The sequence below is a fragment of the Akebia trifoliata genome, chromosome 11 (assembly GCF_017979445.1).
Source record: "Akebia trifoliata isolate Shusen 1 chromosome 11, ASM1797944v1, whole genome shotgun sequence".
Classification (NCBI taxonomy): domain Eukaryota; kingdom Viridiplantae; phylum Streptophyta; class Magnoliopsida; order Ranunculales; family Lardizabalaceae; genus Akebia; species Akebia trifoliata.
In genome coordinates, this window is record NC_141385.1 from 39,990,880 (window position 1) to 40,132,185 (window position 141,306).

Genomic DNA, 141,306 nt, shown 5'->3' on the forward strand with positions numbered 1-141,306 from the left:
TTCCATACATCTCTACCTGTAATGCAATTAATGCAAAATAATAACAATAATAATAAAAAAATAAAAATTACCTGGAAATATCAATCAGACTTCGAGACTAAACTAGTACACCAAAACAACGTTGAACGTAGATCATACTTGTAAAGCAAATAGTGTCACTATTCATGTAAGGTTGATTACCCAAGAAACCATTTAATTGTTTTAGGGCGAGAAGCACTAGAAACTTTCCTTTAAAAAGCAAGTAAAATATATGTGGGGGTCTCAAAAAGAAACACATATAGTTTTTATTAAAGACTTTAAGAGGATGTCAAAATAAGCATCGATAAGCGTTACCAGCTGTGTTGGGCTTCCTTTGCTTTTAGTGCCTGCCCCTCCCCCCCCTTTCTCATATCCCATGCCTACGTACACATTTCCAATCAAATCTGGGTCCCTTCCTTTGTCAACCGACAGTCAACATAACTAGCTCTAGGGCATCAAATGGGTCGGATCTAATAATATCCGGATCCAACCTTGATTCGGTTTGGATACAAACAATTTAATTTCAACATCTGATTGGACCTCAAAAAGGGTATCTCAGATTGTTATTGATAAGAAAATGAAAAAAGCATGAATGATCATTGGATTGATGATAAAATAGAATCTTGGGGTCGTGAAACATGATTCGATTGACACAATAAATAAAAAAGAGACAATTCTTGATTCAATTCTCCACCTTAACGATAGAAAAAATGATTGATCAAATTATATTGAATATGGATAAAAAGAGGAGGATTGCATTAAGTCACGGTCAATGTAAGAATTTGACACACCTCCTATATAACACGAATCTTTATTAAAAGTTTTACTTGCGCATGCTAAGGTGTTTGTCGAAAGTGATGTGTTGCAACGGGATCTGATTACTTGGTTGTAGTGAGAAGTAGGCAAGGGTGCTTGCATCAGATTGGACAAATGAGAGTAAAAGAAATTATGATATTTCGGTAACATAATTATCGATCACACCCATATATACTTGTTTATCACTATGTCATGAAATGGATTGGAGTTAATTATATCTAGATCTAACTATATACGAAAGTCATAACCTACATTTAATTTAAATTTGGATCTGCATGTTAATAGTTTGTTGATTATTTGATACTAGATTGGAGTGGAAACCAATCATTTTAGAATTTAAATGTTTATTATAGGTTTCGATACTAAATATATTTGTACCCAACATACATAATAAGGCTAAGGATGCCAAGATTATTATGTCAAACAATTATATTTGATTCTTTAATACAAAATATAAGTACTTTTAAAAGAGCGAAAAGAATATTAAAAGAATGTAGCTTAAGATAATGAGAGCATATATGAAATATTTGAATTAATAGAATACACGATCGACTTTAAATAGAATAGAATAGAATGAATAAACTACTGATCAGGTCAGGGTATCTGGATCGGGTCAAATATTGGTGTAACCTGCACCATTTCTTGCCCTACTTACCATCCCAATCTACTAATCTTGTCTCTTACCTATTTTTAGGGTTTGCACTCCCTACCCTTCTTAGGGCATCACATTTCTTATTTGAGGATAAAAAAAATCATTTACTCTTGATTGAGATACATGAGATTAACATGGGGATCTCCATGAGAAAAGGACATTAGATGTTGCCAAGAAGAAACACATTAAAAATATCAATAAAGTCTTTCTAGGGTTTCTAACACCATTGGAAATCCTGCAATTTTGTGTGTTTGTGTGTTTATGTTATTAAATTGTGCATATGGTCAAGGCACAAGACATGGTGCAGAGATCCACCACTGACATCTTGTTTTATATTGTAGCAACTCAACTCGATTTAATTTTGAGGTAACTCGACATATAATCAAGTCAACTCCTTAACTCAGCCAAGTTTGTTCGAAAATGCATCAAATGGGTTTAGAAACCCCGATCGAGTTAGTTGAAAATATATAATATTTTATGGAAAAAATTATTATTAAATAATTATAAATTAATATATTTTTATTTGACCAATGTGAATCAACTGGTGAGCTATGACTCATTAGACATTCGAGTGGAGTCAAGTTTTCGAGCTTTAAAATTATGCTTTAAATATCATTAGGGAAGGATTTGTATAATCAATCCATCGACGTCAACTCTTCCTCGAAAATGGGAAATTAGTTATGTAAATAAATGAAAAAAAAATGATAATTTCGGCCGTGACACACCATCATCCCAAGATAGAGACCGTTGAATGATCATCCATATTCATGTAGTGTGAATCTCGAGGATCATTCAATATTGTGGTCCTTGGGCAATTTTTTTAAGGGGTGTGGAAGCATCTAACCTGTCGTGCCCCTTGAGAATTGAGAATAAGAAAGAATCTTACATTAATACATTAATACCTAGAAATCATACTATAATTTTTTTTATTGTGATTTCTCGATTATTATATGATCTTAGGGTTCGAAGTTCTTATTGACTTCACAATAGCATAGATCACGTGATTCCGTTATTTATATTAACGGAATGAGATGAATTTAATTATAATAAAACTGACCTAATAATATTTTAGTACCCATCTTTATTTTCTTAATTTTCTCAGAACCCATCACGCAAAAACAGCCAATAGATAAACGACATGTGTCATTTAAGGGTAGACTTTCCTTATATTAATAAGTAACCTATATCTAATTAAATATTAGTAAGTAATCCTTCATGACTAAGAAAATTCTGTAATTGACCATGAGGAGCTCCTTATTACAAAAGCTTGACTAGGAAAAAGGAGAAGAAAAGGGTATCTTTGAGGCATCTTCATTCTTCACAACTTATTTATAGCATGGTTTTAAAACTCAATTTGTCTTGTCTCATCTAAGCTCGATACTGAGTCGTCTTGGACGAGTTTTTCGATACATTTGAGATGTTTTATTCAAAAAATCAAAAAATTGCACGTGAGAAATTAAATCTCGATAAAAAAAAGTGACTTGTGAGTTGGTCTCATTCAGCTCCGATACCAAGTTAACTCGGGTGATATGTTTCGATTTTGGACGAGTTTTAAAACCATGACGTATAGTTTTTTCTTTGTGTTTTATGGAGTTATGCCCCTCATGAACTAAATATATAGAAACACCTCCCTTTATTCAAGAAAATTATATTTATCTCCCTCGACAAGCTCTTTTTAACTTAAAATGATGAAGTTAATTCTATGTTTCCTTTTCAAGATGGGGCCAACTGAATAATCTTGCTCCTCCATTCAATTATTGTTCAAAAGTCATAACTTTAAATCAATGTGTTCATATTTGTTCTTACCACCTTATTTAAATTCTTTTAGCTTACACACACGCGTGCAAGCGTGTGTACACTCATTGCATATTTATAAACCATGTCAATCAACCAATGTTTTAACAATCAAATCATTGAATCAACGACAAATTATCAAATTGGTCAGATTGTAATTGGATCCTAGTTCAATTTGGTTGGATCTATTAATTAATATTTATTATATTATAAAAAGTATATTTTTTATTAAATTACCTTTATTTATTTCAATAGAAAAATAACACAAAAAATATGTTGTTCACCAATTGAATCCATTTTATTACTCGGACCATCGGTTGTTTTTGAAACAATGCAATCAAATTTTCCTTGGTTGATCACTTATTGGATCTACTCTCACATTTTCACTGATGCGTTCATCTTTAATTTATCTTTCTTGTACTTTTACATGTCTATCTTGTACCGTTCTTCTTTCTAATGCATTTAATTTATGAATGTATATCTTGATTTCCCAACATCTTTGTCAAGCATATTTGGTTTTCCCTTCATTCTATAATGTTTTCTTTTAATTTGATTTAGATACATATTTGATTTAAAAATTATAGGATGGTTTTATTTATTTTAGTTTGGGAATTGAGAAAAAGCTTTCGACAATTCTAATTTTGCCATGACAATCAACATCATTAGAGTTGTAAACTGACATTATATCATTTTTTATTATAATAATAATAATAATAAATTGAACAATAAAAATATTATTTAAAACGAAATTTAACATCCTTAGCACTATTTTCCATATTAGTTGCAAGAGTTCCAACAACTTAGAAATGTCAAAAGGGTGTACTTATACATTCATGGATAACATGATTACAATGTGGTTGAACCAAAATCCCTTTTAGTAATAGTGACTGACAACAACAAAGCCCTATCTCAATAGGATCACATTTTGTTTAAAACTAAGTCTTTGTTATTAAAAGTGAGTTCATATATGATTTTACTATTTTTATTGATGTCTTTTTGGATCTTCATCTCATTCTTTTAAAATCTTCAATTTGAATATTTTTTCTAATTGAAATTGTAATTAACTTCCGTTGAACATGCCCAAACAATCTTAGTTTATCACATTTTAGTGGCTAATAAACGTTGAAAAATAAATTTTTTTATTTTTTATTTTATATATGTGAGTCTCAAGTCGGAATGAAATTGGGTTGTTATTTGCAGCCCATGTGAAGCTTTTTGTCAAATCTCATTAAATGAATCCAAACTCAATAATTCATAATTTTAAAACTAACCTCTTTTTTTTCGAGCCCACCCCATCCTTGTCTATACTTAGTCGCATTTCTTTGAAGTATTTTTGTAACCCAACTAATATAGCTTATCAACTAATTTTACAACTTGATACCTATGATCCTCTTTCCATATAATATTGTTCTTGCTTCAACAATTAAGGCAAGGGAAAGTACCAAAACGGTCATATATAAGGCAAAATTTACTGATCCAGCCATGTTTTTAAAATATTTATCAGAAGAGCCGCATAGCCATTTTCGTAATTTTTCTTTTTTTTTTTAGCGATACAAGTACCCATTATAACTTTTTTTAGCTTTCTTGTGAACCTAAAAGAAGAGACCATTTTCTGCTTAACACAATTATAAATAAGCCAGAACCATATCTAGGGTTTATTTAGGTTGAAAACAAGAGTATAAAGGTAAATTCAGCTAAATGATACCCTTTTTGGAAAAAAAAATCAGTTCATCTTATGAATTAAAAGGAGTGTATAAAAGTAAATTCAGTTTAATTTCAGTGTAGCCGGTACCCAATTTGGTAAAATAAATAAATACCAATATGGGTAAATGAACTTTTGATAAATGTTTGAAAAACATGGTGGGGCCGGTAATTTCGGCAAAACATTGTGCTGTTTTGGTAAAACACCCATTAACCTATACAGTTAACATTTTAAAATAATCCAATTTTTGGATTGTGTTTCTTTAAAAATGGTGGCCAAATCCTAAAAGTTTCATGGAATAATACAAAGGGGTATCTCCGACAGGAAATTTACCAAAGAGAGTGAATATAGACTTTGAATTACCAAAAAGGAGAAATGATGCTTAGGAGTTTAATACATACATGTATAAATATGCTCATGAAACTTGACCACACCACTAATTGGAATTTTTCCAACCAAAGTCCACTAGAGAAGACTTAAAGTAGAAACTGAACTTTTTCTAATTGTGTCCTAAGTTCTAGGTTTTGAATTCTTTCTATTAATTTATTTAAAAGAAAGAAAAAATATTAAATAAAACATAAAAATAAAAACATATTGAATCTTTTCAAGGACCTACAAAGAAGCAATCTTAGAGCATAATTCAACAAATCAAGATAAGAAAAGCGATTATATAGACTGCAAACATGTAATTAGGACCTACGAAGAAGCAATCTTAGAGTATAATTCAACAAATCAAGATAAGAAAAACGATTATATGAAGAAGCAATCTTAGAGTATAATTCAACAAATCAAGATAAGAAAAACGATTATATAGATTACAAACATGTAATAAGGACCTACGAAGAAGCAATCTTTAGAGCATAATTCAACAAATCAAGATAAGAAAAGTGATTATATAGATTACAGACGCATAATTAGGATTTGTATGTTTTGCCACATAATTCATTTTCAAGGGAATCTGAATTCCTCGGAAAAATAAATTCCAGCGTTTGATTGCACCCAGGAAAATGTATGAAAGAAAGTTGGTTTTTTATTTTTGCGAGTAGGGGCATGGTTTTAAATCTCGGTTACACATCTCGTCTCGTTCAATAATGAGACAACCATTTAAAAAATCTGATTTTTTTTTTTGAAAATCCACTTGGATTTCATCTTGATTTAGAGGAGGAAGATAAAGTTTTTTTATTAAATCTTCTTCTCTAGTTCACTTGACTGAGAAGAGAAAAAAATTGATTTGGAGGTAAAAATGATAGGGTTTGGAGATGAAAACTGATATATCTCGTTTGTCTTGGATATCTCATCCGAGACGTATCGTTCGTCTCGCAAGATTACACGAAACCCAAAAGACATGCTTGTCTGTCTCGTTGCTGGATGATACCGAGACAACTTGATCTCGGACTAGTTTTGAAATCATGGGTGGGGGTAATCTTGAAAGAAAAAGATTATGTGGTGAAAATTCATTTTCCTGGAATTTAGGGCCTTGGGGGTAAAATCACACTAATTAATCATAAATATACAGTAAATGCCATATGAAGTGTAGGAATAGAAATTAAAAATCTGTTTTCACTCTTGTATTTGAAAGTCCAAGAGTGAAGTAAAATATTGTACAATAACTACATATTCTTCATATGTGAATTATTTACTTAACAGATTTTTTAAGTATTATATTCATGAATCAATATATTTTTTATGTTTAAATAATATGTTTTTATGTTTGAATAATATATTTAACTAATTAGGAAATTGACGATTAGACGAGAGAGCTTACATTAACATATTAATATGCTTAGAATGCATCAAATAAGATGACTTAGATGCATATATAACCAATTTTAATTCACTTATATTAATAATTGAATATCATGTTCAATTTTTATGAGTAGCCAATATTCATAGTATATGTAATGTAAAATTCCATTCTACAAGCAATTTATAATTTATATTACTTTTAATATTCTAAAGATATTTTAAAAAATATTTTTTTAATAAAGAATATTTCAATCAATGTTTACTATTTATCAAAATGCTTCCACCGAAACCCTGAGGGGTTGGCTCAATAGCAATTTCAGACCGATTAGCGATTAATGCCCATAAGTCATGTGTTTGATAGTAGTATGAGCGTTAATTCCTTAAGGGACACTCGCAAGGGCCCACCCTCACTTACCTCGAGACTAGTCCTTGGGTAAGACCATGGTCTATGGACTTGGCAAAACTCATATACAAATCCGGTCTGCAATCTATAGGGATATGCAAATATTAAAAAAAAAAAAAAAAAAATTTACTTTCACCGAAATCTTACACTTTTTATACTTAAAAATTAGTTATCTTTATTGAAATTTATTATTCATAGAAGTATTTAGCAAAATGAATAGTGATTTCATTGGAATATATTAAAAAGAAAATTAAGAATTAAATTACATGAAAAAATCTTTTTAAAATGAAAATGTCTCAGAAATATAAGCCAAAATTTATGAACTTTCATAAGTGGCACTCAAAAATATCATAGTTGACACTTACCATCAAACTGTATGAATTTAAATAATGAATGTGGATATGAACACATATGGAATAAAAGAAAATATGACTTTAGAAATAATAATTGAATGGAGGAACATGAAACAATTAAATGGTCCTACCGATAAAATAAAATAAAATAAAAACATTTAAATGGTCCTAAATTTTTTGGAGGATGGTGTATAAGATCTTGAAAGAAATTACAAAGGCTATTTGAGCAGTTCTACTTTCAATTGAAATATTTCTAAGGACTCACTTCTATAAGAATTATACTTTCCATATCAATTGTTTGGTGAAAGTGTTTAGAAAATTATTTTAGTGATCTAAACACTGTTTGGTGAACAATTCAACTAGAAGTTGAAGGGCGTTTGACAGCGAGAGAGAGCATAAAAAACAATTATGGCATTTTCATCATTTTGTAGCCATCTCTGGATTTTACAAGAATCCAAAAGTCAAATACCAATCAAATATATTCATTATTATTGACCAACTTTTTTATTTTGTATGCTTGTTCATACTTTACATATGCACCAAAGTTCATCTGTGCAAATATATTAAGGAGAAAAAACGTAAAAAATAAAATTGAGGTGGATATTATTGAATAAAATGGATTAAAGAGGCTATATTGAAAAGTTACAAGGGGTGAAGAGTAAAGAAAATAAAATGAGTATAAAAAACTATAATTTGATGCATGAGAGGGTTAAGAAGTAAAAAATGAAAAAAAAAATATTGAAAAGATATTATTAAAAAATTTGAAGTTAAATAGGTAAAAGATGAAAACCAATAAAATAGATTAAAAGAAGAAATGTAATAAAATTAAGAGTAAAGGACATAAAGAGAGTCCTACCCTTGTTATTTAAAATTTGTGAGGTTAAGAAAAAAATAATAATAAAATAAGTTAAATAAAAGAGATGATAAAATTAGAGAAAGTGAAGAAAAAGACAAAAAAATGTGATGTAATTTTGATAGGACATTTGTCCAACTACAACCACAAAATTGTAGTTGATGGGACATTTATCCCAAATTCAAAAATACAGAATTGTAGAAACTCGATTGTGTTTTGTTATATAGAAGATGGCCAAAGGCAAATTTCATACTGTTTTAAATAAGATTGTCAACAGATAGGTATTTGATCGGATAGTGCTATATTCGAATTTGAATCTGAAAAAAATAGTGATATTCGAATTCGAATTCGAATTCAATTGGATATCACTAACCAAGATTCGAATTCAAATTTGAAAAATATATCGAATATCCGATCCGATAAATTGGATTTTACTTTGAGAGAGAAAGATAGAGGAAGTATCTACCTGGATGCTCGTCGACCAGAGAAAATGGTGGTTATGGAGCTCGTACAACCAAAACCCACCCTTACCATTGGTGGTTCTTGTGTTTTAGGTTGAGAGAGAGCCAAACATTTTTCAAGACATGAGTAAGAAGTTTTGAAATGAGCTGATTTTTTGTGAGGGTGATCTCTATGATGAAAAGATCATCCTCACAAAAAATAAGCATATTCTGAAACTTGTAACCCTAATTTACAAGTTGAAGAATTGAGGACTATATGATTTTTGTAAACCACGTTTGATAGGGTTAGAAGCTTCAAAACGGGCTGATTTTTGGTGAGGATGATCTCCTCATCATAAAGATCATCCTCACAAAAAATCAGCCAATTCCAAAACTTCTAACCCATGTTTTGAAAAAATGTTTGGCACAATGTCTAACTCTCTTTAGGACTTCCGAACGCCACCTATACATATATATATATATATATATATATAGGGGCGTTCAATGGCAAACTTTTTGGCAAAACATTTTTCAAAACATGAGTTAGACGTTTTGGAATGGACTGATTTTTGGTGAGGATGATCTCTACGGTGAGGAGATCATCATCACCAAAAATCAGCCCATTCCAAAACTTCTAACCCCATCAAAAACAGTTTACAAAAAATGGACGGTCCACGATTTTTCAGCTTGTAAACATGGGTTAGAAGTTTTGGAATGGGCTGATTTTTTGTGAGGATGATCTCCTCATCGTAGAGATCATCCACACAAAAAATCAGCCAATTCCAAAACTTCTAACTCATGTTTTGAAAAATGTTTTGCCAAAAAGTTTGTCAAAAAGTTTGCCATTGAACGCTACCCATATATATATGGGTAGCGTTCAAGGGCAAACTTTTTGGCAAAACATTTTTCAAAACATGGGTTAGAGGTTTTGGAATTGGCTGATTTTTGGTGAGGATGATCTCTATGGTGAGTAGATCATCCTCACCAAAAATCAGCCCATTCCAAAACTTCTAACCCATGTTTACCAGTTGAAAAATCGTGGACTGTCCATTTTTTGTAAACTGTTTTTGATGGGGTTAGAAGTTTTGGAATGGGCTGATTTTTGGTGATGATGATCTCCTCACTGTAGAGATCATCCTCACAAAAATCAGCCCATTCCAAAACCTCTAACTCATGTTTTGAAAAATGTTTTGCCAAAAAGTTTGCTAAAAAGTTGGCCATTGAACGCCCCCCTATATATATATATATATAGGGAAATGTTCAGCACCCTAAGTTTTACCACACACTTTAACAAACGTTTTTTGTCCTACATGGGTTAGAAGTTTTGGAATGGGCTGATTTTTGGTGAGGATGATCTCTATGATTAGAAGATCATCCTCCCCAAAAATCAGTCCATTCCGAAATGTTTAGCCCCATGTTTACAAGTTGAAAAATCGTGGACCATCCATTTTTTGTAAATCATTTTTGATGGGGTTAGAAGTTTTGGAATGAGCTGATTTTTGGTGAGGATGATCTCCTCACCATAGAGATCATCCTCACCAAAAATCAGCCCATTCCGAAACTTCTAACCCAGGTAGGACAAAACACGTTTGTTAAATTGTGTGGTAAAACTTAGGGTGCCGAACGGGACCTATATATATATATATATATATATATAGGGAAATGTTCAGCACCCTAAGTTTTACCACACACTTTAACAAACGTTTTTTTTCCTACATGGGTTAGAAGTTTTGAAATGGGCTGATTTTTGGTGAGGATGATCTCTATGATTAGAAGATCATTCTCCCCAAAAATCAGCCCATTCCGAAATGTTTAGCCCCATGTTTACACATTGAAAAATCGTGGACCGTCCATTTTTTGTAAACCATTTTTGATGGGGTTAGAAGTTTTGGAATGAGCTGATTTTTGGTGAGGATGATCTCCTCACCATAGAGATCATCCTCACCAAAAATCAGCCCATTCCAAAACTTCTAACCCATGTAAGACAAAACACGTTTGTTAAAGTGTGTGATAAAGCTTAGGGTGCTGAACGGGACCTATAATATATATATATATATATATATATAGGGTCTCGTTTAGCAACAAACATTTTGGCAAAACATGGGTTAGAGGTTATGGAATGGGCTGATTTTTGGTGAGGATGATCTCTATGATGAGGAGATCATCCTCACCAAAAATCAGCCCATTTCAAAACTTCTAACCCCATGTTTACAAGTTGAAGAATCGTGGACTGTCCATTTTTTATAAACCATTTTTTATGGGGTTAGAAGTTTTGGAATGGGCTGATTTTTGGTGATGATGATCTCCTCACCGTAGAGATCATCCTCACCAAAAATCAGCCCATTCCAAGACCTCTAACCCATGTTTTGAAAAATGTTTGTTACTGAACATTTCCCATATATATATATAGTGACAGATCATGGGACATATGTAAAAACAATGTAATAATAATAAATTTTCAAAATATGGGTTAGAAGTTTTGAATTGAGCTGATTTTTTGTCAGGATGATCTCTATGATAAGAAGATCATCTTTAAAAAAGTCAGTTTAATCTGAAATTTCTAACCCCATCAAAAGTGATTTAGAATGTGGACCATCGATTTTTTACCAATAATTTTTAAACCACTTTTGATGGACTCAGAAGTTTCAGATTGATCTGATCTTTTCTGAGGAAGATCTTTTCATCATAGAGATCATCCTCACAAAAAATTAGCTAAATCCGAAACTTCTAACCTATATTTTCAATAATCATTGTTTTTACATATGTCCCATGATCCGTCCGCTATATATATATAGGTCGCGTTCTATGTACAAACAAATCAACTCACATCTCTATAAATCGTTTGTGTCGTCGGATTAAATGCAAATCTACGATCGAAATATGTTGTAAACTTACAATCGTTACTTAAGAAATAAAATTTTAAAAATTAGAGTTGCCTCCCCGTATCTCCAACCAGCTCCTCTCTCAACTTCATCTTCTTCGTTCTTCGTTTCTCTGCATATTTGAGCGATTACAAATCTTCCTCATGAAGAAATAAACTTTGAAAATTAGTATTGCCTCCTCGTAAAAGAAATCAGCTCTTCTCTCAACTTCGTCTTCTTCTTTCTTTGTTTCTCTGCAGATTTGGGCGATTACAAATCCTCCTCGCTCATTCTGTGTTTACATATCCTCCTCTCTCAAGTTCATCTTCTTCATTTCTCTCGATAAACGACGGTCACTCACTGACCATTTGCGACAGCGACGACGGTAAGTTTTTCGTCTCCACTCTTCTCCTATGCAAGTTCAGAAATAGTTCGATAAAAAAAAAAACCAACCTGATAGCTGATTTCTTGCCACTGGATTGAGCATTTCTTTTCGAGGGCTTGAAACCCTTGCATCATGTGACTAGGATTCTAGTCTATGATGAAACTTGTTGAGATCCAATGACTGGAAATATTGAACCAAGGCAATTTTAGGTGTGTTAGTCCACCAAAGGTGCACAGAAAGTTAAAACATTAAAAAACAACCATCAACGATAAGATTTTATTAGAATATTGAAAATTATTGTTTGTTTGAACAGCAATTGTTCGACGATTTACCTCTTTGAAGTGAAATTACACTAAACACCACAACTTTTACTTCCTACAACCCAAAAGGATCTTATAATGGCAGTTGGATCCGAGAAAGAATCGAAACTACAAAATTTTGTTGATTTTTGTTGTTTCTTCATGCATAAGAATTTCCTTAGTTATTTCGCCAATAATAGTTTACATATTATATTAGATCAAATCTTACCATACCTTTTTTGTTTCTTCACATGTAAAAACATTCCTTAGTTGTTTCACCAATAAAATTTGAAGTATTATATTGAAGTAGATTTTACCATATACAAGCAATACTACAGACCCACTCCCACCTACGCAAGAAATCTTCGAGAAAGAACTCCTTAAATTCTTTAAAAAATTTATCCCTTAAATACAAAAAACCCATAATTGGAATGATTATATCTTGCAAAGATTGCTTTAGTGTTTAGTGTTTAGTAGTTCTCTTTATTGGAATCTTTTAGTAGTTGCTTATACGCTTATGTCAACTTTTTGGGCTTTGTGAGAATTGATTTCTAAGAATGTATGTAAAATCAAATGTACACATATGTAAGTATCAATGTTGAATTTCAATCAATTGGACTTTGGTACCAAGTGTCAAAACAAATTGACCCCACTTACCCGACACTCTGCATGTTCTTATACTTTACCAATTCAGATTACTTTAGTTTATGTTTGATATGAAATATAGAAAGAATGAATTTAAAGTGATTTTCTTGTTTCTATAGGAAAAAAAACAAATCATAGTGTTTTCATAAATATGGTTTTCAATTAGATTTTTGAAGGAGAAGAATATGATTCGACAAATTATGTTTGGAAATTTAGAGGTTATCAACAAAATATGATTGTTGTATGTAGACAACAGTTATTATGGAGGATGTATGAGCAATTTGGTATTTGCAATGGTTAAGATCTTGTATATTTGGTGATAATACTAATGTATCATATAGCCATATGTGAAATTGACAGCAATTGACATGTCCAAACCAAGCTAGGAACACCTGAAAACAGCATGTTGAATTCTTGATGTATTTGAATATTTCTCACATGGGTCTTTGAAGGAAACATTTTTACTCTTTTTATACTTACATGGGTCTCTCAAATTTTCCACTATTTTGATGTTTCTCTAACTCTTCTAATGGAAACAGTTTATGATATGTCAGTGCCTATTCATTATGAAAGAGGTCCTAATTCATTATCTTGGGACTGGATACTGTGTTTCTTTTTATTGGAATGAATGTTCTTTCATTGAATTGAATTTCATGTGACAAACTCCATACAATGCCCTTGGGAAAGGGTTCCAACCTAACGTTGTCAAGACTCGATTAAGTTTGGTTAGTTGAATCCGAAGTATAATATTTGATAGGATTCTCTAGTTTCATTGAATCCTTACACACCCACCCATTGCACCTTGCCCCTTTTACTACTCATTTTATGATCCATTGATTTGGAATTTGAATTCAAGTTGCAATAAAAAATCAACAACAGGACTTGTGGTAGTTCTACCGTTGAACTGGATGGAATTGCATAACAACCAAATTCACAAAGATTTCCCATGTTACTAAGTCACATAATAACCGTGTTAAATCCCAATCAGATCTATAAGAGTGGCCTTAAGAACAACTAGTTCTTTCCTGATTGGATTAAAAGAAATTATGATTATTTTGAATTCCTTATCTCGAAAATGAGGACTAATTTTAAATATACAAAAGCGAGTGTATGCCAAATAATTTCAAATAATGCATACTCAATATTTTACTAATCCTACGTATTTAGTGACCCTTTACTATACATTCTTGGTCTCAAGCCCAGATAGGTGTAATACTAGTGATATTACAAGATTCCTTATATCGGTCCATACAGAAAATACAAATTACTAAAATTACAAATGTCTATTCTAATCCTCAATTTCTAATATATCTAATTTTTCTTTCAAATTATTACAAAGATTTATAATATTGTCACAAAGGTCTTTGATCTTCTTTTTTTTTTTTTCCTTTGTAATTTCTTCACTTGCCACTATGTTTGTTAATGCATTAGTCTTCAACTCCTCATCCCACATGAAAAAATTGCAACCATTTTTTTCTGATTGAAAAAGAATTCACATAAGATATAATTTGATAAAAAAATTCACTTTAAACTACATGTTGATTCAGTATAAGTAAAAAAATTAACTTACAGTTAATTTAGGATAACAATAAAAAAAATTTCTTTTATTATCACTTTTGTTTGATGTGGTAGTTATTAATTTGTAAGGTCCATACCCACATTTACACTATTTTGGTTTATCCATCCAAATCCAATATCCACAATCATTATCATTTTCAACCTAAAAGAGACAAACAAAAGAATTCATAAAATTTTCAATAATTTATTACCAAAATGTATGTTAAATAATTAAAGTTTACCGCATTTGGACATTTAAGATAATAACGATTAAGATTTCTTGAAGTTCCATAAATGAATACTTGACAAATTCCTTTACCATAAGCTCATAGAATTTTTTATTTCCATTGATATCCCAAACACTTAAGAAGATAATATGAAAAAAAGAAAAGAGATTGAGAGTTGGATAAGCATAATAAAACACTAACCAATATGAAAATTTTAAATTAAATATTACAACTACTGAAGCAAAGGTATAGCCACCCCACCCCAAAAATATAAATCTAACAAAGCAACAAAAGTAATAAGTAAAAGTTGGGGTGCCAATAGCAGCTTCCAAATATAATAGTGTAAATCGAAAGAATGCAACACGCCTAATGGACTATAATAGAATCAAAGCATTCAACAAATTTCAATATTAAAACTGTTATACTAAGATCAACCAAAAAAGCCCAAGGTGTTATACAGATTAAACAAGTCAATAAAAATGAAAATTTACAAGTAATGAGTGAATTAATTTCAAGGTAACCCTGCAATAAACAAGATATTTTTAAATTAATAAATACATAAAACTCAGAATATGAAATTAAAAAAAAAAAAATTACTTTCAGGGCGTGATTTCTTACCTTTGAGAGAGATCGAATTTAGTGGTCAATCGAGAGAGTGAGAGACTGGAATTGAATTAATATTTAATACCAGAATTGAAATGTGATTCGTAATTCAAAGAGACTGGAATTGAATTAATATGAATTAATATTTAATACCAGAGATTATATATATATATTTTTACTAATAATCTTAGTTAAATTTGAAGTGTAATTTGAGTAAAATTAAGAATAAAACAGAAAGAAAACCCTAATTAAATCGCATAAGAGATGAGGGTTTGTCAAGATGAAAAATTTCTTACCAGTAGATAAACGAAGAAGACGAAGTTGAGAAAGGAGGGTTTGAACGAGATGAAAATTTTCTTAGCAACAGCGGAACGAAGAAGACGAAGTTCTGTCGAACTGTAGTTGCCCAAATCGAGTTGTAGAGAAACGAAGAAGACGATACGACTTCAAAAATCTATCGTTCAAATCGAGTTGTAGAGAAAACGAAGAAGACAAAGTCTTTTACGAGCTGTAGTCGTCCAAATCGAGCTGTAGAGAAACGAAAAAGACAATTGGAGATACAGGGAGTTACCGTCTACTGTCGAGAGAGAAGGAATTCGAGTTAAGAGAGATGAGGAAGTTGTAGTCGTCTTCTTCGTTTCCACCAGAGATAAGAAAGAAGATGAAGAGAACAAACGGGGAGGTAGAAATAAATTTGCAAATTTTATTACTTTAAGAATTGATTGTAAGTTTGCAACAAATTTCAACCGTAGATCTATTTAATCTGACAGCACAGACGAATTGTGGAGATATAAATTTAAAAGAGTCTACACAGAACGCAACCCCATATATATTTCGGAGGCCCTAGAGAGTGTCAAAACATTTTTTTAAAATAGGGATTAGAGGTTTCATAATGGGCTGATTTTTTGTGAGGATCATCTCTTTACCTCACCAAAACTCAACTCATTCTGAAACTTCTAAGCCTAGTTTACAAGTTGAAGTACCATGGACCATCCGATTTTTATAAATCACTTTTGATGAGGTTAGAGGTTTCGAAATGGGCTGATTTTTAATGAGGATGATCTCCTCATCATAGAGATCATCCTCATAAAAAATCAGCCCATTCTGAAACCTCTAACCCATACATTAAAAAATGTTTGGCACAATGTTTAACTCTCTTTAGGGCCTCTAAACGCCACTCTATATATATAACATATGTAAAAACAATGATTTTTCAAAATATAGGTTAGAAGTTTTAGATTGAACTGATTTTTTGTAAAGATGATTTCTATGATGAAAAAATCATCCTCATAAAAAATCTCAGTTCAATTTAACACTTATAAGTCCATCAAAAGTGATTTACAAATTATCAGTAAAAAATCGACGATTCACTCTAAATCACTTTTGACAGGGTTAAAAATTTCAAATTGGACTGATTTTTTTTTAGAACGATCTTCTCATCATAAAGATCATCCTCACAAAAAACCAACTCAATCCAAAAGCTCTAACCAATATTTTAAAATTTTATTATTATTATGTTATTTTTACATATGTCCCATTATCCATATCCATATCTATATATATATATATATATATATATATAGATAAGTTTTATTGCGTAACATGAATACATAACATATATAAATTGGAATGGATATTTTCAAATTGGATTTCGCGACATCCAAATTCTTATCCAAAACTCATTCGAATCTTAAAATCACATCCGAATTCAAATTCAATGGAATTTAAATTTGAATTTTCGAATATCCATTAGCAGGCCTAGTTTAAAACCTATCCAAGACCAAGTTAACTATGCGAGTCTGCCATCCTTGTCACGATAGCATTCGAGCAAAGATAGTCAATGTGAGTTGGCCACAAAAATTGGCCTGTTTGGCTCAAGATTTTAAATTTTGATTGTGGTTTCAGAAATCGACCAAGTCTAAAGATGGCTCACTTGAATCATCTTCATATCTTTTGTGAACAATATAAGATTCGTGGACGAGAACAGACTGTGAACTAGAAGACGGAAATTCCTCTCGAAATTCCATCTCAAACCTCATGTTAAAAACAGAGGGGGAAAGGGAAGATAAATAGCAATAAAGTCGTCTTATGTTGATCTCGGATAAGTATGTTGAAGGTTGTTGCATCATATAACATGCAAATTCATGCATGGAGATGCCATAGATATCGAAGCATCTCAGCTATTCATAAAAAATTAAGCAGTGTTGCCCATTCGATCAATGACGATGAATGAGTAACACTGAAGACCGATTTATCCTTAAATTTCAAGACTTGGGACACATGGGTCTTTCAAACCAGGAAAGAAAAAGGTCTCAGAAGCCTGGGATTGGCGTTGGGAGCACTTAAAACCATAGGAAAAACATTACTATTAATCACTGGAAGCTGACCCATAAAACTAAGCCTACCAAACACAAACACAAACACATGCCCTGATGAAAGAAGAAATAAAGAAAATCAACACAGCTTTACAAACTGCAGATAGTAAATGTCATTAATTAACCGAAAAATTAAAATTAAAATCAAGTACCATTGGTCTAAAATCTGATATCTAAGATGCAAGACTGAAAAAGTTATTAAAAGCAAGTACTCATGTTCTAAAATATATGATATAGCTAAAATGCAAGACCCAAAGTTATTCACAACCTCACGTCGAAGCATTTGCCACAAAGACTTCACAAAGAAAGCAGCAGACGACAGCAAACGAACCTATGTTGTCATTTTTTATGGTAGAAGTGCAGAATGTTGTCGGTAGTAAAGGAGATTCAATCTGTATGGAATAAGGACTATTTCGAAGGTTCTTCACCTTGTTTGGATATTGCTCCTGATTTGGATGGTTCTCGAACTTGTTTCAGTATTGCTCCTGATTCACAGCCTGGTCGAGGACGGTACTGCAAATACAGAGAGATAAAATTACTCGAAAAGAACTGAATGAATGAAGGAAGCTTCTCAAATAGCAGATTTTGAAATAAAAAGAGAAATCCCAGTTCTGACTAATATAGACAACAATTACGATTAATGGTGCTCAGGTAGAGCATGGACCGAGTTCTCAGATTATCCAATTTAGCCCAAAAGCCCGAACTCCAAATTTTACCATACGTAATGTTCAAGACTCAACTAACTAGGCCCAGCATGATGAACCACATGGAGAACTCTCATCAAATCGGATCTCATGGCACCAATGAAACTAAGTTTATTAGGCTTGCATGGGTGCACCCATCCCCATGTGTGACGGACAATATTACCCAATGTACTCTGACAAAGGCTCACAAGTGCATATGTTTTTTCGATAAGTTGACAAAAGGCATGTCTCGCGAAATCAAAGACCCATTTTCCAAAAGACCTAAATTTATATCATCCTCGTGTCTCAAAGTTGAGAGATTGAAACCAAAAGGAAGAAAAATGAAGAGAAAGATTGGGACGAAGTCTCCCATGATCCCATGTGGTATATCCACCAAACCACATGGAACACTCAGATTTAATTTAACCTTTATTTAGAAAAAAAAAATATTTAAATAATGTTTCACCACACAAGATATGCTATAATAAAGAACCAGGTCTGTCCATTAGACATTCATTAATTGCCGCAAACCAAGTAAGAAAGATCAACCTAGATAGATTAGAATCACATACACCTTACCTTGCCTTGAAGACCAATAATTGTAGATCTCAGTAGAGCATCCCCGACAATACCTCTCATGGATCTGACAAGCTCATCGCGACAGATCTCTTTCCTCTGATTAATAACCAGATAGATATGAAAACAAAAATATCAGAAACCCTAAGCAAAAGAATGGGAGAGAAAAGGAAATAGTGATTCTGCAATTAAAGCCATACCCTGAATTGGTCATAATGAAGATACAGCATTTTCATATTTTCAGAAGGTACTTTCTCTGTGATAGCAGCAAACAGCATATGAAAAGGCATCCAAGGTGATTTGGGTATCTTCGGAACGTTTGCATCTTTTGACTTGGCATTCTCTGGAACACTTGCACTGAGGGACATGTCCTTTCCCAGAGCTATCTTCACTAAATCTGGAGAAGGATGATAGTCTCCCACCTACGAAATAAAAGGTTGTAGTTGTAAAATATAAATAATGAAACAAAAAATATCAATACGTCCAAGAATATGATGTAAGGGTCACCTCAGTTAAATTGGTAAAACTATGTTAAAAAGGAATTTTTTGGGGAGAAATACCAATCCCAGAAGAACAAAATAAAACAATTTACCTCCCATTCTTTCACATGCATGTCATACATGCAAAGGAAACAAATATTGAAGTGTGGGTTCTCTTGACATGTGGAAGCATAACCAACCAGGGAACGCTATCCATACATGGTAGGGTGGGCACACATCATATTCTCCAGGACAGACACTGTCTAAGCCCATCCTCCCATGTAAGGATGGATGGTGCCCCCTAATTTGTGATGCTCAAAAACTAGAGAAAACCCACAATACAAATTTGTTATCGGTGATCTGAGGTATCCAATATATAGAGGCATGGGAAAATATTCAGAGACCCCGCCACCAAAAATGCCATATGTCACTCACTTTAGGTCCATTGGCCCCATGAATGTTTAGTGCACCCTCCAGTTGACCTACAATTCAGCTGTTGTTGACTCGAGTATGTTCCATCACATTAAGTGCGCAAATCCACTAAGAGGAGGGGCCAAATTTTTATGAGGTCAGTTGGCCCAAAAGTGTGACACAAGGCAGTTTTGGGTAGTGTGTCATTAAATATTCAATGACCACAGGTCATGGCATCACTGTGATACTCAATATCTATCACATTCCAAAGAATATGATAAATTGACAGATTAGAATCACAAATCAAGTCAATCTCTGGCCAACAGCCAAGGTAGGATTACTCAATATCCCAACATGTGAGCCTTGTATGCCAGACGGTAAGAAGGCAGTCCAGTCCTCCTTTAAACCTGGATTGAGTATTTTCCCTCATAAGAGACCAAATTTGTACACTTCATTTTGTCATGAAACCCAACAACACCAATTCCAACCATGGGATAGAGCCAAGTTATGCATTTCGACAGAGCTCTTCAAACCCCTTCATCAAAAGACTAAAATCAAGAAGACACACAGTGGAAATAAAACAATTCTTTAGTACAGAAGAGACTTACCGAATCAATGGAATTCGTGACCCCAGACACGTCAATTTTGCTCTCATTTGGAACCAGACACCCTGTAGGAACATTAGTGCTAAAACCAAAATCTAAAAATGAACTAGTAAAATAATATCTAGAATAATAGCCTGACATCCTATACAGAAGGCATGGCCCACCAACTCATTAACACGGATACCTTATGGCTTTTAGCAGTTAATACCTTCCACTTATTCTCCAGTCGGCCTAAAATTTTAGTCCATTAGCCATCCAAGACAAGACTAACGGAATTGAATCATCCAGATTAAAGAGTTGGTGGGTCACATGTATAATTATAGGCTTCGTTCAATAATCAAACTAACTGTAATACTGTAAATATATCACCTTTTTCATTTGGAGACATCTTGAAACTGACTACATATTCTGGATAGATGTGTGTGTTCATGTTTGAATTCCATATTACATAATGCTTTGGATTTTGAAGATCATCGACCCCACTGTCAAAGTTTTCGCTGCTAGGATGAAACTGTTCAGATCCCTGGCTAACGAGCTCCATATTTCCCATAATAACCCGGCACAACACCATATGTCGTACACCATTTTCGTCAACATCACAGTAACTTGCACTGTAGAAAGAACAGAAAGTGAATACTTCATGGAAATTTTTTAAAGTTCTTCTAATACTAACGCATATAAAGGCCATTGTAATAGGGCAGTAGCAACTTTCACAAACAATTCTGTACACTAAATAAGAGAATGCGCACCTGATATGGGAGCAGTTCTCTGATGTAAGATGAATACCAATGCCATACATGGGCTTCCTCTTATGCATGACATCAATCCCTAGCCCATGTGTCAAGATCCAAGATACTGATTCTTTGGAAGAAGCATGCCAAGCATATCGAACATTCGCATTGCCACGATATTTTTTGATGATCTCAACCTGCTTTTGGAAGAGCTCCAATCGGGCTTGTGCCAAATAACTTGAACTGTGATTAATCTCAAGTATGTTAGTAGCACAGTTGGATGAACCCATACTCGTCAGGAACAATTGTCGCACAGCATCAGAGTTCAGATTTCCATTCATAGGCTCAAATGTAGGGTTTTGTAGAGGAAATGGAGCATTAAATTGCCCATTTTCTCCGGTAGCCTCCCTCATTTCAAAATCTGGATCACTGCTTGCACTCTGTCCCGACCTGTAATGGTTTCCAGCACGATTGTTATCAATTTTAAGCCGCTTAACATAGGTGTTCGATTCTTCACAAGATTCTTCCAACTTTGAGCTGTCATCTCCAGCTATGTCAATCTCCAGTTGTAACTTAATTTCCCCAGTCCCATTTGGCTCGAAAAATAGAATATTCTGGTCCTTCCCAACCCCGGATTGAAAGCGCCCATGTGATTCATCAGCATCAGAGTATGATTCAGGAAAGAAACACCTACCCGCATCATCAATCCAAGCAATAGGTCGTTCTAAACCCGTCATGAAATCAATTTGAGTCATGTGAAGAAAGTCCAGTAACAACAAGCGTCCTTTAACTTCCACTTCAATGGCCGCCTTCTTTAACCTAAAATCTTCTCTAACCAAACCAATGAAACCCTCCGGAAAATCAGTCCATTCCCCATCCTGATAAAACATTATACGCTGAGGCAATCCACTCTTCATAAAATTCGAATAGTTCCTTAGCAAAGATTTCTTGACATGAGAACCACGGTTGTTATTGGATCTGTCGGATCTCATCCTGGTAAGCTTTTTAGGCCGCAATTCTACTACAGACCGTTGTACCACCGGGTGAGCAGCTCCAGGAAAATATGGCACAGATTGGGTGGCCCGCTTTCTCTTCAGATCAACCACAATTTTTCGGCCATTATCCAATACCTTTGCGCTCTTCACTTCCATTGTTATCAGCAAAATCAATTCCTATGCACAGATTTGACTCCACACACTCCAAGTATAACAGTTATATACAACTCCTATCCTAGTTACGTCTAAAAGAAATATGTGAACGAAGATAATGCATATGCCCCCCTGAAAATGTTAGTAGTCATATAAGATATTAACACACACACTTCTTTCATAAAACAAATAACCAAAAAAAATAATAATATTATAATACAGAAAATTTACATCTAAGATGATAGGCAGCAACTATGTTTACAAATGGATGATCAGAACAATGCCACACATGCAAGAGTTTGATGGATCACACACAAAGAAATGTTTCATTCACTCACAAGACTAAGAAATAATTGACGGTCATCAACAGTGGATCCATCAAAACAGTCTGGCTCGTTATCTCAACAATAACCCAAGAGGGACCCATGAAATGGCAAATCCCAAACCTTTCATGAATGCCACACATTTTTATTTTTCACTTATCAATGATAAACCTACATTTATCCATTATAAAATTTGCATCTATTCAACAACAACACGGGAACCGGGAACAACACGAGCAATTACGCACTGTGCACTCAAGTGAGAGGTGTATCAGAATATAATTGTAAAACAGAAATGAAAATAAAAGTCAACGCTCATTTGGTTAGAAAAGAAAAGAAATTGCGTATTTCAAAGCACAAATAAAATGTATAGGAAATATTATATATGAGAAGTGGGGAAAAAAAGGAAAGAAAGAAACTTGCTCCAAGGTCAAGCATAAACACACAGCATAATCCATGAAAATTTCAAAAAAGAACTCCAGAGCTAAACTGAAAAAATTCAACAGCAATAACCATCATAGTAATAAATAAAAATAACTCTGAATCACCAAACAACCAAAAAAATTAAAAAATTAAAATTTGCCAGGTTGGATTTATACTTCAGGACAAAAAGTATAAGAAGATCAGTTCAAGGGCCTGTATGATGAATAAAAAAGCTAACATTTGCTCAAAATCCCCTCTCAAAGAAATGAATATTTAAGATGTGCATGGAAAAGTTGCAGAATATCATTTGAGTGCATTGAAGAAATAGCTTAATTAATAAATTGATGTCATTAAAAGAATCCTTGGTGTGTTTATATAGAAAACTTCAAGAGCCAAAAATAGAAGAAACATCATACCAAACATTGACTTTCCTAGTTTAGAAAACGATAACCGACAGTACAAACCATTCAAAAATCTTTCTTAATCTCTACCACAATCTGTCATGCAACACAACTTATCATTTATGAAGAAATACACCCATAGTCACCAGGTCAGAGTCGGGAATTAGTCAGCAAGGGAAAAACTCGCAAAATTCCAAAAAAGGCAAAATTGTGATAGGATTAGGGTCGTGTTATTGTATCTAAATATAAGGGGTACTCTAGAAATACCCACTGTTAAATTGGTGATATTAGGTTTACCCCTTTCAAAATGCAAGATTAAGTTTACCCCCCTTGGCCTAGGTCCATTGTTGCATTTTATTGATGATTTAAGGGTGAAATTTGGTCTTTTTCAAAATATTCTTCAAATACTTAAACTACAAAATCAAAATTAGGAAAAAAAAATTGAAAAATTCACTGTTAAGTCATCAAGAAAAGCAAAGTTGACTCATGGCCAAGGGGGGTAAGCCTAATCTTGCATTTTGCAAGGGGGTAAACCTATTATCACCAATTTAACAGGGGTTGTTTCTAAAATACCCAAATTCATGTGTGTATATATATATCCTTGCATTCAAGGTTCAGTACAAAATGCAAGGTTTAATATCATCCATGCATCAGCACAAAAGTAATCAAAGGTCAAACAACACATTCAAGGTTCATATTCAAAATATAAAAAGATAACATGAATCCAAGTTTGGACTCATCAATTGATAAAAAAATCATGAAATTCAATGGCATCCTCATTCTTTGATGTTTCACCCGTAAAAAAGTCACCATCATCTTCATCAATGTCATTTCCTGGTACTAGTGCATCATCTAGGACTGTATATGGGAAGACTGAGATTCTATCAAGACTGATATATCCTAGATTACTAAAATAATCTCGAAATACTCCTTTCATTTTTCCTGATTCATTTGTGAAGTTGGCGATTAGTCACGAAGTTTCTAAATATCGCAACATTTAAAAAGTAGCAATTGAAATATAATTTAGTCATTGAAGGGAAAAATCACGATTTAATCACTGCTTTCTCAATTAGTCACCAAAATTGACAACTTTGGATACAACCTAATATGATTCAATGTATAGCATGCATCCTATTATATTTCATCATAAACTCAATTAACCACCCACAATTGCATGGTCATTTGAAATAGGAGCATGCAACTCGTTAAATGGAATATCTACCCTTGATCTCATCATGTAAGTTATTGATGGATGGCCAAAAGCATCCAATCGTGTTCGTAGATGGTCACCACCTAATTGTGAAGTCTATCACTGTCGCATCGTACTCTTTTTTTTAGTATGTCGAAGTCGATGGCCTACTAGATCTGGTTTGTCAGGATCTCCCTCAGATGCATATAAAGTACAAACATGCAGCTTGAATAATTTTTTAAAAAAAACCATCGTTGGATAGATTTAGAAAATAGAAATTATCAAGAAGATTTTTTGTGCTTTTTTTTTATAATTAAAAATAGAAAAATAGAAATTTTGCAATTATTATAATAATTTTTTAAAATACTTTTTGTAGTATTTTTTATCTTTAATAATTTGATTATAATTTATTATATTTTCAGGTTTAACAAGTTTTGTAAGAATGCATAAACTCACAAAAATTAGAAAATCATAAAATCTTGCTTCTCGAATGTTGCAAAAATCCTTCAATCTTTTTTCTTGAGCTTGATGCAGATAATTTAAGGAGTGGATATTGTAGAGAATATAGTTAGATTGTTAATAAAAAAATAAACTTGGAAGAGAGCTAAAATGTGAGAGTAGAATTAAGTTAAAATGAAAACAGAAATTGTTTACAGCATTGTAGAAATGGGAGGTGATAATGGGATATTTACAAGATAAATTAAATTAATTTTGTTTTAAAAGGATAAAATTTTAACCATTGGTCAAATATGTAAAGTCATACTTGCCTTCGCATAAATGCAATGCAATTATATGCCTAGAAATAGCACGTGCATATGCGGTCGCATTTGACAACATATGAGAGCTAGGTTTGAGGAGGACACCAGAGAGTCTGACCAAGCTTAGATTTTGGAACCAAGTTGAAGAAATAACTTTTATTGATAAGTTGATGTATTTACAAGAATCCTCAGTGAGTTTATATAGAAAATTATACCTTGACTTTCCTTGTTAAGAATATATTAATTAATAATACTAAACTTCTAAATATCTTTCCTAATATCTACCAAGACCGAACATACATCACAATTTTTCATGTGATGAGATACACCTAAATGATTCAAAGCATCTCACGTACAATATTATATTGCATCATATACTCTATTAAAGTGCGAGACCCGACATTTCGATGGCAATATATTATAAGCAACACACATAACAAAACTCACAACTTGCACTGGCTAAAGCAAGTAGAGATTAATACCACAAAGATAATCACATACCAATCTTGCAAGCATCGTAGCATAAATCTATATCTCAGCCCAAAAAGTTGGTAGAGTTAACAATTCCACAACTGTATTAGATCAAACATACTGAAATGCATCAATAATTGAAGTCGGCTAGGGCTAATTTTTTGGAAGTAGCAATAGTATATTCTTTCTTTAAAATTCAATAATCCAAATTCTCCCAAGAAATAAGGAAGGTAAATGTGCAATAAAAGCCTTTGTTCTGGTCATTCTAAGCAGGTAAGAAGAGTGCCAAATGGCACATCATGCAAATGTGTCTCAGGCTTTAAACTAGAAGGTCAAGTAAATTCATTCTTCTGTGATATATGCAAGGTGCTCATCGCATCGTAGTGCATGTCATTTCACAAATTAACATATTGGACAAGACTTATTTCTAGTTCATTACGCCATGCAAAATCAAAAGTTCAGAACAGCAGTAAAACCCATCATCACTCAAGGCATTGCTCTACCAAAATAAATAGGGTACAAAAAAACAACACTCGAGGCATGCAGGATTGCTGAACGACCTCGACTAGCCAGCCACGGCTGAGACGGCCACTCTCAACCCCGAGTTGTGGGTGATACTCTACCCAAAAGGGAATTGTTGGAGAAAGATTAAATTTTACACATGAGAAAAAAGAATAATAATTGGCTTCTCCAGTTGTTATTATTGCAAAGTCTCATCAAGTTATTGTTCTCAAGCATATTTTTTTCCATAAAAGCCACATGCAGAGAAACATACCAAAGCCTGCAATTAGTGGACATTTTGTACAAGTATCTCTCCTTCCCTGGACTACAAACAAATCATGAAGAAAAAAAAATCTTTTTAGTCTACAAATCATAAATTTTTCACATAATTGTAATTATGACAGATGAATGAAAAACCAACACAAAAAATCAAAACGAGAAATTGCCAAATAGCCTAACAGGGAAAAAAAAACAGATTCGATCACATAGTCTTTTTTTCATCAGATACAGTAGTTCCCAAAAAAAAACTCTGACGTTTGATCCTTTTTAATTACAGCGACCATCCAAGATTGAATTATTGGATGGTTAGGATAACCAATAGCTGTGATTTAGGGGATATGGCCCAAAAAAAGAGAGGTACTTCCAAGCTTAAAAAGGATGGATCATAACAGTTCAACAACAATTCATTGACTATGCGACTTGCAGCTTTGCTTTTTTAATCCTAGAAAAGTCGAATTTTTACTGCAAAATAATTGGAAGAAAAAAATGATCAATAATTCTCACAAACTTTGATGAAAGATTAAAATCCAAAACAATTAGATCTCAACAATCATTCAATGGTTCATTAGCTAGCAAATTCGATGGACCAAAGAAGAAGAAAATTTGATTCTTGAAACTAGAAGCCAAATAAAACGGAATTATCCAGATCTGATTCTCAAACACTTAAAAATAACAAAAGCATCGAAACCAACAAATCGAAACCCTAAAACAGAAAAACATAATCAAAACTATATTAAATTGCAAAAAAGCGATAAATCAACTAAAATACAACAAAAAGCCACATCCTTTGAACCTTTAAGAGCTTGAAAACTGCGACTCTCGCAAAAATGGGCAGTACATAGAAGGGAATTATACCAGATTTAATTTCCAAAACACTTGAACAATAACATAAAAATTGAAACCAACTCCGATCGATTCAAATCAAGAACTTAAGAACGATGAAGAAAAACGAAAAAAAAATATAAAAAGTCAGAAACCCTAAATCACAGAAACATAATCAAAAACCTATAAAAATAATAATTCTATAAAAATTGCAGAAAAAACAGATAAATCAACTAACAAAATCAACAAAAAAAACGAAAATTTACCTTATCATAGACTTGAAAACTGAGAAAATTAGTTTTCGATTTTCATGAAAGAATGGCCTACGAAACCTTTCTCTCGCGAAAACAAGGAACAGTGAATGGGCGTTTGACGCCGTTAAAAAGAAAACTGACGGACGCAAGTCGGCTAATGTGGACTCCGCGTCGTTACTTGCGCGAAAAGAAAGACTAGTCTAGCAAAAATCATTAATATTTCCACCGTTATAAATCGAACGTTCCAGATTTGTCTTCGCTGAATTTAGATCATGTACTTCCGAGAGTTTATTATCTTATATAACTTCGATCTTATTTCAATCCATGTGGTAAATCACCAAACTTTATCAGTTCCAATTCACTTGTATGTGGAATTTTGGACTGAGATAGCACTACTTGATGAAGATAATCCACGTGGCGTGTAAAAAAAGAGAAAGATGTTTAGCTATTTTACTCCCATAACTACAAGATCTAAATTTTGTATTTTGAATCACGGTCACGCGTCTCTGTTTAATTAAAGTGGACTTTTCTAATCTCCAACGATGTTTAACGCATTGCGTCTAACAAATGCATGAAAAGAAAGCATAGCTTTTCTAGGGATTAGTGTTTAATTTAAAGATTATCATTCTCAAATCTATATCGGACGCTGGACACTATGCATCAAACGTCGTTGGAGAATATATTTCCTTACTAAAAACCAGACCAATTATGATCATGGATGGGATAGTAATGAGCCAATGGATTTTAATAAACGGTGGGTATATAGCATCATGTTTTGTTTAACCTTCCTTTTAAAGCCTCCTTGGATAAGATTTGATGACATTGGTGATGATCTTCTCTCAATGATCCCAAAACCCATGATCCAAATCAGCATAATTATGTTGATTAATCGATTAATTTCGACAAACGATCTCATCCATTATGTAACAAACAAGACGGATTTAAGAGTGTTAGACATATAATATGTTATAATTCTCGATACATTGATATCTAAATTAAATCCATTGATACAATTACGTGCTTCTTAAATCGATTGATAAATGGTATATATGTACACACAGATACGCTCCTTTATATGGCTCTCATTTTACGAGATTATTAATGTCCTATGACCTTAGGGCCTAAAATGCCATGTGACACATTTTTCTTGATTGGTTTGTGTATTTTTTAATTCGATGGTTTGATGGACCTAAACGTTAAGAATCGATCAGATTTTTTTCACTTGACTTTAAGTCATTTGCGTACATTTACATCTGAGTTAAATACATTGACACAATTATCGTCCCCTTGTATCAATTAGTAAATCATCTCAATTTAACCTTTGTTTATGGGGCTCACGTGGATATAATGTTGGAGAATCTATTCATACAATGATCTTATTATTCAAAATTCTTCAAAAAAAATTGATGACAGATGAGTGAAAATACTACATGACACATTTGATGTAATTGAGATGCTGCTTTAGTCTTGTTCCATATGGTAGGGTGTCGTTTTTGTTCCACCTTATATAGAACCAGACCTTATATCTCTCTCTCTCAATAATTGGTATTGAAGTTGGATCCAATCAACCACTAAACACTGACCTCAAAATGTCCAATTGCCCTGGCAGGTACCCTTGGTTGCTATTGTAGTTTTTCGGATTATAAAGAGGCATTGAGAAAGTCATTTTCCTATTCTTGGAAGAGCATACTCCAACATCGAAAATCTCTTAGTTTTATCCCACTGAACTTAATAGAATGAATCGCTCCATCATCAATCAATCAAGCCGAGAGTTGTGAAAATGGAAGAGAGAATTATCCGCTCTAGATTACACCTCTGTAGTATTTGATAAAAGATGCTAGCAGTCTCCGAGCTAAGTATACTATCTAGTACCAGTCTTTGAGGGAGCGTGCCAAGTCTAATATTTAAAAACCTGGGCTTAACCAATCATACCCAAGAGACTCATGATCTAAAGTCGGTCGATAGCTATTCCTACTGCAATTGGGGGCTTCTTTTAAGCCAACCCACCTTCATATTATATTGACCCTCGGATCCCCAAGATCCAATATGACCACTTAGGTTTACGTTGCCATGATATTATTCTATGGAAGCGGGCAGGCTGCTTTTTATAAGTTCACCCCAATTTTCCCGTGCAAGAATTCGCCCCTATCATGTATGGCTACAGAAGTAGTTGGTTTCTTCTTTCGTAAGGTGATGAGAATTTCCCTCATTATTGAATTTTGATCAACAATTTAATGAGCTTATAGAATGAAAATAAGTCAAATGCATGTTAGTTATGTGACAAATTATGATTTTGAGAACATTGGTATTTGAATAAATTAACACACTTACTCTCATCTCGTACGGTAATAAATAATGTCTATTTTTACGTTCGCTTGTAGGGCGCACACTTTATCAATGCCCAATTCTGATTTGGTTCCTAATGTATTTAGAACTATAACCATTTAATTAATTTGGATCTGGTTTTGATTCTAAGATGAATGGAACCGGAACCAAAACCCACAAGAAACACAGGTACCCATCGGTTTTGGTTCCAAACAATCAAATGAAAAAAAAAAAAAAATTCAAATCACAATAAAATATTTTTTTCCTTTTAAAAAAATTAACAAATTATCTACAAATATCAACTTAGTGATAATTTTTCTATTAAAGATATAAGTTAACTATTTTTTTCAAAAACTAAAAGTTATCTTATTTACACATATAATTTTTTAGAAGAAATAACCCATTTTAGATTCCTATGCATGGTTTATATAGAAAATTTGAGAGTTTTTATAAAAAATTAGACCCGGTTTTAATTGATTCCAATAAAAAGGAATTCAAAATCGGGGTTTTGAGTTTTGGTTAAATGGGTACCATTAACATCCCTAGCGTACACGAATATCATATTGAGAATTTATATATACAATGCTCTCAATTCCAAAGATCATTAATGCTCAATGATCCTAGGAACTAGAATGCCATGTGGTATGTTTTTTAGAGTAGATAGTGATTTTTGGTCCACGATTTAATGAGCCTATATTTTTAATTATCATTTATACGTTTGCTCATGGGCTCACAGGTCTGACTTTGGAAAACCCTCCTTGTATCATGATACGTAACTTTTTTTATTTATTTCAAGCCCTTATTTTTTTCTTAAATATTTAGGATATCTCCTTGGAAACACTACATGTCATGGTGCAAGGAGGGTTCCTTCAAAATTTTGAAGCGTTTTTCCTGAGCTCACATGGTTGTCTACCATGGAATTTGTATGTATGAAGCTCTCATTACTTTAGATCATTAATGCCAAATGGTCCAATGACCTAAAGTACAATATGGTATATTTTCCCTAACTAAACCCATAATTTATGTTCTAAGATTTTATAGGATTATATACTAAGAATTAGTTGGATCCATACAATTTTAGCCATGTGATGGTACTCTAGATTTATTGATATGTGAATTAAATGTGTTGGTATACTTACCCAATCTTAATAATAATAAATGAATAATCTCTTTTTATACTTTTGCATTTGGGGATCACATGGATTTATATCAACAAATCTATATGTATTCATGACAACTGTTGTTCAATGACCCGATGAGCTAAAATGTCGGGTAGTTCATTTTTACTAATTGCATGGTTAAGTTCAATTTATGATTAGATTAGCCTATGACTAAGAATCAAACAAATTCACGAGACTTTTAATTGTTGTGAGATATCTAGTATTCTTAAGTTGGGGTTGGGATTTAATAGGCAAAATCAAGAAAGGGGCCTTTTCCATAGTGTTCAGGTCGAGGTCCGAGTATGTATATGTATTTTCGAGCGAGGGTTTTACAAGTTATTATCGTTTCTTTTTTTAACTACTATGATGTTTTTGGTGGTTGGGAGAGTTGCTGGGGTTTTAGAGCTTGTAATTTTTATCGTTGATAGTATATTGATCTCTCTCTCTCTTTCTTCTCTGCGGGCATATGCAATTTGCTGAATTAGGTATATCTTGTGTTTTCCGTGTGATTGTTTTTTATTATCTTTTTAGTTATTGTTACGCTTTCGGACAACATACTCATATGACAAGTAATTAATGATTTTAGGTACCTTGATATCTAAATTAAATCGCTAACACACTTACTCCCACCTTGCACCAATAAATAAATAAATTACATTTATACCTTTGTTTGTGGAATCCACATCATATAATCGATAACACACCTAGTCACGCCTTGCACCAATAAATAAATAATCACCATTTATACTTACCTTTGTGGGATTCACTTGGATATAATATATCTAAATTGACTCATTGATACAAGTACTCTTATCTTGTACATATATATATATATACACTAGCGGATGCCTGTGCCTATAGCACATGTATGCCACGTGCATGTATCCCTCACACATTGAAAATTTAATTTAATTAATCAAATATCAAATCCAATAAAATCGACAATAACCAGTCCAAAATCCAAATACAAACCACTTCATATTTCATGGAAAAAATCATACTCAGAATTTTTTTTTTTTTTACCACATGACACATTTGATGTAATTGAGACGTTGCTTTAGTCCTGTTCGTAAGGTGTTGTTTGTGTTCCACCTTATATAGAACCGGACCTTATAAATCTCTCTCTCAATAATTGGTATTGAAGTTGGATCCAATTAACCACTAAAACCTGACCTCAAAATGTCCAATTGCCCTGGCAAGTACCCTTGGTTGCTATTGTAGTTTTTCAGGTCAGAAAGAGGCATTGAGAAAGTCATTTTCCTATTCCTGGAAGAGTTTTCTCCAACATCGAAAATCTCTTAGTTTTATCCCGCCGAACTTAAGAGAATGAATCGCTCCATCATCAATCAATCAAGCCAAGAGTCGTGGAAATGGAAGAGATAATTGTTTGCTCTAGATCGCACCTCTGTAGTATTCAATAAGAGATGCTAGCAGTCTTGAGCTGAGTATACTATCTAGTATCAATATTTGAGGGAGCGTGCCAAGCCAAATATTTAAAAACCTGGCTTAACCAGTCATACCTAGGAGGCTCATGATCTGAAATCGGTCGATAGCTACTCCTATTACAATTGAGGGCTTCTTTTAAGCCAACCCACCCTCATATTACATTGACCCTTGGATCCCCGGGATCCAATATGACCACTTAGGTCTACATTGCCATGATATTGTTCTATGGAAGCGGGCAGGCTGCTTTTTATAAGTTCACCCCGATTTTCCTGTGCAAGAATTAGAAGTAGCTGGATTCTTCTTTCGTAAGGTGATGAGAATTTTCCTCATTGTTAAAATTTGATCGACAATTTAATGAGCTTATAGAATGAAAATTAGTCAAATGCATGTTAGTTATGTGACAAGTTATGATTTCGAGAACATTGTTATTTGAATAAATTAACACACTTACTCTCATCTGGTACAGTAATAAATAATGTCTATTTTAACGTCCGCTTGTAGGGTGCACACTTTATCAATGCCCAATTCTGATTTGGTTCCTAAGGTATTTAGAACCATAACCATTTAATTAATTCGGATCTGATTTTGATTCTAAGATGAATGAAACCGGAACCAAAACCCACAAGAAACATAGGTACCCATTGGTTTTGGTTCCAAATAATCGAATGAAAAAAATAATATTTCAAATCACTATAAAATATTTTTTTCTTTAAAAAAATTAACAAATTATCTACAAATATCAACTTGGTGATGATTTTTCTATTAAAGATATAAGTTAACTATTTTTTTCAAAATCTAAAAGTTATCTTATTTACACATATAATTTTTTTAGAAGAAATGACCCATTTTAGACTCCTATGCATGGTTTATATAGAAAATTTAAGAGTTTTATATAAAAAATAAGACCCGGCTTTAATTGGTTCCAATAAAAAGGAAACCAAAATCGGGGTTTTTGGTTTGGGTTAAATGGGCACCATTAACGTCCCTAGCTTACACAAATATCATATTGGGAATTTATATATACAATGCTCTCAATTCCGAAGATCATTAATGCTCAATGATCCTAGGAATTGGAATGTCATGTGGTATATTTTCAAGAATAGCTAGTGATTTTGGTCCACGATTTAATGGGCCTACATTTAATTGTCATTTATATTTTTGCTCATGGGCTCACTTTGAAGAACCCTCCTTGCATCATGATACGTAACTTTTTTTATTTATTTCAAGTCCTCATTTTTTTCATAAATATTTAGGATATCTCCCTAGAAACATTACGTGCCATGGTGCAAAGAGAGTTCCTTCAAAATTTTGAAGCGGGTTGGCCACTTCAAAGTTTTTTCATGAGCTCACATGGATTGTCTACCATGGAATCATTACTTGAGATCATTAATGCCAGATGGTCCAATGACCTAAAGTACACTATGACATATTTTCCCTAACTAAACCCATAATTTATGTTCTAAGATTTTATAGGATTATATAGTAAGAATTAGTTGGATCCATACAAATTTTAGCCATGTGATAATACTCTAGATTTATTGATATGTGAATTAAATGTGTTGGCATACTTACCCAATCTTAATAATAATAAATAATTAATCTCTTTTTATACTTTCGCGTTTGGGGATCACATGGATTTATATCGACAAATTATGCGTATTCATGACAACTGTTGTTCAATGACCCGATGAGCTAAAATGTCGGGTAGTTCATTTTTCTTGATTGCATGGTTAATTTCAATTTATGATCAGATTGGCCTATGGCCAAGAATCAAGCAAATTCATGGGACTTTTAATTGCTGTGAGATATCTGTATTCTTAAGTTGGGATTAGGATTTAATAGGCAAAATCAAGAAAGGGATCTTTTCCAAGTGTTCAGGTCGAGGTCTAAGTATGTATATGTATTTCCGAGTGAGGGTTTTACGAGTTAGTATTGTTTCTTTTTTTTAAATTACTATGATGTTTTTGGTGGTTGGGAGAGTTGCAGAGGTTTCAGAGCTTTTAATTGTTATCGTTGATAGTGTATTGATTTCTCTCTCTCTCTCTCTCTTCTCAGTGGACATATGCAATTTGCCGAAGTAGGTATATCTTGTGTTTTCCGTGTGATTGTTCTCTATTATCTTTTTAGTTATTGTTACGCTTTCACACCACATACTCATATGACAAGTAATTAATGATTCTAGGTACATTGATATCTAAATTAAATTGTTAACACACTTGCTCCCAACTTGCACCGATAAATAAATAAATTACATTTATACCTTTGTTTGTGGAATCCACGTGATATAATCATTAACACACCTAGTCATACCTTGCACCAATAAATAAATAATCACCATTTTATACTTACCTTTGTGGGATTCACTTGGGTATAATATATCTAAATTGACTTATTGATACAAGTACTCTTATCTTGTACATATATATACACTAGCACATGTGTGACGTGCATGTATTCCTTACACATTGAAAATTTAATTAAATTGATAAAATATCAAATCCAATTAAATCAACAATAAGCAATCCAAAATTCAAATACACGCCACTTTATATTTCATGGAAAAAATCATACTAGGAAAAAAGATAGTTTTTTTTTTTTTTTTTTTATCTTTAATCAAGGTTTTGAAAATGTTCAGCCCAAGAAATCTAACTCAAACTTATAATTCAATGGTGAAAAAATCAGCCTTATGACATTCATTTCATGAAAAATCTTTAAAATTAATTAATTAAAAGTTTCAACAATTTTGCTTAAAAAATTTACCAATATATGATCATTTTCATAAATATTTCAAAACAGTGACTAATACAATAATTCTAATAAAATACTGGACCATTTTGGTCAAGGGCGGAGCCAAGATTTTCCTGTAGTGGGGGCAAACTATGGTTAGTTGTATAGTGAAGATGAATAGTTTTAGGGAGAAATTAAGAGGTCTTTAGTTAGAAGTTGAAGAAAATGATATTTAGGTCATTTCCAATTAATATTTGAGAAGTCCCGGTCAAGAGGCAATGTCGTCAACAAAAAATTGAAGAGGTGAGGTAGTGGGGACAAATGAGGCAGGTAATTAGTTGAAAATATAGGGGTGTGTCAAAGTTCTATGATGCCAAAACATGGAGGGAGGTGAGGGTGTGGGACCAAATGAGGAGAGAGGTGAGGGAATGGGGGCAAATGGGCCATGTAATTAGTTGAAAATATAGGGGTGTTTCAAAGTTCTGTAGGGTAAAAATTGGAGGGAGGTGAGGGTGTGAGGGCAAATGGGGAGATAAGTGGGGGAGTGGGGACAAATGGGGCATGTAATTAGTTGAAAATATAGGGGTGTCACAAAGTTCTATAGGGACAATTGCCCCCACCAGTTTCTTACTAGCTTTGCCCTTGATTTTGGTTAAATTCTAATTTAATGTTAGGGTATGTTTGATTGAACATAGAAAATAAGGTGGAAAATCAATTTCAATGGAAAATGACATTTTTCAAGTGTTTGATTGCACATGGAAATGAAAATTCATTTTCCACCTCAATCAAAAATTCCACAAAAACATGTATTTCACTTTCCCACCCATTTAAGTGGGAAAGTGAAATCCACCCATATTTTTCATCCCTGGTTCTTCCCCACTCATATATTCTTCTTCTTTACCACTACTATCACACTAACCTCGCCGTCGTCAATATTGTCGTCTTTGTCGCCGTCATCACCATCTCCGGCTATCTTCTCTCTCTTTTTCTTCTTCTCCTTCTCCATCCCTCACCTCCAGTGTCACCACCACCACATCCTCCTCTCATTTTTCCCATCATCTTCTTCCTCACCTACCTCTGCCGCCACCGTCGTCACCACCACCACCACCACATCCTCCCTCTCCCTCTTACTCATCTTCTTCTTACTCTCTCCCTCCTCTCATATTCTTTCTCCTCCTCCTCCTTTCCTTTTTTTTTTTTTTCTCATATAATTTTTTCATAATTTTATCCAAGTAAAATCAAATAATAGAATTTGATTTTTCAATTTTACCTATTTTTCATTATTATTTTTTCATGGATTTTTAATTTCATGGAAAGCCAATATTTGTGCAATCAAATATACCCTTAAAATTTTTCACTGGATCCACAATATAATATACCTATTTGCCTCACTGAATTATTTAACATAAATAATTTTTCAAAATATTTGAAGTTAAATTACCAAAAGGGTTTAAATCTTTTAAACTTTGATGATTGTGGGACACTCCATCTCTACCCCAGCCCAGCCTATTAATGTGAAAATATGTTGGAAGTCCCAACCTCTTTGAGAGGAATCCCCATATTTTTTTTTTAAACAAGGGGAAATACTTTCGGTACTCACATAGTAAGATTTTAAGCCTACTAAGGGTCACTTTGCTCAAATGAATTACCACATTAGCAATCCAACACCAAAGTCTTCTAAGTTTGGTTGAAAAACTAAGATCTCAAAAAATAAAAATAAAAAAGTCAAAAAAATTTATTTTGAACTTGACTCAAAACTTTGAAAATGGATGACTACTGAACTTCCACGTAACATCCAAACTTAAATTGAAATTCAACAGTGGAAAATAATTTTTTTTGAAATTGTTTTTCTATCAAAATTCATAGAATTTCTTCGTTTACAATCATGAAGCATCAGATCATGTTTTAGAATATGTGTTTTTCTGTTTTCGATGAAAGTATCCAAGTTGGTTCCGGCATAAAGGCAATTTTTTTAGTCTAGCCTGACTATCTTCGAAAGATTCAAAATCTTATTAAGGGTCGTGAGATCACATGCTAGCATGAAAAACATGATCCGATGCAACAGGCATGTAGAGGACGAAATTCAAAGTAACTTGAGAAACAAATTTTCGAAAATAAAATTCAGTTTTCACAATTCAATTTTATTTTTAAGTTTTGATGATTGATAACCATCCATTTTCAACAACTTGGATCATGTTCAAGACAATATACTTTCTTGAGTTTTTATTTTTTATTTTTTAACCTTATATATTTTATGAAATCTAGAAGACGGTTGTGCTGGATTTCCACTGTGGTAATCCATATTGCCCATACGAACCTTAGTACGATTTTAAGTCTACTAAGTTAGTGAGGAAAATCTTTTTATTCAAGATTTAAAATCGTTGCAGGTCATTTTTTGTTTTGTGGTAATTGATATCCACCGTTGGATGTATAAACACATCATCTAATGAGAAACCGAATTGCTGGACTATTTTGAATTACAATTTACCAACCAAGCCATGGATCGTTTATACAAAAATAAAAAATAAAAAAAACCCAAAATTGATCCAAAGTCCCAGACCAGTTTAATTTGACCTAGTTTTTAAAATATTAATTTTGACGTAGTTTTGATCGAGTCGGATTGTGATCTGGTGCACGTTAGAATGGTAAAAGACAATGTCAAAAAAGAAGAATCGTGATAATTTGACTACCCCATGTGACAAACTCAATCAACTGTCCTAATGTGACAAGTTCGGGAACCATAGATCTGTGCTACTCGAGGTACACAGCTGCACTTCCCCTTAAAAAGTTGTATCTCAAGGGAATCATGTTTCTCGAAGAGTGCAAATCTATGATTTCAAACTTGTCACGTCAGGTAGTCGATTGAGTTTACCACATGGGGTAATCAAATTATCACAACTCAAAGAAGAAAGAGAAGAAAAAAAATTGAGGAGTCGTGATAATATGACTCACCAAGTGGCATATTCAATCGACTCCCTAACATTATTAGTTTGGGAACCATAGATTTGTACGTCACAAGATAAACGATTGCATTTTCTCATTTAAAAAGTGTATCCCGAGAGAGTTGTGTATCCCGAGGCATATAGATCTATGATTCCCAAATTTGTCCATGTCAAGGAGTCGATTGAATATGCCACCTGACAAGTCATTTTAATTAGATATATATCCACCATAAAGAAATTGAAGGCAAGCACACATTGAATATTACATGTAAATTAAGAAGTTAAAGACTACACATAATGATATGTATAAAGAAAAATCATTTTAGTGGGACTTATCTTAAATAAAGAAATTGATAATGAGCATACATTGATTATTATACGTAAATTAAGAAATTGAAAACTACACATAATATTTAAATGACAAATTTAGCATTAAGCGTACCATCGTAAATCACTTTTACATATTTGTTTTCCCTTTCCTTCCAATTATTTCATGATTCTCTGGAACTCTTCTAATCCTTTGTAGATATATTTTAAAAAAAAATTTACAGATAGATTTGTTAAAGATTGTAAATAGCATATAGAATATAACATATAACATAAAATAAACAAAAATAAAAATAGAAACAATTAACTTTGAGATCCATTTCATCATTATCTCCCACAAAGGTATTTTGCAAGACAAATAAAAAAGAGAGTAGTGAAGTCCATTATGTGCAAATTGCATAATCAATCTACATTGCAAGAAAACATCAAAGGAGAAGTAGAGATTTTAGATATTTAGGTATTTCAAGGTAGATCGAAACACAGAAAGTTGTAGATGGGTTCTTACCTGATTATTAAGGAATTTTATTGGTAAAATTTATTACCTTTCCTAAAGCAATCTCTATTGTCGGAATAAGCAATTTTTTGTATGATTTTATTATTTAAGTGTTAGATTCATTTTTTTTTTTTTTATATATAATAAATTTTACCAAAATGTTAAACCTTGAAATACTAATTAGGGTTTCTTATTCCTTAACAACAAAGATGGTTTTCTATTTTGTATGAGAGACAAAAACTTGGACAACTTCAACACCTTTAAAAAAAAAAAAAATTCACATCTTCAACCGCTTCAAACAAAAGCCCCTTTAAGATGAAACCCTATTATTGTTAAACCCAAAATCCCTTTTATAATTTCAGGAAAAAAAAACTCCATAAAGGTTTTTCCCAGAATATCAAAAGTGGCCAAGCCCTAATGTGCACCATTCATCCTTTGAGGCTCCATCACCACATATTCAAAATCATGCTTCTTGTGAGGGACAAAATTAGTCAAAATTGAAAAGTGGGTATATTAATATCAGAAGACCCAACCAAAGACTTATTGATTAAATTGATAATTACACCTAAATTAAAGATTGAAACGTACCAATCAAATATTACAAAAGATCGGTTAAAGCTATTACCTCAACATTACAAAGCACGATGACACATTCAAACAACTTCAACACTTTACCTATCCTCTTTCTCTGTCTCAGTTATTCTTCGAAATTTTACAGTTCCACGCCTTTCAATCTAAATCATTTTTGTTATAAATTTAGTATAGTTGCAAAGGTCTCATCGAAATCTCTTCATTATGTATTTATTAACAAATATTCTATCTAAATATAATCTAATTATTCAACTAAAAATAATATCTAATAGTTCAACCAAAAATTCTAATTAAATATAATCTAATTGGTTTTTATGGATTAGCTATAGCAAAAAAATAAAATTTTGAACCAAAAATGCTAGATTCTAGCATCAGAAAAAACAAAGATCTATAAAAATTGAAACAACATCAAACCTATTTAGATGACTCACGTAGATATTGAGAGTCTAAGCTTATCGTATAAATAACCTAATTTCCCCCGACTTCTAGTGTAACCCTCTTCCCACTGATTTCCTTATCTCTAAAGCTATGTTTCCTACAAATTCGAATACATAAACCCTAACAATTAACAAAAAAATCCCTTTAAAAAAATACCAAAGCATGTGCTCTTTCAATATAAAATAACAAAAAATATCAAGGTTTGGGCAATGAACGTTATTAGGTTATAAAAATGGGTCCCGTTTAGCACCAAACATTTTGGCCAACATTTTAGCCAATCATTTTTGTCTTACATGGGTTAGAAGTTTTGGAATGGATTGATTTTTGGTGAGGATGATTTTTAATCCTCACCAAAAATCAGCCCATTCCAAAACTTTTAGTCCCATGTTTACAAGTTGAAAAATCGTGAACCGTCCATTTTTTGTAAATCATTTTTGATGGGGTTAAAAGTTTTGAAATGGGCTGATTTTTGGTGATGATGATCTCCTCACCATAGAGATCATCATCACCAAAAATCAGCTCATTCCAAAATTTCTAACCCATATTTTGAAAAATGTTTTGCCAAAATGTTTGGTGCTGAACATTTCCCTATAAAAATATGAAGGAAAATCATTATAGATCCTTCTAAATGCCACGTGGCAAATCGGGGATCTAGTGAACGTCATTTCCTTATCTTTCTTAATTTAATTCGTAAAATCATTTTTTTATTTGTAAAATAAACATTGTTAGAAAATCATCCAACAATCAGACAAGCCCTAGAATCAATCTCAGAGACTCTTGATTCCGCAATTAGATTTTATCTGGTTGACTACGTAATTATATTGTTTGTTGGTCCTTGTTATTGGACTTATCAGTCTAGGAATCTCAACAAAGCAAAGTGTATTTTTGTTCCCATTCGCTTATCGATTTATGGTATTTATGGTTATTAATGTTTGTTGTTGATGATGGTGAACTTTGTAAAATTGAAGAAGTAGAAATTGTTATGGTGAGGTTGGTGAATTTAGTAGAACTGAAGTATTAGAAACTGTTATGGTGAGATTTTGGAAGGAAATCAGTTCTTGAATTGGTTTTCTCTTATTTTATTGTACTTGAGTTTTGAAATTATAGTGCTGTGGAATGATTATCTGTTTATTGAATTTCACTCAAACATTGAGTACCCATTGTGGAGTGGATTGTCCAAACTATAGTATTTTAGTTCTGTGTTCAATGCCGACCTGAATCCAGAACTATTAATCAGGTCAGATTCTTTTAGAATTCAAATGTTATTATAGGGAAGATAGATTCTATGTGGCATTTGACATGTTTTTATTTGCAGGGCAGGATTCACGTGTAGATGACATTAGATACATACAACCTATGTATGGTAGATACATTATGATGATCTGTAAAGCCCAATCCATGCAATAATTTGGTTGTAAAAAACATGTTCGATTCTGGTGGTTACAAGTCGCAATTTATTGGTGGCCCGGGAGAGAAGTTTGTAACATACAAAATGTATGGGTATTTTCTACCTTATTTTATAGAAAGAGATCTGTTTTTTTTTTCTCCTTTATGTTTTGGGTGTTGGTCTTCCTTAGGACTTAATTTGGATTAATAGTGTTGTGTTGAAGCATCATCAACTTTTAGGATTTTTACGACCCCAAAGGGTTGGTGAGATGCCCAAGACCATGCCTCGGGAAGTGGAGGTCTTGAGTTTGAATCACCACCCCAAGGGGCTACCCTCGGATATTTATCTCAGAAATTACCCGGTGCATGTGGGGGGAGGGGACTGCATGTGCCCCGGGGATTAGTCAGGTGCTCTAAGAGGGCCGGATACCTCGGTTTTCAAAAAAAAAAAATTATTATTAGGTTTTTTACTTTGATTATAAATGTTATGATGTTCTTTATACAAGGATAGCAATCGGATTTGGATGTTTAGTGCTTTATATACATATATGAGGAATGCTATTGACACTCACACAATGGAAAATGGAAACAACTTGCTTATCAAAAATAAAATAAAATGGAAACAACTTGATCTTTCGGTTTTCTTGAATGGGGCAGTAAAAGGTGTTCTAGATTACCAAAATACCGTCACATGGGTTCATGCTAGACGAAGTGGGAGATTGAGCCTGCTTTTTCACTTGCACCAATGGAGCTAGTCTTCCAAAACTTTTTGCTATCTTATTACAATAGTTGTTTTTCAGTGAACTTCTTGGGGGGTTGACCCAAGTACCCAACTCCCTTCATAGTTCACACTGTTTCTGATTGTGGGGTCTGCTTCTTTGTTCCTCCTTTTACCCGCTGAAGAAGGGAGTGTTGTATCACTACTTGATTGCAGCAGAGTATCAAATATATTTATTTATTTACTTATTATGGAGTCTGGTTTCTTGCTAAAAATAGCCACAGAATTGAATGCTTAAAATTCTTCTAGTGTCCACTCAACTAGTGCTTAAGATAGAGATAGAAGATAACTGCACAATCTGATTGCTTCAGTTTTATGTTAGGTTAAATGGAAGATAACGAGAATGCTCAATGTCTACAAGGTAATGATTTTCGGATCATAACTGCGCATGTCATTGAAAACATCTTCGAGTGGATGTGTTTGTAGGATTCATGGCAAGTGATTCACTTCTTCTTGCAATTCACCAATACATGTGAGATGTAATCATGGATAGTAACAACCATAGGATCCTCATTGACATTATCTTGGTAAATTCCAAGATAACACATTTGGCCTTTCTCCGTGGATCATGGTCGTGACGTGCATACTCGTATCCATCTAATGTGTATAATATTAAAAAATCAATTATAACAGAAGTAAATTGCATTATGAGCCAATGGACTACTCACCATTTGGAAAATAAAGGTTCCTTTCATGGCCACAGATTTTGACACTTAAGTAGCGTTTTATTGATTTTTTTTTCCTTTTAATTGGAACTGGGAATTGATATGTTTGGTAAATTAATGATGGTGATTATCACTCTTTGTTGTTCCAACTGATCAAAGCAATGGATACTGATAGGTTCTAAATCATGTTTATAGTTTTTAACTTGGCTACTTTAGTGAATTTATTAAAAGAAACTGACATCTAATCTTGGCGCATATCGTTTGCTGGTTTTATATGATAGGTTGGATGCTTTGGATTCTAGGTTACCATTGTCTTCTGATGTGGGTGGGCTGAACAAATGCAGATTCAACATCGAGGGGTTGAATCGTGACACCCCATCAAAATCCTTTAAGGGAGGAATGAAAAAGGGATCCAAAGGACTTAAGTCACTCGGTCGATCATTTAAGTTCGGGGTTTCTCGGGCAATGTTCCCAGAAGATCTTAAAGTGTCAGAGAAAAAGATATTTGACCCTCGAGACAAATTCCTTCAGTTGTGGAATAGGCTTTTTGTCATATCATCTATTCTTGCAGTATCGGTGGATCCTTTGTTTTTTTACCTTCCTGTCATCAATCATGAATCAAATTGTCTTGGTATAGACTGGAATTTAGCAATCACAACTACAACATTGCGGACTTTGGTTGATGTTTTCTATGTTATTCACATGGCTTTCCAGTTCCGCACGGCATATATTGCCCCTTCGTCTCGAGTTTTTGGTCGAGGTGAACTTGTGATAGATCCTGCAAAGATAGCCAAACGGTACTTGCGATGGTACTTTATCATAGATGTTCTTGCAGTGCTACCCTTACCACAGGTACGAAAACTTGTGCTACAATACTTTTTCTCTTTACTTTATGTGCTACCCTATTTGTGTTCATAATGTTGGTGTACTCCTCCCCTTATATGGAATTTATATAGCCTGCAAAATTGAAAAATCTTTATGATTCTAGGGATAGAAACCTGGTTTGTGTTATTTAATGCGAAATAGTTTCTTTAGATATTGTGTTTGTGCTGGTTGCAAGGGACGGTCTCTTATTGACTTATTATTTATTTTTATCCCCGCCGGGGTTACTCCTAGTTTTAAGAGATGTGCCCCTTTTATATGACCTAGTATTTCCCAATTTTCTCCTCACCCCACTCTACATTCTCATGCTTGCTACACTTTCTGTGATAATGTAGTTTCTAGATTCCTCTCCACATTGCTTCATAACTCATGTCTGGCATTATTAGTCTTGTAAAATTTCCTTTAGTTTGGGATACGTAACAATCAATTTACACTCTATGAAATGCATCTCCACTTTATCCTCTCAACAAAAATTCTATGGCTGACATGCTCGTCAAAATATGTATAACTATGGCACTAATGTACTTTGTGGGGTCTCAAACCCATGACCTCCCACAAGGAGTGGGTATCCATTGTACTAGTTAATGGAAATGGTCACGTTGTTTTTTTTTTTCCCCAATATGTTCTCATGGGTTTAAGTTGGAGGTGGGATTTTGATCCAGGTTGGTGGTATTACCACTCATAGACTTTGTGGGGCATTCTTTTTCCCATCAATCTTAACTAATATCTACTATTGTGTGTTGTTGCTCATGTTGTGTTCCATATACTCTTATCTTGTTTTAAAATCCTTGGTTTCTAAGCTATCCCTCCAAAGTTACAGTTTTTTATTTACTTGTCCCATCAACCAATGTTGCATCATTTGCAAATAAGTACAACATAAGCAAGGAACCTTCCCTTGATATGAACATATAATTCATCCATAAGGTCATAACTACTATAAAAAGATACTGGCTCAAGGTCAACACCTTGTGTAGACACTATAACCAACTCATTGTCTCATCGCAAACTAATCTTAAACTACTTTTGCTCAAGTTTTTTATAATGCAAATCAGGTTAATTTGTTGTATGTAGGTCCACGAAAGGATGGGCCAAACCATCAATGGGGTCAGTGGGCCCGAAAAAGTGTGCCACATGGCATGTATTCAGTGGCACTGAGTTTAAGGCAGCATTGTCTTCTATATGGAACAAACATTCCATGATGCCCTCTATATAGGCCAAAGTTCTTTTAAAGAAACATGTTATGTTGCAAGCATCGTTTATCTGTCTAGTAGTTAAAAACTATATAAAAAACATTTTTTTTTTATGTTATTTTATTTGATACCACTGTTTCATTTCATGGACCTTCTATTGTTGGTTGCTGGAGGTTAGGCTTGGGAAAGGAAGTTTAATCAATTGCTTTTTTTATTTATACAGGTTGTAGTTTGGAGATTTATACAGAGATCACAAGGTTCAGATGTACTGGCTACAAAACAAGCTGTGTTTTTCATTGTCTTGCTTCAATATATCCCCAGGTTTTTCCGGGTCTTTCCCTTAATTGCTGAACTGAAAAGAACTGGTGGAGTCTTTGCTGAATCTGCTTTTGCTGGTGCTGCATACTATTTGCTGTGGTACATGCTTGCTAGTCATGTAAGTACCTGTATGATTTGTACTAATATGTTATTTTATTTGTATTCTATGTTGGTTGGAACTTTTCACTCGTAGTGCAACATCACTTCATTTTTCTTCTTGTTTAGATTGTTTTATAGATACCATATGTAATTTAGTCTTTCTTGCCTGCCAATTTAGACTTGAAAACTTCCTGTGATGAACATTATCTGTACTCTGTACCTCTTTTTGGGCTTTATTATAGATTTTTTGTTGTATTAATTATGCAGTCTAAAGGAATGTGGTAAATCAGATGGTTAATTTCATCTTATTTAGGTTCAGTTTTAACATAACTGATTTGCTGGGCATGCTTCATTGCAAGTTAGATATTAGTTCGTAGTAACACTCCTTTATGTTCATTGCCTGTGTTGACATGCCATAGTTCTCCATTCTATTTTTTCATGGATAATCTATAGCCAGGTAGGCACCAAGGTGTCAGGCACATGATTAGGTGAGATTTATAGCCTGGGTGCCCCTAGTACATGAGGAAGTGTAATTGAAGATATGCAAAAATGCACACGCTGATATATTTAGTTCTTATATTAAGCTTGATTACATACATGCTTTGCAAATTATCAATTTTTTATTATTTATTTATTTTTATTTTTTTTTGAGAAGTATAAATTTATAATAAAAGAGAAAGAACAAGAAGCTTAGGTATCCCCATACAACAACAAAACGGAAAACAGGAATTTTTTTTTTTAAAAAGCCCCTCAACAACGACTCCAAAACTAGCTATACACTACAAAGGGACTCCCACTTGAAGACAAAGTCCTCAAAAACGACACCCTCAAAATCTTTACAAAGCTTGCTTCAAAGAAACAGGAAATACTAAATAAAATATTCAGAGTGCCCACAATGTAGGTTGGCATGGTCACCAAGTGACCACCTAGGAATGTTTGGTCCCTCCTAGGTGTTTTGACAACCTTGGTACATAGAAGAAATATTTTAACCTCAATTTTTTCCACCTTTTTCGGGTCCTGTCAACATAATAGATGCTCATAAATTTAAGCTGTGTTGGCACACAATGACCTATACTGGATGGAATTTTCTCAGATTTTTGGAGCTTTCTGGTACTTGTTAGCTGTGGAGCGTAATAATGCATGCTGGCAGAAAGCTTGTATGGCTAGTGACAAATGTGATACAAGTTATTTGTATTGTGGAAACTGGCATATAGAAGGTTATGCTACCTGGCATAGTATCAGTGACGCTGTTTTTAACAAGGAGTGCTCTGTAGATGATGACAATCCACCTTTTAATTTTGGAATCTACAAACAAGCTTTGTCATCTGGTATTGTTGCATCCAGGAAGTTTTTGTCTAAATACTGCTATTGTTTGTGGTGGGGCCTGCAAAATTTGAGGTAGAGTTATACCAATTTTGTTATTTTCCTTGTTAATGATGTTTTATACTTCTGTTCCACTTTGATTGGTAACTGCAGTTTAGGTATGTTTTAGTGCACTTTAGTATAATCATCTGTTGCAGAGGTTAATATATGATATTAGTCTTTCCCCCCAACATACCCACCCTCCAAAAAATAAATAAATAAACTTGACCCACTATTGCATTCTTTTTTATGGCTAAAGAAGACAGAAAAAATCCTGAAAAAAAAAAAATAGTCAATCCTGAGAAGAAAAATGTCAGTAGAATATATATTATTATCATCAGATTGGGTCCATTTTTAGTGTACATCTCCTTTGTATGAGTATTTGTTGATTGATGAGTCGTACCCCCGGCATGATAGATGCTCTTAATGTCTACCTTTGTTGGGTATCTTAGATGTCCTTTACAATTATGTTTTTTGAATTAATTTCCATGTGTCCCTGCTTATATTTTTTTTATTATTAAAAGTCAGTCAATTGGTGCATATATCATTTCCTTCATTATCTAGTTCTCATTGCCTGTCCATGTTTGAAGGCCAAACATATTTAAAATGATATTCTGATAAGCACAATTACGTTCTTCAAATTCTTAGCACCTTAACTACATTGGTCTTTTAATTTCTCCAGTACACTTGGTCAGGGTCTCCAAACCAGTACCTATCCTGGAGAGGTCATCTTTTCCATAGTGCTTGCCATTTTTGGACTTGTACTTTTCGCGCTTCTGATTGGCAACATGCAGGTAAATATATAACCTTTTTTGTTTCGTCTCTTGGGAGCTGCATTTATATAGACTGATTTTGGGAAGAAAATTCATTTGTTTGCCAGAATGTGTAAACACATGGTCATGTGTCAATCTGCATAAACTTATTACTTGTAGGACATTATATAGCCTCCTTTTTTTTTTTTTTCCGGTAGGACATTATTTAGCTTGAATTTTGTTGGGGAAATTGGGAGCTTTACTGTGAAAACTAAATATTGGCAGATTCTTCTCTCTTTAAGTACCAGTACATGGATGTCATCATATTGATATTCAACCAATGTTTTCAAATCTGTATCAGTCTTCTACGTACAATAAATAGAATAAAGGATATAATCAGCAATTCAATATTCATGCTGAAATGGTGACAACTTCAATTTTGCATTTTTTACTGAAAGCATTGATATATTTTCTATTTCCTCAATCTTGTTGAATTAAGGGTGTAAAAATGCTTGCTAGTCATCTTCCGTTGGATGGTACATGTCAAGCATTTATGAGAGAAGAAAAAGAAATGGTAGTTTAAGTATAGTATGAGAATGCTGAGGTTTAAGTGTTTTTCCCTTGTTGCAGACCTATCTTCAGTCTCTTACCATTCGGCTGGAAGAGATGAGAATCAAAAGGCGTGATTCAGAGCAGTGGATGCATCATCGCTTGCTTCCACAAGAACTCAGAGAGCGAGTAAGACGATACGATCAATACAAGTGGTTGGAAACACGGGGTGTGGATGAAGAAAACTTGGTTCAAAGTCTACCAAAGGATCTCAGAAGGGACATCAAGCGGCATCTCTGTTTAACTTTGGTCAAAAGGGTAAGACTTTGCTTAATTTTATTACGGCGTTTTTCTCCTTTTATCGTACTCATTTTCACTATCTTTCCAGGTTCCTCTGTTTGCGAATATGGATGAACGATTGCTTGATGCAATTTGCGAACGACTAAAACCGAGTTTATTCACAGAAAACACATATATAGTTCGAGAAGGTGACCCCGTGGACGAGATGCTCTTCATTATACGTGGTCGCCTAGAAAGTGTGACCACTGATGGTGGTAGGAGTGGTTTTTTCAATCGAAGTCTACTGCAAGACGGGGATTTCTGTGGAGAGGAGCTTCTGACATGGGCATTGGATCCCAAATCGGGTTCTAACCTCCCGTCGTCTACAAGAACGGTTAAGGCGTGCACAGAAGTGGAGGCTTTTGCCTTAATAGCGGAAGAATTGAAGTTTGTTGCTAGTCAGTTTAGGCGTCTTCATAGTAGACAGGTTCAGCACACGTTTCGGTTCTATTCGCAACAATGGAGGACATGGGCTGCATGCTTTATCCAAGCTACGTGGCGAAGGTACTCTAAGAGGAAGATTATGGAGCTTCATCGTAGGGAAGAAAAAAAAGACGAAGAAGAGTTGGGTGAGGATGATAATGGTGTTGGGCGTAATTCGTCAAGTCTCGGTGCAACTATGTATGCTTCAAGATTTGCAGCTAATGCTCTTCGTGGAGTTCAAAGGCTTCGGAATATGGATAGTTCGAGGGAATTGATGAAACTGCAGAAGCCTTCAGAACCTGATTTCACTGCTCAAGAAGCTGATTAATATGGGATCTCTGTTCAATCATTGAAGATATGATGGAAACGAAGATGGATGACAAGATTTGATTCCTCTACTCTCGTGGACTAGAACAATTTATAAGATTCACGCGATCCAACCTGATATTGCATTTCATGTATGTAAGGCTTGTATAATCAATACTAGATTATTTTGTATATTCTGAGGGGTTGGGGTTCTATTTCATGTTATATTGGAGCTGACAAGAATAAATCCATGATTCAAAATTTCGTGCTGTTTTGGTTGAAATTAGATGAAATATTGATACCGAAACATTCAATGTTTTGGAAATGTTTTGAATTATTTTGATCCAGACCTTTATCTTTTTTCAATAATCTAAATTGACTTCAATTACAAAATCTCATCTGTAATCTAAAATAATAAAGCCACCAACTACAAAATCTCTTTAAAAATAAAAATAAATCAAATGAGTTCTTAAAAGATTGGCGGATGGCCATGGTTTTAAAACAAGGTAACGTTTCATTGACTAGTTTTAAAATCTGGGCTGAGTTTTCATATAAAGCCCTTACTACTTCAAAACATAACATTTTTTAGGGAGATTTTATTGGAACACCAACTTTTACTTATAGTGCCAATCTATACGAAGTTCTATGTTTGTCATATAGACTAGTGTATTATAAGTAAGAGTTGGTGTGTTAATAGAAGATCTCCTTTATGCGGGATGCGGCGATAGGATCAATCTACTTTCTTTTACTATAAAAATAATTTCTATTTACATTCTTCTTTTTGTAATAGGGTCCCGAGTGATATATTAACATCCACATCAATATAGACAATGAGAATGACACGAATAACTAATAATCCTATTGTAAATTTGATTGATAATAAATCTTTTTCTCCTTTGTTCCTCCATATTAGGTGCTTTGAGGGATAAATTAGTTAGATTATAGCATGATCAAGGGCGGTGACAGGATTTTCTTGTAGTGGGGGTAAACTATGGTTAGTTGTATAGTTGAAGAACTTGAAGATAAATGATTTTAGGGAGAAATTCAAGAGGCAATGTCATCAACAAAAATTGAAAAAGTGGGGGGGGGGGGGTTGAGGGAGTGGGGACAAATGAGGAGTGTAATTAGTTGAAAATATAGGGGCGTCTCAAAGTTCTGTGGGGGTAATTGCCCCCACCAACTCTGTACTAGCTCTGCCCCTACTCATGATGAATCGATGAATTATTGAGTCAAGTTGGATTTGAACAATTGTAGACATAGTGCCAACAAATTCACAGTTTGTTCCCATTATCACTTTTGCATCGTCCTCGAAATAATCAATTCTAGACTTATTAATAATCCATGATCAACATCGTTCCGTTGTACCCTAACCTCGGGGGAAGTCGAATCCCTGCTGCCTCCTTGAAAGAGAGATGTCCTAGCCACTAGACAATATGGGCATATGACATTCAGAATACCTACTCAATCGCCATCATACTATGCTCATTTGAAAAAATTATGCACAATATTAAATAATTGGAGTTTGGAAATGAAAGTATCTTTCTTGCATCCATTCTTCATCACATTGTCAAAATAAAAATATCGGATCTATTGATAGGGAAATATTTGATAGGTCATGCCACAATTTGATTTATTTTTGCTTATTATGAGTATCCCCACCCTTCCACTGAGACTAATCCCTCGGTTATACACACCGCTTCCTCGAAAAGTCCTACGTGCAATTCATTGAGTCGAAGATCAACCAAACCTTAGAGGGTGGCCCTGAGGAATTCATTGCTTCATGAGATTTTAAACACTTGACCTACCCTTCCCGAAGAACTTATCAAGGCTCAGCTTACCACTAAGCCAACCCCTTGGGGTTAAGCCATGGTTTGATATAGGTATGTATCTATATAGAATATAAATATATAGATATAATTGAAGAAAATATTTCATAATATCAAATATAGCAAAGTCATATGTTATCCAATTCCCACGAAAGGCAATCAATTTTTTTTATAGAATAATGATGAATGAACACGGTATTTGATACACGACTGACGTGACAAGGACATAGAACCACAAATTCTTTTCCGGTCTATATCGAAGAAAAAGAACTATGGTTTGGTGCCCTTGTCACGTCATTCATGTATCCAAAACCTTGAGCATTCATCACGACTACTGATTGGATTTATATGCTTATCATGAGAGAAAGTAATAAATGATTATTTATCTATTATATTTTCATTCAAATCAAATAGGGGTAGAAAGACTATGGAGAAATGGTGGTTCAAGATGATTTTTGGTGGGCCTGATCAAAAACAAAAAACAAAACAAAACACGTGGCATTTTTTTGAGTTGAGGGAGTCTGATCAAACTACGTCCACAAGTCCTGAAACCAACCTCTAACAGGAATAAAAACACCTTTAGATTCACTATATAGCCAAAGTGCTGAACTATGAAATCATCATCACCACCAATAACGATGGTTGGACAGTTATCGATCGTTGAGATTGGCCGCATCGGACGGTTGTGGTGGATTGATCTTGAAATGGTAGTTCTGATGAGCTTGTTGATTGGGTCGTCACAGCTGAAGATGAATCACCCATTACATGATGTGGTTGACCAAGTCAACGAAAGTGGAGGACCTTATGTGGGAGTTGTAATGGCTTACCCTCCTGAAGTGATTGTTCTTGAATCTTTTGGTCTTTTGGGTTGACTTGTATGGTAACTCTCTCTCTCTCTCTCTCTCTCTCCCCTCTCCCTCTCTAATGATTTAGAAATAATGTAGTATTTGGATCTGGATCTAGTATTTGGATTCGGATATGGATCTGAATTGATAACCTATTAAAAAGATTCTGAACCAGTCATATAGGCCCAGATCCAATAAAAGGTAAGAAAATATGTAGATTATTATATTTTTACATTTCGTTTGAATAAATGAAGTTTTCCTATATTTTGTATATCAAATCAGATTTGGATCTTAATATTCAGATCCAATTTGACACTGTGCCGACATGGCAGTGGTAGAGAACCGTAATTTTTTTTACTTGTAGGTCCAGGAAAAAAATTTAGGTTATTTGCTTACTGCCACGTCAACTTATTATTGAGCACAGTGTTTAAGGAAGTCAGTTTAGAACGACTAGAAAAGGTCAAGTTAGAATGATTTAGAAAACAAAATAAAGATTAATGTTGGAGTGACTTCGGTGAGGGACACACAGGGGTCATATTGACTTGGTGGCGTGAGCATGTCCGTAGATACGTTTTCTCTGAGATACGAGAAAAATGCATCTACAAACATGCACACCACCACATCAAGGTGTCCCTTGTTGAGGTCACTCCAGCATGATTCAAAATAAATTATCACTTTAACTACCCATACCCAATCTTCTTCGACTTCTGGCCCAGGTATATAAGGACATTTTGGTCTTTTTCTTTTTTTAAATTCGTGATATTCTGAGTCCCCCCTTTGACATTCACCCCTGACATGCTATGTGCTAGAATCATAGATTTTTTTTTTCTCGCGATACACAACTACAAATCCCCATAAATATGTGTGGTTGTGTATTGTGAGGAAAAAATCTATGACTCCAACACTTGCCGTTGGGGGTGTATGTTAGAGGGGAGTGTCAACTTATCATTATTCTTATTTCTTTTTTTTAAATGGATGATCATTCCCATACATCGACCTAACCCAATAATACTTCTTAGAATTAGTTTTCAAACACATATCTACTTCTCCGACTCCTTCTAAGAAAACTCCAGCTTCAATTCTTCCTCGAAGTAGAACCTCAAAACTGATCCAAATATGTGTATATAGTCTCTTAGATTGACCATGATCTAGATATGATTCATTGACTAGGGGTATCGTTGGGTACCCATTTACCCATAACCGAACCAAAACCAAAATAAAAAATCCCAGTTCTTGTTCCCTTTTTATTGGAACAGATTATAATCAAGTCTAATATGGAACCAAACTGATGGGAACTGGAACCATTAGGTTCCATTCGATGGGTACCAACGCGTATTATTTTTACATTATATATGATTTAAGGTTTTCCTCTATTTTAAAATTAACATACATTATATAAAAATCTTCACTTTTTTCATATAGACTAAACTTAAAATGGATCATCGATTCTTAAAGTTTAGGAAAAATTATGTCTAGCGGAGGGACCTTTTTTCTAAATAGTCCCTTAAGTTTTGGGTGGTTTGTTAATAGTTCCTAGACCTCATCTCATGTTTATAACGTCTTTGAAATATCCAAACTATCTTTTTTCTCATCTTCTTTACATAATTAGATTTTTCATTGGTGATTGCGATCATTTCCAACAATCTTTGATCATGAATGATGAATGGATGATGATATTCTTTTAATTTTGAATATTTAGATGTATTTTTAAATTTATTTCGATGTTTCATTAAAATAAAATGAAGAACAAAGTTGAGATTTTAAATTTTTTATGATTGCATTGTAACTTTTGATTTGCAACTATGATATATGCATTTGAGTATTTCAAAGAGATTTAACAAGTATCGAAGTTGAAAACGCGAAAAATATGGTTCACATCACAGTGTCAAGTTTGCTAATTTTTATTGTCTGGTTCAACATTTTTATTGTCAAACTTACCCCTTAGTATTGAGCTCGCGACCTTTTATTGTTTAGTTCAATATTTAATTACTTAGTACCGAACTCACCACTTAGTGTCAAGTTCCCCACTTTTAATTGTCTAGTTCAGCATTTAATTATTTAGTGTCGAATTCACCACTTTTTATTGTCTACTTCAACATTTAATTACTATCGAGTTTGACAATATTTTCATAAAAAAACCATTGAATTCGACAATAATTAAATATTGAAGAAGAAAATAGCAAGTGGTGAACTATATACTAAGTGACAAGTTTGATAGTAAAAATATTGAAAAAGACAAAAAAAAAAAAAAAGTGGTGAACTCGACATTGTAAATTGATCGAGATTTTTTTTTTTTTTTTTTGAGTTCAATATAGGGTAAATCTCCTCAAAATACATAAATTATAGTTAAAAAAAAAAAAAAATTATAAAATAATCCTAAAAATTAATTAGAATCTCACCTTCGTTCTTTTTTTTTATTATAAATCGTAAAAAAGTACATTTAAATGTTCAAAACTAAGAGCTCAATCATCACTTACCTTGAAAAATAACCACAATCACCATTGGAAAACCTAACTATGTGAAGAAAATGAGAAAGATGGTAGTTTGGATATTTTAAACACATTATAAACGGGAGATGAGGTCCAAAGACTATTAAGAAAAGAAAATTTTACTAAATGGACTATTAAGAGACCACCCAAAACTTAGGGACTATTTAGAAAAAATCCCTCCATTAGAGTCCTTTAAGTAAATTTTCCTAAAGTTTATTAATTGTAAAGAAGATGAATTTTAATTTTTGAAAATAAATAAATTATTAAATCATATTTTAGTGAAATAAATTGCAATTATGTTGATAGTTTGTAGATAATAAGTTATTTTTTTAATATAATTTTTTTTATAATGATTTTGAAATATTTTTTTCTCATTCAATTCTTGATAACCGATGGAACTGAAACCAGGTTCCACCTATTTTAGAGCTGGAACTGAAACCGACAAGAACTTGAACCAAAAAAATATTATAGTTATAATTTTCTTAGGAACCGAACAGGAACTCATTGGCATCTCTAAATAGTATTGTGCATCATGTTGAATTCATTTCTAATTGACTAATGATAAAACGATACATTAAAAAATACACGGCTGACATGGGAAGGATAAAGAACCTTAGATCTTTTTCCTAGTGTATCCCAAAAAAAGATCTATGGTTCTATGCCCTTGCCACATCAACGTGCACTGCAGACCACGCATTTTTCAGCGGACCGGACTTATATTTGGGTTTTGCCAAAGGACTAGTCTTGGGGCACGTGCGACGACCGCACATCACACACACCTTGTAAGTGAGGGTGTGCCCTCGTGAGTGGTTCTTGAGGAATTAATGCTCATACTGGGTATTGAATTCGCTATTACCATCACCTTGAAATTAAAAACCAACTCACTTTAGTAAATATTTGAGATACTCTTATGTTTCCATACTTATAACATGCCTTTTAATAGTGGTATTAATGGGTTGGTTCGATTCTCAAATTGACAGAATCAGAATCAAAACTGAAAAAAAAAAAAAAATTTAAACGATTTCAATAAAAAAGTTTCTATTAATTTCTATAGGTGCTTGATCTGGTTTCAAGAGACGTGATTCTAATCGATTTCAATAAAAAGAGATCGAGAACAGTCTAATAAATGGATACCCAATGACACAATTTGCCCTTTTTGAGGTAATTATCTCTTGTGAGTCTACTTATATATGGAATAATTGCTTAGGAAGGAGATTCAACATCGGGAGCATTCAAGGCACAAATGTCATTTACGTAATGTCAGGGCAACGAAGGGTAAATTAAATTTTGATTTTCTTTTCTTCTATTTTCCTGATGCATTAAGAATCAGGTTTTGCTGTTCCCAAATAATGCTGTTTAGCTCATAAATTAGCAAATAGTCACCACGTGTGCTCCATAGTCCTTACATACCTTCTCATATTTATCTGATTGGGTCACCTATAATCTAGAACCGATCCAATAGGTTATCAAATGGGATCCTTTCTAAAATCCAAATCCAAAGTTTTTGAATCGGACTTGGTCAGATTTTGGATCTGATCCGATCCATTGATAACCCTAAATATAGAAAATTAGTGCATCAAACATGGCTTTTTTATTTTTTATTATAATTGTAATTATTAATTATATATTTTTTTTTGTGGTACATTTAGTTGAATGCAGGCATTACTGTACAAATCCTTCTTGATGTATTCGATGTTAGGGGAATCGTTCACTATGGGACTGCTGGAAGCACTAATGTCTCGTTATCACATGGTGATGTTAGCATCCCAAAATATGTGGCCTTTACAGGTTCATGGAAATGGCAGGTAAAATAAAATATTTATACTACATAAATGTAACTTATTATAGAGTCGTGCGTAATTACCTTAAGATTGTACCTCATATCACACATCCTGACGTGAAAGTGTGTACAAACCATAGACAATCTTTGACTCATATATCAATGATGAAAAGAATCTATAATTCCTACACACTTTGACTCAGGATATCCGATACGAGATACAATCTTAAGGTCAATTCAGCATTATTCAATATTATCGTTATTAGAATGGAAATCTTTATCTGGACTCGAATTCATTAGAACGTATAATCGAAGATTGGATTTGATTTTCCATCCATTGACAGCCTAGGTTGTCTTTCAATTATTCTTTTTTTTTTTTTTTTTTTTTTAATTTATGGACTAAACAGGAATTTAAATCCGAAGAAGGGCAATCGAAGGAATTGAGGGTTGGGAACTACAATCTTCCTATGAAGGGAGAAAATTTGTTGGCAAAAATAGAGTTCGATAGAGGAATTCTACTCTGCAGAGCAACACATGAAAGAAGTATTTTGGCTTGAGGTGGACCCCACTTGGTTTAATATGGCTGAACAACTTCAGGTGAGTTATGTGAATTTCTGTTTTAACCAATCACAAAGAGACATGTGGCAAGATTAAACACTATAAACTAGTTTAATTGTTCTTAAAGAAACAATGCTAGAGTGACCAACGGAGGCTAATTAAAAGATCAAATGTAACACTGGCTCTAATCCAATGAAGACTGTTTACAGTTCCAGATGGAAAGATTATAAAAGAGAGATTCTATTGCCACACCAACTTTTGTTAAGAACACCCCAATTCATATGAAACCATAGAAGAATTAGCCCACATCTTGGGGTGCTCTCAAAAAAAGTTGGTGTGACAATAGAAGCTCTCATATATAAAAATAGTATGAAACAAAAATATGTAACTTATATTAAGGTACTAAGACCCCCAAGGGATTGACCTAGTGGCAAGCCGAGCCTTGGTAAGCTCCTCGGGAAGGGTGGGTCAAATGTTCGAGACCCCACGAAGCAATGAATTCCTTGGGGCCTCCCTCTAGAGTCCGGTTGACCCTTGACCCAACTAGATGCAAGTAGGACTTTGTAAGGGGGTGGTGTGACCGTGGGTAAGATACAGAAAGAGAATATGGATACATTTGAATTATGAGAAGAGTCATGCTGGAGTGACCTCAAGATTGGACCTCACATTGCACACCCTGACACTTTCAAATCAGTGTGTGAGATGTGAGGTCCAATCTTGAGGTCACTTCAGCATTATTCTTATGAGAAAGACATGGCTTTAAGCATGATTGAATGGATGAACATGATACGATCATCAATCAGTGAATCCCAAAAAAATTTAATTAGGTTTTGATGGGTTTTGTTGCATCTTAATCTCAGGATTTGAAATTACAACAATGCATGAACGAGACACATTGCTTGCCCAAAATCCCGAAAGTCGAATATGGATTGAGAGGTTCTACAGCCGATATATTTCTCAACAATGCAGCTTACAGGGAATTTCTTTTCCAGGAATTCGAGGTCTCAACAGTGGATGAAGAGAGCGCCGCCATTGTAGTGGTCAGTAAAACAAAAAAAAATTAAAGCAAATTTTTATTAGATAAGACCTATAACTAATATGTTTTAGGTAGTAATCATGAGGAACTGAGAGCTTGAATCTGTTACACATTTGAAGTTCATTCAAGTGAGAGGATCAATGTGTGTCAATGGGTACCTGATTACCCAAAATATGGGTTGGTCAATGACCAATGAACCCAATCAATTTAGCAAGGTTTGGGTCCACTTCCCGACCGGTTAAAAATTAAATTATCATGTTCGGGTCAGGAGTTATTGTTTCCTCATGGCCCATTTGAGAGCTCCTCAGTCCGAACCGTTGTAGCTAGGGTTGGGGACAGGTCGGGCTTGGATGAGTGCTCGGGTCAATCCAAAACCACTAAAAATAAGTGCTCGGGTCATGAAGAGAGTATGATGAGTTTAGTCCCACATTGGACACTCATTGCCTTGTCTCTCTCGTTATAAGTTCTTAGGCCTCTCCACTCATTGCCAATTGATTAAATCCCCCCCCCCCCCCCAACAAACTTATTATGGTATTAGAACAGTGACTCGTGAAAAAACGTAAAATCATGACCATTAAAACACAACATCCCGAAGATATGTCATGTATTCCAAGGATAAATCCCCAACCATTGGATTTTGTGTTTTTTCATGAATCAGATAACCAATAAAATAATCTTTACCCTACCCTTAATGGAAAGATGTTTTGGTGCATAAAACTACACTTTATTACAATGCATTGTATCTAATACTCAATTAAGTGGTGGTGTAATGCAGACAGCCATGTCCACCGGAGTGCCTTCCATTGTGTTTCGAGGGGTGTCCGATTTGGCAGGTGGAGACGAGTCTTCATCAACTAGCCTGAGTTCCTTGGCGGCTACTAATGCCCTCAATGTCGCAGTCGAGTTTATAGGATTGATTGGGAAACAAAATTTAATTCCTTTCAAGTGAAGGAATCCTCAAACCACCAAGGCTTCAGGTTTTTAGCCTTCTTGTTGCTGCTGCTGTTAACTCAAAACTGTGAAGAAAAAAAACTTGAATTGTATATGAATTAAAATTAATTACAAGTATCTGGAAGAAAAATTAATAAATTACGTGGCTTAGATCATTGTGAGAAAGATGGGATTTTTAGTCAATGAGAGCTCCAATGCAGAATCTGTAAATCCAAAATAATAATAATAATAATTTAAAAAAAAAAATGTAAAATAGGGAATTTTAGAATACAAATAGAAGACTGGCTAGAGGAGAGCAATCATTTATCTTTTATGATGATCTATTCAAATCCGGACCCTGATTTCGGCAGATATCAAAATGGAACATTGACCTTAAAACATTGAATGTTTCAATCAACTTGTCTGATCGTATCATTTTCTTTTGACATCGAAAACAAGATTTTGAACCTTATTTTACCATCTCAATCTACATTATTTTGGCCATCTTCTCACCTTCAAGATTAAAACATTTCTCCTCAGCCCTATCTAGCACTTCTGTTCTTGGGCAGTTTAGGCCTTTCAATGAATCAGATCAGACCTGAAATCCGTTCAGTTTCGATTTGAAAACCTACCGAACCAGATATAGATCAACTAGTTTCCAATCTGATAAGGGTCCCCACATGTTAAATGAGAAAGTATGTAAATTAGATTATAGTTCAAGAATAATGATTTTCGACTACTTCTGATACTGGTAGGAGATTGAAGTATGAACAGTTGCAGTGAATTCGAGATGCAGTAGATGACACTCAAATAATACACCATTAGCTCAAGATCGAATGAAGATCCCAGTCCAACCCATTAAAGCAGTAGTCCGATCGATAAATCACTACAATTTTGAAGCACTCCAACCAACTATATAACCTTGTTTTCAAGATGATAAACATGCTCAAACAGCAAAGCTAGAAAGTCTAGGAACAACTTCTGATGACATAACCTTGTTTTCAAGATAACATCATGCTTTTGTAACAATGACTACTGCTCAGAGGCAAAAGAAACAACTACAACTAAACAATTTTCAAAATGAAAAAAATCTCATGTATGCCAAGAAAAAATAAATCACTGATAGAAAATTAAAATGTTTAATGCAGTTATGCAGAATATGAGATACACGACAAATTTGCTTATCAAAGGCGAGTGGTACTCTTGTTCGATGATGTTAAAAATATGTACAGAATGCAGCTAGCTTGAACTTGTAGAACAATTCTGACGAGCTTCACTCTGGAAATATGATTCAAAAAATTGATGGTGAGGATGGTGGATACTAGAGGACTGATGGCGAAAGATGGCCAACTTCACTGAAAGTCGTGTGAAGGGGCACAGCTTTCTCTAGTGGAGCAAACAAGATTGAAGGACCTTGCATTGATCAGTAATGAATTATACAAAAGATGGAAAATTATTTCCTTAGCCTGCAAAGAATCAAAGTTAGTCTGTTAGAAAGCAATACAGAAAGTGTAAGCATGCATAACAATTCGTTTTTTTTAACCCTTCTTATGCAGGTAAATCAAAATTTTATAGTGACTTTATCTCTTTACTTCAAGATTGACCTTGTATTTCTCTGTTTTGTCCATGATTTACCCACATTTCTGTATAATATATAATTGCAACTTGTAAGAACTAATAAAGATTTGCATTTGCAAGTGCTGTGTCCAAGGTCAGAGCATTAAATGCATTGCAACGACTAACTCCAGATTTTTGTTTCCAACTTACTTCTTCTCATTTCACTAGCCAAACCCATGATCAAGAAAAAAAGATTTGAAAAAGAAAATAGTGTAGCCAATTCCATATAGTTGAGGCAAGTATGGAATATATGGGCAGGTTGAGCCATAAGCTTTATAAAGCTCATTGGCTCATTGGCGTTTGACAAGACCTATGTGTCCATGTAAAGTTTCACCATTGTAAAGGTATCATAAAAGATCAGTAAAATAATGGATGAGAAAATGAAGTTCTCAAAATATTCATAAATCATGGCTTTAGACAAAATTGAATGGAGGAACAAGATTCATTCAGCCGGCCCCAAATTTTTGGGAAGAGAACTTGATGATGATGATAGATGAAAGACCTGATTACATGTGAGCTGAAACAATGGTGAGAAAAAGGACTACCATACAACTTGAACCTAATAAACATCGTTATGAGACCCAAAGAAAAGAGCATTTGAAAACATTTTATAGTTGAACATTAGCAGCAGTCATTATTCCAAAATAAATTACATAAAAGGGTGGAAGTACCTGATAAGACCAAAAAAAGTAATATTATGGAAAAGCAACAAGGGATGACTACTGCCATGGTTGCGACAAAGAGACAGTTGAGTTTGATGCCTTCAGTCCTTGATTTCCATGTATAGCAGATCTGAGCACATTGTATTGCTCAGTTACTGAACTATACAGTGCCTTCGTAAAGTTTGTTTTAACCTGCAACAAATAACAGTTGGCTCATTCTAAATCATTCGAACAAATCAATATGGTCTGTACACATACACAAAAGCGAAATTGGATTTGTACTTGAATGTGTGAAGATCCAATTGTAGAACTGATAAAAATCATGAAAGTCTATTGTTATCATATACTCTTTTAAGTTTTATATCACATTGTATTGTTAACTTCCAAACATGCCAAGGTAACTTTATTACATTTTAAATTATAAGAAATTTGAGAGAGAGAGACAGAGACGACCATGAACAGAATTACTTCTACAAACAAACATGCATAGAGAAGCAGCTAAAACCATGAACAGGTTGTTAAAGAAGAAAGAATACAATGAGCACCCAAAGTATAGTGCAGATTGTAATTCAAGAAAAATTTTAGAGGAATGAAACGGCCTTTGACGCATAGAGATTTCTCCAATGGTTGACATTCCCTGATACATTCGGAAACAATGCGAAATTTTGAACCATGGCAACAGTACAAATGAGGCATATAGTGACATTAGCTGATAACTACAACACAGATGAGGCAACTAGTGGCATCAACATCATCCAGATGACTGAATTCCATATCCAAATTTTATCCATATTCAATTTTTAGGTCGGATTTAGTTTGGATGTTGATAAAGGTAGACATAACATTCAAGATGACAAAATAATCCTTCATGTGCTTCACAATAGACACTGAAGATTTCACAGATGATTATGATACGAGGTGTCAATCCAGAACACTGCGTTCATCTTCAGTGATGAAAGACACAATACATGCAAGACTATGTGAAATTAATGCTTCGCAATCTATGTAACAAGGACACAGGCATATATGCCATTGTCCAAAATGGGTATGAGATGTTTGATGTGACACATTTGACAAGACCAAAACTCTTAACATGTCCCATATACACGTATTGTAATTCATAACATAATATTTAGCGATACTTAACTGATTTATTTTAAATAAAAATAGGAAAAAAATATATGACAGGTAAAGAAAAATGAAAACGTTTCTATACACCATAAGTCAATAACTTAATGAAAGTATTGTTGGCCACCACCTTGGTGCTTTAAAAGGCCAGGTACACAAGGCACGTGCTGGAAGTGGTGACGGCTGTGTCCATGGGATTAATCGGACTAAGTCTGGATACCCATGGATAAAAAAAAAACTCAATGAAAGTAGATTTTACATATTAAACCATGGTTGTGTTTAACTTGGTATTAATATATGATAAATTTGGGGGTCCAACTCAAAACCAATTGGCAATGAGTGGAGAGGCCCAAGTGCTTATAAGGTGAGAAATAAGGCAATTTGTGTCCAATGTGGGACTAAACTCAACACGCTCCCGCACGTGTGGGCTGGACTTGGCCAAAGCACGTGGAGATATGAACTGGGTGACGTGGAGGAGAGAAAGGCCCGCTCTGATACCATGACAAAAACCAATTGGCAATGAGTGGAGAGGCCCAAGAGCTTATAAGGAGAGAAACAAGGCAATTTGTGTCTGATGTGGGACTAAACTCAACAATATATATGGAAGATGGATTTACACAAATCCTTACAAGTTACCTTTTTTTAATAGAAAATTATTAAGATAAATGTGACCCTACTTTACGTGCTAGAAGATGGCAGGGTGTATATGTTGATGGTATTTATCCAATAGGACCAATACCCCCACAATCATAAAGGTGTGGAGTCCAGTTACATAGTTTCCAATATATCATAAGCATCAATAAGGAGACAGTTTTTTCCCCATTCTTTTAGTTTCAAAATATTTATCCTTCAGGTACAGTCCTAGGTTTCGCAGACAAACACTTATAAGAATACAAGCACATATTTAGCTTCTGGAATATTAAATACAATGAATACTTCATTGGCCAATCATCTGCGAGACCTATAATTGCAACTAACAACAGATTTTAAAATTTTATATTTGAGCAGGTGCTAGAAAAGTTACCACGTTTTACCTACATATTTTGTTTTCAACAATCCAGGAAAAAAAAGGATAAGAGACGCCATAATATCAAATACACGCGTAAAAATGTTCAACCAAGTCTCTTGGGCTGGTCATCTCAAACTCCTTTTTTTTTCCTTGAATAATTTTTTAACTTATAAAAAAAAAAATTTTAAAAAAACAGTTCAACCAACAAGAAAATCAGAAACAATAACTGCAGACCAGGCAGATCAACCAATTCCTGCACTGAGCTGTATATTATATGAAACCAACCTCTTCAGGGTTTTCATGGCCAGCAGCTATGTCATCAAAGTTCATTTCTGGTGCCACTGATATCCCAACCCCATGAAAAGAAATCACTCTTCGCTCTCCGATTTCTTTTTCTACCTGAAGAAAAAGAATTTTGGCATTAGGAGACGCAAGGAACATTACATAACATGCCAAATATTAAAAGAGCTACCTGGGGTGGTGGGGGCATGATCTCATGGCACATCAATGCCAAGGGATAGATATGCCCTGGAACACCTGAATGATGTGCAAGCCTTCTCATATTGTCCACTGAAGATGCATCAAAGGGTGCCTGGGCACCTTATATCAGTACGAAAACATAGTGGCATCAAAGCAATATGAAAAGAAGGCAAATGAAAAAAATCATAAAGTACATATATCAGTATCGAACACAATATAATACGTGTACTGAACAAAAAAAGTATAAGACAAATAACTCTAATGCACGCAGCACCTACCCACACACACACACACTAACGTCCGCACCTACACACATGCATGATCCACCCACTCCCACCAAAACATGCACTCCCGTGTGCATGTGCACACACACATACGGCCCACACGTTGGTAAGTCAATTGCTGATTTTTTTTGTGAGGATGATCTCTGTTAGAGTTATTTATACTTAAGTGTAAGTTGGCCCCACATGCTTTTATAATATAAATAGAGAAGAGGAGGAGGAGCCGAACTAATTCATGTTCGACCCTCTCTCTCCTCTCCTTGTTTCTTCTCTCCTTTTTCTCTTGTGGATTGATTCTTGGTCTCTAACTTGGTATCAAAGCATCTCTGCTCTTAGATTAATCCATCACTCCTCTTCTCTATTTATATTATAAAAGCATGCAGAGCCCACTTACACTAAAGTAAAAAAAAAAACTCCCACAATCTCTTTGTCATGGAGATCATTCTCATAATATTCATCCTTTTTTTCAAACTTTTAATCAGTTCCAATATAGAGTTCGATATTATATTGAACAATATAGAACCAGAAAAGAGAAAAGTTGAGATAAAATCCAGAACTATGCTTCATCTTGAACCAAGGACTCCCATTTGAAAACTAGATCATTGAAAAATACTCCGTTGAACTCAACATGAAGAGTTGTCCATCTGAATAATAGACCTTTAATGGAATACACCCTGAAGCCACGGGCAAAACACCTGGTAGAGAGACCCAATCTTGCAGGAAATAAATACCGCGACTTCGGTCTTTTTCAATAAAATCATCACGTAGTAAATCAACAAAGCCCAAGGTGATTTCTCTTTCCCCTTCCAGTTTACCTACTACGGTACCAGCGTGAATATGATCTCCCCCAGACATACGTAACGCTTTAGCTAGTACACGGAAATGGATACCATGATTCTTCTGTCTATCAATAACTGCATGCATTGCACGGTGGATGTGAAGAAGTAGACCATTATCTCGGCAATAATGAGCCAAGCTAGTATTTGCAGTGAATCCCCCCGTTAAGTAGTCATGCATTACGATAGGAACTCCCAATTCTCTGGCAAATACAGCTCTTTTCATCATTTCTTCGCATGTACCTGCAGTAGCATTCAAGTAATGTCCTTTGATTTCACCTGTTTCGGCCTATGCTTTATAAATTGCTTTGGCACAAAATAGGAAACAATCTTTCCAACGCATAAATGGCAATCCCAATTTTGGTTTAATAGTAAAGCCCAATAGGGGATGACCTACTTGTTCTCTCTCACCCAGTCCACCCTAGACCTAGATCTAACCAGCAACAGCTATTTTAACCTAGTTCTGCCCAAAAGCAGCCCCAAAACCCCTTCAACCCTGCTGTATGTTAAAGGTACAACAATTCTAATCCAGCCCAACTTAATTTCCAACCCAAACCCTTTGTTGGAACTGACCTGACCATTAAACCCCAGCCGAACAGACCCACAAACCTGTACCCCAGCCGAACCCTCTTTACTGTTTGCATATCCTATCCGAATCAAATATTTGGCCCATATACTTGCTGATACTGTTTCAACCACCCCTATATCTCATTTAGGATGGAAAAAAAAAAAAAAAAACCAAGCCCTCTAACCCCAATCAAACCTACCACCTACCCCAACCCTCCTATTCAGTCCTAACCTTCCTAAAACATCCAAACCCAATAAATTATTAGTTGTAACCTTTGTCACCAATCCAGCCCCTTACCCCTCCAAACACAATCTACCACATTAGTTTCATTTTGTTATTACCAAGTTCACTAAACAGAAGTTGCTGGAAATTGTTGGTATATTATTATTTTTGACCTAATTCGTGATAGTTACCAAAGTTTTCCATTGAACACACTTGAGCATAAACTTATTCTCAAAATCCTTGAAAGGGATCAAGAGAATCGTAATTGTGTATTGACTGAACCCTAGGCTAGTGGAAGTCCAATCTCCCATTGGCATCCATCATCTTCCTCTTTGGGTAATCTAACTTCGTGGGATTGAGATAGCCTTGAACTTTAGCATAGTTATTCATTTGACTTTCTGTTGCGTTGTCGATGAATGCAGGTCAATTTATAATTTTTATTGCTTTTAGTAATTTACTCGTGATCTCAGACCCCTCTTTTAGTTTGGGCATCATAGTCCTACATAAAAAATTCTATACTTATCAAAAATAAAACAAAAAGTAAAAAAAAAATTATGGCTGCCTTCCTACCAAGTACATTGACCTTCTCATCATCTGGCACGAGCAAGAAATATGAAGCCAAACTAGGAATCTCTTTTAGTGACATGGACGAATATCCAACAATCCTTGGCTTCAGGGTTATGCAATATCTCCTTAAACCTCTTTCATTTAGTGTTGGTGTTTTCATACGCATTTTTAAAGGATGGCATACCAAGGAGACTTGTGCGAAAGAATGAAGGTTCTTTGGCTTCTCTATGCTTTTTATAGGTTTGTTTGAAAAGAAAACGTCATGTAATTCGAGACAAGGAGAAAGCAAACATGTTTATTCTTCTAGAGTTCATGGTATTAGCTTATCTGATTTTAATAATGGGTGACAAGAGGAGAAGAATCTATAGCACCTAGTTGGTTAATGCTTATTAAAGGTTGAATCAAGTTGGATCCCAATAGCTTTTGATCTGACAAGTGAGCACAAAAGGTTTAGAAACGAGAAAGGAGCCACTTGAAAGTTTCCTTCAGTTTGGCAGCAAAGATTGAAGACTTTCCTAGAGTATCTGAGGACCAAGAAGATCATTTTCTTGAACTTTTATTGATTGGACCCTCAAAGCCTTGTAGTGCTTGTAAACCATCATTGTAAACAAAATATTTTTCCTAAAGTGTTTTCCTCATTGCTTTATGTAAAATTCACATAACCTAGCAAAAAAAGAAAAAAATGAAGGAAAAGGGAAGACAAAATAAAAAATAAGTGAGATGAAGGATCGTAGTAGTAGCTTCAACATGTGATAAAATGAAGGATAATTGTTCAGGTGCAAAGAAGATCATTGATAGTACCAGTGAGGAATACAATGGGGCAGGTGGAAGACTCTAGGACTAAGTAAAAGTTGAGAAGGATGTGCATCAACGTAATGAGGATGGACGAGGCTTAAGTGCTTAGCCATCAACAAAGATATGGCCTTTATAGAATGGCATGAGGAAATAAAATTTGTATGGCCAACTCCAAATAGCTGGGACAAAGCATGGATTATGATGGTGATGAAGACAACGATGATGATTACATTGTTGCCAAAATATCTGTGAAATTGGTATTATATCATTTGGAAAGAAAAGAAATAATAACAAATAAACATGGCCTTTTATAACATAAGCCGCCTAATAACCTCATGGATTTCGATAATCAAGCCATGCATCTGCCCCTGATAATACAATGGATGGGGTAAAGCACATACACTCCAATTTAAATACAGCTGATGGTCTTAAAATAACCAAAAAGCTGCCTGCAGAGTAGATGTTTCTATGTTTAAAGAGCAAACATCCAAATCAAAAAAATTATTGTTAGTTGGACGTTTTTTTGGAGCAAGCTCTCCGAGGAGTCTGAAGGGGTATTTTTTGAGGATTTTGTTTTTAAAGTGGGTGATGCAATCAGATCTGAAAATTAATACTAATTTGTGTGAAAACTTCAAAATAAGTTAAGTTGGTAGATCCCAAGTGAAATGACTACATTACCCTTACATGAACATTTAAAGTAACAAAGGAAAACTAAAAATACTAACTAACTTCAACAACTAAAAAACTGACTCCAACAACTAACTATTTCAGATTGTTACTAACGGAAATAACAAACAACTAGCAAACTAATTAACTAACTAACTTGGACTGCATCAGTGGGATTCGCGTTGCCATGTGTAAGCCCGCTTGTGGGCTGGCAGCTTCGTGTTTGTTTGCTTTCTTTATTTTGTTTCTCTTTGTTTTTTTTTTTTTTTTTCTATTATACAGGGCACATAGGCCGCTTCCTTTTTTCCTTAATAAAATCTTACTCTTATCAAATATATATATATTAGTGCCAACATCTCCTAAAACCCATCTTAATTAAAAAAAGATTGGTTTTAAAGACCAGGAGAGGACATTCAAGACTTCTAAGTTCTATCTACACATCCAAAATAGATTAACCATGTTTGACATTATGTTCTAAAATTTAAGTGAAAAAAAATATAGAAATTATATCATCTGATAAGTTTCCATGAATCGCCCACAAAAGAAAAACACAGCCTTAAGGTGACAATATAATAAGAGAAAGAATGCTTGGAACAACAGTCTTATGATGAGTCATGATTTCAGAAGAAAAAGACAAGGAGGGGAGAGTTCAAATTTGGGGGAAGAAATAAATCCTTATTCAGTTCCAAGTGAAAAATAACTTACTGGAAACCATTCTTGAGTGGAAGGATCTGGGCGGTCCCTACCACCACTGGGTGCAATCCATATTATTTGTGATCCACCCCTAGATTCATTTAAGCTAAGTCAGAAAATCACATAATCAATGGGAAACACTCATGTATGAAGTCCACATCAAAGAAAAATAAAGCATTGACACGAAGCATCAAGTAGAAGGCAAATAAAACTCAATTCCAACTCTCTGAAATCAGAGAGGTGAAAAGGGAAAAAAAACAAACTAACAACTTTATCCAGCTAGAGTGCCAGGTTTGAACTTTTTTTAATCATAAATCAACCAAAAACCATGTATGCTTGGTCTACTAAACTGAATATGTGTTCTCCAACAAAAGTTACCACAGGAACTTTCCCAAGAATATGTAACAAAGAGGAGTTTTTTAACAGAAATAGTCATTGTCCCCTTTATACTACATTGTCAGTTCTGAGCCCACATAAAGGAGAAGGGATGTGTCAGGTTGGCCGCCGGTGTAAAAATCAACCAATTCCTAACATGAATCCTGATAAGACATTTCATTCCATTGATGACAAGGCATTTCCTCAAATCGATGCACTTCAACGGAGACCAATCGCAATGGGAATCATCAGGCAAGGGTTAGCTAGGCCGTCCTCTGGAAACGAAGCACCGTAATGACACCTGGATACAGTGGGAAGTAGGCAAGGATTCTCGCATCAGACTGGATGAATGCGAATAGAAAAGTTAGTCTGGAGTGTAGGATTCGTCTCGCCACTTGGAACTAGGGGACTTTGATAAGATAGAGCTTAGAGTTAATACATACAAGTAAAGAAGAAAATTTGATCTAGCTTGTTTGCAAGAAACAAAATGGAAAGGAACAAAAGCTAAGAAAATTGAAGGATATAAGCTCTAATACACTGGAAAAGTTAGAAACAAAAATGGTTGTCATACTTGTATATAGAGGTCCAAAAGATACAGTTGTATGTGTGGGGAGAATATATGATCAACTATAAGCTAATATGACCAATAATAGAAAAAGATATAATTAAAATAATTAGTGTGTAAGCCCTCCAAGTTTGAATAGGACAAAACATAAAAAAGACAATCTTGGGAAAACATGGATGAACTCATCCAAATCATTCCAAATGGAGAGAGGATATTTATGGTAGGAAACTTAAATAGTAATATAGGGAAGAAAAGTGAAGACTATGAGAAAGACTTCATTGAGGACTTGAGTTTGGGGAAATAAACGACCTTGTGATAACAAACACATATTTCAAAAGGAGGGAAGAAGGTCTAATTGCATTTAAGAGTGGCGGAATCAATAAAAGCCAATAGACCCTTTTTTTTCTATTTAGGAGAAACGAATTATCAATAATATAAAGATTGTAAGGTTCTCCTAAGAAAGATTAACTACACAACATAGGCTAGTGATTTTATATAAGAGAGGGGGTGAAAAGAAGGAATATCGGAATATAAGGTGGTGGAACCTTAAAAGGAAAAAAGGTGTTGGCTTTTACCAACAAATTGATAAAGGGAGAAATATGAAACTTAGAGGTAGATACCAGAGTGATGTGGGATGAAGTAGTTAAAGGCATTAAGAGTGTAGAGAAAGAATTCACTGGGGAGTCCATGAGAAAAAATCAGAAACAAAGAAACTTGGTGGTGAAGTATTGATGCCCAAAAGATCATTAGAGGGAGAGAAAAAAAAAGATCCATTAAAAGTTGTGGCTAAAAACTAGATGTGGAGAAGTTACAAAATTATAAAATTACAAAAATAAATAATAGAGAGGAAAAGAGAGCACTAACCGAAGCTTAGCATACGGCATCTGATGATCTATATAACAGGTTGGCTACTAAAGAAAGCGAGAAAGATGTTTTCAAGTTGGAAAGAATTAGGGAAAGGGAAACTAGAGATTTAAATAGTTGCAAGTGCATTAAAAACGAAGATGATAGAATGTTAGAAAGAGATAAAGAGATTAGGGAAAGGTGGAGGGATTATTTTCATGAATTATTAAATGAGGATCACCAAAGAGATTTGGGCCAAGCAAGAGAGGCAGGGAAGATTTGAGAACAAGAACATAAATACATCTATAAAATTTTAGGGTTTCACAAGTGAAAATAGTTCTATCAAAGATGAGAACAGTTAGGACCATATGACTGGATGATATTCCAAGATAAGTATATAAATACATTAGAAGTTTTGGATTGTTCTAGCTAACTTCACCATTCAATCCAATTCGACTTTTCTAAGGCAGATTTGTATTCGAATTTCTCCACTAATGTCCAGTGTGAACTGTTTACGACTTGCTCATCAAAATTCATGTGTCTCTTTCTTAAAACAATTTGCTATGTGTATTCTTAAGCATAGTTGTAGGAGTAAAGAATTTTAAAACAGGATTTTCAAAATTAGTTCTTTGACCCTTCTCACAATAATTTTACCTTTATGATCGAGAATATAGAGAGAAGCAATTGTCTATCTCATTGGATCAATATTGCTAATAAATCCACACTGAACAAATGCCTTCATATGAACTGTTTTCATTTATTTTTGCAAGCTTTTGAGGGTGACAATGACCTAAGGTTACCATCATTTGATGGATGAAAATGCCTAACACCTTCCCTCCTCTTTAATAGAACCTTCTTACCCTAATTTCATGGTTTATTAGACAAAGTTTGGAGTCATTTCATCATGTTGTCGATCATTTTGATGATAATCCTTCCTTTGGGTAACCATTCACACCCCAAATCCAATGAATGGTGCTGTCCTAAACCATGGTCCGAATTAGGTTCCCTTAGCTAGCCCAATCCACATGGCTACAACTAGGTTTAAAAACCCTAGTGGAAAGAATCAAAATAGCATTCCCATTGAAAGCTTCATAAATAGTGTAGGCAATTTAAAACTGGCATGAGCTCTAATTCAGGTGATTAAAAATCAAAATAGCATTCCACAGTAGGGTGGATTATCCAATCTCGTTCACAACTACAACATGTCCAAGAATATAATCAACAAAAAAATAAGACAACAAAATTACCTTAAAAGCAAAGCCATCTCCTTTAGACTTCGAGTGTTCGCTCTCCTTTTCATCTCAGCAAGCTCGGGAATGTCATTCATGTGCTTCTTCGAGTACACACAAAGTAGATTCCTAGCATGGCACAAAATGTAATATTCATAAATACTATTTATTAAATAATCTTCAAACTAAAACAAGTAAATTTTTTACTAGAGAGCTCTAAACCTTCCCATGCTGAACGGCTTGCAAAGGGGATCAGTCACAACTCTATCTCCCGCTATGTAGGTCTGGTAAGAACAAAAAATCTGGTCATGGAAGTCATTTACAACTAAAATGAATATGTGGTTACAGTAGACAGTAAAATTAGGTCTAACCACATTCTCAGCAAAATGTGGATTTGTTGTTTCAAGCAATAATGCGATAACTGCTGGATCCGCTTCTGTTTGGTGGTTGGAGATCAAGATAACATTGTGACCCTACATTTCATGGTACAAAGGGTTACATCCATAATAAAAGTAATCAACAAGCAAGAGAAGGTTAAAAATGGATGAAAAACTAGAAATGCAAATAAGAGATGTTCAGAACCAGAAAGTTCACAGAAATCCTGTCAAGGCTGACTAAGAATGCAAAACAGCTTTTCAAAAACGCCAATATTGTAATCCCACTCCACATGCCACCATTCCCTTGTCAGAGAATACAGTAATTATCAAGCATGCTTTTTTTCTTCTTTTTTTTTCTTAGATAGGTAGGTAATTTATCGCGAGTGTATTAAACGAAGTCCCGAGTCATTGTGTTGTCCAATAATGGATCTGTTCCCCGCCAAAATCCCGAGAAATGGTTTCCTCACGTGACATTCTTCTTGCTCAAACCCCACCCCAGATCTGCAACATCCAGATGCCAATCATGATGATCTTCTCCTTCTAAAAACCCTAGATGCCATGACCTACACAACGGATCCACTAACTATTTCCATTAACTAATTTATGCCCCTTGACCTCATGCACATGTAGCCACATATGATATTGTGCAAATTTTAATCCCAAATGCATGACTTATTTCCATAGTCACCAAAGTCGCCAACTTTTTCAAAAAGTCGTGATTAAATCACGGTTTTAAAGACTCGTGATTAAATCACAAATAAATCCCGACTTTTTGAAAAAGTTGCGATTTAAACAAAAAAGCGCGATTTAATCGTGTCCACTTTTTAAAGGGTTTTTTACAAACCATTTATTCTTAATAGTTTAAAATAGGATTTAATGATATAAATGATAACATCAGTTAATAGAAAAAATTACATTGTCCAAACACTATTTTGATTTTTTTCGGTTTTTTATCCAACTTTTTCCGTTGCCAACTTATTCCCGAACCCCGATTTGGTGACTATGCTTAGGTCTAGTCTCATATTTAAGTAAAACTTTGACTCGTATCTTATACATTGGCAATTGATTTTCATGTGCTGCTAGAAGACATTAACATCCTAATTTTTTAGTCAAATAATATCCTCCTGGAGTTGGAGTAAAAGAAGTAGGTCAATAACTTTCTTTTCACCCTCATAAATTTTTGTTCCTTGTGCAAGAGAGACCAAGAGTCGGTAAATCATTTGCTATTACATGGTAGTTTCGCTTGAAAGATTGAAGTCACTTTCTTCAGTTGTTTGGATTGGTGGAATGTTTACCATACTCGATAAAGACTTTGGTTGAAAGTTGGCTGGATTGGGGGAGGTATTTCATTAAGGCAAAGCACACTTTTGGGGGATTGCTACTTGTTAGAGTTCTTTAATGTCATGTGGGGCCCAATACTTAAGCCCACACGACCAGCCACATGTTTTTAATATAAAAGAGAGGTTAAACCCTATTGGGGGAGACCTACTTATTCTCTTCTCTAGTTTCCTCCATCTCTCTTGAACCTTAATCTTCTAACATGGTATCAGAGCACTTCTACCATTAGATCTAACTGATTTCTTTTACTTTCTTCCCTTTTATTAATCCCTTTCTCTTCCCTCTTCAATCCGGCACTTCCAAACCTTAAGGCCTTGGTCCCATAAAGGGATTTAGGTATTTGAAGTTTGTTTGTTTGCACCTAGACATTTATCTACGGCTTGGTTTGTGTTTGTTTAAGAAGTTTATGAATGATTGAGGAATTAGTGGACGGTTTTGAAGCCCTAAAGTTCAGATTTTTGGTTTTCGACTCTACGGCCGGGTTTTCATATCTAGGGTTTGTTTGAAAAAGTAAGGTATTCCTACCCTTGCCACTCTTCTTATAAGGTATCGTGAGATTTTTTTCTGTTTTGGGACTTCCTCATCTCCTCCATCAAAAGCGCAAATTTTCCCAAAATTCAGTTTTCCGGGTCTCGTTGGGTTTTTAGATTTCTCTCCTACCAACATTTTTTGGGCTTCCAATTTTCAGCGTCCCCCTTAGGATGTTCTAGAATTTTTTGGATTTTGTTTTCCCACTTGGTTTTTTATTGGGTTCCAGGCGGCGAATACGAGACTTGCTGATGGTGTTGAGGCTCAAATCGCTTCAACTAAATTGAATGGCACTAATTATCTCCCATGGTCTCACTTTGTGTGAGTATTCCTTTGTACTAAGAAGAAATCAAGGTTTTTGGTTGAATATCCACCTCCTCAGGATGACAAACAGTATGAAGATTTGCAAAGTGATAATTCCCTGGTTATGACATGGTTGTGGAACAGTATGGAGTCCTCTATTTCCTCCAATGTGATTTATTTAGATACAACAAAACATATCTGACTAGCCATACAAGATATGTACTCTCATGAAAAGAACGTTTCTCAGGTATATGATCTATTTGAAACCATGTTCACTACTAAACCGGGAGACAGATCCTTGACTGAATGCTATAACTCTCGTCGGGGTATGTGGGAAGAACTTCAGCAATACCAGTTCTTGACTACATGTCTTGAGGCCCCATAAAGGCACTGAAAAGAATTTTAGTTCGCATTGTTTCTCTTTAACCTGAATCCAGAGTATGCTTCTTTGAAGAGTCAGATTCTTACTAGTAAGCCTTTTCCAACTGCTTCCAATGCCTTTTCTCGTTTTCAGTGTGCTTCTCTTAGGAGTGTCTCTTCTAAAACTCCTAAAGAGTCATCAGAATTGGTTTCTGGTGGTTCATCTGACTCTTCTCGTAGAGGTGACCGTGGTGGTCGTGGAGGTGTCTGTGGTGGTGATTTGTAGTGTACCTATTGTGGCTATACTAAGCAGTTTTGTTGGGATAATAAGGGTAAACCTGCTTGGGTTAATCAGGCTCAAGAGGAACCTCCTCAGACTTCCATTAATTCCACTTCTCAGACTATATCTAGAGTTGCACCTTCCGATCTTATACACACTTGGGAGAGATTCTTCAAAAGTTGACTACCTTGACTGCAGGACCTACTCCACTCACAACTAATATGGCCAATTCAGATAATCTCACATTTATGGCTGCTAAGTTTCCCTCATCTTGGCTCATTGATTCCAAAGCTAGTGCCCACATATCTGGTATATCTCGTATCTTTTCTAATTTACATTCTCTTAATTCTCACATTGTACTAGTCGATAGGCTTCCAATTTTCAGCCGTCCCCCTAAGGATGTTCTGGAATTTTTTGGATTTTGTTTTCCCACTTGGGTTTTTTATTGGGTTCCAACCGGTGAATACGAGACTTGCTGATGGTGTTGAGGCTCAAATCACTTCAACTAAATTGAATGGCACTAATTATCTCCCATGGTCACACTTTGTGTGAGTATTCCTTTGTACTAAGAAGAAATCAAGGTTTTTGGTTGAATATCCACCTCCTCGGGATGACAAACAGTATGAAGATTTGCAAAGTGATAATTCTCTGGTTATGACACGGTTGTGGAACAGTATGGAGTCCTCCAATGTTATGTATTTAGATACAACAAAACATATCTGACTAGCCATACAAGATATGTACTCTCATGAAAAGAACGTTTCTCCGGTATATGATCTATTTGAGACCATGTTCACTACTAAACAGGGAGACAGATCCTTGACTAAATGCTATAGCTCTCTTTGGGGTATGTGGGAAGAACTTCAGCAATATCAGTTCTTGACTACATGTCTTGAGGCCCCAAAAAGGCACTGAAAAGAATTTTAGTTTGCATTGTTTCTCTCTAACCTAAATCCAGAGTATGCTTCTTTGAAGAGTCAGATTCTTACTAGTGAGTCTTTTCCAACTGCTTCCAATGCCTTTTCTCGTTTTCAGTGTGCTTCTCTTAGGAGTCTCTTCTAAAAATCCTAAAGAATCGTCAGAATTAATTTCTGGTGGTTCATCTGACTCTTCTCGTAGAGGTGACCGTGATGGTCGTGGAGGTGTCTGTGGTGGTGATTTGTAGTATACCTATTGTGGCTATACTAAGCAGTTTTGTTGGGATAACAGGGGTAAACCTGCTTGGGTTAATCAGGCTCAAGAGGAACCTCCTCAGACTTCCATCGATTCCACTTCTCAGACTACATCTAGAGTTGCACCTTCCGATCTTATACACACTTGGGAAAGATTCTTCAAAAGTTGACTACCTTGACTGCAGGACCTACTCCACCCACAACTACTATGGCCAATTCAGATAATCTCACATTTATGGTTGCTAAGTTTCCCTCATCTTGGATCATTGATTCCAAAGCTAGTGCCCACATATCTGGTATATCTCGTATCTTTTCTAATTTACATTCTCTTAATTCTCACATTGTACTAGTTGATGGGTCCAGTCGTACTGTACTTAGGAAATGTGATGTTCTTCCAAATTCATCTCTTCCTTTATCTTCTACTCTTTTGGTCCCTGATTTTCCTTTTAACCTACTTTCTATTAGTCAACTTACAAAATCATTGTAATGCTATGTAACCTTCTTCACTTCATATTGTCTTTCGATATCTCATGACGAGGAAGATAATTAGTTTGGAGCATGAGAAAGATGGATTATACTATTTAATGCGTAATGTACCTACTTTTGACTTGAGTGCTTCAGTTTCACCCATTCAGTTAGGAAAGGTGATGTTCTTCCAAATTCATCTCTTCCTTTATCTTCTACTCTTTTGGTCCCTAATTTTCCTTTTAATATACTTTCTATTAGTCAACTTACAAAATCATTGTAATGCTATGTAACCTTCTTCCTTTCATATTATCTTTCGAGATCTCATGACGAGGAAGATAATTAGTTTGGAGCATGAGAAATATGGATTATACTATTTAATGCATAATGTACCTACTTTTGCCTTGAGTGCTTCAGTTTCATCCATTCAGTGGCACTATCGGTTGAGTCGTGTGTATTTGTCTAATTTACGTCGCATTATTCCTAAATTGAGTTTAGGGTCAATTTTAGCATGTGAGGCTTGCCAATTGGGCAAGCATCATCGTACTTATTTTCCTAGTCGTATTGAGAGTCGTCAATCTAATTTTTTTGATATACTTCATATGGATATTTGGGGTCTATCAAGAAGAATAAAAAGTTTATCCAATTTTCATTACTTTGTGGTATTTATGGATGATTATTCTCGTATGACACGACTTTTCTTATTGAAAGATCGCACGGAATTACCTTGTGTGTTGCTTACTTTTTATAAAGAGATTCAGTCCAATTTGGCAAACTTGTGAAAATTACCCATTCTGATAATGCCTTAGAATACATGGAATCTTCTATTCAATCTTTTTGCTCAAATAATGTCATTATCCATTAGACTGGTTGTGCTCATACTTCTCAACGGAATGGTAGAAACATTATCATTTACTTGATGTTGATCGTGTCATGTTTCAGATGCATGTAACTAAGCCTAATTGGGTTGATGTTGTCCTCACAGCTTGTCCTCTTATAAATCGCATGCCATCATCAATTTTAAATGGTCAATCACATTTTTCTCTGATTATCCTCAAGTTCATCCTTTTGATGTCATTCCTAGATTCTTTGATTGTGCTTGTTTTGTTCACTCATTTGAACCTAGGTCAAATAAACTTTCCCCAAGAACCATCAAATGTGTCTTTCTGGATTACTCTCGCACACAAAAAGGGTTTAGGTGTTATTGTCCTGTCACTCAATGCTACTATGTAAGTGTTTATATGATATTCTTTGAGTCTGCACCTTATTGTCTTTGTTGGTACCTCATTTGATTTAGATCTTGTATCTTCTTGTCAGGGGGAGTTGTCTCCTACAGTTTCTTCCTCTCATGTCCTTACAATTGTTCCTAGGGGTGACCTTTCCATTGTGCCTCTTCTAGTATATCAACGCACTCGTTTCTGAGCACCTTCATCTTCTCTGCCAACCCCAGATCCATCATCAGCTTCACTTGAGATTCCTCCACATTCACCAACATCCACTTCTACCTCTAGTGATCTTCCAATTGCTTTAAGAAAATGTATTAGATCTTGCACTGAGCACCCAATTGTTGATTTTGTCTTTTCATCAGATGTCATAGTGAGACTTTATTTCCAGTAACTCTCCTGAACTCTGGTAGAGTTCTTAATTTTGTTGTAGTGTGTTACGCTTAACTCCTGTATCAGTTGGATATTAAAAATGTCTTTCTACATGGAAGACTTGCAGGAGGAGGTATATATAGAGCAACCACCTGGATATGTGGCCTCTGGTAAGATTGGACTAGTGGTCGCTTACAAAAGACAATCTATAGGCTGAAACAGTCGCTTAGAGCTTGGTTTGATAAATTTAGCTTAGTTGTTCTGAGATACCAGTAGGATCACTTGGTCTGGTATCTCAAATTTGAAGACTCATCTAGCCAAATAGTTTCACACTAAAAAGTTGGGTCTTCTTCGCTACTTCTTGGGTATTGAAGTAGCTCGCTCCAAAGAAGGTATTAGTTTGTCTCAAAGGAAGTATGTTATCGATTTGCTATCTGAGAATGGTACTTTGAGTTCTAAACTAGTTGATAGTCAAAGGAATCCCATTACTAAGTTTGATGTTGAACAGGAGGAGATTTATCCTGATGTAAAGTGTACCGTAGGTTAGTTGGCAATCTAATCTACCTAACTGTCACTCGCCTAGATAATAACCTTTGTTGTTTGAGCAGTTAGCCAATTTATGCATGCTCCGTAATTGACTCATTGGGATGCTATGTTTAGGATACTGAGGTATCTAAAGGAGTCTACCTGACTGTCACTCACCTAGATATTACCTTTGTTGTTCGAGTAGTTAGTTAATTTATGCATGCTCTGCAACGGACTCATTGGGATGCTATGTTTAGGATATTGAGGTATCTAAAATGGTCATCAAGCAAATGATTATTATACAGACTTTCACCTCGTATATCCATTACTAGCTTCTCAGATATTGATTGGGCGGACAGCCGAACTGATCGTAGATCTACTTCTGGGTATTGTACCTTCGTGCGAGGTATTTTAGTGACTTGGTGTAGTAAAAAATAGCAAGTTGTAGCTTTTTCTAATGCTGAAGCAGAATACATGGCAATGACACATACTACATGTGAGATGCTTTGGGTTCAAAGTCTTTTAAAGGAGAGGGGGATCGAAGTTCCTAGTCCTTTGCCTATGTATTTTGATAACTAAGTTGCAAGTTGTATAGCTAGTAATCCAGTATTCCACAAGAGAACCAAGCACATTGAGGTTGATTGTCGCTTTATTCGTGATATGGTGATGGCTAAGAAGATATCTAATCCTTATATCAAGTGAGAAAATTAGTTGAAAAATGTTCTCACAAAATCATTGTCTAGGAGTTCCTTTCTTACTATTTGCACCAAGTTGGGAATGTCAGATTTGTATGCTCCAGCTTGATAGTGAGTGTTAGAGTTCTTATTTAATGTATGTGGACCCAATACTTAAGCTCACACAATTCATGTCTTATTTCTCATTAATGTAAGGTCATGTGGGCCCAATACTTAAGCCCACACAACCAACCACATGTTTTCAAGATAAAAGAGAGGTCAAACCTATGGGAGGTGACCTACTCATTCTCTTCTCTAGTTTCCTCTTTCTATATTTAACCCTAATCTTCTAACACAACCTTTCGCAGTGTGTTGGATCATTTGGAAGGAGAGGAACCAACACGTGTTCGATGATAAAGGAAAGGAAGCGCAAGATGTGGTGGTAGAAGTCTTAGCTTTATTATTTTTTTGGCATAAAAATTCTAAAGAGCTTAGGGGAATTTTCTTTGAAGACTTCCTTGTAAGGTGTGAAAGGGTGTAATATAGATTTGGGGTAATCTCTTTTTCTCTTAGGGTTTTTCGGCGGGTTGCTCGCCATTTTGAGTGGTTTGTATTTCTTTTCTTTCGGTTGGTCTCCTCAACCTCCGTTTCGATTAATGAATTATCTTTGCCTATCAAAAATATAAAATAAAATAACTTCCTTTTCACCCACATATGCTAAACTGCTTCTTATTCTAGCAATAAGGCATGTCAAATAATAATGCAAATGGGAAACCATCATAGTCCGGAAAAAGCCCATAACTAAAAGCTAATGATTTATTCGAGAATTTGCTTGAATCTGTTGCGAAGAATTAAAACTGAATTTTTTTTTAATAGGTCACCATACGTAGCTTCTATAGAAAATGAGGAAAGGAGTTATTTTAAAATATGCAGATAATAATATGTAGGCTAAAACAACGGAGTAATTAGTATCATGGTTAAGGTGTTAAACATGATATTGTACAAATAATCTGTTCACCGTCAACTGGAACCAAAAGATAATGGACTGAAGTTAGGCACCTGACGAAGCTTCTCTTCCATGTCATAGAAAAGAGAGATGTTGCCAACATACGACTTTCTGAAGAGATTAAAAATGAAAAAAAGTTAAAGAATGCTAAAAAAGTTATAGAAAATAACTTGGATATGCCAATGAAGCTCTTTCGATATCAACGTATTCAACAAATCATAAAACGCTAACTCTTTGGTCTCAGGCGTATGACATATTGCCACACCTCACACTTTTCCAAGTAATCTAGGTTTAATTTAGATGATTTGCATGTGAACTAGATAAATATTCATACCAAGCCTGACACAACAAACAAATTTAAAAAAAGGCCAATAATGTAAGTCCACCTGAAATCAATCAAAGGCCGTATATAATTTTGACCAAACATGTAGTAGTCAAATGGCTCTCGTATGGCTTTGTGATATGGTGAGAAGGTAAACGGATCCTGAAAAAAATAGTGCTTTGACATATAAGAGGCACATAAAGCTGATTCACATCTAAATGTTCACTTCAAAACTCCGTACAAATCACAAGAAAATTAAAGCATTTACAACACAAATTAATAATACCTCTACTTCCAACATAATGCGATCAAAAGCAACAGCCATGTTTGACAAAATGATCTCATCTGCCTTAGGATTTCCACTTTGAAGAACCTGACAAGTTAAACGATGCCAAATAAAATTTTGAAAGCAGCGGATATGCAGAAAATAAACAGTGCAACTAGTGCATTAGATGGGATACCCCCTAAATGAACATTATTCCCCTTCTCCCTACAAGTAAACCTTAGAATTGTATCTACAAAGAGACCTGCATTGATAGCATAGAACAATAAACCAGTAAAACATAATGCCGAACTCATCGATTAACAATTAATTCATCCACAGGTAACTCCGGTAACAACTTCACCATGAAAGCTTTCTCTCAAAAGTCAAAACTAAGATAGCGAACAATGAATCATTTTTTTAAATAGATCTAGTCATCTTTCTCGCTTGTAGTTTTGGTTTGAAGCTCTAAACCTAGTCCCAAATTGTAAAGTTATCTATAATACTTTAGCATGTATATATAAATCAGTTAAAAACTCAATCAAGCTGAACATACAAATTAACAACAACAACAAAAAAAAAAGATTGTCAGTTTGCCATCATAGAAACCTAGATAGCTAGGATCAATGATCAATAATTATTGGAGCTGAAGTAAGATGTAAAATTAAAGAATTATGATTGTCAACCATCAGAGCTCGAGCTGCCACCGTCAAAAGGAGTAAAGCTAGAGAAACAGATATATTCAATAACATGCCACAATAAACTTCTCAAAAAAAATTATTTGTAACGATAAACTTGAAAGAGGAAAGAAGGAAAAGGAAAAAAAAACAAAAACACCCTCAAAACAGACTGCCTATTGCAACTAGCCAACCACAAGAGTAGAAATCCTACAAAGCTGCTTAACAAAAAGAAAGAACGGAAAAAAAGAAATAAGAAGAGAAATGTAGAGATGAAACTACGAAGAAAATCCATGGGAGCAGGTTTGATAGATTTTTCTTTTCTTTCTTCTGTTCATTTCCTCCTCTCTTTTTTTCTAATCAGAACCCTACAAATCGGCATATTAGACAGTTGTGAATTCCATCGTCATCTTTGTCAACTCTTCAGATGCCTTTAGTCATTAACACACATAATAATGCCATTGCACCATAAAAGGAAAAAAGTAGTCAGATTTTTAAAAGACTTCCAAAGAGTTAACTGTATTTTCTAGAATCATTGCAGCCATTCTAAGGAACAATTGAATAGCTTGATAACATGACAAGCACTAATAGGAAAGTCCAAGGAGAGATCAATAATAAAAATATGAGGCTTCCTAGGCTAAATGGTTGAATGAACTACATACAATGCTAAATATTAAACTACTCTTTTTGATAATTAACAGAATCATAGTGTGGTGTTATAAACTAGGTAGAAGAAAATAACAAATTAGGGAAATTAATTCCTTGAGTACAAAGATCCCCTTTATAAAGCATTCTTAATTAGCAAATCAGTGACGGAATTGAGTGTCAAGAGGGAAGGATATGTCTAACTGAAGATATGGAATGACAGTTTGGACCACCACCCCATTAACAGCCCTTGTGGCCAAACCTGCTTCTATGGGCAATGTGAGAGATTTTTTCCACGTGTTATTGATTTTATTGCATCCACTTTAGTAAACAAAACAGGATTATAGCTTAACTGCATGACATAAAAACTGAAAGAAGCTAACAGAAACAAGAAATAAGATTACTCATGCGTTATAAGGTTTCAAAAGCACAAATGAAACAAAAAGTACACATTTTAATTCCACAAGAAAAACATTTCTAGGGAAGTGAAGTATGCATATCCTTGTGCAATTAAGCAAAATAAAAAATAAAAAAATAAAAATAAACTCAATATTTAAGAACCCCGTGCATGAGAGAAAAGAACACTGTAAAATGTGTTTAAGGAATTGCGTTTTACTGCATTTCGATAATTCGTGTATAACTCCTCCAAACCAGCAGCAACATCTGAAGGCAGCCTTCCAGCTTCTATTTCCTTTCTAATGCCCAACAGCAGCTCTGCAACTACAGATCCCTCTTAGAGCAAGGAAGCAAGTATTTTTGTCTAACTTCCACAGTAAATACATGACAGTGCACAGCAAAAATGATTATGTCAAAATTGAACAATACAATTTCAGAATTTAGCTAAGGTCTTGCTCAAAGCATGGCATCAATTGTCAACTTCTTCACAAAAACAGCAGCAATTATGATATAAAACCAACTAAAAGGGAAATAAAGTTAAACTTGAAACACCAAGCAGGGGGCATACTATTACACAATTTGCTTAGCACGAGATATTGCAAAACTACCAAACAACTAATTACAAAGCACCAGCAATGCTTCCTTTTCCATAATATGAATGTCTAACATGTTTTTCTTTACAAGGATTCGCATAAAGGAACCAATCCCAATAAAAACAATCTACATGAATAAGTTATCCATAGAGGCTATACAACCAAAATATATATATATATATATATCAAAAGAATGATCAATCTGATCTATTTACACTTACATCACACTTGTGAAGAAAAGCATTTGACACTCCTCAACAACCAAAAACTAATGGAATAACATTTTTTTGGCTAGGCAAGCAAGGGTGGTAGATATTCAACAAGGTTTGAACCTAGGCCATGTGATCAACACTCCGCACACCTTTTTTACCAACTTAGCTAAGTTGGCAACTTCAACCAATGGAATAACGTAGCCTTTACCATCAAGATAAACTTGTAATATCTTCTTCGTTCCCTTCAGAAATAACATGATTTCTTCTGATATATACCCTAAAAAACTGAAAGAGGAAGCAAACATACAACTCAACCATGAAAGGAATAGGGTTGAGTCTTCTAACTCCAAAGGAAGTCCACACCGATCCACTCGCTATATGAGATGAAGAAGCAAATGATCAACGGTGCCCCCACTTCCCTTGCACATAACACATTAATCAACATTGATCTTCTTCCACGATATCTAGTGATGCACTGTCAATGTCTTATCAAAATATGTTTTCTAGACAAGATTCCTTTGTAGTTTGGGATATGTCACATGAGAACCTCACATATATGTAAGTAGTGGGAAAACGAAGAGTTGGCACTATAGGCAGTACCCAAGCAAAAAGAACTAACTAAAAAGTAGCCATTTTGATCAAGGCACCAAACTCCTCACTGCCAATGATAAGTGAAGCCCTCCTAAAAGGGAAATAAGACTAGCAATAAAATCCACCTCCCAATCATTCAAATTCCTCATGAAGCTTAAATTTAATGAAAAATCGTCCATGCTTTCTACTCAACATTCCTTCATAGAGCTGCCTTTACAACCCAAAACGAGACAAAACCCAGTAAGCAATTTTAAGAGGGGAATCCTAATACCATTAATCATCCCAATAAAGAATTGTCTCTTCGCACCTTAAAATGAATTACCCTTCTGAAATCAGTCCTCGCATTAATGGTACTTGTGGAGCCCATTTTCGTCACACTCTGAGATAAGAACACTCGAACTTCTTAATCCAGTGGGTCCAACCTGAACATCAGACACTTCCAACTCAAGAAACCACATAGTTAGCCAAGAAATTAAATCACTCGAACAAAGTAAAAAAGTAGGGCTCAAAGGTCAGTAAGTCCAATAAACCGAGATAAACCAAGAGAGCATTTCAGAGTAAAGTTTCGATTAGCTCAGGTCGTAAACCCCGAGCATAATAAGACAAGGAATTTATGGCAGTCAAACTTTGGTCATGAGCCAAATCTTCACATTAAATGCAATATCCGCAGGTACTTATCAAAATAGTGCTGGCAATGACGTTCTCTGACCCACCGACCCCCAAATAGTGAAATCAAATCGACTTACTAATTAATGCACTGAGACACTACTTGTCAAGCTTGAATATTAATATTTATGAGGTATGGAGCACAACAACCAAGGGCAGAGGCGACAGCCCTAATCTTCCTCAGACTCCACATGACAAAAATCAAGAACGTTAGTGTGGTGACACCTATCCCAAACTCGGGTATAAAACCCTCTCAAAAGCTAAGGAGGGGGTTCAGAAAAATTCGCTTCTTTATATACACAAAGCAAAAAACCATTATGCAACTCACTATTCATCATCTTCTCCATTTCCATCAATTACCATTTCTTCTATCTTACATATCTTTACTAACTTAATCTTTGGAGAACCTTTGGCAGGAACCACACCGGGGCCTCATCCTTCTTCCTTCATCCTTTAAAGAATCAGGAGTCCATCTTGTCAACAACGCCCAAGGAGGAAGGTCGAGGAATCAAGGGTCTAAAAAGCATAGTCAAAGGATCACGTACCAATTGGCTTGTTCAAGAACTTCGCACATCTCAAGGAGTGGAAGCCCTAAAAAGCCTGCCTCCAAAATACCCTTCCACATACTAACTCCATATAAAGACTTGAACACAGAACTAACCCAAACACCATCATTGACCGTACATACAACCACGTCCCTCGCAAATTGTTCACTTACCAAGTTTCCAAAACTAGTTACCCAGAAGAGCTTAATTAATATATGTAAGACTCCAGAACTTCTAAGGCCCCCTTTCCCTGCATTTTAGGACAATACACCTTCTATTTTACCAAGTTACATGGTTATTCGAACCCATTGCAAACCATTCCATCACACCAATCTTCAAAGCCCTTGTGCAGGTATTTTTTGAACCTTCACTCCTTGAGATAAATAATAACTTTAAATGGTAGCTAGATCTTGGTCTTCAAGCTTCCTCTTTTTGTCGTTGTTGATGCGGATGACTTCAACTCCTTGAACAGTTGAAGGCAAAAGGTAAAGAGCCCGGTGTGGTGCCTACCAAGGATCCTCCGAAGATTAAGTCAATGACAATATAAGTAGGAGAAAATGAAGATGAAATTTTTAGAGATGAAGATGAATAGTGAATGCATAGAGAGAGTTTTCCTTCTAAATCTTTTTCAGAATGATTTTTCCAACCCTTTCTCAGTCTTTGAAGGGATTTTTTTGTTCAAACTTCAAACTCAGGAACATGTGTCATCACATGATTGGTCTAGGTGTCATGCCAGCTGGGGATGAATTGGACAAAGGTCACTTGATCTTTCTTTGAGATTTGTGTCTATACCTTATTAATATTGATACTTGAGTTTGATTAGTATTGTCTCAACACAATTAATGTTAAGTTTGTATGATTCACTATTTGGGGGTAGGTGAGTCAGATAATGTCATACCCATTTCAGGTTCTGATAAGTAATTGTAGATATTGCATTTAATGGGAGGATTTGGCGCATTGGCAAAGCTATTATCTCATTAAATTTGTCGTATTAGATTGCACTCTTGAGTCCGAGCTCTTGAATCAACCAATCCATGAGAGTTTCCTGAGCCATTATTACCTTCATACCTACGCTTGACTTGTATTTCGAATTATATTGGCTATCTTGTCGTAAGGTTAAACTTTCCCGGTCTTTACTGTCTTATCTACTCGATCTCTTGGACTGGTTGAGATCGCATTTTCCCTATGACTATTTATCGCTTTATTCAGGTCTTATACGGACCTCAGTAAATACTAACCCTTATTAGCAAATGATGATTCTACAGTATTTGAAGTTAGTAGCACGGTATTTTGCCTTATGATTGTTTTCCCAAAAGGACGCATGCCCTTATCTAAGGGTGTAGCAAAAATGGTTTCCACAGCCCTCTTAGTCATTCTCCCAAAGTTAATACTACTAGAATGAAGAAGAGGAAAGATAATAGTTCTAGTTGTCTAAGACCTAACGAACTTCTAAACTAACCAGCCAAAGATCCATTAACAAGAATAGAAATTGATGACGAAAAACGCAGGCCAATTTACTAGATTACAGGTCATCATTGACATGATCGTAAACATTCTCGACATATACTTTATAGAATATCTCTAGATCCCCCGATCTAAGTATCTCACTGCCATTGACAAAAAGAACTTGATCCAAAAATGAAAGAGATAATAGACAACGAACTTTTATAAGTCTATATGTTGAAGGATCTGTTACTATCTTATACAAGCTTCCCACTAAGTTGTTTAGTAGTAAATCTTTAATCTCAACTGCTCCTTCCCTCTTAGGAATTAGAATAACGAATGTTCTTTTAGAGCACTCGTCAAAGCATATATTCTCTTGAAACTTCTTTTTTTATAAGTTGAAATTTTATTGAAGAAAAGGGAACAAGATGGCCCCGAAATACAAACTTATCAAAACGTAACAAGAACCACTTAGGGCTCCTCTAAATTACAAACCATATCACAACTTGCAACGAAATCCTCAAAGATAATTCCTTCGAAAACTCTATACAATTTGCCCCAAAAGAACAAAAAACCCAAAATAGACAATAAAAGGTCATGAATCGCAAGCTCTCTCCCCTAAAAAATACAACTATTTCTTATATTCTCCTCCTCCTCAATAAGTCACTCCATCCAAAAACTATCAAGACTCACTTTATAAGAGCATTGTTTTGTGTATAACCAAGAGAAGAATCTATCTACTTTTTCCTTGATTCTTTCGTCTTTTTTCCATTCACTGGCACAAAGTCTCATTACATCTCTTGTCAAAAAAAAAAAAAAAAATGCAGTCTTTTAGCCTTCTTTCGACCACTAAACTCCAGTATCTAGATTTTTGTCTCCAGTTAACTTCTTCCAATCTAACACGCTTCTAATATTCTTATTTCAGAGGAACCCTACTCCTCACCTCTTCATCCTATAACAACCATTATCTTCCTTATCTAAGGCCACCATCTCCTCTATAAAAACCCTCACTTTTTTATCTACTATGTCGAATCTTTCCTTATTCCATCGCTTCAACTTTCCTTTTAAGACCTTGATCTTCCTTCTTGAAAACACTCCTTGAACAACCATTAAAATGAATAAGAGTTCTACCACCCCTTAATCCTTTTCCAAAAAGTTGGGAGCTCCAACCCATCATCTTCATCAAAGCCTTGTCCTAAAGATACGTGCTGGAGTGACTTCCTACATCACTGAGCCGACGTGGAGGTGTGCACTCCACCATAGATGTTTTTCACTCGTATCTCGAGGAAGTTGTTTAGGATTTCCTATCCCCTAAATAATTTGGATCTTCAAACCTCATGTTTTCAAATCTAAAAGGAGATGGGCATCCCCAAATCTTGAAGTAATTCAATAAATACAATTTATCAATAGATACAAAAATTAATAAAATTTGGGTTGTGCAAAACACACTATAATAAATTATTCAATTTGGTTTGCTTTCTATAGATTCAACAAATTATGCATGAAAAGAAAGAAAAAAAAAAGTCCAGAACACTAACCTTCTACACTTCGAGCATCGAAAAATGTCCGAATTCGTGAATGGCTGGAGGTGAGCTCCTTCTCCGCCCGTGAACCCGAAGCAAGCTCTGCCTCGGAACTTCCACACTTGCTTCTTCTTTCCCTAGTAGATTCCTTATCCTCCAACAATTCTGCCATGGATCTAATCTTCACCTTCGATGAATACAACACACACGGACAAAAACGAACTCTAGAGCTGAACGAAAAAATCGAAGAAACCTTCAAAGAAGAACTAGTACGAAGTGAAACCCTAGCTCTTGAGATAGATACACAAGGCGGAGACGATGAAAGAATCAACATAGTCTGATCAAATTAACCAAAAATAAGAACTACTGATTGCGATTTTCAGCTCAAATCGATTTCTCTTGAATCTGTAGATGAATAATCGGATTGAATCAGTAACAAATATCAAAAACTTCAACAAGAAGAAACAAAGAAACATAAGATGTAGAAACCAAACCCTAGATCTATGTCTCGTAATTCGAATAGTTACCTGTAGAGCTCATATCAGTGAGGGAGAATTAGTTGCAGAGTTGAAGAGGGAGAGAGAGATATAGAGTAACGTTTGAGTTGAGGAAACAGAGATGATTATTCGTTGCGAGGATCGAGGAGTTCGTTGTTCGAGATAGAGATTTAAAAAATGAAAAAGAAATATTTATTTGAAAAAGAAAAATTAAAATAAGTGAAGAGAGAGAGAGAGAGCGCAGGAAGGAAGGGAAAAATGGAGGACAAAACTAGGAAACCTTCTTTAGATCATAGTGGTTGCGCACATGCCACGTGGTTGACTTTTATTGGAGAGACAAACTGAAGGGGTGTTTTTCACGGATATTTCAATAAAAAGGATTGGAGAACGAGTTTGATGGGTCAAGCGCCAACAGACGGACACGTACACCCATAGAAAATTCTTTAATATTTTAAGAGCTTGAATTAACACACCAAACTTTAGTTAGCGCGTCTATGTTACGTACGTACAATCATTTAGGATCTGACTGCGTTTCCGCGAAAATCCGTAAAATACAAAGTTTTGCATTTTCATTCTATTTTTTTTTTTTTTATTACACTCTTCCATGTCAATTGCATTGTGATTGTTTGGTAGATCCTCTTGAACATTATTGTAATGTTTTGCGGTTGTTTGGTTGGGTATGAAAATGCATATAAATAATTTTCTTTTTAATATAATTCAAAATTTTTTTTAATAAGTCATTTTTCAGTAATTTTCTCTTTAGACGAATAGGATGATAAATTGTCCAACACACTTTCCATTTATGAACTTGATTTTTTGTTCTGATAATGGGGTTTTGATGCTTGATTTGTTCGTTTGAGAGTGAGTCCATTGTTGTTATTTGGGATTGAATCATATAATTATGTTGTGAGTTTTGATGTTCGGTTGTGTTTTTGGACCGAAATGGGAAGAAACAAATCCAACTATATAAATCACCTTTTTTCAGTTTTTTCTCAATTCCTCTCTTATTGTTCTTCTTTGGGTAATTTGTACAAACAATTGGTACACAGAGGTACAATTTCTTATTTGTATACTTGAAAGTTGTAACAAATAGCAATGATAAAGGGAAGCAAAAGTAGTATGGGGTGAAGGGGTATTCAACTTCAAGACTACCAACAAGAAGGGGAGGAGAGCAATGGAGGAGTTTTTCATTCTTCATGGATCCGTCGCTTGTTGAGACCCTCACCTCCATCTTCACCAATTCAATCAACCCAGATAAAACCATCTCCAGATCAATCGACCCAGATAAACCCATTTCCAATTCAAAGCAAGATTTTGTTCCGTTGTCGCATTCTTAATCTCTGCAAGGCGAATCCTCATTTGAGAACCAAAAAAGTGTGTCCTCATGTGGGTGAACTTCACCTGAACCTTCATCGTTGTCGTCGCTTAAACCTTCGTCGGTGAGGGTTAGAGTGAAAAAGACGAGATGAGTTGGAGAATAAAGCTTTCGATCTTTCTTCTAGAAATTGAAGATGATGACAGTTCATTCGTAATATTGGTGGGGTTAGAGATCTGTGAAGAAGATGAGTTCTGTTCTGTTTGCGTTTTTTACTTGGACACGGGGTGGTGTTTGTAATTCTGTTGGAGGAGTTTGCAATTTCGTAAAATATTAAGTGAAACAATGAGTGCACGGGTCTTTTAACCAATCTCTACCGTAGGATTGTCATGGATCGAACAATTATAACAATTTGTATGGATGTTTGTGTGGAAATTTGGCAAGCGAACCCGACCCATATATATATTTAGCTTGATCCAAAGTGTTGAAAATGGATGGTTACCAAACTCCCAAAACTTAAAATTTAAATTTAACAATGAAAATTAATATTTTTTTGATTATTTTTCAAAATTCTAAGTATTTCATCATATACAAGTCTGCATGAGATTATGTTTTTTCAATACAAACGTGTGAGCTCGTTACCCTTAATAAGATTTGAAATCTTACTAAGTAGGTTAGATTGACTTGTACCAATATTATAAAAAGAAAAAAAAAAAAACTAGGCTAGCCTGACTAAATTAGTAAGATTTCAAATCTTACTAAGGGTATGTTTGATTGCATGGAAAGTGACTTTCTATGGAATTTGAAATCCATGGAAAAATTGTGTTGGAAAATAGGTAGGGTTAAAAAATCAATTTTTTTTGTTTGATTTTACTTGGATAAAATCATGAAAAAATTATATAAGGAAAAAGAAGAAGAATAAGAAAAGGAGGAGGATCATGAGAAAGAAGATGAGAGGAGGGGGAGAGGAAGAAGATGAAGGGGGAGGATGTGGTAGTGGTGGCGACGATAACGGTAGCGATGGCAGTGGTGGCTACGACGATGGTGGTGACGGATGTAAGTAAGGAAGATGAGGGGGAATGTGATGGTGGTGGTGGCTGAGGTAAGGGATGAAGAAGGAGAGAGAGAGAGAGAGAGAGAGAGAGAGAAAAAGATAAGGTGGCCAAAGATGATGACGACAGCGAAGGCAACGACGACAGCAATGGTGACGATGGCAAGGTTAGTGTGATGGTGGTAGTGGTAGGGAGGAAGAAGAAAATATGAGTATGGATGGAAGAATTGGAGATGGAAAATATGGATGGATTTCATTTTCCCACCCATATGGGAGGGAAAGTGAAATTCATGTTTTGGTGGATTTTTTGATTGAGGTGGAAAATGAATTTCTATTTTCATGTGCAATCAAACACTTGAAAAATGTCATTTTCTATGGAAATTGATTTTTCACCTTATTTTTCATGTGCAATCAAACATACCCTAAGGGTATATTGGTCCACATGGATTCCCACGTTGGCCAATCTAAAATCACAACCCTCTAAATTTCATGGAAAAGGAAAGATAAATAATAATAATAATAATAATTCTTTTTTGGACTTGATCCAAGGTGTTGAAAATGGACGGCGAACTCCCAATTTTAAAATTAAAATTCAACGGTGAAAAATAAATGTTTTTAATTTTTTTTCGAAGTTATTAGAATTTTATCCCCTACAACCTCATGGCATCAAATCATGTTTTTGGATGCCACAAGGTTATGTGGTTCAGAGATTTTCCTTACTAAGTTAGTTAGGAAAGTATTTTTCAATGGAATATAACTAAAGGGCCCTCCGCCTTCAATCTCTATTCAACATTTTGATAATAATAATATTTATAATAAAAAATCGATGATTTAGCCTCACCCACCCCATCGATTTTGATTGATGTTAGAGATACTCCTGTATTTGCATCCCTTGCAGGAATTTAACCCATTGATTTTAGTAGGAATCTTTTATCACTCTTATAGAGATTATTTGCCAACCATCATTTGTTGTGACATGCCCAACATTTGCGTAGAAGAAAATCAAAATTGTTAGTCAACCATGGTTAACACTTACCCCCACTGACCAAAAATCTTGGCTCTGTCCTGCATAGCAACCTATATTGACCTCACAAAGGGTATTTGGAGTGACTGATTGGTTGGGATTCATGTTCAAGTATTTGTGCTTCGTAGTATAGTTTGGAGTCTCACAACTACCTAACACAGGTGAGGGTGTAAATTGGGTGGGCACCCCATTGACCCAACCGTCCAATCCTTAGGGTCTTGATATTGTCAAGTAGGGTCGGGCATATAATTGTAAGGATTTCACCCTTGCTAAGGGTCCTTTGTCCTTGGCCTCATCTCTTGGCATCCAAAAACATGATCCGATGCTTCAGGTTTGTAGATGACGAAGTTCTATAAATTTTGAAGAAAAAAAAGATGTTATTTTTCACCATTGAATCTTATTTTATATTATTTTTTTTAAATTTAAGAGTTATGTGAAAGTTCGATAGTCACCCATTCTCAAAACCTTGGATCTAGTTCAAAAGAAAAAAAAATTTTGATTTTTTTTTAATATGAGTTTTTCGATGAAACTTAAAGGATTGCGGTGTTGGATTTTTGATGTGGTAATCCATTTGAGCAAACCGACTCTTAGGAAGGCTCAAAATCTTTTTGTATTAGTAAGGAAAGGATTTCACATATATATTTACATCCCATTCTTACCTCTATCTGTATTACCACTGATGGAACCTAACTATATACATATCATGTCATACAATTGTCATGTTGTGAAGACTAGTGGTAGAAAACCCCACCATTATGATGTTGATGACATCTGGAAATGCTGATTTTCAAGTTGAAAATTTTTAAGATGCTCAATCACCCGTTATTTTCCTTTAATAAGTATTTTATTCAAGTAATGATGTTGGAGTGGAACTCTTTCTCTTATTTTAAAAGTGATCATCGTGGTGAGAGTGACTTCATGTACAATTGTATCACCTAAAATTTTGTACACGTGATCCACAAAAAGGTGAGCAAAGAAAATTACCACCAACTTTATCTAGGGAAGGTTTGGCTTGATTAATTGAGGTTGATGTGGATTTAGACTTCACCGCTTAACGGACTACACTACACTTTCTCCTCGGTCCCTCAACAACTTGACATGCTTCGACTCCATGATTGGGGGGGCCTATGACCTTTCTTCAAAAATCAACTTGGTCAAGCTGTTCCAGCCCAACCCAATTGTGTTGAGAAGACCCTAGCCAAAGTCCGAGAGTCCTATTCTTAATCTTAAGAGCCTAAGAGAGAGGGGTCATTATCATATTTTCCCGTTACAATAAGTTGTTTTTTTCAAGGCACAACCATGGTTTTTAAACTCGTCCGAGACCGAGACATATCGCCCGAGTTAACTCGGTATCAGAGTTGAATGAGACCAACTCACAAAGTCATTTTTTTGATCGAGTTTTATGACTCATGTGCAATTTTTTTATTTATCTCACGAGACGTCTCAAACGCATCGGAAAACTCGTCCGAGACGACTAGGTATTAGAGCTGAACGAGACGAGACGAGATACCGAGTTTAAAAACCATGGGCACAACTGACATCTTTATGACTTAATATGGGATTGGTGTTAGACAAAAATCCAATGATTCTAGTAACTATTCTAAAAGAGATTGTATTGCCACACCAACTTTTTACTAAGCCACTGCTATTGATATATAAATCACTTAAGAATTAGCATACATATTAGGATGGCCTTAGCAAAAATTGGTGTGGCAATAGAAGCTATCTTCTAAATTTTATTTGACAACTAGATTTGAAGAAAACAATCATATCATTACTTTCATTGGAATTAAAAGATAAGAAAAAAATATTTAACTAGAATCACCATAAGAGGATGAGGGGAGGGGAGGGGGGAAGCTCCTATAGATAAGCTCATCAAGATAGTCTTCTACGAACCTCATGTTTAATACTAGGTTGTCAAAAAGGAACCCTAACCTTAATTGAAGGATAACGAGAAAATGGTAACAATGGTCAAAATGCGTAAGTAGGATGGGAGTAGAAAGGGCAAAGGTATCTCCATTTCCTCTAGGAAAATCACATTATTTTATTCAATCTAGTAGGAAATGTATTTTTTCAAATAATCAATATGTAAAAATACTTAATACTTGTGTTAACAAAAGAGAAATAAGATATCATTACGTTGCTTCCAAAGTTCGTAATAAAATTTGAACTAATGATCTAACAAAAAATTTGTCAGAGTGGTTGCCTTGACTTAATTTAGTTGGACCAATATTATATTGGAAATTTTAGTTATTAATTCCACAAGTTTGATTTTTGAGAAATTAAGGACATCTAAAAATAATAAAGCAAATCGGTCGATTTGCTATAGTAATCATTTTTTTTATTGACAAAAATAACCTTCTGCTTTGACGAACCTCTTTTCTTTTATTTTCTTTTTTTTACCACTCTCTCTCTCTCTCACCTTCACAAAAATCAGGATGAAACTCTCTCTTTCACCTTCTAAAAAATCCTAACGAGTTAGATCGACGAAAGCCGAAAATTGCTTGAAATCCATCCCTCGTGATTGAAAAACCCTATACTCTCTCTCTCTCACCCCCACCCACCCACACCCTTTCCTAATTAAATACCGAAATTCGCTTAAAACCTAACTCCTCTCTCACATTCGACAGAACAGGCCTAACCAATTTCTCCCTCACATTTGATGAAATCAAAAGAAAATACCTTCTTAATTGTCAACCGTATGTAACTAACACATATCTTTTCATACTTCCTCAATCCATTAAGCCTTCATCGAATTTGAAAGTTTTTCAAAAAATTTAAATAAAACAATATATTTGAAGATCTCTTAGATCCCTTAAAAATTGGTCAAATTTTTTAAATAAAATTGTTTTAAGGGCCGCTCCCCTTGTACATTAAAAGAGCCGAAAAAAAAAATATAAAATATCGAAATTCATGTATGTTGGAGGTCTACAAAAAAATTAAAATAAATTTTATTATTTTCATCTTATTTCTTCTTTCTTAAGTTTTCAACTCACCTCTCACACTCTGTGATCTCCATCTTCTCTCTCAAACACATAATTTCTTTTTATAAACATCATAAATAACTAAACAAATATTCAATATAGTTTGGATCATCTAGACACAAGGAGGGCATTTTTGTTAAGATAAATTTAATATTTTGATTAATTAAGAAAATTCCATTAATATGTATTTCTCTCTCCATTATCATTTTCAATTTATCTATTATCATTTAAATATCACATAATTAAGTATTTATTTATTTTTATTTTTTAATCGTCAAAGGAATAATTTTTTAAATCCGATTTTGAGTTTAATTTGGTTTTTCTTGCTTTTAAGTGGATTAACCTTATTAGTTATTGAAATTGATTTGTATCTTAAAACACTAGAAAAATATATTAAATAACTAATTTTATTTTTATTAATATATTTGAAAGGCCTCCTTTAGAATTTTCCCTTCGACCTCAACTTGTATGGAGCCTACCCTGGTGCCATGCTGATTTCATTAGACACTGTGTTCAACACTGCACTAACGTGGTAGTGCACAGATAACCATAGATTTATTTCCGTAAGATACAAGTACAAAAATCTATGGTTATATGTGCATTGCCACGTCAACACAATGTTGAACGCAGTATCGAATGAAGTGAGCTTAGTATTTTCCTTTCCACATTGATTTCAAAGCTAAACGTCATGCTTTGGTCGATTCACCAATTCTGCAATAATTGAATTCGTATTTGCAAATAGCTTCCCCGAGTGACCACTTTTACTAGAGAAAGTGCTTCATTGATTTATTGAGAATCCCAGTAAGAAATAGATAATGCTACATACGAGCATTTGTTACTATTGTGATAATATCTACAATAGAGTTTTTTCTTGGATTGGGAAGTTCAACTTTTGTGATTTTGGCATGTCTACCATTTTGTAAATGATTTTGCTCATTGTCGATTCAAACGATCCACAAAAGATTATTCCAAGAGGCTGCAAAATTTTTTTAAAGGAAATGTGACAATATAATTTACTATTTGTGTACTCCAATTATTCATATAGTTCATATCAAATTTTACTTGGTCTGAAAATGGTCTTCACTTGGTTGAATGTGAGAGAGGACTTGGGTTTCAGGTGAGTTTTGGAATTTGATAATGATTTTTTGAAGGTGTGAGAGAGAACGATAGTGTAGGGTTTTTCGAACATTTCGTGGGGGATGGATTTCAAGCAAATTTCAGGTTCCGTCAATCTAGCTTGTTAGGGTTTTTTCGAATGTGACAGAGACAAAGGTGGGAGAGTCAGACTCATTTTTAAAACGTCCTTAACTTAGAAATCAAACTTGTGGAATTAATAGATAAAATTCCCATTGATTTTTGTTTGAAATCTTTCAAAAATATATAAATTTATCCTTAAATCATTTTTATTTAGATCCATAGTGGGATGATCCTCATGAAAACTAGTGGTTAATTATTGGACAAACCAATTTTGTTGCAATATCCGGTTGGACAATCAATTAAGTCTATTTTTTAAAGCACCAATTTCTTCGCATGACATACTTCATAGCCCACGACTTTTCAATATTGCCTAATATAATCTAACTATATATTGGTAAATATTTAGTCTATATTTTTATATATTGCATCCATTTAACTATTTTATGCAAATTTATTATTATTTAATCCACATCCTTTGCATGTGTCCTCCCCTCATCTAAACAACATTTTGGAGATGAAGATTATGATTGTCAATCGATTAGATCAAACCAAACTTTGATTTGTTTTTATTTAATAATTTTGATCTAGATCAAGTATTTGGGTCCGATGAAGATCTGGTTTGATAACCTACTGAATTAATTTTTGGAAAAATCATGACCCAATCTGATAGGTCCCTAAATATATGTATAATTAAAAGGATAGTCGGCCAACAAAAAACCATAAGAAAACCCATGCTTTATGGCTTATATGGATTAGAAGTTTTAAAATGGGCTGATTTTTTGTGAGGTGATCGCTTCGTCATAGAGATCATCCTCACAAAAAATTAGATCATTATGAAACTTCTAACCCCATCAAAAGGGGTTTACAAAAAATTGCCTGTCCATAATTCTTCAACTTGTAAATTGTGGTTAGAAGTTTCGGAATAGGTTGATTTTTTGTGAGGACGATCTCCTCACCATAGAGATCATCCTCACAAAAAATCAGTCTATTCCAAAACTTATAACCCATATGAGACAAAAAACGTGAGTTTTTTAAGTGGTCTGTTGATCCTAGCCCATGGGTTAAGGGTGTAGAAGAGGAAATACAATAATTTTGGAGAGTTATTATTGAGCAGAGGGGATGAGAGGAAATGTAATATATAAAGTTCAAGCATATTCTTGAAAAAAGATGGTAGAAGAGGAAAGACGATAATATTGAAGAGATATTCTTAGAAAATAAAATGAGAAATAAATAAAGTTAAAAGTTGTGCTCAAGATTATTAGCAATATTAAATCTCAATCCCTCTATATTAGGATATTAGGGGTGCAACTTGGTCCGGTTCAAACCGAGAACCAAACCAAACCGATAGCTTTGAGGTGGTTTGATTCGGTTTGGAACAAGTTGCGGTTCGGTTCTCGAATCAAACTTGTATAGAACCAAACCAAATCGATAATCGAACCCCTATGCAATAAATAAATATATGTGTATATAATAATTATGAAGAATTATTTTAAGAGTTAGTACATAGATTAGTGATATTTTATGGATAAACTAATGACTTTTTTTAGATAGATTTGTGATTTATTATATGAAATTTTATGTTTTTTTTTTTTCATTAAAAAATATTACTTATAATTTATAAAATATTTACAATCCGTGGAACTGAACCGAACCAAATCGACTTTAATTCGGTTTGGGTTGGTTTGGTTCGATTCTGGTTCTTATTTAGTAGAACCGACCTATGTCGGTTCGGTTCTAATTTGACCTCAAACCGAATCGAACCAAGTTGCACCCCTATTCTATATTAGAAGAGGAGGGGGGAGTCCTCTTTGGGATTAAGGGGGTAAAAACTGGAACACAATAAAGTTATGGAGTATATTATTAAAAGGATTAGATTAAAGGGTAAAAGATGAAAAATAATAAAACATGAATTAAAAGAGTAAAGAGAAAATATAGTAAAATTAAATGGAGTGAAGAAGAAAGATAATAAAATGGATCCCATAAAAATTGTTGTGTGATAGAATGTTAATCCTAATTAGATTTATTTATTTATTTTTATGTTAAATAGGATTTGATTCAATCTAGACTTGTTCCAGTAATTATCAAATTGAATTTGAATACTATTATCAGATTGAATTTGAATAATAAGATTCAGATTTGATAAAAACAAGATCAAATAAAATTTTAGTCCAACCTGATCCTTATCTGATTTGTCCCAGATCGACCTAATTCATTCGAACCTTAGATTCATTCATGATCATAGTGACAAAAAGCTGGATTTTTTTTAAAAGTCACGATAAAATCACAATTAAAAATATTCATGAAATTTTTGAAAAAAAATATATTTGATTTATCAAAAAAATCATGACTAATCCTGATTTAATCAACTATTTTTGAAAAAAGCACTGATTATTTTTGTTTTTAGCATTATTTCATCATTTAATGTATATATATATATATATATATATATATATATATTATATATATATATATATATATTTAATTTATCAGATGTTTTCCTGATGTTGTTGATCTTTTGTCGATTTTTCTTGAAGCTTTCTATTATCAAATTATTCCCGAACTCCGATTTTGTCATTATATACACAACCATAGTTAGGATGAGAAGAGTGCCACCACCAAATCCATTGTCTCTAACTAATTCCATTTTAATTATCAATCTAACTAATCCACTTTTTCCTAAGGGAGTGGGTGAAGTTATTTATATCATTTTCAAGGGCATTTTAATAATAAAAACAGCGTAAAGTCAACTTTACCCTTCAATTTCTAAAGGAGATCTCATTAAGATGAGGATGTTTAGGGCAATCTAATTTTGGGATTTGGGATCTTCTCTAAATGGACTCCCCACCCGACCGATACCGCGTGTGTAGAACCTGTACCCTCGGAAGTTGGTTTGGAAAATTATTCTCATCATCCTTATTTGCCACGTGGCATACCTTCATTTTGATTGGATCCAATCATATTCTGTAGGCTTACACCCATCACAGGCCCAAAAAAAAAGCACTCAACGATGATGAAAAACTGGAAATCACCAGAGAAGTGGGCCCAGAATTCATACATCAAAATGGTCAAATTTCCACGTGGCTAGCAAGAAAAAGAGGGAGTTGGATTCCAAACTAGTAACCGGGCGTACAAGATCATAAGTAAGTCAATACATTGTTACATACGGTGGAAACTTGGATTGGAAATTTGGAATGCAGACCGTTTACTTTTATTAGAAGACTCCATCAAACAATTCGATTAGTGGGACCCGAAGACTAATCAACGGTTATAAGAAGATCTAAAGTAATTAACGGTTCTAGAATTTGACAAATATACAAATGCATCTATCTATATAAAGATAGAAGACAGAGAAGAGAAGCAATGTGTCTGCAACTCCAAGGAAGAACAAGGAGACGATCGCATAAAAACTCTCTGCATCGTCATCGTAGCGAGTGTCCCTGCAAATTCAGGGAGTTTTTTATATCAAAATTCCAGGTTTGCCCCTTAGTTCTAGTCTCTTTTGTTTGAAGTTCTTGGGTTTTGATTGTCTTTTTAAGGTTTAACTGTGGAATTTGGGTTTGTTTTCAGGAGGGAGAGTAGTGGTTGTAGTTCTGCTTCTGAAACCCTAGAAATTGGGATTTAGGGTTCGGGCTTTGGAAGTTATTTGTGGTCGTAGTTCTGATTCTGAAACCGTAGAAATTGGGAATTTGGTTAGGGTTAGGGGTTTGGAAGTTATCTGTGGTTGTAATTCTGATTCTGAAAGCCTAGATATTGGGAATTAGGGTTAGGGTTTTAAAGATGAGTGACGATTTGATGGAGAAAGTTAGCGCCTTTGGCGAACGATTAAAGATCGGTGGAGCTGAGGTTGGTAGGAAGATGACGGCTGGGATGAGTTCGATGAGTTTCAAGATGAAGGAGCTCTTCCAGGGACCAAACCAAACCGATAAAGTTGTCGAGGACGCGACATCGGAGGCGTTGGATGAGCCAGATTGGGCCACTAATCTCGATATCTGTGATGCGATCAACAACGACAAGATCAATAGCATCGAATTGATCCGTGGGATCAAGAAGCGGATCATGATTAAGAACCCTAGGGTTCAGTACTTGGCACTGGTCTTGCTTGAAACCTGTGTGAAGAATTGTGAAAAGGCGTTCGCGGAGGTTGCTGCAGAGAGGGTTCTCGATGAAATGGTGAAATTGATTGATGATCCTCAGACTGTTGTAAACAATCGGAACAAAGCTCTAATTTTGATCGAAGCTTGGGGCGAATCGGCCAATGAACTTCGGTATCTTCCTGTTTATGAAGAAACTTACAAGGTATAATTTTTTTTTAATATCTTATTTATTTACTTATGTTTTATATTAGTTAATTCCTGATATATGTTTATTTATTAAAATTCGTCGTAATTTATTGTTCGATATGCTATATAATGTGATAGGTATAATTTCTTTGATCCTCATGGTTTAAACTTTTGTATCATCTTAGAATGCCTCGGAGATTAGAATGAAACGTTAATCCCAAAACATTGAATGCTTCAGGATTGTTTTGGGTTGTCTCATATTTCTTAATGTTTCAGGATGTCTCCGTCAAGATGAGATTTTAGACCTTGACAGTAACATGTTGTACAATGTGTTATGGTATTTATCGATAGGTTTCACGGTGCTCATAATTTTTTTTTTTTTGGGGTCATCAATTAACACTATATTAGAAGTTTTCAAAATACTGACTTGATTATATAAAAATTTTCTGTAAGAAATTTATACCATTTTAAGAAATCCAAAGCAGTAGAATTATTTTCAATCGTTTTTTTCAAGGAAAAGTTTTGTAAGCTTCTAGTGGGCTGTAATGGTGAAAATTTATTGTGTAAATTGAAAGGCATATAAATGGGTGCATCTATACAAATTTTGATTCCAAAAGCTATGGGACAATTCATGCTATACAGTACAAACTGGGGGATGTATTATTTTTTTAAAAAATAATTTTTATCATTCTAGACTGTTTAACCCCCTAAACAAAATGGCATGAACAAGAGGAAAAATTAGACATGTTCATCACATAAAGGAGTCTGAACTAGGAGATAAATCATCCTTTGGTGGTTCCATCCTAGCTAAGAGAAATAAATCTCTAAAAAGCGGAATCGCTTTATTCAGTGTAAATTTCACCCTACCATATATTTAAAATGAAACCTCATGTCATTTACTTTGTATTTCTTGTCAAACTAGGAATAAGAAGTCTGTTTAACTTTAGAAGCATTTTATACCAGGATCCCACAGAAATTATTTAGAATCAAGCCAGCTTTGTTTGAGTTCTGAAAGCAGTATAGGATTGTGTGATGTTAGCTGGTTCATATGTAATTAGGCGGGTCATTTCGGCCTCCTTTTATAATTAATAGAACTTATAATTATAAAAAAAATAAAGTAGTGTAAGAGAACACTGAAAATAACCAACTTAACAGTGATGTTAAGGCTCGTATCGATGAAGACTGAGATGTAATAGTTTGCATTGATTTCATCTTATTCTTTGATCTTGCATGAACCTGCTTTACTGGTGTTTGGGTTTCCATTTTTTCCCCTTTTGGGTTGAAAATTAATCTAGCTAATGGACATTTAACTATTGCCCATGCAAGAAGTAATCCTCTAATTGAAAGGCCAATGCATAGTGCATGTTGTGGGCATTAAGTCCTAGAGATTGCAACCGTATACATGAGGACAGCTTTTAATGAGATTCAAAAAACCAGAAAAAAAAAAGCCGCTCATGATTCTATCATATGTGGAATAGTAGGCACGTGATATGGTTCAAAGTTTCGTGCCGTTTTGAAATGTTTAAGTGGGACATCGTGATTTCAGCTGAAACTGGAATGAAACATTGAATGTTTCGGTCGAGTACATTTTGTTTTGCTCTTGACCAAAACATTGCCTTGAAATGAGATTTTATACCTTGATGGTATATGCACTTATATCAAGTTGGTAACAAATCACCTTAAGATATAGACTCCTTTAAAATGATAGCACCCCCTTCAAGGTTATATCCAACAAATTAGTTTTTGAGTTTTTTTTATTTCAAGAAAATGTTTTTAGAAATGAAAAAAAATACATAAATCAGAAAGCTTTTTATTTTGGTCAATAGGCATTTTTTAATTTTAAAGAGAATTTAAATATGTTCTTGAATAAATAATAAAGCATTTTTGATGAATGGTATCTTATCATAAGCAAGATGCATCTATGGTAAGCTTCAAGTACAAAAAGATATGTACATGTCATTGTCACAGTTTTTTTCTTTTTTGTTCATTATATATATTTTTTATATTTTTTATATTTTTTCCCTTTTGTTATTGTTTCTTTATAGAGTTTGAAATCTAGAGGCATCCGGTTCCCTGGTCGTGACAATGAGAGTTTAGCTCCAATATTTACTCCACAACGATCAGTTTCGGAGGCAGAATCAATTACTACATTAGGCGAACAAATTCCTCGTGATATTCCTGCACAAACATTTTCGGCGGAGCAGACAAAGGAAACATTTGATGTGGCTCGAAATAGTATTGAGCTTCTCTCAACAGTTTTATCCTCGTCTCCACAACAAGATGCTTTGGAGGTAATTTGATCATTTCATAAGTTCAATGTTCTCTTCCTTATTTATTCATGTTATGATGAGTGACTAGGTACTAGCCTAAAATCATAAGGTATAATTTCTATCAGCTCCATGAAATACATTTGCCACGCCAACTTTTTTTTTTATTACATGCCAATTAATGAAATTACATTATACACCAAATAAGGGTATATACACCATAACGAAGGTTCAAATAAGAGCCTCTACAATGGTAAGACACCATATTAAATTTTATCGTTCAGTGTTATAAAAAAGTCAATGTGGGCCATAGTCACCAAGTCGGGGTTTGGGAATAAGTCAGCAAGGTGAAAATTCGGTAAAATTGGAAACATCGGAAAAAAAAATTGAGCTAGGTTAGGGCCATGCAATTATTCCTAATAGTGGTTGTTTCATGTTAAATCATCAAGTTCCATATTAAACTATAGTGATAAATCAAGAATTCCCATGTTTTATGCATCCATCCACAAGAAGTAACCACAGATTCACAACATATTCAAGGTTTATACTATTCAAAATATAAAAAAGACCACAATTATGTGCGCAAATTAGGATTCATTAACATATCAAAAACATCGAATCAATGTCATTCTCATTTGCAACCTCATTATTTTATGCATTATTCGTGATTTAATCGTGATGTTTGTAAAAGTCACGCATTATTAAAAAAGTCGTGATTAAATCAGTGAAGGAAAAAAGTCGCTTTTTAATCTTGATTTTATCAGTAAGTCGGAGACTTTGGTGACTATGGGTGTAGCAACATGAGCTCTCTCAAAAATAGGATTTTGTTGCTGTTCATACACGTAAATTGCGGCATAATCCATTATTGATTGCCTTCTATTTGCATACATTCAACTGTTTTGATAACCTCTGAACTTTATGGGCAGGATGACTTGACCACCACATTGCTACAGCAGTGCCGCCGATCCCAATTCACAGTTCAGAGAATCATTGAGACAGTCGGTGACAACGAAGCCTTACTCTTCGAGGCCTTGAATGTGAACGACGAGATCCAAAAGGTCCTCTCCAAGTATGAAGAACTGAAGAAGCCTTCTGTAGTTGCTACTGTGCCAGAGCCAGCAATGATACCCGTCACCGTTGAACCTGATGAATCCTCTCCTCGTGTTGAAAAAGAATATGACTTGATCAGGAAACCAACAAGTTCTCGAGGTGGAGCCCGTGGAGGAGACGATGATGATGACATCATGGATGATCTCGATGAGATGATCTTCGGAAAGAAAGGTGGGGGAACATCTGGTGGGGGACAAGATCCAAAGAAGCAACCACCTTCCAAAGAGGATCTCATCTCCTTTTGAGCTTTCCCCCCATTGTAGAGGTTCCATGTTTTTAGGGAGGAGATGAGGAGGGGGGCTTTCAATGTTGATATTAAGTCATGTTAAAACTAATGAGGAAGTGGCAACTCTTTTTAAATTTTTTATTTTTAAATTGTTTGTGCAAATGATTGATGCTCCACACAATTGCATACTAAATTAAAGATTTTGTTAACCCGAAACTAGGTTTGATGCACACACAGTTTACTTGGGATGATACATGTTTCTTAGGGTTGCATTTCTTTTGGGCATCTCTAAGGAATATTGGATTAAAATGTCCTTCAAATTTAAGTCAATGTTGTATAACTTGACGGTGGTGTGATCCAAGAGAAGAATGGGCTAGAGCTTGTAAAGCAAGCTCATCTTCTTCTTCATTTTTCTTCTCCATCTTCATTGTTTGGATGTGGGACTGAAACATCTTCAAGTTCCCTTCATTTTCTTCTTCCTTCTTAAAGGAGATGAAGTATAAGAATTTTCGTTTTTTAAGGTTTGATGAGTTAGTATATATAAAAGTCACAAAAGTTCCTTGTTTTTGCATTCAATCGTTATTCTTCTTACCCTTCTTTTTGTTTGGATTCTTCAACTTTATGAGCAAAGATTTATTTATCTTTAACATTTTCTACCATATATCATTGATCACCATTACAAAGGTACGTCCTCAACTTCTTTTTTTATCATATCTTCATCGTGTATGGTTTAAACCTCTGATGGGTAGACTATTTTTGGATAAACGTTGACAAAAACTTTAATGCAAGGTTCATAAGTTGTCAACAAAGGGTTGACAATATTAGCATAAGCGATTGATAGTTCAGGGAGAGGTCAGCCAAATTGCCAAATTGATGCAAAGGAGAGGACATTTTGGTAGAAATGAAAGTTTTTCAAGTTGCAAGTGTGTGGATCACACTCTAAACACAAGGCCTATAAGTCATAAATAGAATTTAAAATTTGGCATACATGGTTGAAAGATCTTGAAGAATCAAAGGTGAGGGCATTCTTGTGCAAATGAAAAGTTGTTCAACTTGCAAATGTGTGGATCACAATCTTAAGACTCGTTAGTAGCACATCTATAGATAATTTGTCAACAAAAATTTAATACGAGGTTGAGGAGTCGTTAACGAAGTGTTGACGAACTTGGTATAAAACGGTTGACAAATCTTGGAAAAGGTGGCCAAATTGAAAAAGACCTTTCGATGCAAATGAACGTTTCTTTTTGAATTGCAAATGTGTGGACCGCCATCATAAAACTTGTTAGCAACACATCTTTGTTAATATTGGTTTTTGAACTCAGCCTGATAAGGTGACTAAAAAACTCACCAACGTGACATGGGCAAAAAATCGTAAATTTTGTCCCTCAGGACACAACCAACCTAATCGACTTACCATCTGCAATTGTGTATCCCGAGCGAAAGAATCTACGATTCTTTGAGTATGACATGTTGGTGAGTTTTTGAGTCACACTGTTAAGTTGAGTTTAAAAATCATTAGTCTAACAGTATTGACCGCTACATTCCTTCCTAAAAAAATTGCCCCCGCTTGCACAAATATGTTGAGTTTCTCAAATCCTGAATGATGGTGACAAATGGAGAAAACATTTAATTTGCTAAATTCTAAGATTTTTAATGATAAATTCATTTTACTAATTTTCACTTAGAGGATTTTATAAATAATTGAACTTTGGAACTCCGCTAAACATTTGACTAAAATTTTAGAATTTAAGTTGATTTTAGTAATAAAAAATTTAGTCAGATGTTTAGTAACAGTTAATTTATGAATTAGGAGAAATCAAGTTTGATGAACTATGACTGACTTGTTCACTTGATTGGCTGGGAAAAGAAAAAAAATAAAATTTGATATCATAAGTTATGAAAAGCAACCAATGAATTAAACTAGGTACATTGAAAAGGGTTTATTATTCAAGTTCAAAAATGAATTGAATTTTTTTTTTGTTGAAAAATTGGAATTAAAAAAGAAAAAAAGCAATGGAAGTACGAAGTATACTTGGGACATTGAAAAATGTGGTGTGAATGTCGTTATTATAAATAAAAAATGCATAAACTGAAATATCAAAGTTAAATCCATGAGGTATTAATGTGGTCATACAAAAATCTTGCGATCTTGGACAATCAGCCTAGTATTGAATTGGACATTCAGTTAATCTAGCCATTTTGGTGTTTACAAGTTTAACCTTAGGAGACCGACGCTCTAATTATTTGTCAGATTTCACATGTACTCATAGTTAAATTATTTTGGAGTTTCTTAATAGTGAACCAGTAGCTAGAACTTTATTTTTAATACAACAATTTTTAGTTGAGAAATTATAATATCCAAAACCATAGTATTATTGAGTTTGATTATTAACTGATTCGTGCAGTATTTGATGATTCATCTATACATTAATCTTTGAACATATTTGAAAATATTTTTGTAAAGATGGAGGATTCTTGGTTATGCTTTATAGTGATTATTCTGATCGGTTGTTAAATTATGCATTTCTAATCTAAGTTGAAAATCATTGTTAGGATAAAGTATGGTCATTAAAAGAATGAAATGGAACATCTACCTTTAAATTTTTAATTTTATTTAAAAAAAAATCTTAGGCTTCTTTTTCTCGTTTGTCTTTTTATCTGATTGAAGACGTTAAACTCAACATTACTTAGGGGGTAACCCATGGTTAGACATGAGCTTAGATTACATCCTTGCATGATGAATTGATTAAATAAATTTTATGGGAATATTTTCTACAAACCCTCACGAATCAAACTCATCCACTAGATTGACCTAAGGGTATAAGAGTTACTTGCATATGCAAAATTCAGTCAAGTGTTAAAAAAATAAAAGAAAAAAAAGACAAAATTTTGAGAATCCTCTGTATCCCACGGAAAAGCATCCCATTTTCTCTCTCATTCCTTGTTTTTTTCTATCTTTCCTTATTTTTGTCTCTCCACTGTCTCCCACTTGTTCTCTCTCTCTCTCTCTCTCTCTCTCTCTCACAAACACACACACACGTTTCGCTCCACACATCCTATAGATGTTTCTACCGCCTATTTCATCCACGATTCCTTCCCAATCTTTATCTCCCATATTTTCTCTCATTCTCTCCCCACCTTCTATGATTTTCACTTTCCTTATTTTTATTTTTTATTTAATCTCTAATTTTTTTTCTACATCAGATACACACCAATCCCCCATGGATCGACCTCGACTCTCTAATATTTTATTACTTCACTACACACGCCACACTTGGGATTTGAAATCTATGACATTTAAGTTGTGCTATAATGCTTTTAAATGTTGAAGTAATAACTTGAACCCAACTTTTATAATATTTGAATTGTGTGTTTTAATCATTAATTAGGGTATGATAGAAAAATAAATAAATTATGAGGGTAATAAGTAAAAGTTGAGGTGCCAATAGTAGCTCTCAAAATTTATTGATGCTATACTGACTAAAGATATTTGTATTATCGATTATTTTTCACAAGATTTCATACCAATCAGAACCGAAATCAAGTATTGGAATTAGTGTTTTATGTAGATTTCTAAGTAAATGTGATACCAAAACAAATCTGACACATTCACCCTTAAACCCATAAGAACCTAACTAGATTACAGCCCATACCACTTGAATCACATCAAAATGCAATTTGCACCATAACAATTTTGCAAGTAAGCTTGTTACATAATTGATAGAATTATAAATATTGCCTGATTTCAATTTCATTATCGTTCTACTTGTCCTGTATCTTTTATGGGATTAATTAAAAGGGGTAAAAGAGAAAAAATAATAAAATTAGAGGATATTATTAGATAAGAAGGGGAGTAAGTCATACAATAAAGCTTGAGGTATCCTTTGAAAGGGCATGAGAGAAAAGACAACAAAGTTTTACTCAAGATTTATTCTTTATTGGAGAATTATTGGACTTCGACCGCACATCTCAAGCTTTTACTCCCTCACACTCCAAACCAAAAAAATTCCAAATCAATTTTGGATTTATCTCTTAAGAAACCCTAGCTGCAATAATAACCCTAAGCCTTCCTCTGCGACAAGATGAATGTCGATCAAGCTCTGAATAAACATGGACAACGAAACTCAAGATTCTTTCTCTTTTTCTGCTAGGGTTTCAAGAAAAGTAAACCCAAAATCAATTTGGTTTTTTTTTTCTTTATTGGTTGCGTAATGTGGGGAAAAAAAATATCGAGATATGTGGTTGAGATCAAAGGGCTAAGAAGGGTTGTTCACATAGTTCCCTCCCATGAACGGACGAGAGAGCCAAACTTAATTATATAGATTTTAATTTTCAATAAATTGCTACGAGTGTTTCATATATATATATATATATCCTAGGTCAGGATCTGTGTACACATATATCTACGTATTTTGTCTTATGTGGGGTAAAAGTTTTGGACTAAGCTGATTTTTGGTGAGAATGATCTCTATGATGGGAGATTATCCTCACTAAAAATTAGCTCAATCTGAAACTTTTAAACTCATCAAAAGTGATTTACAAAAAATGGACGGTCCAGGATTCTTCAACTCATAAATATGGGGTTAAAAGTTTTAAAAGTAGTTAATTTTTGTGAGGATAATCTCCTCATCGTAGAGATCATCCTCACCAAAAATCAGTCCAATCCAAAAATTTTACGCAACATAGGACAAAACATGTTGTAGATACACAAATAGATATATGTGTACACTGAAAAAACAGTCCTATATATGGGAAGGGATCAAGGGACATCTGAAAAAACATATGTAAAAACAATGTCACATTAATAAAATTTCAAAATATGGTATGGAAGTTTTAGATTGAGCTGATTTTTTGTGAGGATGATCTCTATGATGGGAAGATCATCTGGAAAAAAAATCAGTCTAATCTAAAACTTCTAACCCCATTAAAAGTGATTTAGAATGTGGACCGTTGATTTTTCGCTAATTTTTACCAATAATTTGTAAATCACTTTTAATGGATTTAGAAGTTTCTGATTGAGCTAATCTTTTATGAGGATGATTTTCTCATCATAGTGACCATCCTCGCAAAAAAATCAGCTCAATCCAAAACTTCTTACCCATATTTTGAAAAACCATTGTTTTTACATATGTCTCATGAACTGCCCTGCCCTGTGTATATATATATATATATATATAATCATCCTCATTAAAAATCAGTTCAATCCGAAACTTTTAACCCACATAGGACAAAACATGTTGTTGATATATGAGTAGATATATGTGTACATATATATAGGATCAGGATCCAGACAACATTCTAAACAACATTTTGTCCTATATATCAAAATAATTTCGAATTGGGCTGATATTTTATGAGGATGATCCTAACAAAAACTCAACTGATTCTAAAACTTCTAACCCTATGAAAAGTAGTTACAAACTAACAGTTAAAATGAATGGTCCACAATTCTTTACCTTGTAAACTGGGACTAGCAATTTCATAATGGGCTGATTTTTTTGCAAGGATGATCTCCTCACCATAGTGATCATCCTCGCTAAAAATCAGCCTGTGCAAAACCTCTTTGCCCATATAAGACAAAACACATTCTCTAAAATGTTCCCTGGACAACGTTTGAAATAGAAGAAACAGAGGAAAATAATATTTATTAAAACATAAGAAGAAATATATTGATTGGGTAATAAATGCGTTTTGATAAAAAATTATGGGCACACAGAAATAATGAATCTCTAGGAACAGGGAAAAAACAAAGTTAAAATACTTTTTGACATAAAAGGGGGCACTTTAATGGAAATGCTCTCAACGTCCCAATAGAAAACTTGAAAAAAAGGGAGATTTTCTTGGCACATAGAAGTCAATTTAGTATTGTGCATAATTGTGAACTACATGAAACATGTGCATTGAAGGCGGACCTAATGGTGAGTAATTTTTTAAGAGTTGTGGTAATCTGACTTGGGCATGTGGCATACTCAATCGACTTACTTGACATGACAGATTCGAAAATCATAGATTTGCTCTCCTCAAGAAATAAAACTGCACTTTTTTTATGGGAAAACCTTAGTTCTACATCCCAAGGAGAGCACGTCTATGATTCCCGAGTCTATCATGTCAGATAAGTCGATTGAATTGTCACGTGCCTAGGTCAAATTATCAACACTCTTTTTATAAATTGATATACATCAATACACATGGTATACTGCAATTGGTGCCTGATTTTTCTATGCTCTTGAAAGTACCTTGCAATCTTATCGCATTTATAGCAACCATAATCACCAAAGTTGGAGTAAGGGTTTAAAACAGCAAGGAAAAAACTTCAAAATAAAATCGAAGAAAATGTGAAAGAAACGAGAAAAAATCGGAAAAAAATAGTATACATATTAGAAATTATGAAAAAAATGTATTCATTGTGCAAAGTATAATACATTAGCCATCTATTCTACTTATAATATATTTTTGAACGATTTTTTTTATTAAATATCTATGTATGATAACATATTTCAACACATAATTATACATTTTATGATGGTAAAATAAAATTCTAACACCAATGCATCTTATGAGAAAAATCAAGGGCGGAGCCAGGATTTTACTCATGTGGGGGCAACATAAGTGTGGAAATTTTTTTGTGAGGGCAAAAAGGATTGTAATTTTTTTTTTTTTTTTTTAATTTTTGTGGGGGCAACATAAGAATTGAAACTTTTTTGTGGGGGCAACTAATAGTGTAAAACAAATTGTGAGGGCAATAGTGACAGATTTCTTTATCCGTCACTATTATATGCCACAATAGCTCAATACTCCACAAAAGGTTTGAAAATTCTTATGGGGGCAAGTGCCCCCATTGCCCCCACTCTAAATCCGCCCTTGAGAAAAATAATACACTACAGAAAAAAATTTATACCATAAGACCATATAAATTAAGCATAGACGTGGAAAAACTGGGTTAGTTTTTTATTTTATGGTATTTAAAACATTAAAAAAAGAAAATGTTAAAAATGTAAAAGTCGAGTTTTTTTTATTGTTTTAATCGGTAGAGGTACAAAATGTGTTTTAACCGAGATTTTTGTTACTGTGATAGCAACTCCATTGTTAGTGGATTAGCCCAAGCACACTCACAATCGACACCATTAAAAATTAAAAACAAAATCGTTTAACTCAAATATAACGGTTAAGGGGTGGTGGTGTGAGACTAATGTGGTGGAAATGTGAATGTTAATACATACAATGAAGCTATAGTTAACTACGAAGGATTTGTTTATTAGTGAAAAGAAAAAATGCTTACGTGACAATCCACCCATGGATTGTGAGTTAGGCACACGTCACATATTCGATTTCCCTCTAAGATTTTTTCCACCCATGGATTGTCTAAGTGGTAAAGACGAGCACGTAAAATGTGAGTTAGGCACACGTCATAGATTCGATTTCCCTCTTAGATTTTTCTCATGATTTAATTGGGAAACCATGACGGTGATTTGCTGTGGTAATCCTCCCCGAGATTAATCATAATGCGCACAAACTGACCCGAACACTCAATTAGCAAAAACAAAAAAAAGGTGCTTACGTGACACTTTTTAAGGGAATGAGGGTTTGGAAGAGGGGTGGGAGGAGTTGGGATTTTAACTAGTGAGTCCTCATAGTTTAAGAGACTTGTTTGTTTGTGGGTAAATAAGGTGCATATGTGAAACCTTTTAGTGGTGGTCTTTTAACAACTCCATTTTAATGTGTCAACGAATCATTCCCATTAGGTTCCTAGTGTTGATTTTGATTTTTTTCCTTTCCAACTTCACCTCTAAAATAAGTGGATCCAAAATTAAAACCGTCAAAAATCACAAATACCCATCAATTCCAATTATGATTCACAAATGTAAACAAAATATTTCAAATCATTATAATTTCTTCTCCTTTCAAAAGTTAACATATCATTGACGAAACATGAACTTAATTATAGATTATTCCATTAAAAATAACAATTACTGATTTTATATTTTTTTAAATTGGAATTCTGCTTTACAAGAATTTTAGAAGATACGGCTCATTTTAAGTTCTAGCGCATATTTTTTTTATGAAATATAAAACTTCATATAATATATACTAATTTGTAAAATATATGGAAGGCTTAAATCATGTATAATGTTAAAATCAAAACAAATCTATTAGTTCTTGTAAGTAAGGGTGCCAATGGGAACCGAAAATCAAGTTTAAAATAGACCCTAACCAAAACCATTAAATTCTATCCAATGGATACCTATAGGTACCGAAACAATTTATTTTATCATTTCTTTTCATAACGTAGATGATTTAAATAACTTATATTCTATTAAATTCTTCAAATTTTCAAAAAGAATGGTTTTCTTCTAAAACTTTATTACTTTCAATTAAGATAGATTTTTATTTTTAAAAAATCATTAATTTGTATATTTAGCATAAGAAATTATAATTAAATTAATAATTTTATTAAAAACATATTAATTTTTGAAAAAGAAAAAAACATTTATAATGATTTAAAATACTTTTATACTCATTTGATTATTGAGAACCACCAATGAATACTTGTGATTTTGATAATTTCAGTTCTGATTCCATTTATTTTACAACCGAACCAAAACCACCAGAATCAGAATTGTACTAAATATAATGGTGATGGTTCTAAGTTCCTTGGTAACTAAATATAATGGAGAGCCATCAAAACCCCTACTTGTAGAGGCACCAATTGAATATAAACTAAAGGTTCCAATTCCTATCTAATTGGCTCGACATGAGTCACTCAACCCTAATCGGTTCAACTAAAATGGAACCTGAACAGGTGTTTCCAATTCCATCTATATGAGTACCCATTGACAAGCCGGTTCGTCTAACAATGCTGGCAATGATCCAACTTTTATTTAGTATATCTAATCTTAAAAAAATAGGATTCAAATTAAGATTTTAGATCTTTGGATCAGATTTAAATCAAAAATTTAAAACTTGTTAAATTTTGGATTGGTTTCAGATAAACCCCCCCTCCCATGTAAGTGGGATGGTGCCTTCGTGACGCCTCTGTCTAAAATGCTAAATTTCTCCTGAAGCCTAGTTTTTATCTTTCCTAAAACGTAAAACAAAAACAAAAAACATAAGATTATGTTGAATCCTATCAATTCGATTTTGGATTGGGCAAAATTTCAATCGTCTCGGACTCTTAAGATACAGATTTTGAATCGGTCTTCAATCTTATGAGAGTTGCATCCATTGAAGATCTAAAGTTGTCCCAATTCATGGAGATGTAATACTCTTATATATGCGATTTCATCTATATTTTTACCATATTTCAAAAGATTTCCAGAAAAAATAAGGATTAACCAGACAAGACTTTAGTTATGTCAAGAGTAACATGCCATCGCATGGTTCTTATCTATCATCTTAATTATAATAAAAAAAATTACATTTTTTCTACATTTCAGATTCAGATCCGTAGATTTAACAGCAACCACTGGTCTGAATCGACCGAGTTGAACAAACCGATTTAATCTTTCACCGATGCGTCATGAAAATCGATGAGTCAGCGAAATTCCTGATTCCAATTAACGTTCTAACCCGACCGATCCGGCAAATCAAATAACGATTTACTCGTTCTAAGACCAGATTCAGACTATATCATCCAATAAAATCAAATCCACTTTAAGATAGTAAAGATGAACCGAGTTAACTCACAAATCTGGATCTATCTGTGTGTGTGTGACAGTGCGATCTGATCTACCTAAATCTATGCCGTTGTTTGTTACTAGAGATGCACAACAAACAAATCACAAGGATCGATCAACGATCTACGATCTAGATCCCCATAAAAAAAACAGAAAGATAGAACGAAATAGAGATTTGTATAGAAAATAAAAGGGAATAAAAGAAGCTTACTAGCATACTTACCAGATACAGCAGATTTAGAAGAGAAGAGACATGAAATTGCAGTAAGAGAGGGAGAAGGAGGAACCTCTGGAAATCATTGGCATGGGAGGGCTAGGAAAGACAAAATTAAAGTACTAACGAACTCTTATACGTCTTTCCCATCCTCCCAAACCCACAACTTACAGTAGTTCAATCTTCCTCTCCCCTTCCTTCTCTCTTGTCTATAATTTTTTTAGGGTTAGGGTTAGAGATTAGCGGCTCTCTCTCTCTCGATTTCTTGATTTTGGAGTTAGGGTTTGAGATCACTCGTATTCATTTATATATAGAATGAGAAAGAGGTTAGGGCATGTTGATGTTCGCTTACGTAATGACGCGTGTCATGGTACTTTGGAAAATAAATCCAGATGCTTCTCGACACTTGGTGGTTAGGTAGCGGAGTATGGGCAGGGGTGTCAAGTAGAGGTGCACATTCGATCGGGTCCAATCGAGAATCGAATCAGAGTAATTTGGATTGATTTGATTCGATTTTAACATTCATTGGTTCAATGATGGATGATTAAATTAAAAAATCGATTGATTCTATTTGATTATTGATTCAGAAATATCCAAAAATCGGATAGAGTTTATTTATTTAACAAATAAAATAAACTTACCAAAAGAAAAATTGAAAACACAAGAAATCTTTTTCGATGAAATTGTGAATCCCTAGCCATTGTAGCTAAGTTACCATCATCACACCCGAGTCGTAGTCGTCATCTTGTCAAAAAATTAAAGATGTAATATCTCTCTCTCTCTCACTCTCTCCTATTTGTTGAATTTCTATTACTTGAGCTTAATTAATTTGGGTATTTTTTTCTCTTTTATATATATTTTTTAATTATTATACAATTTGAAGTTTTGTAACTTGATAAGCAAAGTAAATTGTAAATACTTTACAGAAAAGTGAAGGGCTTTTTCAATTAAAATTTCTTATAAAATTGTGGATTAAGTCTGTAATTCTTTTAGGTAATTTCGTGAGTTTTTTATCAAATGGTTTGAATTTTGGTTATCAAGATAAAAAATAAAATAAAAGAATATTAGCTATCAAATTTGATTGACTTTATTGTTAGAGTCATGCTGGAGTGACCTCAAGTTGGAATTTCATATCGCACTTCTTGACGTGAAAATAGATAAGAATCATGGATGTTTTTGTACTCATATTTTGATGGAAAGTTTGTTGTGTATGTGAACACTCTTGTGAAACTTACTTAATAACTTGGTCAAACACCTATTAGGTACTTAACCAAATACCTTATATACTACACTTTTCAAGACTTTTTTTTATAATGGCAATGAAGGGGTTTCCAACTAATAGAAGTAAATGCAAAGAAGATAAATGACCACTTAAAGAAAAGAGTATGAACATTGGAGTAGGATTTTACTATGAAGAAAATGGGAAAAATCGATACAAAAACTCCCTTTATTACTTAGATTCACCTTCTTCTAGATCTCAATATTCCAAAACTCTCATCTCTTAAGTTTTTTTTTTTCTTTTTCTACTATTTTCTCTATAAAAGACTTACATTTGAAATTAGACATATTACAATAAAAGAACAAAATCATTCTTAGAAGCACCACATAAGCGGGCCACTTACATAAATTACAACCCCAATCCAAATTACCTTAAATCGACCCAACAATACACATACTTAGACCGGGTCTAATTGATTTTTGAGTCATATTTCAACAAAGCATCTATAGTTCCCATACACTTTCATGTCAAAAAGTGTGATATGAGGTTCCTGCCCGAGGTCACTTCAATATTAACCTTATTGTTAGCTTATAACTATTCCTCAAACTGAGCATAAATACTTGTTTGATTAAGCAATTTAATGATCTAAGTGCCTATCACTGATCCAAGGATTGTTCATGATGGAACATTTATCATAATTTGTTGTTGCAAGAATGTTGTTAGCACTCCAATTTGTTTTTCTTTGTTATTTATCTTTGGATTCCAATTCATCTTGAACATGATTGAGCATCTTAATAAAAGTTATATGAGGCTGTTGTCTTTCATTTTTTGAATCCATGGTATTCCTTCAAAATTGTTTCACATTAAAAAAAAACATAATCCTTGTCTGATCTCTAAGAGAACCAAGAATCGAACTGAATTAGGTTGGGTTTGGGTTGGCTCGGTTCTAGGGGTAGTTGGTTCAGTTTCGGATTTGTAGAACCCATCATATTTGGTTCGATTTCAATTTTTCCCCTAACCTAAACCAAACCGAACATTGTGCACCTCTAATGTCAATGGGTCCCACTATAATTTTTCTTTTCTGGGTCCGATTATAAAATAAGTGGAATCAGAACCGTCAAGAATCACAGGTATTTGTCAATTCCGATTCTTAAGATGCAAATGAAAAGAAAAATCAAAACCATCATAAATAAAAAACTTCCTCCTAAAACATAATATATTATCTATAAAGTATCAACTTAATAATAATTTATTCCACTAAAAATATGATTGTAATGATTTTTTATTTTTAAATTAAAATTCATGTTCTTTCCAAGTAATAACTTTAAGAAGATATGACCCATTTTAAGTTCCAATATTTAGTTTATATGAAAAATTGACAAACTTAATATAATATATGTTGATTTTAAAATATAGGAAAACTTTAAATATGTATAATGTAAAAAAAATAAAAAATACAAAAATAAATCGATTACGAATACTCACGGGTACCCATTGCATAGAACCTAATGGTTCTGATTTCTATCAGTTGGGTTCCATATTAGACCCAACTCTAATCTGTTCCAATAAAATGGGAATCGAAACTAGGGTTTTCAGGTACGGTTCCAATTTGATTCTGGGTAAAAGAGTACCTATTGACACCCCAACATAAGGCTATCATTGGAAAAATTCGTTGTGAGTTTGGTTCACCAACTCCACGAAGTTGCAACTCCAAGTAGATCCTCAACTCCTACCTATGTGGGTGGGATTTACAACTTCAGGCAAAAATCTTTAATCTCAAAAATTGAGTTGACTCGTCTGAATCATCTTGTATATAAAACATTCAACTCACTTTACATTATTATTTTTTATCTAAATTCCTATTTAAATAATTATTATTTTTTAATAAAATAAGGTGATTAGAATAAAGCAACCCTTGACCCGAGTCAAATCTACGTTAAATGTGGATCCATCTCCATATCCACCTAGATCAGAATGATATATTGTTTTTAAAATTATCTTTTTTACTTTTCAAAATATCTTTTATCTACTACTTTATTATAACATGAATTCTTAAAAAATAGATAAATTATAATAATAAAATAGAATAATATAACAAATAGAAAAAATATAATAAAAAAATGTTGAACAATCCAAAAATATTCGAACCATATCAAGTAATTCAGTTGGGTCAGGTCGGATCCGAATCCAAATTTAGTGTAATCAATGTGGTTTGGGCTTAGTTTTAGCTAATAAGATCCAAAATCAAATTCGGATACGGATCCGAATAAAAAAAACAGATTTGAATATGGATACTCATATTTGATCAATAGTCAACCCATTTTGTGCCCTAGATTATAATAGGTTTCATCACATAATTAATCATATTTATTTAAGATAATAAATATTTTGATTATAAAAAATTAATTAATTTATCAAGATATATAAAACCTAGTTAAATCAGTTGAATTTTATTGACTATGATAATATTTTTCAAGTAATAAAAGAGTCATATGGGATCTCAGTCAAATGCAAGAGCAATTCATCGATTGAATTACTACAAGAAACCAAACACCCAAGTTCATTTAAGGAGTTAGAATGAACTCCAACCAACTCCTACTATGATTTCAAGTCCAACTAATTATTGCTACACCGTTATATTTGTTTTATAAAAGACTAATAAATTCATAATTTTTAGAAAGAGATATTCCATTATCACACCAACTTTTACTAAGAGCACTGTAACTCATATTTTCATATGATATTAAATGGGGGTGTTCTTAGTAAACCCATCATCTTCATCCTATTTGGCAAAAATCAGACATGTTTCTTCAAAAAATCCATCATCTTAAACCTTTGATTTTTCTTCTAGACCCCTTCATTTTTCTTTGTAAAAACCATCATCCTCACCCCTCTTTATCCCTTGTTTTCTAGGGAAAAAAACCCTAATTTTTTTAAATATTGATCGGATTTGAAACAATCAAGTCAATTTCTTATTTAAGAAAAATCCTTGTTTTTTGGGTGAGATGCGTTTGTTTTTATAAAAAAAAAACCCTCCTTTAGCCCCCATTTGCATTTGTTTTTATCAAAAAAACCCTCCTTTAACCCCCATTTGCGATAATAACTATTTCTTATTTAATTCTCAAAATCAAATTTATGATTTTATTTTTTTTATAATGAATCTTTTGATGCTTTTTGTATTTTCTTTAAATCAAGCATTAACAGAAAAATTGCAGTAAGTTTTTGAACATGTTACGAAGCATTCGGACGGAAAAACCCGTAAAAGAAAAACAAAAAAAATACATATCTTTATGTTTCACAGTGTTTTGAGTCATACCAAACAGGGCCTAAATTCATGAACTTGACAGAAATAATTCTTTTATCCCACCAACATCTACTAAGAGCACTCCAATTCATATGATATTAGAAGGGGAGCTGTTAGTCAAATTTGATCTCTCGCAAAAGAATCTCTATTTTCAAAATAATTTAGAACACTTTTATAATATTTTTAAATGTCCATCCTAGTTAAAAGAGGGGCTAGAGATGAGAATAAAATATAATCATCTCTTTGGGTTAAGGGGAAAAATGGAAAGACATTAAGATTGCAGGGGTATCATTGAAAAAAAATATTTTCTTTACTAACTTAATAAAATTTTAAGCCTTAGGGTTATTTTGATCAAATGGTTTACCACATTAGCAAAATCCAACACCACAACCCTCTTAAATTTCATCGAAAAACTTAGAGAAAACAAAGAAAAGAAAAAATCTTTTGGATTTGATCCAAGGTTTTGAAAATTGACAACCACCGAACTTCAACCTAAGTCCAAATTTTAAAATTAAAATTTAATGGTAAAAAACAACATTTTTTGAAATTTTTTTTTTAAAGTTCAGAGAATTTTGTCCTCTAGAATCCTGAAGCATCATATCATGTTTTTTGACATCACAAGATGAGCCCAAAGACCCTTAGTAAGGGTGAAATATTGACCAACTTAGTAGGACTAGTTAGGTTTTCATTGAAAAAGGAGTAGAAGAGTAAAATATAAACTTGGAGGGTATTATTGAAAAAGAGGGGAAAAAAATAAAAGAGAATAAATTTGAAGAGATTCTATTGAAAAAGATAATAAATTACACACGAAAAAATGAGAAAAATTGTATTTTCAACGGAAAACGACATTTTTTAGGCAATTGATTAGCAAAATGTCATTTTCCATGAAAATTGATTCCCTCAACTAAAAATCCAAAGAAAGGTAGGATTTCATTTTCCCACCCATAAGAAAATAAAATCCATCCCAAAATCACCCACAAAAAAAAAAAAAAAATCCTAACTCTTCTTCTTATTTCCTTCCCACCACCACCATCACTATCGCCATTATCATCTATTTGCATCGTTGTTGTTGAAGTCTCTCTCTCTTCTTTTTCTTCAACTATGCCCCTCGTCCATTGTCGTCCACTGTCACCCTCCCCCTCTTTCTCCCCCCCCCCCCCCTCTCTTTCTCTTCATATTATTCTTTTTTGTCTTTTTTGACTTTTTTCTTTTGATTTTTTCCAAATGCAATCAAACACACTTTTTTATTTTCCATCCTACCTATTTTCAACCGTCAAATTTTCATAGATTTCAAATTCAAGATATGTTTGATTGCAAATGAAAAATATGATAGAAAATGATATTTTTCAAGTATTTGATTGCACATATCTATGAAAATTTATTTTCCACCTCAATCAAAGTGTCCACCAAAACATGGATTTAACGTTTCCACCAATATTTGTCATCCCCAATTCTTCCCCCCTCATCCTTTTCCCTACCACCATCATCACACTAACCTCGCTGTCCTCAGCATTGCTAACCACCTTCTCTCTCTCTCTCTCTCTCTCTCTCTCTCTCTCTCTCTACTTCTTTTTCTCCTTCCCTATCCCTCACCTCCATGTCCACCACTACCACCACCACCATCACTACTACGTTTTCCCCTCATCTTCTTCCTCACTTACTTTCGTTGCCACTTCCACCACGTTCTTCCCTCTTCTTCCTCACTTACCTCCGTCGTCATCGCCACCACCACCACCACCACCACCACATCCCCCCTCCTCTTCTTTCTCCTCCTCCTCCTCCTCCTTCTTTTTCGTCATATATTTTTCCCATGATTTAATCCAAGTAAAATCAAAAAATGAAATTTGATTTTCCAACCTTACCTATTTTTCACCATTATTTTTCCATGGATTTCAAATTCCATGGAAAGTCATTTTCTATGCAATCAAACATACCCTCAATGGAAATTGGATTTCCAAGTAATCAAGCAAACCTAAAATTGAAAAGGTACTTTTGAAGAAGGAGAAGAAAGAACGAGATAAAATTAAAATTATTTAGCAAGATTCGTGACGGGATTACTTATGTCGGATACAGATTGAAATGAAAACAACACATATTAGGATGAAAACCGTTGTATTTTATTATATAAACTAAAGTTTGCGTGCATCCTCTTTGAAGTTAAAGGCGTAACAGAGAAAAGACAATAATTTTAGAAAGATATTATTGAAAAAGAAGCGAGAAAAACAATAAATTTGAAGTAAAAAAAAAAGAACGAAAATAAATTTGGATTGTATGAATTGGACTCTTGTATGAACTGGACTCCTCTGTAATTTTTATACCCACAAATTAGGGTCCACTCTTATGTTTCATTATACAGAAATTCTCTTTTGTTATAAAATCATATATTTAATTGAACATATTCTTCATATATAAAGTATACTAGTCTCATTATTCAACCCTAGCCCTACTCAGATTAAATTGCTTATAAAATCTTGAGACCAAGCCTACCTTTATAGGCCCAAGATCAAGGCTCTAATCCTTGTTCTTCAAGGTAAGGACCAGAAAACCTAATTTACACCTTAAAGTCAAGGCATCAAATCAAAAAATTATTGAGACATGCATAGAACCGATCAAGTAGGCTTGAAAATGCATGAATGTGGTTTGAAACGCTTATATATGATTAATTTTTTTCAAAATAATCGAATAACCTTGTATCTGAAAAATTATAAATTAAATTCAACTTAAATATGAGATTATCCATTGAATATAAGATAAAAAGTATTTGTAATTGTTTCAAGAGAAGAATTGCATGGTCATGTGACATTACAATCCAACACTAGATTTGGATAAAATAGATCAAATGCGCTTATGTCAAATATTACATCCTAATCATGGTTTCAAATCTCAATTAGATGTCTCAACTCATATCGCCCACACTTACTTTGAATTATATTTGCTTTTTCACTTATATCTATGATTTTTAAACTCGTCCGAGACTGAGATGTATCACCCGAGTTAACTCGTTATTAGAGCTAAGTGAGATCAACTCACAAAGTCATTTTTTGATCAAGATTTAGGACTTTTTTTTATTTGTCTCGTGAGACATTTCAAATATATCAAAAAACTCATGTTAGACAAGTCGGTATCGGGCCTGGACAAGATGAGACGCCAAACCAAATTTAAAAACCATGTTCGTATCTTGATGAAAAGCATTTATGATTCCATACACTTTACCAATAGGAATTGGAGTGTTTGTGTGTGTGTGTGTGTGTGGCAATAGCAGTTCTCTATTTTTTATTTAGATAATAAATATTTAAAATATTTTGTGTAAGAAAATTCACATAGAAATTCCTGATGATCCAACAATTGACTTAAATCAAAATAAATACCTAAATCTTTTTTTCTTTTTTCTTTTTTGTTTCATTTTTCTTTACCAATTTCTATGCGCTGTTGTCAGATCCTTACTAGATCTAGACCGTTCCGTGTTCCTAGAGATACAAAATACACGAATCCCAAGGCGAAGTCAACGATCTAGATCCAATACACAGAAGATCGAAAGAAAGAAAGAAATAGAGAGGACTGAAACAGAAGAAAGAAAAGAAACTTACTTTGATACTTACAAGTTACAAGTGCTCTGCAAATTTACGGGAAATTAACAGAGAAAGGAAAGGGAAAGGGAGGAATCACTGGAACTCATCGGTATGGGAGGTATCGGGAAGACTAATAAGAGAAGAAAAAAACAAAAGATTTCTTCGATCTTCTCCTCTTTTTCTTTTTTTTTTTTATCATCCCAATCCAAACCACACCTATGACTTCCAGCAGCTCTATCACCCTTTCCCCTCTTCTCAATCTTTCGCTCTCTCTTAGGGTTAGGGCTTAATGTTCCCTTTTTTATTTATATACACAAAGGTGAGACAATCGTATTCATTAGGGCATTTCACTGTCGTCTTACGTAATGACGCGAGTCAGGCACTTGACAAATAATATAGGGAAAAGACGCGTCATCTTCCGAGTTCCGATTCCTACTCACACACTTCCCACGTGGGTGGACGGGCATAGAACCATATATTTGCTTCCTCACGATACAAACCAGCATCTTTTTGTATGTAATTATGAATCTCAAGGAAATAAATCTATGGTTCTATGCACAACCACGTGGAGAGTGGATAAGGGAGTATACGTGTCAGAAAATCATCATGCAAAGGGAAAATTACTGAAAGGACCCGGACTCACGTTTTTCTTATAGTTCATTTAATAAAATTTTCTTGACTTTGTAGTTGAACCTGAACTCACGTTTTTAATGTCTTTAAAATATCTAAATTACTATTTTCCCACCTTTAATTAGATTTTTCAATGACGATTATGATCATTTTCGACAATCTTTGATTATGGATGACGAATGAATACTAATTGTGGACACGGGGTTTTCGATATTTTTCAAACATCCCTCCACTTTGGGGTGTTTTGGAGTCGCCACCATTCAAATTCGGAAAGGGGTGTGAATGGTCACCCGAAATTATTTTTTCTTTGAAAAGCATGTCATTTAGACGTTTGATGACTCACGTATGGATAGAGCACATTCGGTCCAACCTTTGATTCAAAGGTAAGGGAGTCCATTTATGGAGTAGGGAAGGTGTTAGGCACCCTACTCCATCCACGTAATGTGGTAACCTCGGATTCGGTTTTTTGGAAATAAAAAGAAAATGAAAATGAAAAAGAAAGGAAATCGATGTGTGCCCTCAAACATGAGGGACTTTCAATGTTGGATTCAATCATTAAGGGCACCCTTATATAGAAGGGGCCCTTTTGTGATTTAACCCATGGTGGTGTGTGCAAATGTGTGTGGAAAAGGGAGAGTAGAGGAGGGAAGTTGAGGGGGGTGTTCTTGGTCCAACCCACCTTGTCCTTGAGTTGATCTTCAAATGTCTTCTCTTGAGTTGACTTGGACTTGCTTGAAGTTGTAGAAGATTGAGTTGAGTTGAGAGTGAGGTGTTGAGATGAGATGAGAGAGGGTTGAGTATAGTGAAGAAAGTAAAGTAGAGTGTTGTAGTGTTTTTAGGATTTTTTCTCAAATTTTCATTAGTTGTGGTGAGGGGAGAATGGAGGGATTTTTATAGAGGTTGGAGAGATATTTTGGGGGTATAATGGGATGAATGAAGAGAATAGTGGTTAATGGCATGGGTTTGAGAGGAAAAGGGTATGAAATTTGAGATGAAAATGAGGGTATTTTTGTAATGATGGAAATGGGTTGTGTTTTAACCCAAATGGTTTGGATCTTACCCAAATCCATTTGGGTAGAGTGTTTGGTGGGGTGAGATGAGTGATGGTTGATGGGTGTAAGAGAGTTGTTTGGAGAATGAGTGTAGAGATGGTTGAAGAGGTAAGGTGTTAGATTTGAGATGATGTGTAGTGTAAGAGGTTGATTGGTTGGATTTTGGGAGAGGTAAAGGGATGAAGACATGTGGCAAATGGGGAGATGATGAGATTGGTTGATTGGTGATGGTGGTTAGATGATTAGAGAGAAGAGTATGGGAGGTATGGGTTGAGGTGTGGGTGGTTGATAGTGTTAGAGAATGGGGAATAGGTTAGGTTAGGGTAGGGTTATGGGTTATGATGTTGGTGGTTGATGATGAGAGGATGGGGAATAGGTTAGGTTAGGGTAGGGTTATGAGTTATGATGTTGGTGGTTGATGATGAGAGGATGGGGAATAGGTTAGGTTAGGGTAGGGTTATGGGTTGAGTTGATTTTTGGAGGGAAGTGATGGAGTTGGTTAATGATGGTGAGAGGATGGGTAATAGGTTAGGTTAGGGTAGGATTATGGGTTGAGTTGATTTTTGGAGGGAAGTGATGGAGTTGGTTAATGATGATGAGAGGATGGGTAATAGGTTAGGTTAGGGTAGGATTATGGGTTGAGTTGATTTTTGGAGGGAAGTGATGGAGTTGGTTAATGATGATGAGAGGATGGGTAATAGGTTAGGTTAGGGTAGGGTTATGGGTTATGATGTTGGTGGTTGATGATGAGAGGATGGGGAATAGGTTAGGTTAGGGTAGGGTTATGGGTTGAGTTGATTTTTGGAGGGAAGTGATGGAGTTGGTTAATGATGGTGAGAGGATGGGTAATAGGTTAGGTTAGGGTAGGGTTATGGGTTATGATGTTGGTGGTTGATGATGAGAGGATGGGGAATAGGTTAGGTTAGGGTAGGGTTATGGGTTGAGTTGATTTTTGGAGGGTGATGGAGTTGGTTAATGATGGTGAGAGGATGGGTAATAGGTTAGGTTAGGGTAGGATTATGGGTTGAGTTGATTTTTGGAGGGAAGTGATGGAGTTGGTTAATGATGATGAGAGGATGGGTAATAGGTTAGGTTAGGATAGGATTATGGGTTGAGTTGATTTTTGGAGGGAAGTGATGGAGTTGGTTAATGATGATGAGAGGATGGGTAATAGGTTAGGTTAGGGTAGGATTATGGGTTGAGTTGATTTTTGGATGAGGGAGGTGAAAGGAGATGATGACATGTGTCATTTTGTGTATTTAGTTGGTGATTGGTTTGATGAGATTGATAGGTTGGATTGGGTTTGGGTAGTGAATTGGGCTTAGGTTAGGAGTTGGGTTTAGATTGGGTTGGGTTAATGTTGGATAAAGTAGTTTGGGTTTGGGTGTGGGCTTGGATAGGGAATTGAATGATAATGAGGATGGACTTGGATTTAATAAGAATGATTGGGCTTGGATGGAATAGATGGTTTTGGGATTCATGGGCCACGTGAATAGGACTGGCCCATTTATTTTGAGGAAAACAAGACTTTTGAAGGTATGGGCTTTGAGGGCCCAATACGGTTTTTATTTTTGTTTTTGGGTATTTTGGCGTCGAGGGCCCGCTCAAATTCGGGTGTCTACACTAATATTATCCTAATTTTAAAGATTTAGACATTTATTTTTTATTTTGATAATTTATATAAAAATTATAATAATAATAAAGAACAAAATTGAGATTCTAATTTTTTAGATGATTATGTTATAATTTTTTATTTGTAGTTATGATTTATGAATTTTAAATATTTCAAGATTTAACAAAATAATAAAATCTCCATCATAATTTCAATGTCAAGTTCATTCAATCCAATGACGATTGCGATCATTTTCGACAATTTTTTTATTATGGATGATGAATGAATATTAATATTATCCTAATTTTGAAGATTTAGATATTTCTTTTTATTTTGATTATTTATAAATAATAATAATAATAAATAAAATTGAGATTCTAAATTTTTTAGTGATTATGTTACAACTTTTTATTTGCAATTATGATTTATGGATTTTGAATATTTCAAGACTCAACAAAATAATAAAACCTCCGTCATAATATCAATGACAAGTTCACCACTTTTTATTGTCAACTTCAACATTTAATTATTATCAAATTTGACAATTTTTTTAAATAAAAATATTGTTAAACTTGACAAAAATTTAATGTTGAGAAATACAATAAAAAGTGGTGAACTCGACATTATAACGTGAATAGAATTTTTCATCTTTTCATTTTCTATTTTTTGTTTAACTTCAATACTTGATAAATCTTATCGAAATACCCCAAATGCATATATTATTATTATAAAAATCAAAAATTAAAATGTAATTATAAAAAAAAAATTAGTAACTTGAGTGCGTACAAGGTCTGAATGATAGTAACTTGGGATCAAGGAATCTACTCTTTCTATGGTCTCAAGTTCAAATTCCACTACCCATAAAAAACCTTGGTGGCCACGCACCGCTCCACGTAGTGGGATATAGCCTGAGTGCGGAGCGTAGGGACTAGTCTGGTGCGCGCAAGCTGGTCCGGATACCCTTCGTTATCAAAAGAAAAAAAAATTAGAATCTCAACTTCATTTTTCATTTTCTTAATAAAATATCGAAAAAAATATATATAATTATTCAAAATTAAGAGAATATTATTCTTTATTTATCACTATGATGAAAGATTGTCGGATACAGTGGCAATCGTCATTAGAAAATCTAATTAAGTGAAAAAGATGAAAAAAAAATGATAAATTTGATATTTTAAAGATTTTATTCGGATTATTAAAAAAAAAGACAAAAAAGTACTAAAACGACCTCTCCACCCACTTGCGTGCCAATTACTCCGAAGGGTTTTTAATTTATGAGATTTGTCACCCACCAAATCTTTCTTACTTTTATAAAGTTTGTTACCCACCAAATCTAAAAGTGGGCATCCACGTCAAAAAAAAAAAAAAAAAAATTCTTGACATACACATCAATTTTTAAAATCTCTTTGGAAAAAATTCTAAGATTGAAAAAATAAATTCAAAATATAAAATATTTATGTGAGAGTTTAAAAGTCATTAATTTTCAACAGTTCGATTAAACTCAACAAGGATTTTTTTTATTGTTTATATGAATATAAGTTTTTTCAAAAAATTTTAAAATTTTTTGATATTAGATTGTCATGAGAGCCCTAGTACTCTTAATACAATTTGAAATCTTACTAAGTTAATCATGATAGGATGATTAATGAAGTAAGATTTGTTGGATTTTATTATAAAATTGCAAGAGATAATAAGCCTGCCCTGTAGATCTCCCATAAAAGAATGGTCTAGACCATATAGACTCGGCTTGGGATCCAAATCATCTTTTTATTGATTTTTCATTATATTTAAATTCATTATTATATATATTAATTAAAATAAAATTAGACTTGTTCAATGAGTCCAACCCACCCAAAATTATGTAAAATCGGATTAATCAAAACTTTAAGAGTTCAATATTTGATTGAACTCAAGTCTAAAAAAGTTGAGTTGAACTTGGATTGAAACTTGTATTTACCCTCCAATCCGACCAAGTTGCACCGCTACTTATAAGGTCATTTCAATCTTGTCAAACAAACAAAAAAAAAAAAAAAAACAAAAATTATTACTTTTATATAAATTATAAAAATTTAAATCATTACATGGAGAGCTATTATTGGCATTCTCAACTTCTAATTATTACACTTTGAATTTTAAAATTATTTATCACAACCCAAGTAGAGATTAAAACACACTCTTCAAATATTAACAAGTTTTGAATTAGATTTTAAAACCAACATTAAAAAACATAATCACTCATTCAAACAATTTCACTTGTGGCTCACAATTATGATTAGGTTCATTTAAAATCCTAAACCTAAAATATAGAAAACTAGCAATAAAAGGAAAAATTTTCGTAAACACGAGCACCTTACGAAAACAATCCAATTCTGGTACACAGTTCATTTCAACCCCAAAAGTCTATTACCCGCAAGATGGCATGTAAAGTGACTTTTAATAATTAGCAATGTCGCCGACAACAACATAAATTATGTTAAAGTCGAATACTGTAAATATTTTCAACAAAGAGTTCATTGGTATTTTATGACTGTGATCACTAATTATAAAACTGAAGAACTCCCAGGAAAACAATGGGAATGTGAGGGATTTGGGGTCTCCAAAATCCCACTCAAGCATACTTCCATCTCAAATAAACTCATAATGTTGAAGTACACAAAGATGAAGATTGATGTTCAGAGATCATTTAAAATCATGTACAAGATGAGAATGTAAGTCAATCCATCTCTGCAAGCTCAGATGGCCTTCTCAAAACTGCAAGCCGATGATCTTCTCAACAACTCTAGTCGAGATACCTATTTCAATGCTCAAACAAATAACTGAAAGCATGATATATGGAATTAGACAAACATGATCTTAAGGATCGTGCGATCACAAATAGTACAAACCTGGCAGAAAGAAAAAAACAAACAAAGGGCAGCCTGAATCCACCAAGAATGCATTCTTAGCGTGTGTGAATAATTGCACAATTTGAAATATTGACCAATTCACCGTAGGCATAAGAGATGTGTAGCACACCTCGTTCACCACCCACACTAAAATTACTACTTGACCATGTCGTGGCCTCAATCAGGTTGCTTCAAAGACCTCGACACAACATTCATTTTCAAACAAATACACAACCAATAACAATTGGAAATTAGCTAAACAAGTTCACCCAACCATTTTGTTAGAGGAACCCTATCTACTATGAATTATCATGAAAGAACGAATGCCAGAGAGAGGACGACCCCATTGATTTCTAGTATGCTTCACCACCATAAAGTCGACTTCATGATTTTTTTTTATAACCAAGAAATTTATTAGAAGAGAACAAGAAGTGCTCAAAGAAAACCAAGTAAAGAAACAAAATGCAAAAATACAAGAGAAACAACGAAAAGAGAAGCACTCTGAGAAAAAAATACAGCGACCCAACCATTGCTTTCATCCTCAAACCATGTATGGGAATTTTGGCTTACCAAAGGGTGTTTGGGTGTGCACGATTTTTTTGATAGATTAAAAAAAAATTCCAATTGAAAAAAGAACAATTACAAACATCGAAAGAATCACATGATAGAGATCTTGCAACATCCTAAGGTCTACTAGTTAAGCAAAGGGTTAATTTATCGAATTTTTTAAATCTTTTCTTTTCTTTTTTCAAACTGGGCGTTGAAGTCTCTTTGGGAGATACCACACCGATCCTCGACGACAATGATAACAGAATCGATGAAGAATTCCCTTAAGAGGAAAATTTTATTTGTCGATGACCTCAAAATGTGATTGATTAACAAACAAAACTACACAATCAATACGAAAAAGTCTACTTTTTGAGAGATTATTCACAAGTAATGGATGGCATTCCAATATTTCCCCCACAATTAGATTTGAACATTTTTTTTTTCTTTATTAGATCTATCATTTATATACATATTTTTACATGGAACAAAAAAAAAAAAGATTGCTCAGAGCCTCAGATCCATATCAATTAATAATAATTTTCTATATATAAATTTATATTCAAATAATTAAAAAAAAAAAAAAAAACTGAATTAATATATGCTTAATCACAAAATATTATCTTACCCATGAACCCAATCAGCAGGACTGTTCCTAGAGATACAAAATACGAATCTGTAGGACGACGCAACGATCTAGATTCATTCAAAAGGATAGAGAAATTAAAACAGAAAAAATAAAAGGGAGGAGATACTTACATACTCACCTCGACTACAAATATATGTGAAGATCCTTGAAAGAAAACAACAGAGAATCAAAAGGGAAAGAGAGGAACCACAGAAAATCAATGGAATGGGGGGAATAGGGAAGAGAATGAAAACAAATTAAAGCATAAATTCTATGCTTCTTATCCTCCCATTTTTTTCCCTATCGACCCATTCCAATAATTTTCAGCAGATCTATCCCACTTTCCCATCTCTCCAAGTTTCAATTTCCCCTCTTTTTAGGATTAGGGTTAGGGTTAGGGTTTCATTCATTTGAGATCCTCTTATTTATAGCAAGAGAAGGCCAAATGAAAGTAATTTTGTATTTTTACACCTGTCTTTCACTTGACCAGCATTTTACTATTATGAGAATTAAGATGCTTCTGGAACATGGTTGTCAATGGATCGGATCAGGGTTGATTTGGTACAGATCCAATAAGTCTCAGATTTTCCAGATCCATTTCTCATTAACGATGAGATTGGACCCAGATCAGGCTTTTATATACAAAATCTAAAAAAACTACATACATCTCAACAAATATATAATATAATTTATATATTTTCTAACATATAATCTGATCGGGACATGGTTGATTCAGATCCGATTCAATAAAATATTGGATCCAAATCCAAAGTTATTGGATCATAACGGGTCTGATATGATTCGATCCATTGACAACCCTATGCAATGGTTAATAACATAGAGAAGCAAAATTATTCTCCAAATCTTTCAAAAAATTCGTAAAAGAGTCATTCTAAACTAACTTCATTCAATACCACGTTGACGGCAATGGATAGAAAACCATAGATTTCTTTCCTCGAGATACAAGTAAAAAAAAATATGCTTCTCTATCCAGCAACATCAGCACATTGTCAAGTGCAATGTCCAATAAAATTAGTTCAATATGATTCTCTAATCGTTGACTTATCCATTACTTACGAAATATGATAAAACTTTTACTCTTCAACCTAAATAATTTTTTTCTTCAATATTCAAATCTCAAGAACAAGATAAGATTTTTTGTTTAGGTTGGAAGATGATGGATTTTTTATGAGAAAAAAAAAATCATTTTATATTTTCGGAATTTTCTCATTTTTGATGATTTTTTTTACGAATTAATTGAATTGAAACCCCACCGAATAATTTCCAAATTTTGTTACGATGGTTAGTAGTAGGGCTCTCAATAGATTGAATATTTGGATTTTGATATGGTTTGGACCAGATATTTTATTGGATGGGTTATGGATCAACATGTTGAGATCCGAAAAAATGTGATCAAGTATACCAACTGTATTATATGTTATCTAAAAATATGGAGCTTATTGAGATTATGTATATCAAATCAGGTTTGACCCATTTGGATCTGATTTGATCATTATTGGATCAGGTTTGGATCCTAATATTGAGATCCAATCCAATTAATGGCTCAATTGGTGGAGGTTTAAAACTAGAGAGATTTACTGGGCAGACCATCTGTTGCAATTTTATTACAAAAACTCCCATACTTTATCAAGTTTGTAATTGAACAAACCTTACTTTATGAATCAGGCTAGCATGACTAAGGGTCATTGGGCCCACATATATATTGTAAAATTCAACCATGAAAATTAACTTTTTTTTTTTCTCATTTTTTTCTTCAAATTCTTAAATTGTGTCCTTTATAACCCCATGTAATCGGATCATGTTTTTTGATATCACAAATTGATGAGATTAGCATCTACTCCAGGGTATTTAAGTTACAAATTAATTCATTAATTTGAATTTTATGATGTGGATCCCCACTCTAAGGTTTGTTGAGTAATAAACTTGATAAAGTAAGGTTCTCTTCAAGTTTTTAGGACTTAAAGAGAGTTTTTGTAATAAAAATGTAACAATTATGTCCATATCCATATCCAAATTTTTTATTTTGATTCACATCCCAATCCAGCTCGGATCTTAATAATAGGACCATATTAATTGATTTGGATCGGATAATGTCAAATCAGTCAAGATAAGATATTTTGAAATAAAATTGCTAATATTAGATAGATAATCACTTTTAATTTTGATAAATCATCAATAAAAAGGTATTTTTAATTTCAAGTAAATAGATTTAAAAAAAATATAGCTATGGTTTGAAAACTCCAAAGATTCAATTCATATATATATATATATATCATTCGAAGATCATCGTCAAAAATCATAACATTCTAATATTATTATCAATAATGGAAGAAAAAAAAATACTTAGATTAATGACTTAACAGTCCAAATACTATAATTCCAAGTAAAGTTTTAGGAAAGTAAAAGTTTAGGGTGAATGCTATTTTGTGACCTGAAAATGAATTATTCATGATTCAGGTTCACTATTCATTTTAATTACCAAAATGTGATATGTACGTAGATACATTCTACTCATATCTTAGAGAAAACACATCTATGGGTATGTGCGCACCACCACGTCAATATGTCCTCTTTGTGTCGGTCACTCCAATGTTAATATATATATAAAAAAAATCGAAACAAAGCGAATATTTTACAGATTCAAAGTGAAATTATCACTTCAAACACACAAAATAATCACTTTAAAAACCTCCAAATTCGTTATCACTCATGTTTTGGTAATTAAAATGAACAGTGAGTCAAAATCATAAATTTGTCAAAAGTTGATCACTTTTTCGTAAATATCTCAAAAGTTTATCCAAGGGATTGAAATTCTATAAAACTGATTTCCACGATTGTTATTTTCTTTTATCTATTCTTAAGGTATTAGATGTAAAGCTTGATAAAGGTATTTTTGTAATAAAATTACAACGGACATGTCTGCCCGTTAAATCTCTCTCTTTTCCTTTTTATGTTAATTTTGGGAGGATCAAGGTCAAAAGGGGTGTGTAAACAAGGGACAAGGGTATTTTCGTCCAAAACAAAGTGCAGGCTCTCCTTTCCTCACCTTCCAAAGCCAGCCGTGGCTATGTACGTAAGTTTGATAAGAGGAAAGTAGTGTGGTGTGCCAACTTTTTGTTTGCCTTCAACGGTAGGGAAAACTTAAACCTTGGGAGACATGTGAGTCTCCCTTGTGGAACATGTGACCAAGAAGTTCAAACTAAGCTTTCTTTTGATATAAGTAGAGTTTCTTTTAAGACTTTATATCTGTTATTTTCAACTCTATCTCTATTGATAGATCCCATTAAAAACCTGAAAGAATAGTAGGAGTTGTTGAGTCCAATAAAGAAAAAAACAAAAACTCAAAAACCCAACATTGTACGTTCATATATCGATGAAAAGCATCCATGATTCCTACACAGTCCCACAGGAAAGTGAGATATGACGTACAATCTTGAGGTCACTTCTTATAGTTAATATCAAAGAAAATACTACTACCCTCAAGAGATAGGGGTGGAGTCAGGATTTTCTTGTAGTGGGGGCAAATTATGGTTAGTTGTATAATTGAAGAACTTGAATGATGAGAAAATTATTTGTACTGAAAAATAAGATTGTAGTGAGGTGAGGGTGTAGGGGTAAATGGGGAGAGGTGAGAGTGTGGGGGACAAATGAGGCATGTAATTAGTTGAAAATATAGGGGTTTCTCAAAGTTCTATAGGGGCAATTGCCCCCACCAACTCCTTACTAGCTCCACCCCTGATTAGACAGACAGTTGTTGGTTAAGATGCTAGGGTTTCTGAAGAAAATGTATCCCTATAAAAAATTGTACAAATCCTTAGAAAGTTAATGCTGATCTTTAGGAAATTCATATTTTGTATTCTTACCTCAACCGGCCGTTTAATGGAGAGCCTCAACTGTGGGTTTTGAGATAAGAAAAGTCCTATTATCAATTTAAAAAAATAAAATAATAGTGCCGAAATGACCTTAAGATTGTACTTCATATTGCACATCTTGACTTGAAAGTGTGTAGGAATCATAGATACTTTTCAAACAAGAGATACAAGGCAACAACATCTATGATTACTACACACTTTCACGTTAAGATGTACGATAAGAGGTACAATCTTGAGGTCACTCCCTTATTAGCAATTTGGAATACGGCAAAAATTCGATTCGTGAAAAGTTCAAGTTCTATTCAATTTTATCGCAAAAATCCAGTCTAAAATTCGGCCAAATATTCGATAAATAGAAAATACATTGCATATGCTTCATACGTGTATTCCCCATATCAAAGATCAAAACCGTCTAGAGATACACAACACACAAATCTCAAGATCATTCCACTGATTTAGTTAGATATATAAGTGTAAAAGAAAATAAAACGAAATAATAGAGATTACTACTAGTACAGAAGAAGGAAAATGTAAAGAGATAACTTACATACATTAAATAATTACTAGGCTGCAAATATTTGTGAAGAAAAACAGAAGACAAAGAATAGGGGGAAAGAGAGGAACCACAGGAAATCATCGGCATGGGAGGCTTAGGAAAGACATTATTAAAACAATCAGATATTCTTTCCCAACAACCCATGCCCATAACTTCCAGCAGCTCTGTCACCCATTCCCACTCTTTCTCATTTTAGGGTTAGGGTTTCTCAAAATTTGTGGCCACATTTCCTCTTATCTATATATTTATAGTAGGGGTAGCAATGGGTCAGGTTTAGGTAAGGGTATCCTGAAGGTTCTTGTTTATGTGTGCCCTTAGGGTACACGTTAAACTGTAATAAATAAACTTTGGAAATGGGAATATGAAGGTATTTTTGTCAAAAAATAATTTTTTTAAAGCGTATTTATAGTAGGGGTAGCAATGGGTTAAACTGGTCAAGTTTAAGTAAGGTTCTTTTTTATGTGTGCCCTTAGGGTACACGTTAAACTGCAATAAATACTTTGAAAATTGGAATCTGAGGGTATTTTTGTAAAACATAATTTTTTTAAAGGGTATTTATAGTAAGGGGTTGCAATGGGTCGGGCTTAGGTAAAGATATTATGAAGGTTTGTTTATATGTGCCCTTAGGATACACGTTAAACTGCAATAAATACACTTTGAAAATTAGAATCTGAGAGCATTTTTGTAAAAAAATAATTTTTTTAAGGGTATTTATAGTACGGGTAGCAATGGGTCGGGTTTAGGTAAGGATATAACGAAGGTTTTTGTTCATGTGTGCACTTAGGGTACACGTTAAACTGCAATAAATACACTTTGAAAATTAGAATCTGAGAGCATTTTTGTAAAAAAATAATTTTTTTAAGGGTATTTATAGTACGGGTAGCAATGGGTCGGGTTTAGGTAAGGATATAACGAAGGTTTTTGTTCATGTGTGCACTTAGGGTACACGTTAAACCTGCAATAAATACACTTTGGAAATTTGAATCTGATGGTGTTATTTTAAAAAAAAATTCTTTTAAGGGTATTTATAGTAGGGGGTTGCAATGGGTCAGGTTTAGGTAAGGATATCACGAAGGTTCTTGTTTGTGTGCGCCCTTAGGGTACACGTTAAACTATAATAAATACACTTTGGAAATTGGAATCCAAAGGTATTTTTGTAAAAAAATAATTTTTTAAGGGCATTATTAGTACAAAATCAATTTTAACTAGTATCGAAATATTGGACTTGACCAAGTCAAATTGGATTGAAAGTTGACTGGTACTTAGGTGTGCACATTAGATTGGGTAAATCCGAGAACTGAACCAATCCGAAGCCTTTTGGATTGGATTGGTTCGGATTGAGCATGGTTTGGTTCGGATGCGGATTGTATATAAATAAATCTGATTGATTTGGTTCGGTTCCGGATTAGGGGTATAATAGAACCAAACCAATCCGAGAACCGAACTAATCCAATATATATATATATATATATATAGGGAAATGTTCAGCAACAAACATTTTGACAAACATTTTGGCAAAACATTTTTCAAAATATGGGTTAGAGGTTTTGGAATGGGCTGATTTTTGGTGAGGATGATCTCTACGGTGAGGAGATCATCATCACCAAAAATCAGCCCATTCCAAAACCTCTTACCCATCAAAAATGGCTTACAAAAAATGGACGGTCCACGATTTCCCAACTTGTAAACATGGGGCTAGAAGTTTTGGAATGGGCTGATTTTTGATGAGGATGATCTCCTCACCATAGAGATCATCCTCACCAAAATCAGCCCATTCCAAAACCTCTAACCTATGTTTTGAAAAATGTTTTGCCAAAATGTTTGCCAAAATGTTTGTTGCTGAAAGGGACCCATATATATATATATATAGGTCCTGTTCAGCAACAAACATTTTGGCAAAACATTTTTCAAAACATGGGTTAGATGTTTTGTAATGGACTGATTTTTGGTGAGGATGATCTCTACGATGAGGAGATCATCCTCATCAAAAATCAGCCCATTCCAAAACTTCTAGCCCCAGTTTACAAGTTTAAAAATCGTGGACCGTCAATTTTTTGTAAACCATTTTTGATGGGGTTAGAAGTTTTGGAATGGGCTGATTTTTGGTGATGATGATCTCCTCACCATAGAGATCATCATCACCAAAAATTAGCCCATTCCAAAACCTCTAACCCATGTTTTGAAAAATGTTTTGCCAAAATGTTTGCCAAAATGTTTGTTGGTGAACATTTCCTATATGGGTCCCATTCGCCACCCTTAGTTTTACCACACACTTTAACAAACGCGTTTTGTCTTACATGGGTTAGAAGTTTCGGAATGAGCTGATTTTTGGTGAGGATGATCTCTATGGTGAGGAGATCATCCTCACCAAAAATCAGCTCATTCCAAAACTTCTAACCCCATCAAAATTGATTTACAAAAAATGAACGGTCCACGATTTTTCAACATGTAAACATGGGGCTAAACATTTCGGAATGGGCTGATTTTTGGGGAGGATGATCTTCTAACCATAGAGATCATCCTCACAAAAAATCAGCTCATTCCAAAACTTCTAACCCATGTAGGACAAAAAACGTTTGTTAAAGTGTGTGGTAAAACTTAGGGTGCTGAACATTTCCCTTCCCATATATATATATATATATGGGTCCCATTCGGCACCCTAAGTTTTACCACACACTTAACAAACGCGTTTTGTCCTACATGGGTTAGAAGTTTCGGAATGGGCTGATTTTTGGTGAGGATGATCTCTATGGTGAGGAGATCATCCTCACCAAAAATCAGCTCATTCCAAAACTTCTAACCCCATCAAAAATAATTTACAAAAAATGGACGGTCCACGATTTTTCAACGTGTAAACATGGGGCTAAACATTTTGGAATGGGCTGATTTTTGGGGAGGATGATCTTTTAATCATAGAGATCATCCTCACCAAAAATCAGCCCATTCCAAAACTTCTAACCCATGTAGGACAAAAAACGTTTGTTAAAGTGTGTGGTAAAACTTAGGGTGCTGAACATTTCCCTATATATATATATATATATAACATTTTCTTAGTTTCATTTTTCTATTATTTATTTCTCTCTCTCTCTCAATTGTGTTAGTATGTTACGAAGAGGTAACTTATCAAAGTCTTCAACTTCATCTCTTCTATTTTTTTCAAACAAAAACTCATAAAAAAATGTACACAAATCTCTCTCAACTCTCAAATGGATCAACCCATTTATGGAAAAACTTTTTTAAAGAGTTTGAATCCTTGTTTTTTTATAAGAACCTTTATGCTGTATTTGTTAGATGAAATATACTATACGAACCTATATTTGGATTCGTTAATCTACCATTTATGGATTAGTTTCCTCACTAATCCATTTAAAATACCAATTTTAAAATTGTAAATTTTTTTTAGTCTCATTGAATTTCTTCTAATTTTTAATTTATACAGATTTCAGTCAAAATTTAATCATAAAATCATTTTCATTTTTAAAATAGGCATTATTTATGATATGATCCAAAGGGTTCCTCTTTTGAAAGGAAAAATATTAGTTTTTCTATTTTGAAAGTATGAAAACCGAGAATCGATCCGAACCAAGTTTGGTTTGGATTGGTTCAGTTCTATAGGGTAATTGGATTGGTTTGGTTCCAAATTTGTAGAATCAATCATGTTTGATTCGGTTCCAATTTTCCGAAAATCCGAACCAATTTGAACCATGTGCACCCCTACTGGTACTATCAATGGGGTGGGCCAGTCAAGATTGAAAAATGACCCAATTCTAATTGGACCTAAAAATCCAACAAAAGCCCGTCCAAGTAAATATTTCAGCCCATTCGGGTCAACTCAACTCATGAGATTTATTATCTACATTACAAATAAAACATTATAGCCTAACTCCAAAACCCTAGCCCAGCCCTAAACACTTACCGAGCCTAGCTTGATTGGCCCAATCGATGATGGGTTGGGCTGGTTCTAATCAAAACTGACTCAATCCAAAATCGGGGTTGGTATTAGAGTGTCGAATGTTCAAAGATGACCTTTTCTTTGAAAAAAAAAAAATTATTGGAATCCAGACAAAATACTTGAACTAGGTCAGAAAATTACTAGAATAAGCACAAACAGCTCAACCACCATCCTTATTTTCTTAATATATAATATTGAACTAGGACTAAAAACTTTCAAGATATAAATGTAATATATTTTTGCTTAGCTGGCTTTGTCAGATTGTCAAGTTTCATGGACTATATATCATATTGGATTATAAAAGTACGTGTTTGAAAGATTTTTTATTTTTATTTTTTATAAATTAAATCTGTTTTAATATTATTATTTATATAAAAAGGGTATGAAAGAATAATTTAGATTTTTTTAAATTACTCTTTTGTCAGAGTTCTTATATAAGAAAATATTTAAATTTTGTATAAATGATCTCTTAGGTATGAACCAAACACAACCGAATTGCATTATAAATGCTGCTAGTTTTTTTTTTTTTTTCTACACACGAGGACAGAAAGAAGAGCGAAAAGGTTTAGATTAGATTTGACTATTTCCATGAATGAAGTTATGGAGAAAGATATTTCTATACTATTTTAAAGCTATAAAAAAAACAAAACGTGCCTTGACCAATGGAAAAATATGAAATGTTGAATGCTACAACACTGATTCACAGTTTTAGCTCAACCCGGCCCGGCCCGGACTCGGCTAAAATTACCATCATTCATACCGAATCCGTCCCGACCCAGACTTGGGTCTGATTTTTTTTACCCATTCTTATCCCGCTCTGCCCTTTCAAAAGAGCAACTCACCAACAAGTAAAAGTTGGGGTGCCAATAGAAGCTATTTCTCAATTTTTTTTCTTCTTAGACTTCTGCATTTTTGGGTTTAAGGTTTAGTATGAGTCTAATCAAAATTATAAACAACTACTGAAATTTTTTGAATGAGTTTTATAATGTTTTCAAATGTTGAGATAATAATTTAAGTCAAAACTTTGTAATGTTTGAATGGTCTGTTTTAATTTTTGATTGGGGGGTGATAATTAATAATTTAAGAATTTGGGGTACAATGGATGAGTTAATGGGGAGGGGTATAATCAAAACCGTCCACACCCTGAAACTGAATTAATTTTTCATTTTTAATATTAAAACCGCCCATAAACTTTTTAAAAGTGTGAGAACTCAACCCTATAGGGGCAGATTGGGGCGAGGCAAAATTGCCTTCCCTAATTGAGTTTTGTCGACTCGTGAAGAATGGTACATAATTTCAACCGTTTAAACAAAAAATTCCATTGTTTGAGAGTTATGCATATGTTCTTCTTTTTTCAAGATGGGGTATCCTAACTAATGTCCGACTAGTGGGACCAGAAAAGCCAGAGCCAGAGGGCTGGGCTAAGGAGTGTGGGTCCCATCCCCAAGCACATGCGATGCTTGCACATACATACAAGGTAAGTAAGGGAGCACCATCATAGGTGGCCCTGAGGAATTATTGCTCATACTGGGTATTGAACTCACAACCCGCAAACTTTCTTCACTTATCAAATCAAAATTGCCATTGAGCCAACCATTCAGGGTTGACTAATGCATATCTTGATAACACACATCTCGAAATTATTTATCCAGAAGATAAATCTTAGGGTTTTGTGTTTAAATGGTTGGCATCATGTCTTTTTTATTTTTTTTCCCATGAATCATTTTTCATGAGTCACTAGAAGCTGACCTACATGTATAATTTGCCTTTGAACTTCTTGTCGACAAATAATGGTACTTGGCTGATGAATTAATAGTGACACCCAGCATGTATGCCAAAAATATATGGTAGTTTTTCGAGTTGTGCTGGAGTGACATTGAAATTGACATCGTTTCACACAATGGTGCGCACAGAACCATAAATGCTTCCCACTCGTATCTCTATCTCGATGAAAAACATCTATGATTGTGTATAGCTTCCCATGTGAGGAGCTCACATCAAACTCAGACCGATGGCACAACCTATCAAATCATCATGAGTATGTTACTTGATTCACACTTGGCTCGAGCCAGTGGTCCGACCAGATTTGATTAGATTTTGTAATAAAATTTTCTCGATTGCTATAGGGTCTGACCAATTTGTTAAAAAAACAAAATCAGTCATCGATAGATTTTTAAAACATTATTCAAAAGACGAAAAAAATTACCTTTTAATTGAAAATTCGAAGTGTTTAGCAATTTTCTAGTTTAAATCAACTAGAGATTCCATGGGAAGATGGTCTTGTCGTCTTTTTTCTTGTTAGAATGCTTTGTTTTTATAACATATAATTTTTTTTGATTCTATACTCTAAATAATGATAGTGACATCAAAGACCAAATCAGATGATATGTTCATTTATGTTAATCTCTCCGAGAAGACCGAGCTAAGAACAAGATATGATTTTGAAGAAGTAAAAGATGAGGGTATTTAAGTAATTTACATTAGTATCTTATGGAGGACTTAGGGCCTAGGTCAAATCGGCATGTCATAATTTAAGAAGCCACGAGCATTTTTAATATTAATCAAAACGTGGAGAGGTATGGTCAAATAAACCTTAAAAAAAAATAATAAAAAAAATAAAGGTTAAATTACACTTTGACTCACTGTAATTTGGCATAATTCCATTTTAATCCCTTAATGTTTTGATAATTCAACTTACGTTTTTTTTATAATTATCTAAAGATTCACTTACCCTCTCTTTTGTCAAATGGCTGTCAACTTAACATTGAAATTCATTTTATAAAAACTATTTTACCCTTTCTAAAATGTTATTTTTTTTATTAAATAAAAATTTGTATGTGAAAAAAATTAGTTTAATGAATGCCTGAGTCGAGACATTTTAATTATTGATTTAAAATTGATATTTTTTAATAAAAAAATAAGATGATAAAATAGTAAAATAACATCTAAATTTTAACCTGACAATGAAAGTAGAGGTAAGTGTACTTATCAAAATGTTAAGAGGTTAAAATGGAGTTGTGCCAAATTATAAGGGTCAAAGTGTAATTTATCTTAGAATAAACGATATCGAGATGATTTGGTGAGACATCTAGATTATTTTAGATGGGATGTGGATTCTTGAACTCCTCTCGCTGACAAATGATACCAAGAAGAAGACTTTTAATGGATGCTTGTGTCATTGTGGTTGGTTGGTTGGTTGGTTTTATTAGAAGGGGAAAGGCCATTCACACTATATTTATGTAATTATCTCAAAGTACTATACTTGGTCATAATGCTCTTCCATGTATAGAAATTCATTAATGTAAAAGACAAAATTACTATTCTAATTAACATAAAAAATAACTTAATAGTAATGATTTTCTAATACCCCTTTTTGACACACACCCTCATCATAAAACCGTAGATCATTTGGTTCGGGATATGTATAATCAAAAATGATTTTCTTGTGTATCTCGAAGCAAATGAGTTATGATTCTATGATAGGGACGTGTGTTAAAGGGGGAGAGGGAGCATCATATTATCACGACTCATTACTTAAAGGTCTCGATGAAGGATTTTCTTTCTGAATATAACTCTTAAACTCTGGGTGATAGTTTGATAGTCCATTTAGTAAACTTTTTTTTATCAATTGTCGAGGTCACTATTTTTTTTATTGTTGAGTTCGACAATTTGTATGGTTGAACTAGACAAATTTTAAAATTGTCGAATTTGACGTTGTAAAATCCACCCGTTTTCATTTTTTTATGAGATTTTTCGATTAAAAACTTAACATAACAACTTATCCAGATGATTTCAAACCAAAAGAACCATCAATTTTCATTAAAAAATAAAGTAAAAAAATT

The 141,306-nt window shown here is 34.0% G+C and overlaps 6 protein-coding genes and 2 long non-coding RNA genes across 15 annotated transcripts; 3 read left to right on the forward strand and 5 right to left on the reverse strand.

Moving 5' to 3' along the window:
• Positions 1-17,818: 17,818 nt before the first annotated feature.
• Positions 17,819-27,980, reverse strand: LOC147391618 (inactive poly [ADP-ribose] polymerase RCD1-like). 2 transcript variants are annotated; one of them, XM_086458307.1, is made up of 8 exons: positions 27,796-27,980; positions 26,703-26,748; positions 21,233-22,494; positions 20,853-21,094; positions 20,487-20,548; positions 19,189-19,410; positions 18,992-19,087; positions 17,819-18,242 (listed from the first exon to the last, which is right to left on the reverse strand). In XM_086458307.1, the coding sequence occupies exons 3-8, from the start codon at positions 22,363-22,365 to the stop codon at positions 18,138-18,140; spliced, it is 1,860 nt and encodes a 619-aa protein (XP_086314433.1). In that variant the 5' UTR covers positions 22,366-22,494; positions 26,703-26,748; positions 27,796-27,980; the 3' UTR covers positions 17,819-18,137. The 2 variants fall into 2 exon arrangements, with proteins under 2 accessions (XP_086314433.1, XP_086314432.1); XM_086458306.1 differs by having other exon boundaries at positions 26,703-26,753.
• Positions 27,981-40,887: 12,907 nt separating this feature from the next.
• On the forward strand, positions 40,888-49,615 carry LOC147391619 (putative cyclic nucleotide-gated ion channel 5). 5 transcript variants are annotated; one of them, XM_086458446.1, is made up of 8 exons: positions 40,888-41,469; positions 41,548-41,726; positions 43,406-43,913; positions 45,357-45,569; positions 46,644-46,948; positions 47,595-47,706; positions 48,295-48,531; positions 48,602-49,615. In XM_086458446.1, exons 2-8 carry the CDS (start codon positions 41,656-41,658, stop codon positions 49,301-49,303), a joined length of 2,148 nt encoding a protein of 715 aa, XP_086314572.1. In that variant the 5' UTR covers positions 40,888-41,469; positions 41,548-41,655; the 3' UTR covers positions 49,304-49,615. The 5 variants fall into 5 exon arrangements, with proteins under 5 accessions (XP_086314572.1, XP_086314569.1, XP_086314570.1 ...); XM_086458443.1 differs by having other exon boundaries at positions 40,927-41,469; positions 43,343-43,913; XM_086458444.1 differs by having other exon boundaries at positions 40,927-41,469; positions 41,553-41,726; positions 43,343-43,913.
• Positions 49,616-51,745: 2,130 nt separating this feature from the next.
• Positions 51,746-58,764, forward strand: LOC147391620 (bark storage protein A-like). Its single transcript, XM_086459094.1, is given in 8 exon segments — positions 51,746-51,922; positions 51,972-51,987; positions 55,649-55,716; positions 56,091-56,246; positions 56,629-56,726; positions 56,728-56,818; positions 57,640-57,819; positions 58,591-58,764. Coding segments are annotated over 8 exon segments (960 nt in total).
• A 1,078-nt stretch (positions 58,765-59,842) lies between these two features.
• Positions 59,843-88,534, reverse strand: ATS1 (phospholipid/glycerol acyltransferase family protein). Of its 3 annotated transcripts, none has more exons than XM_086458234.1 (14): positions 88,307-88,534; positions 87,795-88,184; positions 82,427-82,530; positions 80,513-80,599; positions 80,291-80,388; positions 79,958-80,015; positions 71,653-71,754; positions 71,504-71,565; positions 71,300-71,410; positions 68,282-68,360; positions 63,634-63,753; positions 63,447-63,560; positions 61,034-61,216; positions 59,843-60,211 (listed from the first exon to the last, which is right to left on the reverse strand). In XM_086458234.1, the coding sequence occupies exons 2-13, from the start codon at positions 88,111-88,113 to the stop codon at positions 61,082-61,084; spliced, it is 1,389 nt and encodes a 462-aa protein (XP_086314360.1). In that variant the 5' UTR covers positions 88,114-88,184; positions 88,307-88,534; the 3' UTR covers positions 59,843-60,211; positions 61,034-61,081. The 3 variants fall into 3 exon arrangements, with proteins under 3 accessions (XP_086314360.1, XP_086314361.1, XP_086314362.1); XM_086458235.1 differs by having other exon boundaries at positions 82,427-82,524; positions 88,307-88,533; XM_086458236.1 differs by lacking the exons at positions 87,795-88,184; positions 88,307-88,534 and adding an exon at positions 80,688-80,753 and having other exon boundaries at positions 82,427-82,511.
• Positions 63,760-66,281, reverse strand: LOC147391622 (Ribulose bisphosphate carboxylase large chain, catalytic domain-containing protein). Its single transcript, XM_086457700.1, is given in 3 exon segments — positions 63,760-65,179; positions 65,332-65,444; positions 66,119-66,281. Coding segments are annotated over 3 exon segments (939 nt in total). The 3' UTR covers positions 63,760-64,516.
• Positions 88,535-99,164: 10,630 nt separating the features above from the next.
• On the forward strand, positions 99,165-103,946 carry LOC147391623 (TOM1-like protein 1). The gene is made up of 4 exons (XM_086457514.1): positions 99,165-99,321; positions 99,415-100,143; positions 102,173-102,418; positions 103,321-103,946. Exons 2-4 carry the CDS (start codon positions 99,625-99,627, stop codon positions 103,747-103,749), a joined length of 1,194 nt encoding a protein of 397 aa, XP_086313640.1. The 5' UTR covers positions 99,165-99,321; positions 99,415-99,624; the 3' UTR covers positions 103,750-103,946.
• A 9,152-nt stretch (positions 103,947-113,098) lies between these two features.
• On the reverse strand, positions 113,099-113,891 carry LOC147391624 (uncharacterized). The gene is made up of 2 exons (XR_015182555.1): positions 113,628-113,891; positions 113,099-113,484 (listed from the first exon to the last, which is right to left on the reverse strand). It is a non-coding gene; the product is annotated as an uncharacterized LOC147391624 (long non-coding RNA).
• A 13,657-nt stretch (positions 113,892-127,548) lies between these two features.
• On the reverse strand, positions 127,549-130,243 carry LOC147391625 (uncharacterized). The gene is made up of 2 exons (XR_015170204.1): positions 127,890-130,243; positions 127,549-127,796 (listed from the first exon to the last, which is right to left on the reverse strand). It is a non-coding gene; the product is annotated as an uncharacterized LOC147391625 (long non-coding RNA).
• Positions 130,244-141,306: the final 11,063 nt, after the last annotated feature.

Bases quoted from the DNA above. Each gene is read 5' to 3' on its own strand.
- LOC147391618 (XM_086458307.1), bottom strand. From the start codon at position 22,365: ATGGAAGTGAAGAGCGCAAAGGTATTGGATAATGGCCGAAAAATTGTG. The intron at 21,095-21,232 runs GTGCGCATTCTC...TTCTTTCTACAG, and splicing joins GAGAACTGCTCCCATATCAG to TGCAAGTTACTGTGATGTTG. The intron at 18,243-18,991 runs GTAAGGTGTATG...CTGTATTTGCAG, and splicing joins TTATTGGTCTTCAAGGCAAG to TACCGTCCTCGACCAGGCTG.
- LOC147391619 (XM_086458443.1), top strand. From the start codon at position 41,656: ATGTTCGATTCTGGTGGTTACAAGTCGCAATTTATTGGTGGCCCGGGA. The intron at 45,570-46,643 runs GTAAGTACCTGT...GAATTTTCTCAG, and splicing joins GGTACATGCTTGCTAGTCAT to ATTTTTGGAGCTTTCTGGTA. The intron at 48,532-48,601 runs GTAAGACTTTGC...CTATCTTTCCAG, and splicing joins GTTTAACTTTGGTCAAAAGG to GTTCCTCTGTTTGCGAATAT.
- ATS1 (XM_086458234.1), bottom strand. From the start codon at position 88,113: ATGTTGATTCTTTCATCGTCTCCGCCTTGTGTATCTATCTCAAGAGCT. The intron at 80,600-82,426 runs GTAAAACGCAAT...TTAACTTGTCAG, and splicing joins ACACGAATTATCGAAATGCA to GTTCTTCAAAGTGGAAATCC. The intron at 80,389-80,512 runs GTATTATTAATT...TATTTTTTTCAG, and splicing joins GCATTATGTTGGAAGTAGAG to GATCCGTTTACCTTCTCACC.
- LOC147391623 (XM_086457514.1), top strand. From the start codon at position 99,625: ATGAGTGACGATTTGATGGAGAAAGTTAGCGCCTTTGGCGAACGATTA. The intron at 100,144-102,172 runs GTATAATTTTTT...GTTTCTTTATAG, and splicing joins TTTATGAAGAAACTTACAAG to AGTTTGAAATCTAGAGGCAT. The intron at 102,419-103,320 runs GTAATTTGATCA...CTTTATGGGCAG, and splicing joins CACAACAAGATGCTTTGGAG to GATGACTTGACCACCACATT.